Here is a 144,179-nt window from a genome sequence, read left to right as displayed (position 1 = left end):
TACATTCCAATACCTTTTATTTACTAATCTGTTTTGTATATTGTAATCCCAAATTTGAAATACCACCGTTTTGCACTTTTAACCATTAAACTGTACATAAACCAAGAAAAATGAAAATCCCTAAGTAGTTTTTAAACGCCATCTCTTTATGAATTCTTTCATTAGTTTGGTTTGAAAATTTAAGGGGAATACGGACTCAGTTGAAGTGGAAACAAAATGCAATTATACACCAAAGACAATAAAAATGTGCGTGTGTGATATTTTTAATCATTTCCCTCCAGCAACTTCTCCATCAGTTCACTCACTGAATTCTGCAAACAGGTCTAAAGGATCTAGACACCAAACAGCTTCACTCTTCAAGCAAAATCCTGGAAATTAAAATCTCCCTCCCTCCCCGCAAGAAATTACGGATGCCTTGTTATCACCCGAATGGTTTATCCTTCAAAGGGGGAAGGGAAGTTACCTAAGGGAAGGTAACAGTTTGGAGCAATGCGCTCAGGGTAAAGGGAGTGAGCGCCCTACAGCATTCACACGGGATTGCCACCCCATTTCAGAGGCTGGCTCAGCTAGGGCTCTCTCCTCCCTTCCTCGAGACAGCAAGGGAGTCTGGAGCAATTTGCAATCGCAGCCCGCAAGGCAGAGAAATCCGTTGCCTGAAACAGAAAAATAACTATGCCAAATAAAGGGGGGGAGGGAGGGAATGTCCCCCTGCAAACAAACGCGCTCTGCTCCGGGCAGAGCATCTCCAAGGGGCGGACTCACGCCGCGCCCCGCGGGCCCTCCTGTTCCACCGAGCGACCCGAAGCCCAGCCCGGGGGCAGGGGCAACAAAGGCGCCGCCTTCCTCTTGCCAGACGCTGCCTGCTGCAAGTTGCTTCAGCTCCCTCGCCCTCCGCGCAGCCTCCCCGCACCGCATCAAACCTGCCACCGCCCGCCCGCCTTCGGGGCGCGGTCCGCCGCTCGCCCCCCCGGGCCTCACCTGGGCTTGTCCGCGTGTCCCGGCCCCTCCCAAGACAGAGGGCGGCGAGCCCCAGGCCGCCGCGGGGTGGGAAGCGGGAGCTGCAGTTGCCGCCGCCCGAGGGGAGGGGAGGGGAGGGGCGGCGCGGGCCGCTGCCTTCCCGAGCAGGAGCTCGCCCCGCTCCCGCCGCAGGCGGGGCTCACCTGGGGGGCGGCGGGCAGAGCGGGGTGCGCGCAGCCCGGGCGAGCTCGGAGCCTCTCCGCCAGCAAGCGTCGCGGGCTGGAGATGCCTTTGAAAGTCCCTCCCTGCAGGACTTGGGGGGTTGCTTTGCCTGTCAGTGAGCGAATGGGAGACTCTCCCCCCGGCTTCGGGGCGTGTGTGCCTGTGTGTGTGTGTGTGTGGTGGTGGTGTGGGGGGGGGTTAAGGAAAGACTCGTCATTCAAAGCGTGGGACCCCCTGGGACGTGGAGCAGCCGCTTCCTCCCCTCCCCCACCGCAGCGCCTCTTTCTGCTGCCAGCCCGTGCAGCCAGCTCTGCAAAGCCCTGCTCCGGGCAGGACTCCGGGGCGCTCAGGGCAGCCCCACCAAGCAGCTGGGCACGAGCTCGTCGGCAGGCAGGTGCCCAAACCGCCCCCGCCCCCGCCGCTTGGCGGCTCGCGCTGGGAGTTTGTGCATTGGCGACAGCCGAGCGCTTGCACCCGTGGCCGCCCCGATACGGCGCCTTAAGAGACTTCGGGAGCCGGTTAGCCGGGGAAATACGGTGAAATGACGGGAGGAAATCAGCGGTGATTTAGTTCAGCTTGAAGTTTATACAGGGGAGGTTTATTAGTGCAGCGTGCTGCCAGCCGGGGTAGCTGGCGGATCCGATTAAAATTCAATTGTGCTTAAACTCGCCGAGTACATTTTAAATCGATAGTTTATACGCTACAGTTAGTGTGGGCTTAATGTTAGCCACTTTGGAAGGGAAAAAGGTATCCGTATATATGGGCTTCGGACAATGCAATTGATAAAACTGAAGGGAGGGGTTAATTTCACTTAACGATCTCACTTAAGAAATCTTCCATAATAGATGCACTCATGAATTAAAGCTGAAAGTAATATCACTGAGACAGCTTTCCTAAAGACGCGAGGAAAAGCACCAGCCTTTCAGCACCGTGGCCAGCAACAACGTAAGAGACCAGCAAAAGCAGGGCCCGTTGGGCATTACAAATGATTAAAGTAATAAAGAAGAAACTTCTCAGCTGTGATGAAAAAAATGTTCTGGTTGATTCATAGATTTTTAAGGCCAGAAGGAACCTTTATGACTATATAGTCTGACCTCACACATAACACAGACCACAGACTCTCATACTGTAATTTCTCCACCAGGTCCACTCATAACTTCTGTTTGAGTTAAAGCTTGCAATGCTGTTGTAGCCCTCTGGGTCCCAGGATATTAGAGAGATAAGGCAGGTGAAGTAATATCTTTTATTGAACCAACTTCTGTTGGTTAGAGAGACAAGTTTTTAAACTAGATAGAACTCTTCTTCAGGTCTGGGAAAGGTACTGAGGATGTCACAGCTAAATACAAGATTGAACAGATATTTTAACAGAGGAAGTTAACACATATTCTCAGGACCCATTCAAGGTGAAGTGGCCCCTTAACACCCTTGTAGACATAGGACAAAAAGGAGGGTTAGGGGGATACAGATTGTTATAATAAACCATAAATCCAGTGTCTTTATTAAGACCATGATTTTTAGTATCTAGCAAAGTTATGAATTTAAGCTCCCAGGCTCATCTTTTGAAAGTGTTGTGCAGCTTTCCTTGGAGGATGAGGACTGATAGGTCGAATATAGAGCAATCACATTGTGAAAAGTGTTTACCCAGAGATGATGTGGTATTTTTGTCTTTTATCATTTTCCTGTGTGAATTCATTTGAGAGCATAGTGATTGTCTGGTTCCACCCACTCAGTTGTTATGATGCACTAAATTATTTATTATTTAAGTTATGTAATGCACTAAATACCCCCAATAACAATCATGAGGGTGAAACTGGATTTATGGTTTATTACAGTAATCTGGTACCCACTAACCTTGTCCCCCTTTTGTCCTATGACTACAGGGGTGTTAATGGGCAACTTCACCTTGAGTGATCTCTTAGAATATGTGCAAACTATCTGTTTGATCTTGTATTTATCTATGACATTCTCCATGCCTTTTCCAGACCTGAAGAAGCTCTAAAGCTTGTCTAACTCACCAACAGAAGTTGGTCCAATAAAAGATATTACCTTACCCAACAAACTAGAGCATATAAAGTCTTCAAGGGATAGAGGAGCCACCACATCCCTAGATAAGTAAGTTATTCCAATGGTAAATTAACTTCTTTGTTTAAAAAATAGCCTTATTTCTAGTCTGAATTTTCCTAGATTTAGCATACAACCATTATCAGCTTCTAACAGTTGATTCACCAAGGATTCATGGTGAATAGCTGAAATGTTTCTAATACTGGTACTCAGAAGTTATAATGCAATATCTAATCATTAGCTAATTGATTATCCAAATACCATTGTGGGGCAGATAAGTGTTATTAACCTTATTTTATACATGGGGAAACTGAAGCAGAGGTACTACAGAAACACAGCCAGGCTCCTACAGGAGTTTAGTCTGCTAGACTATGTTCCTTTTCATACTATTTGCTGCCTTACTCCTGTCTCTTGGGCCCAAAGACCATACTGGCTGCATAGCAAAGAAGTGGCTCAGGGGCTGGCTTATGTAGCCTGAGCACCAATTGTGGCATCTTTAATGGTCCTCAGTCACACAAACCTGAAATTTGATTTGAGGTACCAACCAAAATTCAAGGAGTTGCTTTTGTAGTTTTCATGGGCCACAAAGGTTAACAGTGGGTGTATTAGGGATATTTTAAGACTTTCTTTGCAATTAAAAGGGCCAGAGACTTTCATTTTAAGAATAAGCAAAATTATATTAGCCTGGACATTTTTAGGGTCCCAAAATTGAAGAGGCAGCAGAAATACAAGATTTGTAAACCCTAAACAACATTTCCAATCTTCCTATGGAGTCAAGTATCTATTTTTAGCCCTAATGATTCATGGGATATTGGGTCTTAAACCAGCCATTGATGTAGGACCAAATATTGCCCCTATTAGGAAATGACAAAGTAACTTTGGAAGAGAAATTCCACATTTCTGGATGAAGAAAAAACTGTTATCTAACAATTATTAATGCAAACAAAAACCATGCTGGTTGTTAATAAGAGTTCTGAGGTTTGAAATGTTAAAAGTAGTGTTTGGGGAACCTAAATTAATGAGAATGGTGGAGTCCAGATGAAAAATAAATATATTTTATAACATGTGTCCAGAATTTAGCACAATTGATATCACTACCATGTGTATGATTTGCATGTGTGTGTGTCTTTGTTCTATATATAAACATTTCACACACAAACACAAGCCATAGTGATAATGTGATAAATTGTGATTTTTGTGAGTTAAAAAAAAAAAGGTAAATCCATGTGCTAAATTGATCAAACATATGTGTGACCCTGTCAAAGGGCATGATAAAGTATAATTGTTTAAAAGAGAGAACTGAAAACCTCACATACACACATACTCTTTCTTAATTAAGTGACCAGTGGTTGAAATGTAAGCTGTTTTGAGGAACTTTGAGGAAGTAGAAGTCAATTAAACAAGGGGAATGAAGGAGAGAATATAACAGAGAAAAAGGATGCAATTAACTGTTTGTTCTCTGAGAGATGCAATTCTTTATTTCCATAGGAATGATTAGAAATATCATATCTGTACACATACATACACACACAGCAGAATGCTCAAAAATAGACCTAATAAGGTATAGGAGATGATGACAAGTAGAAATAGAAAATATTCACTATTTCAGGGTCTCCTCACAACTTTTCCAAAAGTTTATGCTGCGAAGTCTAAAATTTTTTTTTTTTTTTTTAAATTAAGCTTCTCGCCTCCTAGATAAAAGCATTTTTTCTAAATAATTGTATTATTTTATAGCATATTGTAGAATGGAGCAAAAATTGAGGCGAGACCTTAAAATCCCAGGATCGTATTTAATAATCCAAGTTTAAAAAATTGTTTGTTTAGAATATGTGATCTTTGGAAGAGTTTGCTGTCCATGTTTCATCAATAAAACAGTTATCTCCTTCATGCAACTTGTCCCCAAAACAGCTTGAGTGCAGCAGATCCTCTGTTATGCCAATAAGGCTGGTCATGTGTGGTGATGTCACAGACCTCTATTGATTGCTTTGTGGAGCATATCCAATAGAAGTCCATGATTAGCAATATCGTAACTCCCAAATCACGTCTGCCATGGCTTCATATTCATCGGTCACCTTGGTATACAGATGGCATAAGAGATGAAGCGTGGAGGAAGATGGCTAGAGTGCTGGTGGCAAAAGTCATGAACTGAGGTTGACCGATTGCAGCAAACAGCGTATGAAATCTCAAGCTGTGGCTGTACAAAAAGGGTTTGTTTGCTTCAACATGCCATTTACAAATTCCCAGTTGGTTGATCTGTTTATGGTAGTGAGCAACTATTTGGGGGTCTCTATTCTATAACATAATCAAGTATCTTCTTATTGTAAAGATTTATCATATTACTGTGCAGATAAGATTATTCTGTTCTGGACTGAGCTTTCAGCATCTGTGGGGGTACAGTAGTTTCTGGAAGAGACAAGCTGAGAGTCTTCCTCTGCTTGAATTGCAGCCAGTTTTGCTTAAGTAGGAACATATTAGTAAATCAAAAGTCAGTCAATTCAAAAGGATTTTGTGTTAAACTTGTAGTTTGAAATTACTGGTGAATGAGTAGTAGTCATTTTAGGTCAGAACTAGGATTACTATGTTGTGATGAAATACATATTATTTTATACTTTACTATTATTTACATTGCAATTGCACCTAGGGGCCCCTTTGTGCTAAGCACTATACAGAGAACAAAAAAATGGTTCCTGCTCCTAGAAGCTTACAATTGAAGCAGATAAACTCATTTTATAAGAATACTGTATTTATCGTGTGGGCTGTGTAAATTTGTTCTTAATGATGTTCTTCATTATTCATTCCTTACTTTTAAGTGCTTGGGTTTTTGTAAATGATATGATGGGTACATACACTTGTTACTCAGATTACTTAACTGGTTTTGTAATATAACAAGGCACATGATGTAATGTCAATAGGATGCACCTTGTGTATGTTACACAGTTTTTGCATGTTCAAGCTTTTCATCTAGTGACAGAGTTAATGTTTCCTGACAGACATACAGTATATATAGAGAGACGACTGTGACAGACATTTGATAAATGGTTAAACAGATTGGTGGCCATGCTAGGAATGGTACTGAAAGAACAACCTATAGCATTAACTTGCTTTTGGAAGAACTGTAGTGAGCCTATAATAAGTTAAGCAAATACCGGAGCTCAGTGAAACAAGGGAAGTTATGAGAGCAGACACAAATTTGAAGGGAAATGATTGGGGTTAGAGGGGAAGACAGGGAGAAATTGGTTTAGAAATAAGGAAGCATCATATCAATTCCATCCTTCAAACAGCAACTGGAATTAGAGCATTGTAAAAAAAATGCTACAAATTATGCCATATTTTATATATTTCTCCAAATATCATTTTCTGGGGTCACCTTTGCCTCCTCAATCTCAAAACATTAGTTGATATAGCATGTCATGCAATTCTTTTTAGTACTGCTTCAATAATGTAGTTGCAAGATTCAATTAATTATTATGTAGACCCCCATTTCCTCTCTGAAGTAAGGAAAAATTGAAAATGCATGAATCAGAAGGAAAGGAGAACAGAACCTAGCCAATCCCACTCTTGTGGCACAACCATTTTGTTGTCTGTTTCTCATTGGCTGTGGATCAGTGGTTGTTACAGTTTTTAGGGCTGTTCCAGATGGTTCAAGAAAAATTAATTGCCTGAAACAGAAAACATAAGAATAAATAAGAGCGATAGTTGATTGTTCAGATCAGAGAGGAAACACCTCTTTGTGGCATAGAAATTATGAGCCATGTCATTCCCTTTTATTATAGACATAGAATCCTTTATAAGAAGATTCCTAAAGTAATTGCCCCAAGCACAGCCATGGATCTATTGTAAACTGTAGTTTGTTGGACTGTTTCTGCAGGATACTCTTAATTATTACTATTGAGGGATAAAAGGGATCAGAAAACCCACACAAATGGTCAAAAATCTGTCAAAGAGAAGGGTGCACAAATTCAGAAGCAACATCTTCCCTTTCAGGAAAACAGCTGAATTCTATCTGTGTCAACACTGCATAATCTAGGCTCCATGGATGAAAATCTGGTCCCACTGAAATCAGTTAATGTTTTGCCAATGACTTCAATGTTTTGGAAGGCATGGTCGTGTGATGTTGTAAATAGCCTATGTGAAAGCCACTCTGCTTGGCAATATCCATCAACAAACCTCTGAGGAAATACCAAGAAATCATTGCTGAATCCGTTATGCCAGTTTTGAGATGCTTGTCTTCTAAAATCTAAACTGACACTGAACAAGCAAGTTAAAAATGTGCAAAGTCTTGAATTCTATTGCCCCAGTGAATAAGGCCATTGTGACAGACATCCTGGCCCCTTACATAATAAATGAAGGAAATAATTCACAAAGTAAATTTATTTACCACATCTATCTATAAAAAGAATGTATTTTAGTTATAATAAACAAGGGGTTTATATGTGGCATTTGTCTGTCTTTTTCAAAGTAGTCAAAATTAACAGTTAAGACTTTGAGAGGCCAATTGAATTGAATCACATGAAACACAGTAAGTCTACTAGTAACACTATTACCTAATTACTAATATAATTATGCTGTTAGGGGAAAAACACCTCATAAGGCCTTCCTGATGTGCAAGGTTAAGCACGTAGATTAGTAGAACCTGACCTACCATCTCAATTTCATAATGCCAGACCAATTTGAAATTGATTTTATATCACCATTGATTATTACAACAACATACGACTTCATCCAATTGAGTTATGGGGGGAAAAGCTATCAGAGGGACATGGAAAAAACATCCATCAGAGAAACATTTAGAGTAAATGGACATTGCATTTTTTAAAAAAAGTTGTATTTGTATTCAAGAGAATTACATTTTGCAGCTGTTGATTGTAGACTGCAGAAATATTGTGACTTTGGCTCTAATTCCAAATGTAAAATGAAGCTGCAAAATGAATTGCAAGAACTAAAAAAAACCAAACGTTATACATTGTTACATTGCTTTGAAAGTATTTTTTAGTAAGATACATATCTTTATTAGTTTTAAAACTACTAAGAGTCTGTTCTTAACCAAACCATTGGTGCTGAGCAACCCCACAATGTGCAAATGAAGCCAGTTCAAAATGCTGTGGTTGGCACCTGTCTGTATGTACAATGGCCCCAAACTGCACAAAACTAGGCCTGGTTAGCACACAGTTTTTGTACTGATACAAGTGTGTTGGTTAAGGGTGTGATTTTTACCAAAATCGTTATACTGGTACAACCTCTAGTGTGGATGTAGTTATATTGGTATAAATATGCTTTATGCCAGTATAGCTCAGTCCCCTGTCCTTAAATATCAGTACAACTGCAAAACAATGGGGGAGAGGGCATATACTGCTTTAACTATGCCCTTATAGTTAAAACATTACAACTTTAGAAACAAGTAATTTTATTCATTTGAGTAGTCTCTTTGATGCAAACTTAGACCTCAGAAGCAATCATCTTTTTGAGGGGTCTGGGGACACAGTCAAAATCCATTCTTAATTTTTGTAGCTTAAGATCATCTGTAAAAATAAATGTTACAATTATATGTGTTTATATTTTGAATCTGTGCACTAAATTCAACTGCTAGAAAGAGAGCAGTAGCAAAAATTGCCATTTGCTTGACAGCAGTTGCTGCAGTAGCATTCCTGTAATCACAGTAGTCTCATAAGGCAATATGGGCACTCACTCCAAAAAGCAAGTCTTATAAACCTGAAGTTGAGGCTGAAGAATTAACATGCACACAAAAAAACAAAAGAACTTTTTCCAGTAAAAGCATTTTAATGTCTGGGGGAGTCTTATTTCCAGGAAGACACTGAAATGTTTCCCTCACTTCTATTGCATTCAAATGCTTTGTTTGCAAAGTAAAAAACTGACTCAGCACAATCAGGTTTTCTTTGACATATATTAAGAATGCTTTTATGTTTTTGTGCCTTTTGAACAGTGGTATTTAGAAAAGTTTTAGTCCTTTTTTCTTCCGCAAAAAGCTTTAATTTTAATGTTTCAGCAATTGAGAATGAATAGTCAGATGCTATGGGCCAGGTCTTCAGCTGGTGTAAATCAGCATAACTCCACTGGTCAATGACCTATGCTGATTTATACCCGCTGATGATCTGGCCCTGTAATTACATGGTGGTCCAGTGAATAAGATATCTCCATCACATGGATTTGGGTTCAGTCCCAACTCTGTCACAAATGTCTCTGCACCTAAGGTCTCAGATATTGGGGATTGGGGGAGACTTTGTCGGGGGCAATAATTAACCATATTTTTCCTCTGTCTAGGACTCCAGCAGGGGAGAGAGGAGGAGGCAAACAAGCAAATTGTTGGTGCCTCCTTGGGGCATGTGCCCAGTTCAGGTTCTTGTTAAATAGGGAGGCTGATGCCCTGAGAAACTGGAAGTGGATTAGGAGGAAACATTTCTGTGATTGGAGTGATCCTCCCTGCCTAGCTGTTGCAATCCGTGGTGGCAGCCCCTTCGTGTGGCTGCAGTCCATTGCAGCAAACCCACCTAGTGCTTCTGGGGTAGAGGAACCGGGTCATCCCAGTCCACTGGATTCTGACCCAAGGACCCTCTTGAGCACTGTAATACAGGAGTCTACTACCTGTGGTCCAAATAATGCTCTCTCATGGGCCTCTTCCTGCTGCTCTGCCACACTCCTTAGAGCACATTGTGGCTGGCAGTTGTCCATGGCAACCTGGTCCATAGGTTTCAGCAGTGTAGAGAGTGTCAGCTCTGTACAGCAGACCTCCCCTCCCAGGCATGTCTTTCTGGTGTAGTCTCTTTGCAGCAGCGAGTGCAGATTTGCCTCTCTCTCTGCCTGCCACCCTGGTGTTCCTTCTCCAACTGACTCATGCCGAACATGCCTGTTGGGGCAGGGCTTCCTGGGCCCAGAGTTGTTCCTGCACTCTCCAGTGTGTGGTTTATCCACCTCATCACAATGTCCTAAAGAAGCAGAGAAAGGAGTTGAGGCTTCTTATGTCTGATGCAACAAGTAGACAATCCTCTCTTCCCTATCCCCATCTCCCCCACACAAAGGAGGGTAGATTCTACCAACAGTGCTGGGACCAGGTGAACTATAGACAGGGCAAGCTGACAGCAGACATCCTCCACATGAGCAGATTAAAAAGAAAAGGTGACCTGCACTGGATAAATTATTGCTGGATAGTTCCCACGTGTGTTAATTAACAAAGTTGCAGCCTACTTAAACCACATACCTGGTATCTTGTCTTTCTTATTGTGGTGTCTGATGTTGGCACTACTGAGCCTTTCCCTTCGCAGGCAGTAGTGCCCCTTTTGGGTTGCTCCTGTCCTACCTTCCTGCTCTGAGATACCTGACTTTGGAATCTTTGGTAATGATTTGAACAATAGCTTTTATTTTGGAAGTGAAACTATAGACACTGGAGCTCTGTTGATCAGGCAGAGTCACAATGGGGCAACCTGGCCAGCAGATAGCTCCTGGCAATGTGTTGGAGTTTGCAGGCTATATCCACTAGAATCATATTAACCAATCAGAGTTCAGATAAAATGTACCTGAACAGAGATAACCATTGATATGATGGGTTAACAAGTGTCTTTTGAATAGCTCATGACCATATATGGCATTTCAACCTATCCAATGTAGTCTTTCGTAACTGCAACATTGTTACCAACTCCTCACCAGAGGAGTCCCTTTTGGCCATGCTCCAGCCCACAAAGGTCATCTAGTGGGCAGCTTGACTGACAGCTTTAAAAAGAGTCATCCATCTTCTATTCTCCTCCCAGTCACATCTTGAGTGGCAGGACAGCCTACATCCACGACCATTTCCTGTGCCACATGGGGCAAGTCACTATACCTGTCTGTGACTCAATTACCCCATTTGAAAAATGGAAGTGATATTTGCTTACCTCCCAGGCTGCTGAGTGATTTCACTAAATCAGAGTTACGTGCTGCTGAACCTTATTCAGGGGAACAAAATTTTGAACCAAGTCCTGTGCAATTCATTGTTGATATAGTTTTAGCAGTTTTATCAGGGAATGTAGCTTCTCTGTGTTTTTCCACAGTTTGGCCTTCAGTGAAGAAAAATGAATTTGTTGCTGATTTATGTAGCTGGATATAGAGCCAAATTATGAGGATCTGAAGTATTTGTGTGGGCTTCTAAACCATGTGAAGTATCTGTAATTGACTTCAGCCCATAGATACCTGCAATTGTTTGAGCTCAACTACTGTGTACAAAATTTAAGTGCGGTACTGTATTTCAATCCATATTTTGCACACCATCAGACTGTCAGTAGTATAAAACGGAAATGAATTCAACATTGTAAAGGATATTCAATATGAGAAAGGAGCTATAACTAAATAGAAGAAAAATATCTAAACCAAAAAAATTGACATGAGTTTTAATGACTTTTACCAATCTTTCTCCACACTAAGATACAAAGAAACAACCTATATATTCAAAGAAGTCTCAGCTAGTTTTATTTTGTTATTAGGTGTATTAGAACATCATTAGCACACTTTTGAAAGTTGAAAGATACTTGGAAATAGAGCAATAAAATTATTGGTTTTATCCTTTATTACAACCACAAGTGATTTCTGCAGCTTTCCTTGTCACAGATATTAGATAAAGAAAGATTTCAAAAAGGTTAACTCTGGAAAATTTGTAAAAGTAAAAGTAAAAAATCAATGGCAACAGAAAGCTAGGGAATAGGATTCAAGAGAGTCACATGTACCAGAGTGCTTTGTGTGTAACTGACAAATAGAATAAATCAGTAGGTTGCTCTGAAGAAAGTACAATAGGAATAGGTGACTGTATACTCCAGAAAGTCTAATAGTTTGTGTATGGCAAACAATACCAGTGGAAATATCCAATTTCTATGAATATAGTGAAAAATAACATCCCAGTCCATAACATTTTCTGATAGATTTGATGTATTTGACTGCACCCATATTATGTTATTCTGGTGGAAGAAGCATTTTACTTAACATTAGATGGGAACAGTTTGGAACATTAATTTTCTTCATTATATTAAATATAGCCTTTCTTACCTGCTAAATCCTGACAAATTAAAAACAGCTGTCATGGTGTGAATCAAAGGAAGTTGGTATTTAAAATTGTAACCTTCACATTTGTGAGATTTTTTTTTATTAAAAACTCATCGTTAACCAAGACATTCAGATACTCAGCGCTGAAATCAGCTAAGTTTAATTTAAAAATAAAAGTATAACACTCACACCTATGAAAAGAGACTATCTGGGTCCTGTTTTCATTTACACTAACGCCCCTTTAGCCTACTCTGGCTGTATAAAGGACCCTGCATGTAAGCACGAATGAGACCCACTTGTATTTAATAATCACATGTGGGCCTTAGCTGGACGATGAGGATGTAAAGAAACACCAGCAGTGTAAAACAGAGCAGTTGCAGCCCAAGCATGGTAGCCATATTCATAAAGACATCTAGCACTTGAAATATCTCAATTGATTTCTCAAAATATGGATGTTGACTATCTTGGTTATATTCAGATTTCAGTGGATTTTCATTTCCAAGAGTGGGTAGTTACAATGGAGGCTCACATTCCATGGCTGGGCACTCAAATTCATTTCTATCCCAATCTCTAGGGTCTGGGCTGGGCTGAGTGTAGGTGATTTTTGCAGAAGGCATATGGTCACGCTTCACATTTGTGCCCCTTTTGTTTACTCCTTCCTACGGACAGGCCCAGCAGTGCACTTTTGAGGATAGTCGTGCATATGTTGCAGGTTGCCTCTTCTCAGCAACTTTTCTCCTGTCAGGCGTTTTTGTACTAAAGGAGAGTAAATGACGCCTAGAATGCATGTAAAATCATGTTAAATTGCTTTAGGCTTGAATCTCCATTACCTTGAACTTTGAACCAAACAAGAATGGCAGAAGGGTTATACACCCACCTTCGACTGGCCCATCATTTTCAGACTAGGAATAAATACTACAGTGATATACAAACTATATGAACAAGGGCACACTAAGCCAGGTTTTGTCCCACGGTGTGTCCACTTTGCCGTGCTTTAGAAGCAGAGAGGATCTGTACAGCTATAACAAATGGACACCTAGGTGTTCCATTGGTGTGTAAGAACCATTGCGGAGTATGCCAGGAGCAAATTGCACTCCAGCAACAGCCCATTGTGGGCCATTACTAGATGCAAGAATTTAGAGTGGCCTGAGGCTGCTCTGATTTACACTGAAAAAGGAAACAGCCACAGGAACATGCGAACATGGTGTAAAAAACCTATACAAACATTTATACGCCTTACAAACTCTACTCATTTGAAAGTGATGGGACAAACTTTCTGAATGTGTTGCAACTCAAACGTCACCCTCTTATTGTGTTTTCACTTGCTTGGGTGATCTCATTCACTTGTGTTGTGTCCAGCTGATCTGTTTCCTTAGTGCTGCACTGTAACTTTATATTCTGCCCAGAGTAGAGTGCAGAGTTTAACTGCACCACCGAAGGAGCAAACCAGAGAACAAACTGGGATTCAGAAAGTCATCATTCCTCCCCTGTTGCCCCTTTGCTGTCACCACATTGTGTACCTAGCCAACTGCTCTGGCCAGAAAATGAAAGAAGGGAGGGAATGCTAGTGATCATCACCCTTTTCCACCTCCCCACCCACTGGCTTGTCACAGCAAGCATCATGATGGAGGAGGTTTCTCCTGCACTCCAGACAAGATTTTCCGGCTCCTCAGCCATTTCAGTTTGAACCTGTGCTATACAACTGTATAGTCAATATATTTTTTCAGGAAAAAAAGTATAATTATTTCCAGCAAAGCACAGGCTAGTGCAAGTTTGTTGCCCAGAGAGATTGTTCTTTTCCTTAGTTATGAGAAAAAGGTTTAATTTAAACAGGAAATTAAAGTAGTAGATTCCCTAGTCCTTATCCCTCTCCCCATGAGCACTTCTATATCTAGCACACCAGGCTTGTCACAGGCTAATGTGGGAATTTTTTATGGAATCTTTTTTGTGGAACAATAGCCTCACTTTTCTGATGTACTGTTTAGTGATCTAATGTAGAGAGATGGAGCCACATTGCCACTTGAAGTGACTTATAGTACATGCCTGTGTTGGGAATGATTCAGCTGTGTTCAGTCATGCAGTGAGGCAGAGAAATCATACCAAACTTCCCATCATTTGGTAGCAGAATCTGAACAGGGGGCACCTCAATGAGCCCTAACACCTCACTGTAGTATATCTACACAAGTACACCACAGTACCACCATAGAATCATAGAAGTTTAGGGTGGGAAGGGACCTCTAGAGGTCAACGCCACCTCCCTACATTAATATGTTCTTTTTCTGTCAACCGTCTCTTATCCCTGACTGTTCCAGAGATCAGACACTCCATTAAATAAGCTATCTTCTCAGCCACCTTCCCTGTCCTATCATTGGTAATTCTTCGCCCATTACCAGCCCTGTCAACGCCTCTGACACTTCCTATAGCCCTCCCAGATCTGCCATTCTCTTCCCCCTTTCTCAAGAAAAAACATCTCCTCCTTAGGTCCTGTCGGTTTCTCTAACTTTTCCTTTCACAGCAGAGGACTTGAGAAAGCAGCCTTCTCTCCTTTCTCCAATAACTTTTCAGCAATCTCCTTCACTGATTTTAATCAGGATTTCTCTCTGACCAGAGGATGGACACCTTTTTCCGCCAATTAGTTAATGGCTTCCTTCTTTCTGCTGCTTTTTCCTTCTCTCACCTTGTTCTCCTTGACCTCAGTGCAGCTGGAACTCTGAAATTAGATTAGACTGGATCACATGACTCTCTTAGCTAACTAGAAACCTTTGCAGTGGTTTTGATATTTGGCTCCAAAAAATATACCGGAATTTGTGTGATTCTCATTCTGATATAGAAATGCATACCAGGGCTGATTTGTTTGGATGCATGTCTCTATTTTTATATAAATAAAAGCTAAATATGAGCATGATACAAACTGGAAAAATACACTGGAGACAGCCAATCTCACAGTTCTGGTAGAATGAGCATGTTAAAAACTACATGTAAGCCTTCCTATATTACTGTATGCAAACGAGCACTCATTCAGCACCATCTACAGGGGGAGAATTACCACTGATGGAACTGTGCTGTATGTTAGTGGTGAGAGACCATAGTCTGGACACCTATGTTCATAATCATTGTTAAAAATGCAGTCAACTGAGGTTACAGGCATGGCGAAATATTATAATGGAAAGGACTATTTATTCCATACCAAGGTGTATCTGTTGTCTATATGCCAGACTATCACTGGAGTTTCAGCATGGAAAACTCAGGTTTTACACAGATTGACAAACCATATTCTACCATCACCAATCCTTGATGAACTAGTATTAGTCAAACTTAAGTTGCCCTCCCACCCCAGTACTTATTTCCTCTTACTATACTCTTAAGGAGATATTATGGATATTAACGAAGAGCACCCATAGACTCATCTTCTGTATGTCATTGGTCCAAGAAGTGTGAAGGCTGGAAGAGGGAGAACATCTGATAACATCAGTGACTGAAGCAGAAGAGGCTACACACATTTGCAGGAAGTGCAACTAGATTATCCAACACATGTAACACTAAACAGTTCAATAAGTAACCCTCATCTAGTGCAATGGCATCAGCAGCAACTGGATCATTTAAGATTGCTACAACTAAATTTAACTTATTAACCCAAATAACTGGCAATTGTAAAGGCACTAACTGCTACTCACAGTAGCCTGTTATACTCAGGCCTGTTTCCTGAAAACAAACTGGGGGAAGTCAACCTGTTGCTACAAAACCTGCTGTCACGTGCAAAAGCTGTTGCCTCTTCTGGCAATAAGTAGATGGCAGCTGCTGTCATTACACAGGCAGTTGATGCCACCTGTACTCCTAATGACAGCCTCTCTGTCCTTTTGTCCGCTGCTGTCCCTGCCACTGAATTAGCAAGAAAGAGATTTGTTGCTTCCCCATTCTGCTCTAGTACTTTTGTATTCAATATTAGTTCCCTTGGCCGTGACATTTTTTACATCTACCGCAGGGTCAAATATAGGTTCTCTGAGCTCTTTCCAACTGCTCAGGCACCTACCCACCGCTAACACCAGTCAGAACAAAGAAATACATCAAAGTTTACTCAGCCTATTGCTGCAGCTACCAGACCACACAAAACAAAAAAGGCAAATTTTGTCTAGCTAGATAATCTGTTTTATCTATTGCTTGACCACTTGTGTAATTTGCTCATATTATGCAGGAGTTAAAGATGATATTTTGAAAATCATCTGTGTGAAGTTCTAGGCAGAAAATCAGTAGAGGTAAAGAGATAAAGAGCCATATTTTCATTTGCACTAAATCCCCTTTATATTGCTCTGGCAGAATAAAGTGGCTTTAAGTAGGTGTAAATGCAAGAGCAATGTAAAGGGGATTTAGGGTAAATGAGAATCTGGCCCAAAGGCAGCTTTGCAACCTCTGGTTTAAAGAATCTCTTGAAAAGAAAATAAGATGTACTTCCTCTAAAATAGTGTTCTAGTAAGTCACTTGTCTGAGGTTTAGAGGAAGAGGGAAAAGATAAGGAAACAAAAAGGTAGAAACTACAGGAGACGAAACTATACACTGAGAAGTCTAATTTTAAAAACTCTTTTCCTAATGATGTCAAATGTATTATTTTATGCTGACCAGATTATGGACCAAGATCAGAGGGATCAGAGTCAGCAGGGCTCCTAAAGAAATGTATTCCTTCAGTTCCAAATATTAAATGACAATTGGTTTTAAATTGTGTATATCAGACTTGTCCAAAAGTACTGCATAACCAGAGAGACATGCGTATACAAAGGAGTATGCCTCTACTATATTAATATATGGTAAGGTTGTTAGCAAATCTCGGTCACCAACCATTCAGATCAGAAAGACTCTGTTGCCTATTTTCCATCTCTTTGCTTAAGCTACTAGTTAGCCATGTTGCTAAAATGCAGAATCCATGCTTTGAATTAAGCAACTTCCATGAAGAGCTATTTTTAGAGCTTCTTGAGCACTGTACTCCAAGTAAAGCTACATTATCGGTGATCCAGAAATGAAAGACAGTTTGGTCAGATTTTTCACTAACAAATAGAAAATTTAACAATTTAATTTCAATGAATAGTAAAACTTTACACTTTGCCCAAGCACCTCAACACTTTATAAACATTAAGGAATCAAGCTTCACAATTCAGAGGCACTATCATCCCATGTTACAGGTGGGCAAACTGAAGCATGGGGACGTTAAGTGATGTGCCCAAGGTCACAAAGTATGTTAGTGGCAGAAGCTGCCACTGAATTCTAAATTCTTGACAACGATTAGGCATTGGTCCTGCCAAATGAAAAAGATGAAAAACACACACATCATCCTCTTGGCACACTGGGAGTCAGAGATATGATTAACTTTGCTGAAAAGCCATCTCTGGAAGTCAGAAGTCCAGAAATTTACATCAAGTTGAGTAAAAATATACCTGTGGGACCTGATCCTGCTGTTCACCTTCATTGGAAGTTGAGGACACTGAGTACCTTGCAGGATCAGCCCCTTAAGCTGTGCTAGTGAGTAGCAGACATTGCGAATTTAAGAGGATACTATTATGCTACAATATTTTTTAAGTGCCCATAAGCTTAACCCTGGCTTCATGACGAATGTAATCCATTGGCTTCTATGCAAACAATTACTTGATAAACTGAAGTATCATATTGTGACAGATGAGAGAACTTGGAAGCATGGAAAATTTAAAAGATTATTTTATGCTGAGGTGATGCCCGATGCCACACACATATAGAATATCTATACACTTCAGTATCTATAAATGTTATAGGTATCTTTGTGAGATAAGATTGTATGCTTTATAGGGGAGGATTACAGATCTTCCTCTAAGAACTAAAAATCAGTGGGGGATAGCTATTGCAAATCTCTGCAAAAATCTGTAAATAGCTCAGGAGAAGTACCATCCTCAATGAGGAGAGATTGCATATACTGGTTCAGACTGGGCTCAAGGGGACCAGCAGTCACAGAATGGGCTTTTGATATAAAGGGAGAGACTAACCTGGTTGAGGAACTCTCATGCAATCCTCAAAATGATATAAAATTGTAACCAGGAGGCCAAAAACCTGTTGGAAGGGTTCAAAGGACTTTGGAAACCTCCTAGGATCTCCTTGTGGAAGATGGGTGATACCTGGCAAGCTTAGCATACGTGTAGACCATTTATTGTTTTATTATATGTTTTCTCTCTACTGCTTTTTCCTAACTAAATGTATTGTGATTTATGAAAACTGGCTCGTCACCCAAACACTGTCATTAGCCCTTGAGAATGAGCAAACTGCAGACACTGGATTAAGGTCAGACCTTCTAGGATAACTACAGTGAATTGCATGGGCTGTGTTTGGATGGAGAGGGACACAGGTCCTTGCCCAGAGAGATGGGACAACTGAAGGCCTGAGACTTTAAGGCATGCCCTTCAACAGGCTTTGGAGGAAGCAGAAGTGCAGTTAATTGTGCTATTGCATACAATGTGTCATAATAAGGTCAGTATTAAGCATTTAAGGGTATGTCAACTCTGCAATGTAAGCTGAGACTCAGGCTCAAGCCTATATCCCTCTTCCTTCTGCACACAATTCTGTCTCACTGGGACCCAGACCTCACAGGGGTGGATGGTTCAAGCCCCAGTCCCAGTCCATCATTGTGCAGTATGGATGTAGTTCAGGCCTGCCCCCCACCCGACCCGTCCTGAGTCTGCCAATGCTATGGGACACTTCTATGGGACAGTGTATTTTGTTGTTGCTATCCCAACACTGGCCAGTTGATTCCCAGGAAATGGAAACAACCCCCCTGGTTGAAGTACAGCTGCTCTGCATTTAACCCTTTTATTTTGATTTGACTGCTGAACTGCAAGCCGAGTGAACCTTTTGCTGTGTTTGTAATGGCCTCCAACAGGAATGAGAGTCCTTTGCCAATTGTGCTGCTAGCTGGTCATGGGAGCACAGCTAGATTATGGTAAATCTCTGGTGCAAACCAAGTAAATAGTTTGACTTTAACAAGTGCTCCAGGAATCACCACACATACCAGCTAATAGCAAATCCCTGTGGGGATTCACTGAACTAGGCACCACTGCAGAGAACAAATTAAGCGGCCCAGGAATGACCACCAGAAAGCCATGGATGAGAACCACACCTCTGGGAACCTGCCACCATCCTGCCCCTTTTATGAGGCATCTGACCAGGTGCGGGGTACTGCACCAAGCACTGAGTTTCAGAGCAGCCTGGTCAGGTGGGTTGGCGACGTTCTCTCCCTGATCCAGTACAGTATAAGAGCAGAGGGGAGCCATAAAGTGCTGAGGCAGGCTGCCAAAGTGACTCTTGTACTCAAACCAGTACACAAGGAGTCTTTGCTGTCACAGCAGTTGCAGCACATTCTGGATCCGTACTAGGACAAGCTTTCTTGATGCCCACCACAAAACTGGCATCAGAAACACAAAACACAGAAGTAGCTCCTGAGCCTGGTAATTGTCTGGCTCCATGTTTGTTATCAATATAGGGATGTGAAGGATTTCTGGGTTATTACCAAATACTTCATTTATTGCAAGCCACAGGCAGCATGATGTATCCATTATTGGCAGATTGCATACCAGTAGCCCGGCATCACCCCATTATCAGCACCTAGAATCAAAATGGAGACCAGGACGTGCAAACAGTGAAACAAGGATTTTTTTTCCCCCCTAGAAACTCGCACATTTTCACAGAGATGTGCTTGGGTGTTTATAGTAAGAACATTATATTGCCTTCCCTTTCTGTATGCTATGCCATGCCCTACAGACACAAAAGATGGCTCCGCAGGATCTGTGGGAAACTTGGCAGGCAGCAACAACTTCCTGTGAAGTGCAGGGTGGAGAGTCAAGGTTTCCCATACTGCACCACAAACCAGGGGCTAGAGCAGCCACAGCTGAAGAAGGCACTAGGAAGCCTGGGAGATGGTGTGGGAAAACTTGACTCTCCACCCTGCACTCAGGCTGAATACTGGCGTATGGATTCTGGAATCTTGGGTTTGGGGCCTCGGTCCAGAAATTCTAAACCTAGGGTCAGTACACAGCATAGATGCTCAAGCCTTGGGCTTGCAAACCCAGGGTCTGCAGGCTTCATTCCCACTAACCCTGCCCTTACGTTGCAGTGCAGACGTACCCCAAGTGAGCAGGCTTTTCATTGCCTTGTATATGCTAAATTCATTTGTAAAGAAATGGTGAAGAGTAATTCAAATGTGAAAAGCTTTAAAACAGTTAGGTTAAATTTGGAGCAATGATTTTGAAATGGGAATTGGCAAAAAACAACTAATAAGATGTGTATGTAACATGCACATCAGTGTTTTTAATACTAGGACCCACAGCTTCATCCTGCTCTTAGTAACAGAGGCAGGTGCTATCATGTCCAGTATCTGGTACTATAACTGAGCAGTGTGAGTCCAAACCCCACAGCTCAATTTACAAGATATGTGTTGGTAAGCAATCTTATACCAAAGATTAAGACTGAATGTGTACAGGAGAAAGGATGATATCCCTTCTCTGTGAAATTTCTATGAATATCTTTAGGAATTATAGAGACATCTGGAGAGGAAAATACATTCATTAAAGAAATAACAGCCATGACAGTAATGAACTAATGTCACTGCTTATTAATACAGAGTTTATGACTGCTTATCAGCACAATAGACTTTAATAGATCCATTATAAGCAATTATGTCTATAATATACATTTACAGGCATTTTAAGGGATGTTCTGGGCAACTACTTGTGAATTCATTACTGTGGGTAGTCAGTAGTCAGTCATTTCTACAGACCTGATAAATTGCAAGCAAATAAAGTAAAAAACACAGCAACAGACTTAAGTATATCATTAATTAGTTAAATCACTGCAGTATTTTTGGTACATTGAAATTTGCTATAATAGTGATACTACATTGATTATTTGTATTATCCATTACTATTTTTTTGACAGCTCCACATCAGAGCCAGCACGAACTGATTTTGAGAGAACCTGCAAAATAACTTTTTGTTGTCCCCTTCCTCCAAATGTAAAGAACTCCTGTCTACCATGATCACAGGACTGGTTTTAGGATTTAGGGAAGGACAGTAATACACCTGAAACTTTGACTCATTTTACATAAAGTTAGCCAGTTGTGTGGGGCCCTTTAAGTTTCTTCCTCTGCCCCTCTCAACACACACAAAATTTGTGGTGCAGAAGTGGATCCCTCTGCTTGTGATTATTTGCAACATTTAGAAGTGTTTTGCAGGGAACAATTATTTAAATAACCTTTCTAAGAGCCCTTCGCACCCCATTTTGTGTGCGCATTTATTGAGTTTTAGGATTTCACATGTTTAATTGTCACAACAATCCTGTGAAGTACGTGGAAACTGGAGCAGAAATTTGGGGCAAATATTTCAGTTAATTCATCTCTCAATAACAGCAGCATAAATCTGCAGTTGTTCATTGACTTCACTGAAGTGCTCTACATTTGCGCTGCTGTAACAGCTGTGGAATCTGTTCCATTAACTTATTCCATATATGGGAAAATGGCACTGTCTGTGCCTCAGCTCCCCATTTGTAAAATGGCTCAGGCTTATCAGACATATGTCTGAGCCTTGAAGTTTGGATCCAGATTCAAACTCTCCAAGTGTTTGGAGGGGTTTCAGTTTGGGCACATCACAGTGATAACCCTGAGACTGGAAGTCACATGTAGATTTACTCAAGATTGGTCTGGTTTACACTACAAGATCGCAATTTGGACCCTTCCCTAGTAATTACGGAAGTATGGGTCATGGCTTCATAGTTAGAAATGAGTTCCATTTCGCATTCAACTCAAAGCAGGACTGCAACCTCTTTGTTACCTATAAAAGAGATACAGAATATCCCTCTGCTCTCCCCCTCCAAAAAAGTTACACAGATAATCCTTGAGCACAGAATGAATTTTCTGAAAATTTACAAGTAAATCCATTGATTACATATTGAGTATAGTTTAAAATGGTTCATTTAAGAAGTTTACCATCTGTCTCTGTCCTCTCTTTGTCTCAAATGATCATGGTAATGGAGACTCTTCAAACTTCCCAGATAATTAAAATTCATTAAATTTTGTGCATAGGCTACAGTTGAGGAAATTATGTTGTAACTAAACTAAGTTATTAATGACTGAGGTATCTAATTGTCATGAATCTATTATCTACAGATCAGCAGCACAGTGAGTCCTGAACATGTCCATTGTGACATCAGAATTAAATCAGTCAAACCCCTTCCTCTACTGCTAATTTGCATGTGACAGTTCTGTTGGTTGTAGTGCAGGAGACTAGACATGGACAAAAAAGTTCTCACATGTAGATTATTTAGTGCAACTGTCTCTGCTCCTTAAAGGTGTCATGACTAGCTACTAGCTTGGGAATCAGCAATTACAAGGCTCCCAATGGTACAGTTGCCTCCAACCCACTGCACACTGAGGCAGAAGCAGTGTAGAGATAATGGGACTCATGCACTAAGCTCCCTCCACTCCTCTTTTCACAAAGTTCCAGTGCCTGTAACACAATCCCCTAAAACGGTAAGTAAATTGCAAATTAAGGACCAGAGGGACAAATATGAAGAAAAAAGTATGTGTCTTTAAAAATTAGCTTAAATCTAATCTGGAATCACTACCACTAAATGCCTTGAAAGCTTCCCTCTCTCACAAAGTTGGTCCAATACAAGATATTACCTCACCCACCTTGTCTCTTTAATCATAATAGTTCAGCATAGGGCAGGACTAACTACACCTATGCACACCTTAACATGTTTGTATACTTTTAAAATATAACCTTAACACTGAATTTCCTAGGTACAAAATGCTGGATTCTGGGATAATTACAATATCCCTGTAATATTATTTACCTATAAGTTACCAATATGTACTCTAAACCTTAACTCCATCTTAACAGTTTTTAATCTTGAAATATTTATTCACCCCTCATGCCCCAAAGAGAAAATCTGATTTGAAAATTAATGTTTATAAAATATCCTGACAATGCAAGGCACTACACAAATGAAAACTATTGTCATTTTCCTGTATGTAGATACTGAACATTCACATGGTACTGGAAAGCACAGAAGAGCAATGTTGCACTACAAGGAGAAGATTAACATTTTAGATTTTCTGTTATGTTAATAGGGGAAACTGGGCTGCTCTTGACTATAAAGCAGTATCCCTGATGTTACCCAAATATTTTGAGATCTTAATATACAATATCTTTTGATGGACTGTGATATATTTGATTCATAGTTGTTTACTAAAATGCTGGAATGTTTAGGATATCAAACTCATGCTACATAACCCTGATTGTGCTTTCATGGAAGACAATGGCTAAACTCTCATTGACTCCAGTGGTACAGGATCAGGCCTGATAGCCGCAAAAGAAAAGCACACTCATATGGAAAAATTCAAAAAGAGTTTATTAAATGTTGCTTACTGTTTCTTAAGGGAAACCATATTGGCTAGGTCCTGAGAAGTGCTGAGCACCCACAAACTTCAAAGCAATGGGAATTCGGACCTAAATACTTTCGAGGACTTGGGCCTCAGTACCTTGCAGGATTTGGGCCATCTGGGCCTAATCCAAAGTCTATGGGAGTATTCTATTGACTTCAATGAGCTTTGGATAAGGTCTTCCATAGCAGAAGCTGGAAAAGAACTTTAGGAAATCATAGCAAGGAGAATAATCTTGCTATTTTTTCCTAGTACTGCAGTTGCATTGTAACCAAGTTGAAAAGAAATTTGCATATCCATCTGGATAAAAAATATAATGCATTAACACCTTATCTGGTAGATTAAATTTGAAAATTTAAAACCTTTCTTCTTGTCACAAACTAGAGACATATTTTATCTGTAGTGTGAATTGATGTTTTCCATCCTTTACGCTAATTGTTTGGTGGGAAATGTACAATTTACACTTCAAAGACTCGTTAAAATTAGTAGTGTACTGTGTGAAAGTTAAAATCTAAAAGACCCTTGCTCATTAAAATGAAATATTTCTAAGAATTTAAATTTAAAACAAAGAAAGTCAGATTTACCTTTGCTTATATCTGAAAAGTGCCAGATTTCATTGGGATATTATTTTGTGTGGCAGTTCAGTGTGTTTTTCCCCCCCAAAGACTTACTTGTTCTATGCTGAGCACCCATTACCAGAAGCAGCACATGAAATAATTCAATACATAAATCATCTTAAGAAAAAAATAAGCTAATCATCAACCAGCCACAATGGCCAAAGTACAATCCTCCACAGACAACCACTTCCTGCCCTATATTTATACCTTATTATATGCAGTGATTTAAACATGAGAGTGTTGTGATACTTATCAAACAAAATCCTGCAGTCCTGGATAAGACAACATTCCTGTTAATTTACCTGAGAACTTTCTTGCCTTAGGACTGCAGTACTGGGGCCATCATAATATGAACCAAACATGTAATATAAAATAAACCATTCTGTAACTGAAACTCACAATGTTGTATGAAGCAATGACACAGACATTGTTTTTTATTTCCAGAGAAAAGAAAAGAAAAGAAAAGAAAAAAAATCTTCCCTTGAAAGTATTTGGAAAGCTAACATGCTATAAAGTACCATACCATGGTAGGTAAACTTAATTGTTTGACTCTCAGCAGTTAAATCTTTGTCAGAACTCAAAGCCAGATTGCTGCTATATACTGCACTTACATCTTGTGATATACTAGCCTTGACATTAGTGCACTGATTCATTATGCTAGTAGATAAACATTTCTCCCAGACTACAGATGCATTGAATTTAGAGAACTGTATATCACTTGGATAGCTACTATCTTCCTCTACTTGGATGTAGTAAGAAAAAAAAAAAAAAAAAAGCATTGAGAAGTTACATAATCTACCAGCTACCTAGCGAGTAAGAATATATCCTTGTGAAATTATAGCACAAAACTCCCAATAAGGCTACTTGCAAGAAAATAAGCAACAACATATATCATGGGAAAACAAGTAGTGAGACAAGTTTTGAGCCTTGTCACATCTTATTGATTTAGCTACTTTATTTGGCTATTAAACCTATACTTTTCCTTTATTTATAAAGCATTTTGGTGATACTCTGCTGACTATTCCAACATTAAATTAATCGAGATAGTCAATAAAAGAAACAAATAACTATCCTTCTAATCCAGTGTTGCTCAATTAATTGATATCACTTTTTTTCTGATGTGGAAATAACCATGGGGCTGATTCCCCTCTCACTTACACTAGTGTAAATCAGAAATAATTCTGTTGAAGTCCATGGAGTTACAACAGTGAAAGAAGAGACGAGAACTGACCCCTAGGCCATTATTTTCATTACACAATACATAAAATACAGCTACATATTAATGACGTGAGTTAGTGCAGGGGTGTCAAACATCCGGCCCGTGGGCCGGATACGGCCCACCAACCTTTTTGGTCCGGCCCCTGGCGGCAATGCTTGCTGCTGCGACATCTCGTGGTGTTTTACTCTCTGGCGGCGTTGCACGCTGCTGCGAGATGCTGCGGTGGCGCGCGCTGCCACGAGATCTGTATAGTCTGGCGGCAGCGCGTGGAGCACTGTGTGCACGAGACACAGCACTCCAAAAGGCGGGAGAGGGACAATGTGGTCTTAGGGCATCGCGCAGTACTATAATTCTTAATCATTGACTGATTCTTTTAATCGTAAAATAGTAGTAGTTGTAGAAGTGAATTTACTGCAGTTTTTAGATCACTGATATCTAGCAGATAAAATATAATACTACATAAAAATGGTTGTGTCTAGTATTTTCATTTATGGTATGTATGGCCCACTTGAAGTACATTTAATTCAAATCTGGCCCACCACAGCAAATGACTTTGACACCCCTGAGTTAGCGATTACAAATCATCACATACTATAGTTGCATGAACAAAGGGGGGCAGACAGTTGAGTTTCTCTGTAATAATAGGCTCTCTTATGGCAAAGATCTTTCATTCCAGAGGCAGTACTTTCTTACCCTTCCTCTGCCAGGCACAACAAGATTGTGGGGTCTGGACCTCCAATTCCAACATGGGTCCTTCTGCTTCCATGTGCAATGCCTCCACCTATGCACACTTTCCTCAAAAAGTCTTGTCCCAATGTGCTGCCATGTGGAAACATCTATCTCCCCCACAAATACACTGTAAATTCTCCCTTGCCCAGTGAGTATAAAGTTCTCCGTTGCAGACTTCCCCTGTGAAATATCCAGGATACCTGGCCACCCTACATATCAGCATCCTGTCAGATATGCTCCCCCAAAACTTCCAGTGCCTTATATTAGGTTTCCTCTCACTGAGAGACAGTCAGATATCCTACACAATAATTCTAAAAGCCAAACTCTCGTGTATTATAGCCCCTTTGTACTACTGCGATGGCATAACAGGCTGTTATCTGTCCACAAAACTCCTAACAGAGAATTCCTGGGAGTGAAGGTTCTGCAGAGCCACATCTCTGGCCATCTTCATTTTCTGCAAAGAGGGCATATCAGGGGAGAGAAAGGGCATGTTGAGTGGCAAGGCAGAGAAGAGTTCCCCATACCAATCATCCAGTGGTACAGGGTCTGTTAAGGATCCTACATCAGTGATGACAGCCCTAAGGAACAAGGAGTCATAACCAGCTCCCTGAGACCCTCTAACTCCCACTTCCCCACCTTGAGTGCACCTAGGCCTCTGGAGAGAATCTAGCTCAACTGCTAGTCAAGCTTGACTCTGTTCTACTCTTCTGAAATTTCATTCATTCTCCATCAAGGCCACTGAAGTCAATGCTTCCTGTTCTGAGGAATTCTTCAAGGCAAATGCATGTAGCTATCTTTCCCACCTGCTCCTAAAGACAGTCCACACACCTCGCACAACTGACCCTCATCCTGTGGTTTGTTACTGTTCATTTATTAATAGAAAGAAGACATATCATTGACTACAAGCGATCTCTGCGATCTTGGCTGTTCCTAGTGCAGAACTGCTTACCTCACTGGAAGAGTAATTTCTGCCCAAGACCCAAAATCCCCCACTCAATGCAGTTTGGCTCTGAAGCCTACTTCATTATATTTATTCCCTCCAGCTGGAGGGCCCTCTGTCCTCCTATTGCTGGTCAGTTGCAGGACAGGGCTAATTAGCCTTTGTCTCCAGGCTCTCTGCGCTGCTTTTTTTGCTTCAAACTTCAGCAACTACAGGTCAGAAGTAATTTTCCTAGTAGGACCTAACAAAATGGTGGATACTGCATGCTACGAGTTAAATTGTGCTCTCAGTTACAATAATGCAAATTCCATTGATTTCCAACAGAATAACTTAAAGCAGGATTGGGCCTTGCATATGGAATTTGTTACAGAGATGGTAGTAGACAAGTAAATACAGACACTCACTCACCAAGCTAATAGTGCAGTGCATAACTTCCATTGAAGTCAATGGGAACTTTATATGAAATAGGACTGCCAAATCTGATAGCTCTCATAAAGCAATCTGTGGTCCATTGCTAGTTCATAAAGCCCCTATGAATAGTCTGTAGATGAAATATTTTGAGCTAAGCAGCATAGAAGTGGGATCTTGAGAGAGGAATTGACTAATGAAAGCATTTTTCACTTACACTGTCTGCAGAGGGGGAAAAAAAAAGTTAGGGAACCACAAATACCTAAACGTAACAGGTATCTTTAAAAGCTTAACAAGCCCCAGGATCCTGCATTCTCACTGAGTGACATTTTTCAGTGTAATAGTCTTAAACAGTTGTGAATATCAGTATGGAGTGATTAGAACACTTTGCTTAGTTTAAATTAGAAAATTGTGATAGTATCAGTAACAGACATGCAAACTGTCTAAAGCTGGTGAAATGAACTTCAGAACATCCTTAGCCTAAATTGGTCATTATAAATAAAACTAATGGTACAGAAAGCTCTTCAGTAGCATGGAGCATTTTGCACAGGGATTTCTCTCTCTCATTCACTTACCTGACTCTCATTGCTGTAGCATCTGAGCATCTCACTATCTTTAACGTTCTTCTCACCAGAACCCTGTGAGGTAGGGAAGTGCTATTATCCCCATTTTATATATGGGGAATGGAGGCACAAAGGTCCTATACTATTTAAGTATTTACCCACAATGGAATGTTCATGGGCGGGGGGAGGGGAGATAGGAAAGAGAGAGACAGACTGTATAAGCAGAGGTTGGGGTACCCATCCAGTGGTGTACTGAGGAGGGGGACAGAGGAAGCCATGCCCCCAGCCATGACCCCTCGGAGGAGGAGCTGGTCCCCGCTGTCACAGGTGGCCATGGGCTGCCGGGTTTTAACATTCCCAGGAGCTGCACAGACCCCAGTTCAGACCTGCCTGTGGCCAAGGACTCCCACTGCGGGGGGTGAACAAACACCTTCCCAGTCCCTCCACCCCCACACTGGGCACAAGGAGGAAGCCATGGCAACCCCAGACACAGAGGCCAGGCAGCCAAAGGCAGAGCTCCAGGGCAGAGCTCGTCATGCCATCCCTGCCGCTAGGTGGCCCAAGGGCATCTACTCATCACTCTTGCTCCCCACCACTCCCACAGCAGCAGGGAGGAAGTGGGGAGAGCAGTAAATAAGTCCACAGATCCCATGGGGCACTGCCACCAACACAGAGGGCCTGAAAATGTAAATATTGGCCCCCAGGCGATGGAGCCCCACGGTACGCCATTGCACTCATCTAGACAGTGGAAGACATAGGACCCATCCAATCATGCATTATGTATACACAGTGGAACAGCTTAAAACAGAAAGGATTGAGATCCTCTGCCACATCAGAATATCCCATAACTCAGTGGTTAGAGTACACTCCTGAGAGAATTGGAATTGGGGTCTCCTACCTTTCTCCACCCACCCCAACACAGGATGGAATTGAACCTGGATCTCCCACATCCCAGCAGAATGCTTTACCTCTGAGCTAAAAATATATAGGGTGGGCACTGCCTCCTTCAGCTGTGTAAAGAGAGACAGACATCTAACTCATTCCTGCAAGCAACCACTTTGGCACCTGTACCAGGGTCAGTCACCCACCCTCTCATGGCCATAGGTTACTCTGCAGCACCCTGCTTCTGTTTCCCCCTCTTCAGCCCTCCATAAGAACCCCACACAGGCTTTTTGTTCATTTACAACACCTCTTTGTGAGATCTGGATTTATTCAGATAAAATAAACTCAGAAATAAAACTCAAAGTCCCAAAATAAAATCCATTTATTTTACCCTCTCATCAGATCACTCCTAGGCTTTTTCTGCCTATAGCCACAGTTCCATAGCCCAGCAGTGTCTCCTGGAGCCTGGTCCCTCCCAGCAATTTCTAATCTCACTGCACAACAAACACACATCCCTATCCTTTCACTACAGCCTCCTCCTGCTCTTTATAGGGAAATCACCTGATCCACAGCCAAGCATACCCCTCTAGTAATCAGAGTTGGCTAGCCTCAGCCCCTCCAGCCTTTAAGAGTATGTCTACACTTCAATTAGACACCTGTGACTGGCCCCTGCCAGCTGACTCCGGTTCCCAGGAGTTGAGCTAAGGGACTGTTTAATTGCAGTGTAGATGTTCAGGCTTCAGCTGAAGCCGGAGCTCTGAGATACTGTGATGAGGGAGGGTCCTAGGCCTTGGACTCTATCCCAAGCTCCAACATCTGCACCACAATTAAATAGCCCTTAGCCTGAGCCTCGTGAGCCTGAGTCAGCTGGCACGGGCCAGCCACAGGTGTCTAACTGCAAGGTAGCTATAGCCAAAGAGACAAGCCATTCTGTTGCAGTGCCTAAGCCACCTGACTCAAGGAGATGGATCCTTGTTCATGAATTACTAAACAGAAATAGGCACCTCTCCACAGCCTATCCTCAGGAGGCAGAGGTGCATAAGAACGGCCATACCGAGTCAGACCAATGATCCATCTACCCCGGAATTCTGTATTCAGACAGTGGCCAATGCCAGGTGCTTAAAACATACCCCTGTTGTTAGCTAGCTCAGGCAACTTTCCACCTAGTGTGCTGGCTTTTGTGGATCACATTCTAAGATGCCTCTCTCTCAACATTTCTTGTATCGGAGTCTAGGCAACTAGCTCAGGCTTTATGGATCACAATGTTGTTCCTGTGATTTTCTAGGTACCTAAAAGTTAGGTGCTGTGATGTTGAGCATTGCAACACTTAAGTTCCCTTTGCGGGACCAGGCCAAAGAGACTAAATGATTTGCCCAAGCTCACACAGAAAGTCTATGGCAAAACAGGGACTAGAGCCACAGTTTCCCTCAATATTAGGCTAGTAACCTAACCACTGAACCATCCATTCTCCCACTGGAGCCTCTTTCCCTATTTATGTGCTGTCATGGGTGAAACTACAAGCACCAGATAAACCCAAAGGTTAGGTTTAGCCACTTAGGATGCACATTGCGACCACCCCCTTTGCATGCAAAGGGTATGTGGGACAGGCTCAGCCTTATGAGTAGGCCATATAGGCAGCTTAATTTTCAGAGGTGGCTGTTCCCAAACACTCCCACTCCTAGCCAGGAGCAGCGGTGGCTGATCTGGAAGCTGCAGCATCAGTGCAGCTCTGATTTGGCTTCCCCTTAGGCGGGGAACAGCAGCAGCGGTGAAGAATATGGGCTGCCTCATCAGCCTGATTTTGGCCTGGACTCATCCTCCTCACCAGCCAGGACAGCCTTCAGGGATGAGGCTGGGATCTACCTAGGACAGAAAATATCTAGCCACAGTCCTGCTTAAGAGAGTGCCTCCTCAGCAGCGCCATTTCCCCTGTCCCCTCGGAAGAACTCCTTGGTGGCCCAGGTATCATTCATTGTAAAGAAGCAGCATCTGGGAAAATGCACAAGATCCATAGGGGAATACCCTGAAAATGAATACAGTCAAACTATATTAGCTTTTCCATGGTCTCCCTCTGTGATGTGAAACCAACCAAGTCTTTGAGGAGATTTAGGGGCAGCCACCTGCAAAGGAAATTCTGCCTACCTGGTACCATCAGTTACCCAGGAGCCAGAGGGAGGGTAAGAGGCCTAGAGATGGTGCAGAGATACAGGGCCTCTTCGTGGATGGCCCTCGCCTCCTACAGATGCCCTTGAATCTTCCCTTGTTTCTTTTGAGAGAAGAGAACAATTCTGGGGAAACTCCACAGGGGGAACTTTGTTGAGTTTTCATCTCTCTCAGACCCTGTCTACAGGGTTTTCTAAAGGAAGAAGTGATCACTCCTATTGATAGGTGTTTTTCCCTTGCTCCCAAATTCTGAACTCTTCTCCAGCTCTGCAGCATTCTTGATCATCTATTTCCCCGGACTCTAGCACAAACCATCTTTGATTAAAAATTTTGGATTCTACTACCTGTAATAAGATCACATAAACTCAAAGAACCAAATGCATTATCACTGATTTGTACTTGCCTGGTTAAATTATTCTTGTTCATAAAAATGTGCTGCTTATGAATTCTTAATGCAAGTGGCTGTAATCAGAGCTAACCACCGCTTGCACTGATAATTTTACCACTTCAGCTTCAGGAAATCTGATTATGATGATCAGCCTCTTGGAATTTGTTTCATATTTCATAATCCTTTTTTTTTATATGGCACACACCTTTAGTAAGATAAAAAGAGCTCTCATTTCACAGAATTTTTATTTCACTTTCCTCTCCCCATGAATTAAAATCCTTCTAATGCATCTCTGATAACTGAAGAATGAAAATTCTGAGCTTTATTTTAGAGTAAAAAGAAATCTGTTGGGGGAGAAATTCAGCTCAGAAAGGTTGAAAGATAAGAATGACTGTTAATACCTTTCGGTGTAGATTTTTTTTTTAAGAAAGTGTATTATACAGCAGTCAGATAAGACCCTTTCCAGGCTCCTTATGCAGACAAAACTTCGGTTCATTTTAACAAAACTTTCCTCAGGGGCAGAGTGCTTCAGACGTTGAGATATTTGGCCTACCTAAGGAACAATATAGGATATTTGCCAGTCAGGCAAAAAGTCCAGAGGGGGATATGCTGGTTTGAAAGGACACTGGCTGGGGAGGAGGAAATGTAGACTAGGGAGGAAGCGTGTTTGCTGTGGTCTGTACTAGTAGCATGGCATCCGAGCCTGGGAGAAGTCTACACCCTTGCGCAGTGGGGAGGTAGAATAGCTAGAAAACCATACAAATCACAGATATCTGCAGGATAAAGAGAAGTAAATGACACAATTCTCAGATCTTAGGTGAGGGTGAATTGCCCTTCCCATGGCAACATGGCTCCCTTAAGAATTCAGACATACTATTCACTGGACTCATATAGATGTGCACTACCTCTCCTGTTGCAGGGCAAGGGAGATGGAAACCAGGGAGGAGAATTAATACTTTTTCCAGCAGCATGAATGCCACAGAGATTTTTCAGTAGAAATACCTCCATGTAGAATCATTGTTTTCTGGATTCCCCCTTCTTTCCCCAAGCCCATCCTTTCTGATCCATGGAGTCCCAACCCTGTAGTGGGTTTATCAAATCTCTAGTTGTTATGGTTGCAAATGAAACCTCAAACAAGTTGGCCAAATGTAACTGATGCAGAGATGAGTCTATAGAGAACCTGTGAGGATTTGAAGTGCCCCATTTACTTTAGTTAGGTACTAATTAAGATACCCAGTGTGATGATTTAAATATCAGCATTGTTAACCTATTCATTTCTCATGTATGGAAGGAGAGGGAGAATCACAGATCTGCACAAATATATGCAATTGTCATCTCGTTTTGGTGCCACAAGTGGGTGACATTTGGGAGATAGCAACACTTACTATTTTTTCCCAATCAAGATACAGCCAAGCCCCAGCAGCACAGCCGAGCCTATGGGCATGTTCAACCCTCACTGCATGGGAGGATAGCAAAGCTCAAGAAGCCAAGTGTCATACTTCATCATATTTTGAACAGTTTGAACAGCGAGTGGCATTCATTCTGGCCTTGCTGCAGCTTATATCGTGGGCAGAGCCTGGAAAAACCTGTGGGCGGAGCTTGCCACCTTTTTCCCCCAACCTGATCCCTGCCTAAAATTGATGGACAGACAATAGAATATAGCTTACTCATCTACACCCAAATGAGCCCTGGAAACAGTAAACTCAGTTTTCGTCGGTTAACTTGCACAGCGCTGATCCAAACAGTCACAAGATGACTTGTTCAGTCTAATTTTTGTTACTGTAACACACTTTACAGATGAGGCACTCATGCTACAAATTTTCAGAGACTCTGCTATGCTCATGATAGAACACTTCACAACATAAGCATATAAAGTAGATAATTACTGGCTCACTTATACTTCTTTGCTTCTCCATCATTTTAATTCCATTTTTCAAAATTGCTTGGGAAAAAAGCTGTAGAATAAAAACTGTAGGGAGAACAAAATTTAAGTGTCACCCTTAACAACTTAAAAGATATTAGCAATACTTTTGACAATGTTCTCTGGAATGATTTACAATGTCAAAGCACACTGGAAAAATTAATAAAGAGCTGTAGAACAGACACATAATAGGCATCAAAAACATAAACTTTGCAATTATGCAAGCATATAATTAATAGAGAGCTACATAATAAACGCTAATTAAGCCAGAACACTCTCGTGGGGAATGACAAAATAAATATTAAAACAGGGAAACCTAAAACCCAGCCATCTGCATGCTGAAAAATAGCATGAATTCAAAGAGTGATGTACATAGCTAGATACCTGAAAGACTTTTTATGTCAAATTAGAAAAACTCTTGGAGTCCTCTGACTGGGAAGAAATTCATCATACAAACATTTCACGGTGACCAAGGCACTCCACAAAAGAAACAGCATCTAAGACAAATGTGGGCAAGAGCATTCCATGCAAACAGGCACCCAATTGTTTAAAATTAAAAGTTTAGTTTAGTTCACTGCCTTGGTTTAATCTGAACATTTTAAATAGTGTGTGTATGGCTAAGAGAGGGCTATGCTGATTACATTTGCCTTAGACGCACTTTTGCTGAGAGTCTTGTTCACCATGACATGCCTGTTTGCTAACACACATTCACATGTGATAAATATCTATCATGAACCCGCCTTTCACCCACTAATCTGTCGCCCCCACATTTTATTCTAACATTTCGAATCCCTGATTCAAACAACTATTGTTAACAAAATAAAAATCACCTGTCACAGAAATGTTTCCTTCCTTTCCCCCAGATGTGGAATTCTCCACAGCAGTATCGCCACCAAGTTAAGGCCTCAGTCCTGCTTCCAATAAGGGAGATAGATAAGGCAACTTCTTGCAATATCTTTGGGAAACCATACTGTATTAAGTGTACGAATGGTTTATGTACCAATGGGGGCCAATCCGCAGGGGGAGGATTACAGGAGATCCTCCAGGAAGTAAACATAGTAAGAAATGATTAAGGCAAATCATTCAGGTTATACCATCACGAGAGAGATACCACTTCCCAGTCAGGCACGCATATTCTGGTTCGAACTGGATTCTCCAGAGACCAACAGACAAAGAAAGGACTTTTGGATAAATAGCCCAAGCTTAAACTGACACAAGGCCTTTGTTCTGGTTCCTGACATAAAGACTGATATGAATTTGTAACTACAGAGAAAAACTAGCTGCAGAGTCCTATGTTGAAGCTGGGAGTGCATTCTGGTAAACTTTTTCGCATGTATGTAGGTTCTTTTATTGATTTTATAGGCTTTCTCTGTAACATTTTTACCTTAAGATTAAATATGCTTTCTTAGACAGAGCTGTGTGGTAATTCGTAACTGTTGGCAGTACACTGTTCATTGCCTTCAGAGAGGAAGCAAAGCCCAGGTGATGGCTTTTTAGGCAGACTGGTTTCCTGGGGATATCACAGTATAGCTTGGAGTTCTGCAGCCTTAAAAACCCAGTCAGGAGGGAGTGAGACACAGGTCTCTGCCCAGGAAAGGTGAAAGTTGGGAGCCATAAACCTTTCTGGGTGTCATCAAAGGACCACAAAGAGGGGAATACAGGTGCAGTTACTCTGCAAGTCTGACAGGTACGTTTACACTGCAGTCAGGCAGTGTGATTGCAGCACAATAGCGATGATAGCCTGGGCTAGTCCCACCAGCCTGGGACATACATACTAGCTCATGCCTCCATCCATGCTGTCTCAGCTTCACAGCTGTTGTTGCTTGAGCTAGCTTTGATCTAGCTATTTGAGTGTAGACATACCCTAGGTCAGTGGTAAAATTCCCATTGTTTTTCACTGTGTCAGACCAGGCCTTAGAATGAGTAACACTCCATCCTAGATCTGTCAGGTTTTAGATCCTTCACAAAAGACAGAAGTTTGATGTTTATGAAGCCTCGTGAAATAAATGAGCGGATTTTTGTATGTATGATTATTTAGTGAAAAATCCTTCACCAATTTCATCCAGTCCCAGCATTAGGGCCTTCCAGAGAATATTTTTGCTCTTGCAGACTTAACTAGCCAAGCAGAGGAGGGAGTACAAATTAAAAACTGCAAAGTGATTGCATTAGCAATATTAACAACATGGTAGAAAACAAGGCAAAGGCAAACACAAACTTCTTTGTTTTTGAACATCAAATAAAAGGGAGCAATAGTAGCCCCGTCCTGAGAACTGCTGATCACTTTCTGGGTAGTACAGCTAAGTGCCTTCACCTCTCATTGACATTGACAGTGGGATCCAACAGAGCTCAGCTCCACCCAGCACCTTGCTACCATAAATGAAAAAGAAATACTATTTTCAGTTTCAAGCATCTACATGGAGCACTATTTAAAGATATTGGACAATGTCACCTTAAACACTGCAACCATCAAGGATGCTTGGCATAAAAAAGGTAGTAATTGTAAAGAGGAATATATTGCTCAGTTATTTGCATTAACATAAAATGCAGTTGTTTTAAAGGACTATTTGAATCTTCTCTTTCTCCTGAAAATAAAAAGGGCAAACAAATTATGATAAAAATTTAGTCAAATGAGAGAGCTAAGCAAATTAATAATGTATTTTTAAACACTTTGCATGCAGATATGTAACCTACTATGACTGAGTGATAAATATCCTACTGCGTATTGTTTAAGGCAGCATAAATGAAATGTTTCTTTCTTGAAAAGATGCACATTTAATATCATAAATCATTATTTCTTTACTATTACAAGATCTTCAGTATAGTTACAGAAAAGGCAAATGCTACACTATACAATATTAATCAGTATAAATTATGCATAGCTCAGTTTGAATTACCTATGTAAGCCATTATTGTCCTCTGCTTTGGGAATAAATGAATTATAACATTAGAAGCCATCATACAAAGGTTAAAAACAGGCACCCATACAGTCAATCTACAGGAAACCAGAAAAGTTTAGGTTAATGAAATGTCTGAGGAAAAGAGTCATATTAATTAGCAGGTTCACAGGATTCTTCACAGCTATATTTTAGAGATGCCAAGTGTAATGCATTAATGCTCGTAGGCAAAAAACTATCTTCATGTAAAGAATCACTCCAAGCTTATCTTTTTCAATCTTGTATTTTTTTTCTAATAATTTGTATGCTGTAAAGCACTGTCTCTTTCTGAAAATCTTTCATGAACCAGAAATTACATGTAATGTTTATTGTCTTGTAGATAATGAGAAACACTACTGAAGGAGCTTTATTTTTATTTATTTATGTAATGGATTGGGTTTTCAAAATTTCATTAACTTTGCTCTCTAGATTTGTAAGTGTTTATAGATTCCCCCCCCCCCATCTCCCCCCACCACCACCACCATTGGTTTTGGATTTATTTCTTTCTGTGAATGTAGGGATGATCCAAAGCCCACTGCTTCTATAAGTTGCTGCATGCTATCCGCAGCGATGATCGCACCTCCACTGTCAAGAACCCTGTGGATACTTCAGGAGGACTGGAGGCAGTGGACAGTGAAAGTGGTGGATGAGGAAGTGGAGCTTGAGGATGATGTGAAGCACATGGCAGAGTCATCCAGTGGCTCAAAGTCAGGACCTCTTTACCTCTCCAAAGGCATCTAGCCAGTCCCAGCGCTCTGGCGCGCAGGATGCAGGACAGGGGAGCTCCAATAAGTGCTCATTTTGCTTTGATACTGCACAGAGAGAGGAGATTGAGCTCTCATGTACTTTGTTATATGGTACAGGGGGAAAAATGGACAGAAATTAAGAACAGAACTTGTCCATTTATGCAGGGGCCATGGCAGAAAAGTTTATTAATAGACACAGGGATGTCCTGGGAATCCTCCACAGAGATCTCTAGGAAACTTTCCTGTAGGTATTCTGTAATCCTCTTCTGAAAATTCCTTGGCAGATCTGCCTTGTTTCTCCTCCTGCCACAGGAAAATTTGCTGCACCGCCTGGCAAATTGTGTGTGCAGGGACCAGAGTGGCACACAGGTGAGTGGCATACACAGCCAGTCTGAAGCCAGTTTCAGGAAGGTGGCCTTACGCATCTGAAAGTTCTGCAGCCACTGCTCATCATCCCACACATGCAACACTATATGATCTCACCACTTAGTGCTTGTTTCCGAGCCCAGTACTGATGGTCCATCATGATAAGCTGTTGCATGAATGCCAGCAACAATCTTGAATTATTTGTTTCCGTGGCATACATCAGGGCAGGCATCAGCAATTCATTCTCTGTCTCGCAGCTCATAAAATACTGCAAGACCAGCCATGTTGAGTTCATAATGCTCATCACCACAATGGTCAGCAGGTCAGGATCCATGCTGTCAGGCAGAGATGATGGGTGCTCAGTTTACAAGGGCTGTTAAAAAATGGCACAAAATTAAGTCAGAAGGCCATGGAACCCATGGGACAGAAAGAACTGCATCACGGAAAAGTGAGCATGTCCCCATGATGCACCACAATCTATTCCCAGAGCTTCCAGTGGCAAAGGGTGAGAGGCTGGCGAATTGCACAGTGGGATAGCTACCCACAATGCAACCCTCTCTCTGTCAATGCAAGAGTAACAACCGTGGATGCGCTCAGCCGACAAAAGGAGCGGTGTGTGGATGTGCTCAACTGATGTTATTAAAGTGACTTATGATCGTCAACATAACTTAAGTCGACTTAACTCTGTGGTGTAGACATGGGCCAAGAGACATAGCTAAACCAATCTAACCTCTGGTGTAGACCAGCACTAAGTCAACAGAAGACTTCTTCTGTCAACCTAGCTACCATCTCTTGGGGAGGTGGATTACGTATGACGACAGGAGGAGTCCTCCTGTCAGCCTAGGTAGTGTCTAAACAGAAGTGCCACAATGTTTTAAGCATAGACAAGCCCTAAATCTGATGCCTCATATTTCTTGCTTACACTGGTTTTACATCAATACAACTCCATTGACTTAAATGGAGTTACTTCTGATTTACACTGGTTTAACTGAAAGGAGAATCAGGCTCCTGTGTTTTGGTTCACACACATCTGTTACTTTTTTTGGGTGCCTGAATATATGTCTTTTTTCATGGGATGCATAGGCAGCCAAACCCAGCCACTGACTCATGACTCAGGCACCTTCCCTAATTAAGCAATCCCATTTAAAAAAAAATGCAGCTATTACTATTAGAAAGTCTTCCAAAGGCCATGTGAAGCAGAAATTATGAACAGATATATGAAATATTTTGTTACCTTCTAAAGAATTCAGTTATTCTGCCAGGTGAATTAAGGTACAATATTAATAGAAACCTGGCCCAGTTATACTGCTGCTTTGTGCAAAGTGAAAATGTGTAAAATGGATTCATCCTAAACTACATTTAATAAATTCACATTAACAGCAACAAAAACCTAAATGTGACAATTACTTGGTAACCAATGCTATTCAACTCTAAAATCACTTCATCCTCAGTTCCAATTTTATAACATTCCTTGAATCTCTTCAACCAGGACATAAATAATATTTGGACTACACTATGTCAAAATGCTATAGAATTTATTAAACATTTTAAAGAGAAGTGGCTGCATTGTCTGCAATGATCAGTACTATCATTTCAGCTAAAATCAGCCTGAACTGGGAAGGACTCATATTTGAAAATTCCCATGTTTAAAAATATATAAATACATTAATTTCCTGATCTGGTAAGACAAAACTTATAATTCTCCCTTTGCTTTGCTTTGCCTTTTCTGGTTTTTTTAAAGTGATCAAATTTGCTTATATATTATTATCTAGTATAGCAAGCAGGTGAAGCTCCCACCTGGCTCTAAAAGAGTATATAGACTTGTTATTTAGTCTTTATTTACATCCTTCCTGGGATTTGGCTCTACTGGTAACTTAACTAATGATACCATAACATAAATTTCAGCCTAAATTTTCTCCAACAAGCTTTTTCCAGCTGTTTCTGGATCTTTTTCTGCAGGATCTTTTCGTCCAAGACTCTAATTCTCTCAGCTTCTGAGAAAAGTTCCAACCCATCTATTTACATCCTGGTTGGAGCTAAATGAACCTTCATCCCTAACTCATCAATTACATTACACAACAGACCACTTTGGACCTCTCAGAGGAATACAGGAGTGATTCCTTCTCAAAGAATTTAAAAACCTCAAAAACATTTTGGGCCAGCTCCTCATCTGACATAAATTGGCTCCACAGATGTCCAAGGAGCTGTACAGATTTATAGCAGCTGCGGATCTGGCTCTCTAAGTTGGTTAAACTCAAGTTTGAGGAAAGGTTTGGGTGAAGGGTGGTTCTTACATTATACGAATTAGCTTGCACTTCTCTACTACAGGTAGCTATTGATACAACTGTGGATAAATATTATGCCAGTGTTTACTTTTGATGGAAGATGCTTAGACACCACAGTGATGGTTGACCTTATAAAAACCTAGATAGACCGGCAGAGAGGTGGGATCCACAAAAAGACAGGCATTACAGGGCTAAGCATCACAGTGCCTAGTTTTTAGGTGCCTAGAAGAAACACACGAACAATATTGTGATCCTCAAAGCCTGAGTTAGGAACCTATGCTCCCTACACAATGAATGGGAACAGATAGGCACCTTAGAATACGATCCACAAAAGCCAGCATGTTAGGCGGAGAGCCAGCTGCCTAGCCAATGAGAGGTGCTCTCCCTATGGCTTAGTGACTGTTCCATTGTGGATAAATACTTAAATAGTCCTGGGAAGGAAGGGGTGGAAGAAAGAGAATGACTGTAGTCCAGTGGTTAGGGCACCCACCCGGAAGGTGGGAGATTGTGGCTCCAGTTCTCCTGCTCCAATCATTCTTTCATTATTTATCTGTGGCTTAGACAGAAGATAAGTGCCTAGGTGCCTAGAGGGAGGCAGTAGTGGTGGAGACACAAATACGTTGTACGTGTGTCTTTCCAAACAAAAGGCAACAGAACCAAAACAACTTTACAGCCGTCTGCATCAGATCACATATGGTTAGTTTTTCATCCTAATTTTAGTTTTCTTTTGCTTTCTCCCCTTTGCAGTACATTGGTTATTATAGGGAAGATTATGACATGGCTATGGGTGGAACTTACTTACAGCCACAAGGTCAATTTATACTATTGATAGTTCACAAATCATGAGTTTAATATGGTAGTTTTCACGGCTGCATTATTTTAAATAGAATACATCTGGAAACAGATTAATATGATGAAAATATAAGAGGAAAACCAGAGTAAAGTGCTGTGCACTTACCCCTCTGGTAATGCTTTTTTAACTGTTAGCTCAGCTGAAACTAACCTATAATCACTCTGTAGCATTAAGATTCTTTTGTGAGAACTTCTCCCATAAAGGAATGATCACCATTTACACAGAGCAAGTACACTTCACACTTAAGACGTACTGTCAAATTCTGAAAAACATCTTTGCCTTTCAATTTGGGGGGGGGGGAGCCTAAGAGGGGTACTAAGAAAGATCAGATTTTCCTTCCTTGCCTCACTTTGCAGATAATTTTAATAAGCTTTTCTGTATACAAAAGAAAAAAAGTAACAATGTTACAAAACAAACAATTCCATCCATTGAAGATCAGGTGGTGCAAGAAATCATTACTCTTGTTTAGACTGAGTTTTATGTTTGATATAGTCTCCTTTCCATGGTGATTTGTTACTGGCACATTAAACCCCAATGAGGAAAATGGTTTGAAGGCATGTTTTTTCTTGTTGTTTTGTTTACAATTTATGTGAAAAGGCTGCCCTCTTCTGACAACAGTTTTAATTCTTCTAAAATCTAAACCACTAACCTTTTCTCTTTGTATCTTTCTATACAGTTTATTGGAAACATATGTACAGACAATCAGCAAGCAAAACCCCATTTTGCCCATGCAAATATATAAAAGGCTTTAAAAGAAATACAGAAAAGATAAAGGTAATTAAGCAGTATTGTGGCTAAATTACTCTGAGGTGGAAATGAGAGAACAATGAGTAATTTACTTGTGACTATGCAAATCACAGAAACATAATTGGTCCAACCAGATCATTAACCACATAATATAATCACCAAGCCACCCCTCTGAGACATCACCAAAGTAGGCTCTGGAGATCTGCCATTTTGGGGCAGGATATTAGTCGATCCAGATATTTTCATCATAGTACTGGTATACGCTTTTCAAATATATATTATTTTCTAGTTTTCAGATACAGAGTACAAGCTAGGCACCAGTTCCTGCATTGAACTCATATTGAGTCTACCTGCATGGAAATCACTGCACGATAGGGTTCTAGGAGCTGAATTTGTCCCTGATATAGTCAATGCTATCCGTTTAAAGTATAAAGTTGCAGTTATTGGTTCTCTCTTACATCATACGTAAATGTATATATTGGATCATACCACACATCCCTCACTCATGTGAGCAATCCCACTGCAATCACTGGGACTATTTATGTTAGTGAAGACAGCAGGAATTGGCACTATAATTTCTTTTCTTTTAAAGAAGAGTATATCTCTGTTTCAACATCTCCATAATTGGAGGGGAATTGGTGTCAATCTAAAAGAGCTGCCATTTTACATATACTTTATGAGGAAGAAATCCAGTCTGATAATATAATTTAAAACATAGGAAATACATCTGTTTTTGAATACCTGAGATAGGCAGGAGATTTTCAAAGTTGTAAATTACACTGTAATTTTACAAAAAATGGATAATTTATCAGTGGTTTAACTCATGCATTTAAATGCTCACATGCTTTTCTTATGTCTCAACCCCTGACTATGAAAACAATAATGTATTAATTAAGTGATTGTTAGTTATACTGTTATAATTAACACCCCTCATAAAGGTAACCTATGACCCTATACTTAGAATAATTGGGCTAGAAGAGCTGAGATGTTTTTAAATGGACTTACTTTTCCTTGAACAATCAAACCCCCCAACCCCGTTTTTACCCACCTAATTGCATCTAAATTTAGGCCTCAATCCTACCAATATTTACACATATGCTTACATTTTATTTAAGTGAGTAGTCCCATTGATAAGAACATAAACATGGCCATACTGGGTCAGACCAATAGTCCATCTAGCTCAGTATCCTGTCTTCCGACAGTGGCCAATGCCAGGTGCTTCAGAGGGAATGAACAGAATAAGCAATTTTCAGAGATCCATCCCCTGTCATCCACTCCCAGATCCTGGAAGTCAGAGGCTTGGGATACCCAGACCATGGGGTTGCATTCCTGACCATCTTGACTAATAGCCATAGATGGACCTATCCTCCATTAATTTACCTAATTCTTTGTTGAACCCCATTATAGTTTTGGCCTTCACCACATCCCCTGCCAATGAGTGGGATGGTTCATGTGCAATGTTCTTCTTAATTTAGCACTCTTCAAGACACTATTAAATAACAGATGTAACTATTAGAATATCTTGTGTATATTTAATCTTTCCTTTAAAGCAAGTTAATTATTGATTCCATTTCCTCGTCAATTTTGAATGAGTTTCTCCCTGTATTTAAATGTTACAGTTAGGAGATAATGTGGATTTATCGAAGTCAGATTATACTTGGATTAATTTCAGGGAAATTAACTGACACCAGAAATTTAGTTGCAATAAACTGTCATATTTATCAGTTTTCTCTTCCTGTGAATTAGTAAGTGCTAAACATAAACACTGCATTAAACCTCCTAAACCGCTTAGCGTATGGATAAAACACAACGTTAAGTACATTACTACAAGTAAGTGCTAATTAGGTCCCTTTGGCATTACTGCAATATATTGGCTAATTACAGATTCTAAGTTCGCTCTTGGGACATATCTGTTTTCTGTGGTTAGAGATACTTCCATTACTGTTAAAACATAACTATAAGCAAAATAATAGAAGTTATTTTTTAAGATCAAGTAAGTACAATATTTCATCACAATATTTCTGAACTTAATCTGATGTCTGTCAAGCACTCTGCCAAATTAGAGCTACACAAATAGTAATAGAAAAGGCAACAGTTGTACACAGGCATTCAGTGACCATTATTGGCATGAGTACAACAGACTTGTAGGCAGATAGCTTTGTATGTCCAGAATTCTATAGCTATTTTGTATCATCTAACAGTAAAACCTGGTCACTGTAGATCCATTCCTAATGCCACATAATTTCTCTGTAAGGATAATCATGACTTCATAGATTCCAAGACTATGTGATCATCTAGTCTGACCTTCTGTATAACACAGGATGTAACACTTCCCCAAAATAATTCCGAAAGCATATCTTTTAGAAAAATATCCATCTTGATTTTAAAATTGTCAGTGATAGTGAATCCACCTCAACACTTGATAAATCGTTCCAGTGGTTGATTACTCTCACTGTTAAAAATGTACACTTTATTTCCGGTCTGTATTTGTCTAGTTTCAACTTCCAGCCATGGGATTATATTATACCTTTCTCTGCTACACTGAAAAGCCCGGTATTAAATATTTGTTCCCCATATAGGTACTTACAGGTTGTAATCATCACCTCGTAATCTTCACTGTTTTAAACTAAATAGATTGAGCTCTTTGCATGACTACACTGTGAGAAAAGACCCACAGCACAGCCATGGCTAGCCTAGTCAGATGACTTGGGCTCGCCAGACTTGACTGTAAAATAGCAGTATAGACAGTTGGGCTCAGGCTGGAGCCTGGACTGGGACCCTACAAGTGGGGGGTGGGGTCTCAGAGCCCAGACTCCAACCTGAGCCCAAATGTCTACACTGCTATTTTTAGCCCCACACCTTGAGTCAGCTGAGATTTGGTGCCCACAATTTTTATTGCAGTGTAGACCTACACTTCAAATCTATCACTATACGACATGTTTTCTAATTTAATCATTCTCAAGGATCTTCTCTGAACCCTCTTGAATTTATCAATATCCTTTTTGAATTGCTGACACCAGAACTGGATGCAGTATTCCAAAGCAGTCACACCAGTGCCAAATACAGAAGTAAAATAATCTGTCTATTTTTGCTGGAGATTGCCCAGTTTATGAATCCAAGGATCTTATTAGTCCTTTTGGCTATGGCGTCACATTGGGAGCCTAAGTAGGGCCTACATTTTTTGTTCCTGGATGCATATGTTTACATTTAGCCATAATAAAACACATTTTGTTTGTTTGTCCCAGCTAACCAAATAATCCAGATCACTCGGTATTAGTGATCTGCTCTCTTCATTGTTGCCCACTTGTCCAATTTGTGTGTAAACTTTATCGGTGTTGGTTCTCTTCAGGTCATTAATAAAAAATGTTAAATAGCATAGGTCCAATAACTTAGCCCTGCAGGATCTCACTAGAGACACATCCACTTAGTTATGATTCCCTGTTTATAATCACATTTTGAGACCTGCCAGCTTTTAATCTATTTAATGTGTGTCATGTTAATTTTATATTGTTCTAGGTTTTTTTAAAGCACAATGGCATTTAATACAGGTCAAACTTTTTACAGAAGTCTAATACATCAACACTTTATCAATTCAACTTGTAATCTCGCCAAAAAAAGATATCAAGTTAGTTTGACAGGATCTCTTTTCCATAAGCCATGTTGATTAGCATTAATTAGATTACCCTCTTTTAATTTAATTAATAGAATCCTGTATGAGCTGTTCCATTATCTTGCCTGAGATCAATGTCAGACTGACAGGCCTATAACTACCTGGGTCATCCCATTTGTGCTTTTTAAACATTGTCCTAACATTAGTTTTTATTCAGTTTTCAGGAACTTAACCCAATTTGTTTGCAGATGGAAGATAATCTATAAATATGTTAAAACTAGGTCAAAGTAACAACATTTATACATAAAGTCAAGGTGATACATTTATCCTTTGTGCTATTGAATTGCCAGTCAGTGCACTTCCATAAATTTTGCCAGATATTAAGTTGAAACTGAATGGATAAAAGTGGAAAAGGTGAAGATCAAAGATTGAATTCAGATTGACGTATTCCTGGATCTACATTTCAGCAGGACTCAGGAACTGGAAAACAGAGGGTGGGTGTCTCAGAAATTCAGTAGATACCAACAGAGGTGAAATTTATTTACTGTGTGTGCCTAATTTAGGTACCCATTTCTGAGTCTGTTTATTTTAAAGAAATCTAACAGTTATAGCATAGTTTGGAGGACAGTGTTCAGAGACCTGTCAAAGAGGAACCTAGGAGTGAGGGGAACAATGCAAGAAAACAGTGAGAATAAGGGAGAAAAACCCCACAAAATGAAAATAGGCAAAGAAGCAGCAGGTACAAAAAGGATTAAAATCTGATATGGGGAAAGAAAAAACTACAGCGCATGTCCCTTCCACACAACTCTCCAATAATCCCTCGGAAAAAAAAAGAAACAAGGAGGGTGTCCAGTAGAAGGCTGAGGTTGAATGATTAGCTCCTAAAAAAGCTCCTACTTTATATGGACACATTTCTAAGGCGGGGGGTGGTGGGGTAAGGTGAAGAAAATACATAAACTACCATTTCTAAGAAGAAATACAGGCATCTAGTCTACTAAGCAACACCAAGGACATCAACAACAAGGAGGATAACCTTTCGGAGATGGATAATTGTTTTTGGTTAGATAGGGCCTACTCCTGTTCCTGTTCAAATTGATCACAAAACTCTCATTGTCTTCCGTGTGAGCAGCATTGGGCCCTGTCTGCAGTTGCGAGAATGAAAGAGAGCCCAAGAAAAGATAGATTTCATCTTTAAACTATTCCCAGCAGACATTCCAATTTCTTCATATCTGCAATGTCAATCTCTTGTCCATTCCCATTAAAAGACAAACACTTAAAGGTTTCTAATAATATTCACCTAAAGAGGACACTGGAGATCAGAGAGAATTGCTTTAAACATCAAATTTACATATATGTGCACAATTAACTATTTTTCTGGTTTCCAAAAACAGACACGTCAAACAATGAAATAAATTCAAATTATTTATTCAGTGAATATAATACTCCAAAATTGCTGTATATGAGGTCTGTATATCATCGGATACAGTATATTAAATTCACAGAGAGATGATTATGTCTTGATATGAAAGCTATTATAAAAAATAATTGAATCTATATTACATGACAAATAATTTGCCATGATCAGAGCAGATAATTACATTTAGTTCAGTGGACTCCTGGAATATTCTTTCTGCTTACAAACAATAGCTAATAGATCTTTGTATGTGTTCTGCCATCATACATTTGTTTTTCAAAAGTTTACTAAACACAAGGACAGCTGAACTGGCTGTTGAATTTCACTCTACAATACCCAAAGAAAGCAATGAAGATTACCATTCAGACTTCAGAAACTGAGCCTGTTTTGTTTTATTTCCCTCCTAATTGCAGGCCTTAGTCCCGAGGAAGAATTAAAAGTGCTATTTTCCATAAAAGAAGGCAAATTAATGGATGCTTTCTCTTTACTTGTCCCTTTCTTGGCATGGAATAGGTTTGAAGGTTGTTTCAACGTTTTCCGGAAGAACAAAATCATATCTGCACATCTGCAGCCTGAATAATAGACAAGGAGAGAGAATACGCTTTCAATATAAAAGGATTTCCTATTTTTAATTCCTGTTCAAAATACTATAGTCTATGATTAAATTGGTGGCATTTACCACCTTTAAGAAAAGATGCTCAGGACAAGGGGATAAGTCTTTTTGTCTCAGTGCACTCCCTGTTTCTTGGGTAATCAGATGGGTGGTGCTGTGGGAAAGGAGTGAGAACGTCCTGCCAGTCTGACCAATAAAAATAGGTGTTGTCATTCATCCTGGGATTGATTTAGCCTTCATTCAAACTGTCCTCTTGGACTGATTAGCTCTGGCAAGGAATAGTCAATTCCTAGGAAACCATTAGGATTGAATACTTTGTTGTTTCCCTGCCCACAGAGGTCTCTTTCTATCTGGGGCTGGTTAGCAGACTTGTATGATGTGATCCTTCCTTACTATTCTCTTAAAGGATAGATGTGGCTGTTACAAGTGAATGCAGCAATGCAAAACCAAGTCACCCTATTTCCTCCTTTTCTTATTACAATAGCTGCATATAGAAGGCTTCATGTAGACGGCGGTGGATCAATTTGGCACATCAACATTAAAAAAAGTCAAAATTATCACAGTACTGTAGCACCAGATTCTGCTTGGCCCTAGCATGAGTGTGCAATAGGGTAAGGATGGCAGAAAGAACTCTCCCCCTTTGTGAGACTCACATAAGAGCCATGCAGGAGCACACAGTGCCCCATTGTGCCTCAGCCTTAACCAGCTACCTGCCTGTGCTCAGGGAACCTGGGACCTGGCTCTACAGCTTGGGGGTCAGAAACCAGGGGTCACAAGCTCAAATCTTACTGAAGCCTAGATAGCAGTCTCTGCCTCAGACTCTCATTGCTCCTTCCTCCATCACGCCATAGGCCTGCTCCTTATGTACAAGAAAACAGAGCTGGATAAAAGGTGCTTGGAAGAGTGTAGGGGTTAGACACATCCCACAAAGGAGTATTACAGCAGGCCTGGAACCTCTATATACTGGTGCTCTCTTCCAGAGAGTGTGGTTATGCACTGCCCCCCAACTCACAGCTGTGCCTAAATGGCACAATCAAGCAGGCCTACCATGAGATGGGCTTTAGAGGATGATGACATGGAGAAAGGAAAAAAATTGAGGAAAGGTGTACCATCTCTTTGGTTATTTCATTATTTATCAGAGGGGTTTCCTAGTCAGTTATAGCTCCACCCATCTATGTGTGAAGGGGCTGTGGTTTACTGTACACTGTATAGAACAGCCAGTTTGGGACAACCTGATAATCCCTAAGGAAGACAAATCAATAGATTTCATAGATCTGAATAAAATTAGAAAGAATCACTAGGAGGCTAACCTACTGCAGAAAACAGCTCATAGAATTTCAGTCAGTGGTTTCTGCATCAAAGCCATAACTTCTAGTTGAGCTAAAGCATGTCTTTTAAATAATGCTTTAATTTTCTGTGGAATGGGAGAGAAGCAATTCCTACATATTACTGTTGGAGCCTTGAGCATTTACTCATCTCGAGCACCTCACAAGAGACCTTCAAAGAACTCAGGGAACAGCTTCTAGGCCAAGCTGAAATAGTAAGTCATTATGTACATCTATATAAAGGTTTATTTTGTATATACCTTGTAATTATATAGTGCTGTAATTTAATGTACCTGCAGATACTAGGTACCAACATATAGTAGGTACAATACTGGAATAAACTCTGGATTGAGAGAGAGAGAAATGTTTGAACATAGGCAGCTTTTCCAACATAACCTGCCATTCCATCCATGGAATTTTAACCTGGTAAAGATATATTTCTTATTCATGGGAGAGAAAACAGTACACAGACAACACTGCAAGCTTCACTTTGGAGTTTGATCTCTTCATGGGAGAGATCAGGTGAAGAGTCCTGAAAACTAGGTGTGGTCCCAGGGAACACCAGGGTCCACAAATGATCTGTATGGATCATGGGGATGTACAGGTGAGAACTGTCCCATTTATAATATACCCTGGACTCCCATTGTCCCCTATTAGCATAGTGCCATGGAGAGCCAGGCAGCTATTGTCTCTCACCCTTGAACCATTGTCCCTTTTTTAATCTAATCTTTTGCTGTATGAATATTTTAGACTTTTCTTTTTTAAAATGACTATTCTTTTAGCTGTCTATGGTGTATTTATGTAATTATGTCTAAGTACATGCAGTGAATATGTGTAGTCACACTAATTAGATGTATTTATGGAATTATGATGAGCAATTATGTAATTACAGCATATAAAGGCATCCATAAAATCTGTATTAAAATTATTTTGAAATCTCACTCAGACTTTAAGGTGAGAAGGGACCATTGTGATCATCTAGTCTGACCTGCACATCGCAGGCCACAGAACTTCATCTGCCCACTCCTGTAATAGAACTATAACCTCTGGCTGAGTTACAGAGGTACTCAAATAATGATTTAAAGACTTAAGTTACAGAGAATCCATCATTTATTCTAGTTTAAACCTGCAAGTGACCCATGCTGTGTTACCTGAGGTTACTCAGAACCCAAAGCAGTGGTAACTTAACTGTTTCACTCCAGGTGGCGTCAGGAATAAATCAATGGGAGCACAGCACTTCCATCTGATAAATAATTGATACAAACGAGTGCTCTTATCTAAAACTATTTATTAGATTTTAAGCACACACATACGCAATACGTTTAGGACATCCCAGATATAGTTACCCACAATCTGAAATGGTTTTGAGTAATCACTAGCCGGGCTTCCAGTGGCCCTCTTTCCATCCAGCTGATGGGGAGTTTAGATGTCACCTTCTTGCCCAAAGATTAGCTCCCTTGGACTGCTCTGAGGTATTTTCTTTTACCTAATCTTTTATAGCTAACTCTAACAAAGCACATAACCTATAATGACTCCTAGTGGCTCAGCATAATAACCTCTACTGGATCACCAATTCTCCTAATTTCAATAAATTACTCATTCTCTCAAACCATTGCTAGTCATAACAGCAATACATCAGGGGGACTTAAAAGCAAGGTTGCTATTCACTCGCTCTCTTCCATAACTTTCGTTCCAACCTCCCATTTTGATTAGTGAACTGCAAGTATGCAGCTGTCTGACCTTGCTTCACAAAGGCCTAAGATTATTCCTTGCTATGTGATATTTGGTTTTCAGCTGGCAGTGGTTGAACATACAAAATGGCTGACTGCAGTATTGTCAACTTCTGGGGTACATGCAGGAATGTCAAATTCGGGGGTAACAGATGCAGAGGAAGGCAAAAAAGCACCAGAGCCTCTGCAAATCTGATCTGGGGAAAATTCTTTCTGTTATTAATTCATAATAGTCTAGTTTTGACAGTGACACAGAATTCCAATGTTATGTGTTTTCCACTCAACACTCGTTCTGTTAGAGGGGAAACTCATTAGATTTTGTTTGAAATTCTGCCTTTGCTATACTTGGCATTTGAGTTCAGAATACATTAAAATGCAAAAATGTCACACTAAATGCAGGATAAATTGTGAAGTAAAATCCTCCTGCCAACATTCTAGTGAATGGTTTGTTCTCACAAGATGGAAAGGGAAAGTTCAAATGTTATGGTGTTTGTACAGCTATATGTGGAGATTTTAAGAATGGTTACTGGGATATTGCCAGCTTTACACATTGATTAATACATTAACAGTTGAAGGAGCTTAGGAAATGACACATGAGCATTAAAACTGAAATCATACACACTTATCAGTGTCAATAAGCACAGCATACTTGTTTTGCTTTTGTACTGTAGAATCTTTACATGGCCAAAGCCTATTTGCTACACATGTAGCTACACTGAATAGAAAATATGTTTGTTCAGTATGTGTCTGTGAGAAAACCTATATACAGGCACACTGCTGAGGACAGAAAAATGCTGAAATAATGTTTTAAAATGTCTGTTACAGAAAAGGGTTGAATCTTGCAAATTTTAGAGATGTATGTCAGACTCACCCACAGGAGTGGTCACTTTGAACTAATTGTGACTACTTGCATAGGGATGCCAGTTTCCTGCCAAAGTAAACAGTATGTATGCATCACTTGCATATACAATAGATGTATGTTCAACACATTGTGTACTTCATATTTATGCACAAATTAACTATTTCACATGACGAATTATGTCTTAGGCCAGGGCATAATTTGTTGTGACAACAATATGCTCGTATTTAGGATTATAAACAAATAAACTATATAAACTATAAAATATAAACTATAAACAAATATCCACAAAAAACACCTCAGGCAATCTAATTTTCAAGGATCTTTTTTTTTTTTTTAAACGAACCATGCACTTACCTTCCTGGATCTGTAAGAGATCTTAACTTCATTTGGAGAATCCTGAGCTTATATTTTGGGCCTATTAGAGTCCTTGAAGAAAAAGTCAAGGAAATTCTCGAGATTTTGTCAAAATCTTTGTAAAATCCGGCAAGGATACTGGCTTGTCTATACTGCTGAAATGTAGCAGCTTCACTGAAGAGAAAAGTATAATACATTGTTATCTGAATTAGATCTAGTGTTGTTAAAAAATTACCCTTGGTAAAATGTCTTTTGGTTAAATTCAGAACTGGGAATCTGGAGATCTGGAGCAAGATTGCTTGGTACATGCAGCCACTTTACAGCACACTCGGTGCTTAATTTGTGCCCAGACTTGCCAGGGCTAAGCCCTGGCACCACTAAGTTTGCCAGCTCAGAGCCCCAGCACCTCTGGGCTTGCTGTGTCAGTTATGACAATTGGTTGAGTCCTGGCACCTAATTGGTTGAGTCCCAGCACTTCTTTCATTACAAATTAAGCACTAACCAAAGTACAAGTGTAAACTGGCCCTTACCCTGGTGTAATGGGCCAGAGAGCACCACCCAAGTGTAAGGAGGATTCTCCTGTGGGACATAGACAGCCTAAGGACCAGAAAAGGGGATGTGGTCAGGATGCCACTGTCCCATGATGATCCCTGGCTAAATTAGCAATTCAGTGAGACAGCTTGCATTTGATGTACGTTAGAGCATTCCTTAGGCTGCTTTAACTTAGCCCAGCGGCATCAGCACTGCATAGATGTGCAATAGGATCTATGCAATTCAAAGGTGATCTCTAAGTCATCTTTTCACATGCACACACCCTTAATGCTCTATGCACTGTGCAGAAGAGCCAGACCCAGAATCTGGCCCCTAGATCCTATTCTTCCTCTGCCAAAGACTTTTGCGAGACTTTGGGGAACTCTTTTAGGGACTAAATTTCAAAATCAGGTATGTGTAATTACACTTGCAATGAAACATATCCCATAGTGTACCTAGTTTGTACATACAACTTCTAAAGTGGTGCATACAAACTAAAATTGCGTTCACAAAAAGGATAATTACATGTCTCACTGGCCATTATGTGTACAATTACCCAATTTATATATGTTATCATGGTAATTGAGTGCATAAATTAGGTACATATTTGTTCACACATTTTTTGTGTGTGCTCTATTGTGATTCTGAACAGCAGGTTCATAATTTCTGTGCTTCGGATTTCTCCCCTTCAAAATGGGGAAAATAATTATTAGTTACCTATTTTGAGAGTTTAAAATAATGATGTTTATAAAAGTTCATTGCAATTCTTTGATGACAACCACTATATAAGTGTCAGGTATAAGATATGTAAATATAAGACCTATATAAGGGCATAATTCTGAGCTCACACTAGTTTTATATGAGTGTCACTCCACTGACTTCAATGAACCCAATTTATACCTTTGTAGGTAAGAGGAGTAAAAAGCTATACACACATTATACTCATCCACTCTAATGATAAAAATATATATGAAAATGTCTTTAGATTCTATCAAATCTATGAAAGCCAAGCCAAAAGAAGGTTACAGTAACTGAGGTTCTTTGAGATGTGCGTCCCTGGGGGTGCTCCAGGTCAGGTGTCAGCACGTTCCTCGATAGGAGATTTTATAGCAGTACTCGTTCAGGTCGCACAGGTGCAGCTCCGGTCTCACAGCGCCGTTGGTGCAAGTGCGACCCGGCCCCCTCTGTGCCTTCTCCACCATGGAGTATAGTGAATGAACTCCGAAGTAGAGGGAAAGAGGGGAGGGCAGTGGAGCACCAACAGGGACACACATATCGAAGAACCTCAGTTACTGCACTGACTAACCTTCTCTTCTTCTTCCAGTGGTGTCCCTGTGGGTGCTCCACTTTAGGTGATTCTAGAGCAGTGCCCCTTGTTCGATGGAAGGGACTTTGGAGTCTTTTGGTTGGACAGTTGAAAGTACTGACAGTCCTATGGCGGCATCTCCTCTGGGGGCACAATCGATGGCATAATGGCTTGTGAACATATGTGCAGAAATCCATGTAGCTGCCTTACATATATTTGTGATAGGGACGTTGTTGAGGAAACCTATAGAAATGGACATTGGTCTAATTGAATGTGTTTTAATCCCCGAGGGAGCTTGCAAGTTGTTTAGTTGAAAGCATGAATGAATGCACCCTGCTATCCACTTTGATAATATCTGAATAGATACTGATTGCCTTTTGTGCATTCCACCACTGAAACAAAGAGCTTCTCTGATTTTCTAGAGGGTTTTGTTCTGTCTAGGTAGAAGGCTATTGTCTGACTTATGTTGAGGGTAATACGGCTTCATGCACATTGTGATGAGGTTTAGGATAGAAGGAAGGTAAGTGAATCGGCTAGTTTATATGAAAGTCTGATACCATTTTTGGGAGGAACCTTGGATGAGGTCTGAGCATGACCTTGTCCTTGTGGAAGATCGTGTAGGGTAGATGGACCATGAGTGCTCCAATCTCTCCTACAGGTCGAGCTGATGTAATGGCTATTAGGAAGGATACTTTCATTGGCATATGTGGAAGTGAACGTCACTAAATGTTCAAATGGTGTTTTGGTAATGGTCCTTGGTACTAAGTTTAAGTCCCACAGTGTTGTGGGGGTACATATACTGGGATATATCTTTTGTATTCCTGACATAAATCGTTTCACTGTTGGGTGAGTGAACATTTTTATCACTGATTTTGTCGTGAAAGATCATAATGGATGGTAGATGAACTTTGAGTGAGCTAATGGAGAGTCCCAATTTTCTTAATTCTAGGATGTATTCCAGGATGGATGGAATGGGTGTAGCTGTAGTGATGATGTGTCTATTTTTGCACTGGGCCGTGAATCTACACCATTTTTTAAGATAAATTTTCCTTGTAGTTGGTTTTCTGCTATTTAATAAGATGTGTTTAACCTGCTCCGAGCATCCGAGTTCTTCTATGTCGAACCATTTAGGAACCACGCTGTCAGGTGAAGCTTCTGTATGTCTGGGTGGAAAGTCCTGCTGTTGTCCTGAGATAGAAGATCTTTGTGAAGGGGGAGAATCATCAGTGTAAACATCGACATTTGAAATAGATAGGAGTACCAGATTTGTCTGTGTCATGTGGGCGCTATCATTATCACTGTTGCCCTGTCCCTGCATATCTTGTGGATGACTCTGGGTATCAGGTGAATGGGTGGGAATGCATACAGAAGGTGTTCGCTCCAATTGGTAAGAAATGCATCCCCCATTGATCCTCTTCCTATTCCTACCCTTGAGCAGAATAGGGGACATTTGTGATTTTTCATAGTTGCGAAGAGGTCAATTGTCGGTTGACTCCATCGTCGGAAATTGTTTTTCAGAATCATATTATTCAGCTCCCACTTGTGGTTTTGGCATCCTGCTAAGTACATTGCTGATATGTTGATGTTGTGTTTGATGCATCAATTCCAGAGTTTTATCAGTTTGGCACATAGGGAGTGGGATCTTGCTCCTCCCTGTCAGTTTATATAAAACATGCATGTGATATTGTCCGTCATTATCTTTATCCTTTTGTTCTTTATGAGGGGGAGAAAATGGTGGCATGCATTCCAAACTGCGCAAAGCTCTAAGAGGTTTATGTGCAAACCTTTTCGGGTTTGGACCATTGGCCTGGTTTCGGACGGTTCCGTAAATGTGCTCCCCAATGTATTAGGGATGCATCTGTAGTAATCATAACCGAGGGTGGTTGTTGTGTAAATGGGATTCCGGTCAATATGTTGGTGGCTTGAGTCCACCATAGTAGTGATTCTCTGACCTTGTTTGGCATGATTAGTATTCTGTTCAAAGCATGTTTTTATGGTTTATAGGCAGTTGATAGCCAGCCCTGTAGACATCTCGTGTGAGGCAGTGTGTGTTTGACCACAAAGGTCGTGGCTCCCATGTGTCCTAGTATTTGAAGGGCTGTGCGAGCGGATAGTGTTGGGGTGTCTCTTATTGAGAGAGTGAGGTCTACTATAGTCTGGAACCTGGTTGATGGTAATGATACCCTGGCTGTTATTGAGTTCAGGTCTGCTCCCATGGATTCCAATTGTTGTGTTGGATTCAAAATGGACTTTTTGAAGTTTATCATGAGACCTAGGCTTCGAAAGAGCAATATTGTTAGCTCTGTGTCTTGGATGGCTATCTCTTGGTTGTGTGCCCTTAGTAGGAAGTCATTTAGGTAAAGGAATATTGTGATCCCTTCCCTGCACAGATGTGCTGCTATTAAGGCTAGCACCTTTGAAAAAGCTCTTGGTGCTGCAGAGAGGCCGAATAGTAATACCTTGTATTGGTAATGGTTATGTGCTAGTTTGATCTGAGAAAGCATCTGTGCGCTGGATGGATAGTGACATGGAAATAAGCATCTTGAAGGTCGAGGGCTGAGAACCAGTCCCCCGTTCCAATGCTGGTATTATGGTGGACAATGTGACCATCTTGAATTTTTGTTGCCTTACGAACTTGTTTAGTCTTCGAAGATCCAATATGGGTCTTCATCCTCCATTTTTCTTTTGAATCAAAAAGTAGTGGGAGTAGAAACCCTTCCCTATGTGTTGTTGTGGAACATGCTCTAGTGCTCCTATAAGAAGGCAATGGTTCACTTCTTGCTGTAAAACTTGCATGTGCAATGGGTCCCTGAAGAGGGATGTGGGGAGGGATTGGGTAGGAGGAATGGATATAAAAGGGATGATATATCCCAAATGGATGATCTCTAATACCCACTTGTCTGATGTAATTTCTGTCCATTTGCGATGGTAAGATCGTAGGCAAAAATTGAATTTGGTGGATGTTATTGCCAGTGATGGACGGTGAGGGAGGTCGTTCAGACCTTCAACCAAGACTTCAAAATTGTTGTTTGTTAGATGTTGGATAAGAGGTCGACGAAGTTTGGTGAGGTTCTCAACATTGTGGCTGTCCATTACTTCCTTTGTGGATCATGGTGCCTCTGGTGTTCGTACTATTGGTACCTACGTTGATATGGCTGATACCTGAATTATTTTCTTCTTGTTGCAGGTGTATAAATGCCCAGTGTAAGTAAGGTCGCTCATGAGTCCTTCACTGTATGAAGTACCTCATCCATTTTCTCTGCAAAGAGTTTGGATTTATCGAAGGGAAGATATTCTACCTTTGCCTGCAATTCTTTGGGGAGGCCCGCAGGGTCAAGCCAAGACACGCTACGCATAACAACCGCCATCACTGTTGTACTGGCAGCAGTGTCAGCCACATGGAGGGAAGCTTTCAGGGCTCTTCTTGCAATAAGCTGTCCCTCATTTATGCATGATCTGAGTTGTTCTTTTTTGTTGTCTGGTATGTCTTTAATAAATTCCATCATTTTCATGTAGTTATTATAGTCATAATTCAATAGCAGAGCTGCATAATTGGCTACTCTTAGCTGCAGCGTTGCGGATTAATATACTTTTCTTTCTAGTAGATCTAGCCTCTTCCAATCTTTGTCATGAGGTGTTGACTTGTACATGGTTTGTTTGCCTCTCTGGTTTGCAGCATAAATGACCAAAGAGCTGGGGGGAGGGCATGAGAATAAAAATTCCATCTCCTTGGCTGGGACATAATATTTTTTATCTGCCCTCTGACAGGTAGGTGGGATAGCAGCCAGCTTTTGCCAAATGTTGTTGGCAGGTTCCATTAATGCATCATTAATGGGCAGTGCTATTTTGATGAGGTGGTGGTGTGGAGAATCTGCAGTAGTTTGTGGTGTGACTCTGACTTCTTCAAGAAGGATTTCAAGATGCTCTGCCACCCTTTTAAACAGCTTATGAAATTGTTTGAAGTCATCTGCGTTGGTCGATGGAGGGGGCATTATTGCTTTGTCTGGTAAGGAGAAGGAATCACTGCAAGACAGGAGCTGCACATGCACAACCTGGACAAGTACTGCTGTAAAATCTCTAATCGAGGGACACAAGGATGCGCCAACACGACTCGAAGAAGAATTCTGAGTTGCTCATGCATTGATTCAGCACTGTTGTTGCATGTATGATGATAAATACTCTTTAAGAACATGTTTTACTTTTAATAATAAACAGTTTGCTGTTGAACTGACTGATACAAACAGTCTGATCATTAACTTTTTAATATCATTGGTAAGCAGCTCACTGCCTCAATGTGTTAATTTACCATTCGGGGACTGCTTTGACTTTATATGATAGAGCTAAAATAAAAATGAATGCTACTGTCAGTGAGTGGGCCCATGATAAGTTTCTAGATATAGTGTGACTTTTCATTTTTACTCGAAAGCAGAACAAACCCCAAATCATCCTCCATTATGTAAGGCTGTCCTATATTTATCCAACTCAGCACTTACATTAACAGAACATTTAATGGGTTTTTAATCTATCCCAGTAGATTCTGATGAAAGCTAAGGTTGCTTTAGATAAATAAAAAATACTGTTTACTCTTGAGTAAAACATGACTTACCTATTAATTTTTGATTCGGCTGTGTTTCCAGCATTATCTGTTATTTTAATTCTAATGAAACCTCTCCTAATGCTTTTGTTCCAAATAATAATATCCACAAAGTAGTTATACACTGCAAAATAGAAACAGAAAATAATAAGATTCAAAGATTAAACTTAATGGCATAAATATAATTCCTGTTCCCTCTCTATTAAAAATACTCTTCGGATAAGGATGATGACTCATTATCTCTCTCTCTAGGTCACTGGTTCAAATCAGAGCTAAGAGGATATTGACTAAAAGTAGTTTCCATATGGTGGATGTTTGGAGTTATGTGAATAGAACTGGTGTCTTCCGCCAATTCTTAGAAAAAAAGGGGCCTGTCACTGGGTTGGTTACCTCCTGAGCACCTCCTCATGGCCAGAGTTGGCTTTCCTACACTCTATCTCTGTTTTCTCTCTTCTGGGACCCTAATGAACTATACCCAGGTCTTTTTTGTGGCTAATACCACCCTCTTTCTGGGGCTTGTTTACTAGCAGAAACAGTCCTCAAAAACCACAAAAATAAAATCCTTCATCACTACCCAAAAGTTCATACTCTGCTCTGACTTTTCTACCATACTTGGAACTTTTTCTAGTTTCCTCACTTTCCACAAATCTGCCACTCCAAGCCTTTCCTACTGGGAGCTCAGCCTTCTAGCTTTGTCTGCCTTCTCTCCTGCAAGTGTCTGAGGGAGACAGCAGCATCTATACTGAGAGCTTCTCTGGATCTGTTGGGAGAGAGGGGCACCCTGCCTCACCCTATATGACAGGGTTCCTGATCCCAGGCCCTTAGTGTCCTGGGTTTTCCCTATCCAACTACTATCTTCCTGGAATCCCTTCCTCTTTTCTGTCTTTGACAATTACCTGCACCTTTTCTAGTTCCAATGTCCCTGAAACAAGGCCTAAAGGGCCAGTATACCCCATTACAGATCCACATCATAAAACACCCATCACAGTTGGTGTTAGGGGTTTGATCCTGGATTCCATTACTCAGCCAAATCTCCACTGACTTCAGTGGGAGCTCTGCGTGACAAAGGAATGAGGGGTCAAATTCTAACTGCCACCTTTGTTGGCAGCCTCCAGAGAGAGTGAATGAGAATGCTGCAAAACAACCATGACACCTCTGGAAGTAACACTTCCCGAAAATAGTTGAGGTACATTGCCAGAATGTTGGAGGAAATTACACTGCATTGCTGCTTGACAATTCAATACCAGTTGTGTGGATAATGAGAGGAAGAGAAACTGTTTTGGACTTTCACATACTTTTTTTAAGCACTAAATTCAATTAAAACTGTTTTTTATTTTGTTTTTTAATAGTCTGCTCAAAAAACAAGTTTCACTTTATATAAATGTTTTGTTTGTTTCCGCTGTGTGTCTCTCAGGTTTTTCATTTGATTAGTCTTTTGTTTATTTCTGTTTCCTTTTCAAATTCCTAGGGATTAACATAAACTTCATTCCATAATTGTCCTGCTCTCCTGACTTGTTTATTGGTCTAATTTCTCTATTGATTCTTGCTTATTAGTACTTTTCTGTGATCAGTTGTGTCAGGGCTTCTTGTTTCACTACATGTATTTTGCTTATTATTTGTACAGTACAATCATGTTCCCTCCCATCTAAGCAAGTTCTCTCACCCACCCTCTCCCTTGTAACTAAATAGCCTAACTCTCTGACTCCCTTTTCTCTCCTGACAGTCCATCTTTCCCCATGATCCAATGCAGCCTCATTTCTTTCTCTTTCCTGTTCAGCTCACTCATCACTTACTAGTCTGCCCAGATCATCCCTCTCCTTTCCCCATTCTATACACTTCCCTATTCTATACACCTTCATTCATCTGATGAAGTAGGTTTCTGCCCATGAAAGCTTATGCCCAAATAAATTCGTTAGTCTTTAAGAACTCTCATTGTTTTATTCGATACACTAACACTTAACTGATTGTTTAGATTCTTTTTATTATTTTTTATAATTCATATAGCAACAATGTTCAAAATTTAATCAAGAACATGTAATCTTTTCTCAATCAGTTAATAAAAAACAATAATAACATTCAGTGAAAAGTTTCATAAGTGTAAAAAGTAATAAATGGTCAGTCACTTACTGCAGAATGGTTCTTGGCCTGAGGTATCAAAATAAGCTTTTGTCACTGGAGGGTCTTTTTGGATTAAATAGTTTTTCCACTTATCAGCATAATAACCTGAAATCCAAATTTTATAAATTCAACATGAGATTACTAAGCAAAATAACAAATACAAAAGAGTAAATTCCTGAAAGTGATAAATTTTATCTTAATTTTTCAGTGCTTCAATTGGGGAAAAAAACTGATTTGGAAAACATAAAAATTATCCAGCCAGTCCAACAGGTAATATATATATATATATCCTTTCAGTCTTTAGTAGGCCATTTAACATACTTCTCCTGTTATACTAAAATCATAAGAATTACCATTCTGGATTAGAGCAGGGGACCATCCTGTCTGGTATCTTATTCCAAAAGTGGCCATTACCAACTGCTTCAGAGGAAGATGCAACAAACCTCATACTGAAGAATTATGCAAAAGTTCCAGAGGTAAAGTTTCTTCCTACTCTTCCCATAATTTACTGGTTGGTTTATCACTGAATTATGAGGGTGCTTTTTAAAAATTATGCTTTTTAAGAATGTTGTTGTTTTTTAATCCTCTGTAATGTATCTGTGGATGTTTTACCTTATAAATGTTTAATCTTCTCTGAATCCTACTAAACTCTAATACTCAACGTAAAAAGTATTTCCATTTTACCCATTTTTTAATTTGTTGCCATTCAGTCTCATTGATTGTCCCTTTATTCTTGTGCTATGAAAAAGGGTATGTGGGTGTGCCTCATTTAACTTCTTTACCATTCATTATTTTGCATATTTCTATCATGTCCTCTCTTATTCATCTCCTCTCTAAATGAAACTGTCCCAGTCTTTTCAATCTCTCCCCAATCTGATCGTTTCTAATTATTTTTGTTGCCTGCCTCTGTTTCGGACTAGAAAGCCCAATGAAAAAATATTTATATGGATTTAACCCCTGCAACCAATCTAGAGGCCTTTAAAAAAGCAGTCATAACATTAGAACTTTAGATTGTTTTTAGATGCTAGGTAGGTCTGCAAGCAACCACCTTCCACAGATCTTGTCAATGTCTCCTGTAATATTTACAGCAGGCTGCAATGTGGAGACAAAGTCCAAGCTCCCTGAGAAACAGCTATATTTAATGAAGAGACTCTGCTATGAAAAAAAATCACCAATACATTGTTTGTCCTTCCAACTTACAGAACAGACACCACATAACTCTTACCCAGTACTGGGCAGGGCATTGGTTGAAAAGCTTCACAGTTGGCACATTTTCCTTTCCTATAATCCAAGTACGAATCACAAGGATATGTAGTTATGTTGCAACTTTGTCTCAAGGATGATAGGAACAAGAAAACAGATCTCTGATGGTCACATTTAAAATACTGAGATCCTTAAAATAAAAAATAAAAATTAAATATGCAAGGAATAGGCATTAAATTATCTATGTCTAAAGAGAAACAATATTAGCCACACAATAAAATAATCCCATTTCAATTCCTGGTAATGATTACATTATTTCCTCAGGCTTTTGCCTTTTTTTTTTTTTTTTTTTTTAATCAAAGGGAAGGAGAAGAATGGCTTGTGATTTATTTGGCTACCAGCTTTTGAAAGTGAGGAATGGATTTACACCTATCCAAAAATAAAAGATGAGGAATTAAGGAAGAGCTAGAGTATACAGCTGCTGAACAAAGATATGGTGTACATAGAAAAGGTATTGTAGTAAGCCCTCTTGCAAAAATCACAGCATTATTGGAATTAAACATGGGCCCAAATTAAAATGGGCCATGGGACAAAGCTCAGGGAGAAAGACCTTCTGTGAACACCCCCTCATAGAGATTTCCCCCATGCTGTTCTTCTGGGGAGCAAGTTCCTCTCTCCCCAAAAAACAGGCTGTAGGACCTTTCCATAACACTGTACATGCCTGGGATCCTAAGGGATTCTCAAGCATCCAGAGCCATCCACACAGGGCCTTCCACAGCAGTTCTGGTCCCTTATGGTCCCACATCCCCTTGGCAGTGAGGCTCTGCTGTAGCCATGCTACCAGGAACTCTCCCTGGACACAGCTACCCGAGGGATACACCTCTTACAGTAGGGTCCCCACTGCAGAAGGGGTCTGTGGAAAGGCAACAGAGCCACAAGCCGTAATACTATATCATCTTTTCTATGTAAACTCTCTGGGAGAAGGGTGTTGTACAACTGCTGGACCCCCAGCCTCCCACTCCTCCTCAGCCTGACTATATACACATATACAAAGATAGCAAACATCTTACACACACTGTATATACTATAAGTAATAAGAAAGAGCAGGAATTTTGGTCTTAAATACCTCTTCTGCCTGCTCACAGAGAGGCTTTTTTTGGTCAAAATCTGGGCAGCCATGTGCATGGACTAATTCTCATTCATCCAGTAGAAGAGTGGGAAAGAAAAAGAATACATTGGGCTCAGCCATTCCACCCGTTCTATATATGCAAACCCCACTGAGTTCAGTTTTGCCTTGCCTAACCTTAGTTGATTAACTGTAGATATCTTTTGTCATGCTCTTTTCTGAATTAAAATGAAGATATCTTTATTTACCACTAAACACTGTTTGTGGGCAGCCAGGCTGATCTGCTCCTCCATTTGGATAGAAATCGATATTTCCTAAAGGTTTTCTGTAGCCTAGAACTAAAGTAAAAACATCTGAGGTAATAAAGTACATCAAGAAAATTTTCAAATGAAGAATTTATAAATTACACAATAGTGTTTAAGGCTCAAAGGTAAAGAAAAGTTTCTGGAGCTTATTTTCCTCTTGTTCTCTCCTACTGAGATGAAAAAAGGAACATGTTCCTTTTTTTCTTGTTGCACTGAACCCTGCCTTGCTGTAATTCATACTTTTTCTTTTAAAAATTATTTTCCTTAAAAACAAAAGTAATTATATACAAAAAAAACAGTGGGCTATACTCTAACCAGATATTTGCACAGGGCTCCCATTGACACTAATGAGAATGCCATGCACGGAACAAAAGAAGGTAAAGCCCTATGTTTATGTAGTGTTGCGGCTGGGATTCTAATTGCACAAAGGTCTGGAAATTCAGAGTTCTGGTTCTCCTCAGCAACCAAAATTCTGTCCCCATGTTTGATTCATTGGGGTTTTTCATTCTATGCTCACAGCCCTGAGACAAACTAATAGACTATAATACAATGTGGCAGAATGGAAAAGAATTGCTTTCCAGCTTGCAAGCCCTCCCAGACTCCCACTGACTTTAGTGGGCTTTGGTTCAGGTCCAAATACCTTAATGTATATATTCATCTTACTGCATATGATCTTAATTTACCTAGTCAAGATGCTTTAAAGATTAATGTTTTATATGCCTTAATATGAAAGTCAGTACATTAATGTTAACTATTAATATTATTATTGAGAGACCCTATTGTGATACATATGAACAAAGGGACAGAGATGAGAGATTTTTTTATGCTCTTAAAAATCATGGGAACTAATTATTTTTTGGCATAATTATGGTGCTGTGGGAATTCTGCCTGACTTTCTTGACTTCTGTATGGTGAAATTCTTGATTTCAGCATTACACTAATGTGGCTCTGTTCTGGATTCTCAGTAATGGTTCTAAAACCATTCTCAGTTAAAGTCCATCCTCCAACTGCCAAGCTGATGGAAGAATTTGGCCCAATGGTATTAAAGTGCTCACAGTTTTCAATGTGCGTATATGCATGATTTGAGTATTGTACACATTATATTAATGTGTAACTATCATACAGAGAACACAGTTTGAACTAACCCATAAAACATTCTTCTTTCCAAGTGCATTTACTATAACAATATAGACATAATTTACTAGAAAATAGTCTACTTCTCTGTGTCCCATGAACAAAAGTTGTGTGGGAGAGTTGTGTGGGAGTGATTTATCTGCAGCGGCCTACATATTTGTTGATTTTTGAAATTAAAGAAGTCCTGATTCTAATTAGTTTTGAGTCCAGAGCTGAAACCCTTAGGTCACTCAAAATAGTCCCACTGATGACAACCGGACCTTTCATATAAGAACAGAAGGATTGGGCCCTTCATTTCTAAACATCATTAATAAAAGATCCAATTCCATTTTCTATTTGAACAGGCACATAGGGACTTATTTAATGCCACTGAAGTCAATGGAAAGACTCCCATTGACTACAATGGGATCAGACACTTAGAGAGCAACAACTCAGAAATGCTCGTTTTTCAGTATGAACCACAGCAACATTATTTAGATGCTCCTAACTGACTTTCCTACTCCTGCATTCCAGTTGTCTATTTACTCCTGAACACAAACAGGAAAGTACAAGCTATGTCATTACCATCCACATCAGTATGAATGACATCAACAAACTGTGCATCTGTATGATCCAATCTCTCATCTGGTGGTTTCCCACTGAATGAGGGGCCAGCTGGGTCAAGTCCTGAAAGGAAAGAATCATATGGGCATTTTTTTATGTCTGCAAGACCCACGTTTGAACAGATGCCTTTACAATCTACTCTAACACACAGTTCATGCGCAAAGACTCACCCCCCGTTTCTGGATTTGTCTATACTAAAAATTAATTAACATTAAGATAAAACAATATAGCTCAAGCCTTCGCTCCAGACTTAGTTGTTTCTATGGTTCCTACAACACGACTGGTGAGCTCACATCCAAGAGCCTCTCCACCCAAAGAGGCACTCCCACCTACCTTTGATCCAGGGGAGTAGCAAGCCACCTACACCATGGTTTTGAGTCAGCAGAACCACTTTCTTCTTTCCCAGCAGAAACAATGTCTATTAAGTGAGTGGGGTATTTCAGGCAAAAACTGCCAGACTGTGACACCAAAAGAATATGGTATGACATTTGCAGTGGCCCTGGTTCCAAATGAGCCGTGGCCTATTTATAGGTTTTTGTTGAAATTATCTGAAGTTTGTGGTTAAACACAGTTTTAGTGCAAAACGAAGTGAAACTGGTTTTGACTGAGTTTTTATTTGAAACTTGATATTTGTGAATCTGAAACTCCGAGGATGACAGGTGTGAACACAAGATTCAAAATGATAGAAACTGCTTTTCTGAAGCTTAGCGAAGTAAATGGCTTAGCTTTGTTCATCTCTGCCACAAATCCCTCAAAAATAAGGTCTCTGTCCTGTATTTTTATGTGCCCAAATTACACTGATATTAACACGCATCCAACCTTCCCACTAAAGTCAATAGGACTTCTGAGGATGCATGAAATGCTTGATCTGGCCTTAATATCTAAAATTAGGTTTGTAAATACATATTTAAGATCTTCTAAAGCATGTAGCCTGATCTGCAAGAATGCTAGGCATCTGCAACTCCTATTTAGGATTCTAACTTTAGGTAAGTAGGTTTGAACATTTTGGCCACAATTTTTTTTCCAAAGTGATTTAAATCCTAGCCAGAATTTTTGTAGTGGATTTAAAAAAATTAAAATGCAATATATTTCTAAATGCTGTTTATGCTACTAATATATTGGGTCAAATTTATCTCTGAATTTACATCAAGGATGCATTTGATTACTGTTTTAATAAATAATTTAATTGTGTCACATCTGTTGATTTTTCAACTCTGGCACCCATGTGGTAAGTTGCTAACTTAAACAATGATGGAAGATGCACTGGAATGGGGATGGCAGGATTAAAAGTCTTACCTGTAATTCTGCCAAGTTTGCCATTATACATCTGTCCAACAAATCCAGCTATATGAGCCCCGAGGCTAACTCCAATCATATAAATAGAGTCAAGAGAAGCTCCATCTGCCTGTCAGTAAAAAAGGCATGATTATGGGTTACAGAAATGTTAACCATAAGGTTTACAATATGGTTAGTTGAATAGACTTCAGTAAACTAAGTTTTACTCTTTACTTTTTCTTAACACTTTAGGTTTTATTTCTGACTTTTAAAAGTGATGAATTTTATGTGTCTTTTTTATTAAATGTTCTGCACTAGTTATACTGTACAGTAGTTATGATAATGTATGAAGGAAGAGGATAACCTTTCTTCCAAGCTATCTCACTGATTTTTTTTTTTTTTTTTTAAAGAGACAGAGTGTTTGTTAACAGACTCTAAAAAGGTGAACTCCTAAAACCATCAGCTAAAAGCAACCAGGAGCCCATCTCCAAGGCAGTTAAAAAATACTAGTAACTAGTATCACACGGCCAGTTCAGCAAAGCTACCAAGTGTACATCTGCAGGGACACCTCAGAGGAGGCAATGCTTACCATGTGCATTAAGTAATTTTTGTTAAAGCTACTGCAGGACTCAGAGGCAATACCTGCAGATCTAGAACCTGCTAAACCATGGGATTGTGAATTTCTCTCAGTCACTCTTAGCGGTATGATTATATTATTCCTGGTCTGGAGGTGAATTAACAACTAAACGGCTGCATGACAATCATTTTGTCAATATGGTGTTTGCAATCTTGGGCCTTGACACACTTACTTTTCACCCCCCTTGTGAACATTTTACTGTAACCCAACTTGAGCAGGTAGGGACGTCATAGGGGCAGAGCATGATCTGCTCAGTGCATGTGGTGCAGCCACTGTTCCACTAGGTAGTCTACTTGTTCACTGTAAGTGGCAAGCAGTAGCCTGCATCAGGGACCTGGAATTATGCAATATGTACGCCTGTTTAGCCCATTATGGGACTGTGCCTACACTCCATTTTAGTCCTATTTCAGTTTTCTACTGTATTTCCACAACTGAATCAGCATAGCTAATCCCAGAGGCCATGGCATGCCATATCCTCTCTTCTTACTACTTCTCCCACAACCCACTTTCTTTCTCTGTTAAAATTTGTACAGATATTTTCTTGTTACAGAACCTTCAAACTTTTTGAGAATGCTCAGGATGAGAAGTGGTGGGGAGGGAAGAATTTCAAACAATAAAACTGATAATTTAAAGTTTCATTTATTAAGTTGTTTTTGTCCATTTCATTAAGGATCTGATTCAAAACCTAGTGAAGTCCATGGATGTGTGTTTTTCCACTGACTTTGTGGGCTTTGTCTCAGACCCTTATTCATCAACAATTCTTTTAAATGCTCCTGTTAGCAGTGGGAGGTATATAAAATGTTTTGTACAATAAAGAATGTTTTTAACAGTCTTATATCAATGATTTCTGATAAATATTCCATATAAGTAATGTTCATAAGTGGGCTTTCTTTGCACCTGATTTAATACTTAAAGGAGTACCTGATGCAACAATTTTTAATAATTTAATGGTGTACAGTTTTTGTTTATTCTTCACTTGACCTCTTTCCTCTGAGATAGTAGCTGTTTCCTTAATGCAGCTAAAACTCCTCATTGGCAAAGTGATTCAAACACAATCTGGGTCCCTTTGAAGTACAGTGCCCAAACTGCTTTTGACTTCAGTGGAAGCAGATATGGGAACAAAGATATGTGAGAGATGCAGTAGTAACTGCATGCAGTCACTAATGTAAGCATTTTGGTAAAGATATTTCAGAATGAGGTATTTATTGTATTCTTTTTGAGACCACTATATTTTGAACATTTTTTTTAAACCATCCAAAACTATGCTATTTTAAATCATTTACCTCCAGGGTAAATGTCTACCTTACCAACATCTGATCAATATATTTCTTCAAGATTTCTGCAACTTTTCTAGTGTTGTGGACAGCATTAGGGTAAATTAAAGTTGTAGCACCCCTGTTCCAATCTACTATAATGAGGTTAATGTCCTCTATAGACAGCAGAAGTTCTTTTATGTCCTTCAGCCATACTGGTGTAGAGCCTGTTAGTCTGAAGCCGTGGATAATAAAGACAGTTTTCTTGTTCACATCCAGATTTGTAGTTGCTGTTGTATTATATTCACTAAAACTCTCGGAACAGTTTTGGTTTTCCCTTGTATACAACAGCAGTTTCACTTTTAGATCTGTCCCAGCGAAAGCATTGTGTAAACCAAGATCTGTGAACTCCTGACATTTTTTTTCTGTATCTGAAAAATATAAAAATGTAAGACAATTGTTTGATCAGTTAGACTATGAAAAAGGCTATTCTTTTACCCCCTTTCTTTCTTTAATTATCCACAAAGGATGAAGTACTTCCATGTATTCTATCATTCTGAATAACTTATTTGCTCCCCAACAAACACAAACTAGCTGGTGCTTTTATAGCACCTCCACTTTGTCCTCAGTTTTGTTGGGTTTACTAAATTGTTCCAAAACCTATGCTCATTCCAAGTCTGGGGGAAAAACCTAGGGCCAGATCCCCAGCTAGTGTAAATCAATACAGCTCCATTGACTTCAAAGCTGATTTACCCTAGCTAAAGGTGAGGCCCCTGATATTTTAACAAACCTTCCTCAGAGTCTCCTGTCATATTCTACTTGATATAAAAAAGTGAAAAATACACATTGTCAATTTCTTTTGGAAAGTTGAAGTAGGAAGAGGAATAGTACTAGTCTGTTCCTAAATGGTAGTTTTTCATGTAAGCTTGTTATTTAAACTAAGGTTTTCAGTTTACAAAGGATTTTATAAATAGACAAAATATTAACGGGAATTGAGAAAAGCTTGGAGGAAGTGGTTGCAGCACTTTCACATTTATCTGGAACCAAGTGGCATTGTTGAGAAAGTGGACATAGTTAAATTCTCCACACTGCTACACATGGCAGGTCACATTGGACATCCACCATGCACTGAAGTAGAAGCATGAAGGGGATTACAAACTAGATGACAAAGATTTGTTTTTAAAATAAAAATCAAGAATACTGTGATCCACATAAGAATGTCACTTGGGAAAGGTACTTTATGTTGTTTTAATCAAGAAACCTGCTGACAAGTGAGATCACTGAACACTATATTTCAAATCTACATAACCAAATTAAATCATGTGAATTTGAACAATGAATAGATGGAATAATTAGATGCCAAATTATTTGTGGAATCATTGATAACCAGGCCAAAGCAAAGTTATTGCAAGAAATGAACTTGACATTGCAAAGAATAGTGGACATATGCAGGGTTAATGAAAATCAAAATCAGGTGATAGAGCAATGTTACAAAAAGTCCTGCATTTTCCTGCCCTCTATGACCTGGAAAAGCACAAAACTTCTCTCTACTCATTCTTTTTTAATTAGAAATGATTGTAACTATAATTATTACATTTTTGGAAAATAGCATTCCTGATCTTTTAAATTAAATACCCATCTGCTTTGAATAAAGATGGTAAATGTTTTATTTTATTTTGAAGTCGTTTGCACAGTTATTACAGGTTACAACCTTCTGGACTAATATGACTCACTAAATCAGATTATTGATAAAAGCAGACAAGTCTGCATATAATCTTTACTATATTGGTATATAGTGAAGTTTACTAAAGTGAGGAATTCTGAAATCTAAGAACAGTTCAGATGCAATTATTTTGATCTTCATACTAACAGCATCAAAAGGTCCTATTTAAATATTTTACATTGGCAAGATCCTGAAATGTTATCATCTGTCAAATTTAAATTTCTGGTTTTCAAATCGTGACTTAATATTATGTTAGAAGAAAACTAAAATAGAAATTCTCTCTCACACATGCCACACACACACCCACAACTACATGCTGGAGAGAGTTCCAGTAAGAAAAAAAATTACTTAGGCATCTAACTGCATTTTCAATATTCAGATTCATAGCTAAACTGTACATTTTTCCTCAATGCACAATGAAACAGCTTCTCCTCCTCTAGAAAATCCAAACTGTATATCACTATCTTACAATTAGATAAGATTATTATTACTGCGTATTTCTCACTCCCATGTAGTGAATTACACTGATACCTTAAATGTTGAAATGTTCCTTGATATTGATGGGACTATTTTGATTTCTACTCATGGAGCTCAATTCTCCTCTCCCTTTGGTCACTGTAAATCAGGAATAATTTACTTAAATCAGTGGAGTTACATGGGCATAAAACCAATGTAAGTGAGATCAGAATCATATCAATGGAAACACAAAAGCCTATCCTTTTGGAGATAACAAAGATAAGTGAAACCTATTAGCTGAAAAGTATGCTACATAAGAGGAAAGTAAACATCTCAGCTGTTTTCAGGTATGAAATGAATACAAAAGGTGTCCACTGAAAAGTAACTACAGGAAAAAAGACAAAGCATCTGCTTTGTACACTTATCTGTACTTTATATTATGGAATTAGATAAACTCAAATTAATATGAAATGTTTATAAATATTTGAGACTATTCTGCAGTAAATCACTAAGCAAACTGGAAGCTTTGCAAATTCTGTTTTACACATTTTGAGGCAACATTTGTTGGTTTGTATAATTAACATTGTTTTTTTATACACGATTGTGAGAATACTCAAATATGCACTTTTATTGGATGAGAAAATTATAAATATAATTTGGGCAGTTTTATTAATTCCAATAAATATATATAATTTCACCCTTTTCTCTTTAAATTTGTAAGATTTCTTTCATATTTATCTTCAATTAGTGGCTTCTGAGGTGGGGACAGAAAGAACCTTACACAAAACACACATTTTCATTGGAAGGGCTTTAATAAGCAAATTATAGTGTACATAACAAAAATACTTATTCGTACTTTTGTGAAATATACTTTGGAAGTATTCATACCTAATAAATTAATGCTGAATAATCTCAGATTATGTTTAAAACTGTTTTGTAAAAACTATTTTACAGTTTTCATACGATTTCACAATACAAAGTGCACATACCTCTACGTTTGTGTACAAAATGCAGAAGGAGATAAGGTATCATGTTTTTTCTTTATTCACCTTACACTGAAAACTTTTGTTCTAATTTCAAATCAGTCAAGTTCACCTGACTACGAGTTTGTTACATTAATCGTGATTCATAAGGTTTAATCTTCATGTCATTTTGCAGTTAGAAAAGTTAGTTTGCTTTGCTGGAAAAAAGTCAAAAGGAACTTTTAGTGGTTCTCTTACCTGATCTCACCCAGCATGTCAAACAGATGAAGAGAAACAGCCTTAACATATGGAAATGGTGAAAAGCAATACGCAACATCCACAACTGAATGGAAAATACTTTAGTATTTCCTTATAGTATGCTAGCTTTCACTACAGTGCTGCGACAATTAAACGTCACTGATCAAATAGGTGTGGTGAAGAGAAGGAAGTTACTTTGGAAAGGGCAAAAACCAATGTTCAAGCTTTTGCAACTCATGACTCCTCCTATTTATTTACTTAAGTTGGTGAGGCAGATTCTGTTCCTTCAGTGTTATTTTTGTTGGTTTTTTTTAAATCATCAGTTGCCCTTCTGTCTCTCTTCTTGGGAATTACTGGTCTAACATGGGTCTATTCCTTGCGAATAGTTGATGTGGTACATTACCGGTGGCTCTGCCAGAGATGTGTAATTTAGGGAGGAGTGGAAGTAATTGTACTTTGCTTGTCCTTTCTGCTCAGATGAAATGCCAAGGAAGACACACTATGTGGTTGTTTTTAATGGTCTGTTATACATCTTGGTGGTCTGCAGAGTGTGGAAATAGAAGATGCTGAAATGGGCAGAAGAAACTTGCAGCAAACACACGTTTTGGCTACAAAATTGTTCCTCTCTAAGGACTAGAAAGAAATAGCCATTGCATTCCTAGGGACTGATCTGAACTTGTGATCTTCCTAAGGATTCTCCTTCTAATCTTAACCTGCGGAGGGTGTGGGGAATATTTTATAGAGCAGTGTTTCTCAACCTTTTTGATACCAGGGACCAACTTCCTGTACTGTGTCAGGGAGATCTCAGGGACCAGTGCCAGTCCATGGACCGGTCATTGAGAAACACTGTTATAGATGACAGAATTGGCAGTCAGAACTCTAGACTTATATTTCTGATACAGTCACTGATTTGCTGTGTTATTGGGAGTCACTTATATCACTGAACTTAAATGTGTTCCAGTTTTCCCATATGTAAAATAGAACAATACATTCTCACAACACCCCTGTGAGATCTTAGTCAATTTTGGCCATTACTCTTTCCTGTTAGAAAATGCACTGGGGTAGAAAAAGGTGAAGGAAATCTGAGTGTTTTCCTTGCAAAGATCCCTTCACAATTGCTCCATTTGGTAGAAGGTGGGGCTTCATGCTTTGCTCTCCAGAACAACACATGGGGCCATTCCTCATGGACCAGCAAGACGCCATGGTATCTGGGCTAGCTTTGTGTTCCTAAACTGTGTCAAGGGGTGTCTTGAGTCTCAGGCCAGCAGTACCATATGGTGGAGATATTCCGGTCTGCATTGCTGATGGCAAGAGTCAGTAGGCACTTGCAGCTGTATCACCAAACGGCAAGAGTCAATAGCTAGGGGTAGGGGAACCCAGGCCCATCCTACTCCACAGGGTTCCAACCCAGGACCCAATAAGACAAAGTATGCAGCTTGGGGGGTGGGCACCCCTACATCTGCTCCCTGAGCCATTTCCTACCCTGGCTTCAGTTCCTCTGCTGGCACCTTTGGGTTGCTTACAAGCTCCCCATGGCATCTTCTCTGAGAGCGGTCTGGAGGGTTTTCTTTCCTCGGTCAGGGCTTGTCGTTGCAGTCCTCCAGAGGGCCTGCGGTGGCTTAACACTGGAAGTTGGTCCCAGCCACTTGGAGCATTAGCAGTTTCTTGGCAGAAGCCTGTACCACACAACTCCTCTCCTGCTTAGTTCACCCAGACAAAGCTGAGCTGCTCCCTTCTGAGCATGCCCTGCAGGGGTGGCTGGAAGGGGGTCTCTGGGCCCAGAACTGCTCCTTAATCCTTCCTTTTCTGGTGTGGGGCTTGTATACCCCATCACAGACTACCTCCACTCTTCACAGGGTGGCTCCAACAGAGCTTTGCTGTCCGCATCTCTGCAGCTGATAGCTGCTCTGTGGGTTCCTTTAAGGCTGTATTACATTTCCACTTTGAACTCTGTGGTGGTAAAGAGGAGAAGGGGATGGAGTAATAGAACTATTCACGTGAGGAAAATTTGCAGAATCAGACTCTTAATTCATTGGTCTAAATAGAACAGGACCTTTCCGCAAAAGTTGTTTTCAAAACTGAAAATGTCTGACTACTTGTCGTAGCTTCACTCGTTCTCCATCTATTTTTGCATAGCACCAAAAGTCAGGTGAATATATGCACATATTCACGAGTTTTTAAAACATGCATCTTGGTGAATGCAATGTGCATCTGCCTGTGGATGTTCACTTCCTAGATTACACACATGAACTTGATACAGAAAGTTTTGAAAAAATAGCCTCACATTTCAAATGTAATGTTGTGACTGCCAAGCTTCCGTTTCTGACAGGACTGCATGTGAACAATTATTACCAGTGGAGTCCATTACTGTATCTCAGCTGTTATCTTTCTCCATTCCTTCCCCATCCTTAACCTTTGTTGGGTGCTAACAGGTTATTTTAAGTATGTTGCAAATTCTTGATAAATAAGATAATTATAGTTCTGTTAAACCACATGATGTATTTATACATTTAACCTTTTGAAGCATAAGGATCTGCAAAAACTGCTCTCTCTGAAGATTTATATTCTCCCATCATTTCATTCCATCTGATCCTTTTATAATCCAATATTTTATGTCATCATATAAATTAATGGTGTGTGATCAGGAGGAGGGCTATGTGCACAGCCTTCTGCCTAGTGGCAACAGGTCAGTGGGGCAGCTGGCCCACCCAGTGGCAACCATATGAAGGGGTAGGGAAACCCAGGCCCACCCCATTTCACTGGGTTCCAACCCAGGGCCCCATGCGGCTGACTCAGTTGCTTACCTGTGCCGTAGGGTTTTCAGCCTCTTGTCAGGTTCCCTGGGCCCCTTCCTACTCCAGTCCGTTTCCCATCTGGCTGCCAGTCAACTCTGGGGAACGTCACCTTCGGGTTCCGAGCCCTCATTCCTGCTGCCAGATATTGAGTCTCTCCTGCTTGTTGGCTCAAGACTAGCTTTGCTTTGCTCTGGTCTTGTCTGGTCTCCCCAAGAGCTCCCCCCCGTACATCCTTCTCCCTGGCTGGTCAGGCCCAGACTGACCTACCTGTCTGGCTTTAAACCCCACTTCCAGTCCAAGCATGCGCAGCAAGGGCTAAGGGATGGGGTCTTCTTAGCCCACAACTGTTCCTTAACCCCTTCTTAGCCAGTGAGGGGTCTATATATCCTGTCACATGGTAAAATAAATGAAGTGCAATATATATATATATTAGAAACCCTTACTAATTAGTAGAAATGCATGACATTTGCAAGAAACACCTAGTGTAATAATGACATTACATATTGTCATGTAGGACACGTACATTTAGAAATAATATACAATCTCTTGTCTAGTGAGCTAGCAGGAAATATGCTTGATAAGAGTTGATCCAAAGCCTACCATAGTCATTGGAAAGACTCTGTGACATACAAGGGTACAATCCCCAGACTAATGAGCAGCAGCTTCACCCTGCCCTGAAACATTGGGTGCTTTACAATGCCTTGCTGAAGTGGGTTCCACTTGGGTCGTTCTCACAGCCTTCCAGCATGCAAGTCACGCCCTGAATGCTTGTGTGTAATTGCAGCCTGCCAGCCACACTTGGGGTTACTCTCTAGCTCTCAACAACATTAGTTATATACACCCCCCGTCTTAGATTCCCCCCCAGAATTATTCATTATTGCTTTAATAGAAATAATATGCACATAGCTTGCCACCCCAAATGGAGTTTCCCAAACACTTCAGTTTAAACACACTAGATTAGATAAAACAAGTATATTAGCCACAAAGAAAGAGATTTTAAGTGAGGACAAGTAATGAGGCATAGAAAGTCAGAAACGATTACAGAAAATAAAGTTAAAACGCGCCTAAAAATCTATATCAGATTCAAACAGTTTCTCACCACATGCTTTCAGCAGTCGTACTGACCAAATCCTCTAGGTCAGGACCTCTTCTCCCAGAATCCAACAAATGCTTCCTGTGTTACTTCAGGTCCATGAATGCGATAGATGGGGGAGACAGATTTGCTGATCAGTATCAACCTGATAAAATAAGCATGGCAACATTGTATCTGAAGTTATAAGATTCCACTGTAAGATGTTATTAATACATGTTCCAAACTTGGCAAACAAGTCTGTCTCAGACAAAGGAATGTATGCTCTACTTAAGTTTACATTTAAGCAGTAAACAGAGTCATCAATCAGAAAGGGAAACAACCAAAGCTCAAACAGGTGAGAAGAAGCACCAGGGAACATCCTTCCCCTTAGACTTTTTATTTCCTGGTACCCAGCTGGAAATGTTTTTCAAGAGGGGGACTGAAACTATAAAAAAGACTAACTGAAACAATAAAAGAAGAGGGACAAACACCCCCAGCAACATTCTCCCTCGATCTGCCCATCAATTCACAGCACCTGAAGGGATGAAGAAAGCAGCTGTTGGACTGAGGGAGAGGTCCTGACCTAAGAAGTTTGGTCACTAAGACTGCTGAAAGCCTGTGGTGAGAAAACATTGCTTTGAATTTAACATAGTTTGTAAAATTAGGCACCAATAGCATTTTATCTTTATTTTTCTTGTAACCATTTCTGACTTCTATGTCTCATTATTTGTACTCACTTAAAAGGTCTTTCTTTGTACTTAATAAACTTGTTTTATTGTTTTATCTAATCCAGTGTGTTGGAGTATCTGAGAAACGCCATTTGGGATGGCAAGTTGTGCACACATTGTTCCTTTTAAAGAATGGCCCTAATATAACTGGTATTGTCCAAGAGAGGCTGGGAAGTACAGGACATACATTTCTGGGGTGGGGAAATCTACGGCTGGAAGTGTATTGGGGTCACTCTGAAATATAACCAAGGCAGCTAAGCGCCAAGGTGTGGCTGGATGGCTGCAGCCAACACACAAAAAAATAGCTGGGAGGGGCTTGCATGCTGGACGTTGTTTGTGGGCAGTCCAGGCCTGTGGCTACAACTGCAAACATTGTAAAAGGCACCTCAGTTTAGAGGGAAGGTGTGACAAGGCTACTCATTAGCCTGAATTGTACCTGGTATATCACAGCTCTTTCCACATTCGGGCACCCACAGAACGCAGAGTCATAAATCATAATGCTGTTGTTGTTTTCTTGGTAATTCCCATGGACATGCTAATATCACACAAGAATGTCTCTGCTAATTAGAAGTTTCTTACTCCATGCTGCAGGGCAAGACAGACATACTTATAAAACTCTTCTCTTGGAGTAAGATTTTCTATCACTTAGATCATTTCAGGAAACATGCTGCTTTGTTAAACAACATAAAAGGTAAATGTACATGTTTGTGATTTGATTTAAGCAACATCGGTTTATCTTAAAATAGACAGTTGGAATGCAACCATCATGTCAACTTCAGCTATAACAATGATCTCATGCCATATGTTGGGTACCATTCACAACATTTCAAATGTAACTAAAAACACAAATCTCAACTCGAATGGTTTTGTTTAGAATTTTATTATCATGCTTTGTTATTACATTGCTGAGAGTGTTAGTATGATTTCATTAGTATGGACTGGACGTTCTTTAAGAATGGGTCCCCCTCAATTCCTGCAACTTTCAATCCTATTACAACAGCTGTAATATCTAGTTGAGCCACATGATGGCACCTGAAGCACAGACTGATTTTGTTTTTCATTGTCAGTGGTGATGAGACAGGCCCCCTGGGACACGTGGCTTGCACAGGGCTGCAGCAGCAAGGCCACCAGGTAGAAGAGCACCCATCAACCAATGCAACATGGCGACAAGTGTATTCGGAAGTAACAAGTCCCAGGACACCACTTGCCTCCTCTGGTGGAACGGAGCCTGACATTTCCCACAGGGGTCACCCCACTACAGCAGGAGAGAAGAAAAAGGGCCATAGGCTGCATCTGGCCCAGGTAGGGTGACCAGCTGTCCCGACTTTATAGGGACAGTCTCATATTCACCCCATGCCATAAAGGTTAATGAAAGATCAAAGTGTTAGTTCCTGGAGGCTCCAGTTTATAACCCTGGAGGGCTGGTACCCCTCGGCACAGGCGGCAGCGCCGCCAGGGGAACCCGCGCTCAGCATCAGCATCAGCCTCACACCCCGGGATTCAGCGCTCAGCTGCCTCCGCGAGCGGACCCGCGCGGCGCCTCCAGCTGCTGCCCAGCAACGTCACCGTGGCGCCCGCGCGCCAATCCAGCGGCAGCCGCCGGGCTCCAGCCTCCAGGGATCAAGGGGCGCTGCCAGCTCCGATTCCGCCGCCGCGCGCACAGTCAAACGTTCCTGCGTTGGGCGGGGCCGGAGAACGTTGGGGGCCAGCAGTCGCACTAGCAGCCCACGCCAGGATTCTCAGAACACCGAGCACGAAAACGAAACCGTGGGTCCCGCCCACCTCCGTCTTTCTGGCGGCCGCACAGCGCGTACCTCGTCTCCTAGCAACTTCCGCGAAGCCTGCCTGTCGCGCTGCTGAAGCGCGAGCGTCTGGTGCTTTACGGACAGTCGCGCCTGTTCCCTCCCCCTGCCCCGTGCCGGCGCTGATGGAGCTCTGGCGCTGACTGACTCCCGGCTTGCTTGGTCGCCATGTCCGCGACGGGGCGGGCGGGGGAGCCGGACCGGACCCTGTTCGTGGGGAACCTGGAGAACCGCGTGCGGGAGGAGATTCTCTACGAGCTCTTCCTGCAGGTGCCGGCCGGGGGCGGGGCCTGGCAAGGGGGCGGGCAGGAAAGTAGAAGGAGGATGCGTGGGGCAGGTGGGGGCGGGGCCTGGCGAGGGGGTGGGGTCAAACAGGTGGAATCACGGGGAGCGAGGCAGGTGGAAACGTGGGGGCGGGGCCTGGTAGGAGCGAGGCAGGTGGAACGTGGGGGCGGGGCCTGGTAGGAGCAAGGCAGGTGGAACGTGGGGGTGGGGCCTGGTAGGAGCGAGGCAGGTGGGTGGAATGAGGGCGTGGCCGGGGCCGGCGGCAGGAGGCAGCAGGATGGGGGTGGCCAGGGTGTAATGGAAGAGCTGCGGTGGGGGTGTCTTTGTGGTAGGACTGGGAGGGGGGCCATGGAGGAGTGGGCTGCAGTCAGCATTGGTGTTGCTCTCTCATGTTTTGGGGTTGCCTCGGCTGGTTACCTGTGTCCAACAGAGCAGATTGAAGAAGTCATTCACCTGCCCCCATATGGGGTCACTGCCGGCCCTGCCCAGCCTTCACTTCCCCAAGCTGGGTTTGAAGGTGCTGGCTCCCTTAGCTCCTCCCTCTGTGTCCAGGAGGAGGGTGGCCAGGCTTTTGTGTTGTTTAATCCAGTATTGTCAGCCCTAACCAGTCACAAATTGTAAGTCGGACCCCTAAATCATGAGATGTCAATAAACCTTTTGCTCTTTTTACTTGCTTTCTGGGTTTTTAATCGTTTGGGTCATGTTTTCCAGCATTTCTCTATACCAAAGAAGGATAGACACTTACAAAAACACAAAAGGTTAAGAAAAAGCTAAGATTCTTATGTGAACACCTGACTTCAGAAACTGGGGCATTAAGAAAAACTACTATTCCAAGACTTGCACTGAATCTGTGAGAGTTGATAACAAGAGTCCTGCTGCTTCTGTATGGCTGCTTCTGGGTCCTTAAACACACTGAGTCTACCCCAATGTGTAGGCACTAGAAACTGGTACAGGGAGAAGAGGCATGTGATCCATTCGCAGGGAAAAGTGTGTTGTCTAAATTGTCTCTCTAAAATGTTTTCTGTGCTTGTTTATGCAACTGCCCTAAGTCCCTGCCAGTTACCTTTTTAAATGCTGAGGTGTGGGAGTCAGTTTCTGTGCTCTGTGTGTGTGTGTGTACACTGCGCACATGTATAGGGCTCACATCGGAAAGTCACTGGTAAAAAGGTTCCTCTCACTGAAAATAAACAGAAGCCAATTATAGAAGACATCGTGGCCTAGACTTTTTCTTACTTTAGGAGGTTCAACCCTTAGTTATTGTTTCTGCTACTTCATGATCCTTAACTGGCTTTTTCCAGAGATGCAGGTGAAAAAAAAATCATATATCTTGTCTCCCCTTAGCCGCCATTCTGTTGTTGCTCTCTAGATTTAAACCATGTTGTTCTACTCCTGATCCCTAATGAGACAGTCCATCATGCTGTGCCAGTGGGATAAGAATAGGATGACACTCCCAACATGCAGTCCTTCATGCTGAAATAATCTTGTATATGATTTATCTCAGTCATCTGATTGTGGCTAACAGTGTATACCTGTTAGTCTGCCTCCATCATACACCTCCTCAAGAGTCCAACCAGGTGGTTTCTTCTTCCTCATTCTCCTTCTCTCTTCCCCCATACATGCTCCTTTACTCTTATTTTTGTTGTAACAGGATATGCTTTCTATTACAATGCTGTCCCTCCCTCTTTTCTGAAGACTGTAGAATTCAATATGCTAGCACCTCTTAGTCTAAAGACACTCCTAAGGCTTTTGACCCTAAACCTATTTTCCTGTATCATAGTGTTTTCTCTTGCCACATAAAAAGAAAAAAAAAAAGTTATAAACGTTATTCTCTTTTTTCATTTTTTAAAACCATTTGTTTATGTAACTTGGTTCAGCCAAAATTATTTTTTATTTATAAACAGGGAGATCTACATATAAAGACTGGTCATCAGAGCACGTGGCTTGTTACTACTAGTTCTTGAAGAACCAGATCATCTTCATTAGACAAATCCTGAGCAGCAGACTGGATACCTATAATTTTTAGGAAACTTGGAGATTAGGAAAAAGAATTGCTTCAAGATTGAAACAACTCTGGAAAAAATAAAGCACGTTCTTATTCTGGTTGAAAAGGTTGCTGGCTGATTTGCCATTACGATGAAATGTGCCTTCTTTTTAAAACCAAATACTTCTAGCTATTTGGAGATGCAAGATCATCTTTCTGAAGACTCCCTGCACAGGATAGCTTGGGCTGAATCTCTGCCTATCTTGATCATCATTCTGCAGCGATAGAATTAGAAAAAAATGGTATATTACTTTTGTTCCTTCATACTTACCTTACGTCATCTATTGTGTTCTCTACTTGCTTCCGAAAAAAATCATTTTTTTAAAAATTTTCAGCAAGAAATGTGTGCAGTCATCTGATTTAATCTAGTGCCAATTCATAGATAGCTGGCAACAATGCACTGCAATCAGATGACATTACTCCAGAATCCTGAAGATCCTTAATGTCTGATAATATAACATGACAGCCAATTTAACATGACAATATAACATGACTGCCAATTTAGCACCATGAATCAAAATGATCAATTCCCTAGACAGACAAATTCTGGTTTTGCTTTTTGATAGTGATTATCTAAAATGCTGAATATTACGTTAAGTATAAATACAGAAAAACTAAGATTGATTTTATTTTCCTTTGTGCTTTAGTGTTCTCCATTTAGGCTACCCTGTGCTTATATTTGGAGATACAAGCCTCTGGCACTTTGTGCAGGAACTGCAGGCTTACAATAACTGAAAAGCCAGGCACACCGCACGCTATCTGGCCTAAAGAAGTACATGATTTGGGGTTTTTTTTGTCTCTTACCTGAAACTTTATTTCACCATCAGTACTTCCGACAAGTAAGCCAATTGTGCTGGTACGGGTACTCATTTGGTTAAGACTAAAAGTCCTGTAGCTATATAACAATCATTTGGGCGTCCAGTTAATTATTTCATGACCTCACCCAGTGAACTGAACAGAATTTTCACCAATCCAAGCCAGCAATGTGGTGACATATGTCCTCCCCAACCCCGCAAAACTCTGTGCATTCCTTGGCTGTGATAACAGGGCTCGTCTTGCCATTTCCTCTCATTCATTAAATCAACATTTTAGAAGTGTAGCTATTGTATCTGAGGAGGAAATGCTGATGCATTGACTAAAATACTAGTTCATTCTTCTCTTTTGTACTGGAAGGTTGATTTTCTTGGATGCTGAATTATGAAAACTACTACTTATTTGAAAATCAAGAATCAGCATTTCTTGAAGTATGATCAATTTGAACTTGGTTCTTTTAAAAAATATTTACCCAGTACTGAAAGGGTACAAGTGACACAGAGATGGGTCCCTTCTCCCTGAAGACATGTGGGTCTAAGGCTTAATATAAACAACTGTGTATCCCTAATGGTTGTTGGTGTCCTTTGGGTTTTTTGTTACATATTTGTGATGACAGGTGGGCAATGATTGAGTGAAAACTGATTGTTTTTTGTATTGGTTCAGTTACAAGACAATGGTGGAGCCACCTACTCAAGTTTGCTATTCCTACCACTGGTTTCTTTTAAATAGCTGATCAAAACTGAACGGTAACACTGTTTGTTACCTGAACTTTTGCAAGCTGCAACATAGATGGGGACCTAGTTATGTGTAACTGATATTATTCAGTATTTGAATTGCACTAGCAGCACGCAAAGGTTCCTATCAGGATTGTGCTAGCTGGTGTTCCAGAATAAGACAGTTTCTGTCACAAATAATTTATAATTTAAAAACCGAAAGAGAGAAAGTGTGAGTGGGGTGATCAGAACCAATGATAAGCACAAATCAAGTAGATGTTTTGTTACCTTCAGACACTTGCACTGCTGACCTTTCCTTGCAAGATCCTCAGGTCTAGAGCTGAATGGATGCAGCCAGTAGAGAATGACATTCATTGTCAAAATGATGTAGGGAATCTTAAACATCATGTGCTTGCATTTTGTGTAGGTTGGGCCATTACTAAATACTCATGAATGAAATAAACATTCAAAACAGAATAAAAAGCTATTCCTTACTAAGGATTTATGAGAAAATAATTTAAGTTTCTTGCAGGCTGGACCATTAACCAATGTGACCATATGTAAGGACAAAGAAGGAAAACCCAAGTCTTTTGGATTTGTCTGCTTTAAGCACACAGAATCAGTGCCTTATGCTATAGCTTTGCTGAATGGAATCCGTTTATATGGAAGACCAATTAAAGTACAGTATCGATTTGGTAGGTTTAGTAGTCTCAAAACTATTGAATTAATAACTAAGTTTTTCTTTAATGTGAAATGCTGGCTCTACTCCATCATCGTAGAATGGATTTAGCAAATTTGACATGCATATTCTTGATTTACCATAGTCTTTTTTGAAAGGTGGTTTACAAGTGAACAAAGCGCAATATTTTCTTTTGGGAAGAAATAGTTTGTCCATATTCATATAGCAAAGGATCAAATATTTGTGGTTTTAAGTGTAATAAGAAAGGAAGGCCAGGGAATTCAGAACATAACTTGTAAGGTATTAGGGAGAATACAGTGAGGACAACAAGATGGCAACAAATTCTGATCAGACCAATGAAAATTTGGAGACAGTGGAATCACTCTGAATTTATATAACTGAAAGCAGAACTTGGCTGAGAATGTTTACTGTAGAGTATTTTATCACGTTTTTATGCCAAGTTTTATTCTGAGGCAAAACAGGGATGTGTGGCCTGCTGGCATATGTTTGTTTTTAGTTTATTGTGATTAAAAGGGTACTGTTAAATTGGGTTCAAATTCTAATTTTGTGTTTAAGAAAATAAAACCCAAACTTTTGTAAAACTTTTGTCTAGTAGAAATGTTTCCACTAACATGTCTGAAAAAAATTTCCAGTTAAAGCATTTACAAAACAAATAAGCATTTCCCTGCAGTGTTTGCAGCCCAAACATTGCAATATTCAGAGCTTGGGCATCCTGTTCACACTACAATCTATACTGTTCCTTACCATTAGTGAAGCTGCACCATTGCTGAGTTACAGCTATGAAGTTTCCTAGTGTAGATGCGGTCTTTGCTGGCCATTAAATCATGTAAAATCTAAAATATAAGAAAGTATTGTACACAGTAAAATCATTTATTACTTAATTCTGTCATATATGATTCTCTGTGAATGGAAAGTCAGTCCATCATAAATGGTGGAAAATAAACTTGACGTTTAAATTGTCAATTTTAATAAGTTAAAGAGAGAATGCAGTAAAACACATACGCAAGTTAAGTGCTTTAAAAAATAGAAAATGTAAATTTCTTTTTAATATTACAGTAAAATATAACTTTATATATGTGAGATATTTATAATTGTAATTGTATTATATTAATTATCTTTATATCTCAATAATGGCGTACCAGGCTAAACAACAACAAAAGTGTGCGGAAGTATGGTACTAGATGTAGAGGTGTGATTTCTCACCCTCTTCCCTATATTTTTCCATCAGTGCATGGGATTTACTTGGATTGTTCCTAATGAAGTTTTCCATTGACTTCTGTGACATCAGGATTTGATCTCCATGTCCCCTGAGTCTCAGTCAGAGAGCTACCCCAATGATGAGTTAAGAATGGCATTTCAGTTTGTACTTTATTAAGATGAAAAGAACACTTTCCATTAGTTTCTCCAAAATTAAACTATCAAAATTTGTCTCAGAGAATGTCCTCCATATACTATTTCTTTCTAGAAAACCCAACATATGTCACTGAATCCTCTTCTGAGTGAGTCACCAAAAAGAAACAACCAACATATGCCACATTAAGAGCACAGTGTCCACACTCTTTAGTACTACAATTAAACTATTTTGAAAGCTGTGGTGAAATTGAATGCAAATTAAACAAAATATTTGTTCATCCCCAGAAAGAGCACAGGAAAGAGAAAATAAACACTTGGCAAAAAGAAAGGGAAATACTAGTTAGAAAAATCTAATTTTCAAGTTACTAAGTATTTACAAAAAGTGAAGAGAAGAAAAAGTGAATCTTTGTTATTGAAAGTGTGTCCTTTTGAGTCAAAGCCTGGGATTATGTAAACATGCTATGGTAATAATGTGTGTTGTGTACTAAATTAAAGCTATAGGATTTCTAGTCTGTTGAAACTAATGGGATAGAATTTTTTACCTTCAAAATTGGAGTTTCTGAATTAGAACAGTTCTGTTGGCATAGGGTAACATTTTTCAAAAGTGCCTGAGTGTTTTAGGAGCTTAAGTTCCATTGATTTTCAATGAGATTTGGGCTCCTAAATGCCTGTTTCTTTTGAAAAGGGACTTAGGCTCCTGAGTCTCATAGCCATTTTTGAAAAACGTATCCAGGAGTTAAAGAACGTGGCCCAGCAAAAAACCACTACAGCAAAGTGGCCCAGGTTCTGCTTTCAGTTGCACCACTTTTGAATTAGAAGTAACTTCACTGAAGTAAGTGGGGTCACACGAATGTTCAGCTAGTGTTTTCATGCGGTCACAATCAGGCTCTGTAATTTCAATCTGCTGTAGAATTGTGTCTTTCATCTACACATGCTTTGCTCTATAAAAAAACACTTTGTGTGTATCCCACAACTGATTTAGGACAGTTTCTCTATTTTTACTAGTTAAGGTAATAATTTTCATATGAAACAGAACAAATGTTACCATTTTTATTTTGTTTACAGGGAGTTCCCACTCACCAGAGTTAAACAGCCCTAGCCAAGGTTTTGAGAACTGTGTTGACATATATTCACCAACATATAGGTAATGGAGAACATTTGTGAAATTATCATTGCAAAGTGTTCAAGATATTGCATTATTTTAATTTTAATTAAAATTTAATTTAACACAGTTGAAATCTGCCTGCTGGGATAATGCAATCAATGGGTGAGAAGAAGGTGGCAGCATTGAAATACTTTCACCAAAAAAAAACCCAGCACACATTTTTAAAGTACGGAGGGCCCAAGCCTGCTCACATTGTAGTCCTTGGGAACAGCATCAGGCGTTTATAGAACAAAAACGAGACACTTTAATATCCAGGATCTTTTTTTCAAACATTTCAAGGAAACAAATCCCTAATGTGGTAAATTTCATTCTGCAAAATGATAATCATGATATGTTATTTTTGGTCCCATACATAGTTTATGTTGCTGTGCCTGGGTTTGATGATGCATGGAATTCTCAGTCTCTCTGATTATGTGCCAAACCCTGAATGTTTCTATTATATTGGGGGGGGAAGGATCTTTTGGTGTGAATCATCTTTGATTTTAATAGCTGCAACCCATATTAGAATCTGAGGTCAGTGTGTAGATACAACTTATGTAACAAGTTGTGTATTTTGACTCCATCCCTGCTAGCTGGTCAAGCTGTTGGGGAACATATTACCTCTGCCTAGTCACAGGTCAGCAAGTTTGTTTTTTAGATTGGTGGCTTGGATCCTATTGGACTTGGATCCTATTACTTTACACATCTGGGTGTTTACAATGGATGCTATGTTGATCCAAAATGACCAGATAAAATTAATTTTACATAAATTTCTTCCACAAGAAAGATGAACGTTGTAAAATTACTTCAGAGCATTTTGTTGACAAAAAAGCCTCTAGAACTACATTTTTAGGGGGAAAAAAAAATCAGAGATAATGGAAGTAATTTTAAAACCCCATCAAGTTTGTATCTGTAATTTTGTGTGCAAATGACACCCGTGGTATAAGAATACATAAATTGTCATAATGGAGCTTATCGTTGAAAACCCAGCCTAGATCTTCAACACTTCCATTTAAAACTCTGGCAGAATCGTTAAGGGAAATTAAGCTCTTAGTGCTTGATTAAAGCCCTTTAGAGTCAATGTAAGTCTTTCTGTGGACTTCAGTTGACTTTGGGAACAGGCCTTTGCTGAATCTGTTCTAGTTCCTTTAGTTGCCAGTTTTGTCATGGAGATTCAGCTCTTAAAACAGAAATTTATTCAGCTTTTAACATATTATCTATCCAGTCAGCTGCATATGATATCCCCAAAAGTCAGATAATTGAATTTTTTAAAATAAGGAAGCTTTGACAAGAGTCATCTTCACATGTTTATGCTTGTTTTCACAGGAATCAAGAGCCTTATGGCAGTCCTCCATTTCCCATTACTCCTTTTCCAATGAGCAATATCTTACCTCAGGAATATTCAGTCTTTCAAAAGATGGTAAGTTTGCTTATATGTTACAAATCTGGTTAATAGTTGTTCCTTTCATGAAAGCAAAATAACTTGTGTGAAGTGAAAGACAACAGAATTCAGGTATTAAAGAGTATAGTCTCTGAATTCCTAGTCACTATATCCAAATAACATAGAGGTGTGTCTATGTAGTAGTTACAAATTCTGAGCACACCAGGGAGTATAAAAATCTGGATATTTTGGCTTCTGACATGGTGCTCCTGTACTGCATTAAAATGGAAGCCTGGTCAGAGTTTGAGTGCCTAGCTACCAGTCCAAAATGTTAGTCCTACTCTGACATTGGCTCCCTCAAACTGAGGGAGCCCCATTCTTCTGAAAATAAGACTGCTTATTTTAGTGTCTGAATATGGATTTTAGTGCCTAACTTTAGGCAGCAAACATTGTGGGCTGGATTCTGTGTTGCCCTGTGGTCCAGTTAGGCTGCCAGTATTAAAGACAATGGATCTGCTAAACTAGGGAATACCCCTAGTGCAGATACTTCCCCAGATGATACAGGAAGTGTGCTGAAAGTATAGCTAGGGGAGTGTGGCTGACACACCACTGCAGTCCAGTTGCCCCCAGCATAAACTGAAGCTGCCTTAAAGATGCCCTAACTTAGAATTTGGGAAGGTATAAAGATGGCATAAAACCACTTTTCTGCCTGAAGCCCTTTCCTTTCCTCCAGCATGTGCACATTCACGCACACATTTATAGTTTGTATTGCTGTCCCTGTTCCTGCTTATCTAGAACAGAGAATCTGATGCATTGGGTCTAATATTTGCCTTAATGTTCCTGTCTGTAAAGTAAAGTAAAGTATCCTACAAAGGTATAGAGTTACTTAATATTTGTGTAGCTCTTTGAAGATGGAAAGCATTATATAAGGTAATAAAAAGATGTAGTAGTTGTAAAATGGTGCTAACATTTTACATTATAGATGCAGTTCTGCATGCAAAATTAAGCTTTCTCTTGTCAGAACTTTGTCTAATACAGTATTCGTAACTGAGTTTTTGTTTTCCCAGATGAACCATTTTTTAACACAGCAGTATGCTGTGTACAGTCCAGTGGAACAACAGATTCCTTACTATCAGATGACCCCACCACCATCTTCAGTTTTGCCCATGCCACCCTATCTGAATCCTGCTGAGGATTTTAAAGCTGGGCAAAGCTCTTTTGAGTGGGTTCCTCCACAACTGAGCGACTGTGAATCATACCTGGCTAATGAAAATGCTTGTAAAAGAAAAAGAGAGCAGCAAACTAGCGATAGTGACAGTAGCATGGAAAATGACAGAAAAAAACAAAGAGAACACAGCCAAAAATACAGGAAGTGTAAAGTCAAGAAAAAAAGGCACTAATACTATGTGACTGAGTTCACAATTTTTTTTAATTGCACTTTGATTTTGGTTCTTTTCATTTGAGAGTGAGCATCTCTCTCATCTTTGCACCTTACAAAAATGGATTCACAAGATTCATGACTATTATTTTTAAATGTATCATGTATAAAGTATCCTGACATTGCAGTTAATCGTAACATATTTGGAGGAAGAAATACTTCTAAAAAGGTATAGGAAAAGTATTGTAAAAGTTGAACTTTTCCTAATAAGGGACAGAAACAGTTTTGTTTCTTTATTTTTTCATTAAGCAATGACAGCTATTATTCCACTAACAAAAGAAGTTTTCAACTTTTAGTCACCCAAGAGTACAGCCTTTTACTGCATCACAGATGTGAGTTGGAGTAAGAACTCTGTATGGTAGCTTTAAAAGGATTGTTAAAGCTGAGCAGTATTAAAGATTCAAGATTTCATACCATAGCTTTGTTTTGGACTAAGGTATCAAAAGCTGTAATAAAATTTTTCGGGTGTCAGAATCTGCTTTAATTTAATTTTCTTACCGAAGGGTATGTTTTTAACTGGGCTAAGATCTGGCCTCCCATAGTTATGGGTACAGTTTTACTTGCAAAATAATTTGGGGTGCAAATCTGAATCATTCCATTTGTAGCTATGTGGTTGTACCAGTTACTTATATGCACTAATAATTAAGACTATATGTGCACACATTTGGTGGGTGGGCAGGGAGGGATGGGTCTAAAGGGAGATCCAGTGGGGTAGGGGACCATGGAAGGGGTTAAGGGCAGAGGCTGGCTGGGGTAGGGCAAGACTGGAGCAAGGCTGGTAAGTTTGCCAGCCAGAGCCTGCATCTCTTTAGCACAGCTTTCTAGGAAATTCCATGCTGTAAGTCTCCCTCTCTCCCTGATCTTGTCTACTGTAGAGGACATGGAGGTGGACAGGGAGAGCAGCAGACTTTCAGCACAACTTTTCTAGGAAGCAGAAGCTTTAGTTCCATTAGGCTGTCCCTTCTTCTGGTTGGTATACCTGCTATTGTCTGCCAGAGAGCATCCCGGTTCAGCCATATCATGTCTCCCAGTGAACCTAAACAAGTTAGTAGGGGCCTAGGGATTAGTTTTGATGTGGACCTCGGAAAGCATTCTTGACAACTGAGGATAGGCAGTGAGGTACTCATGCTTCAGCACTTCATTATCTGTGCTTGAAGCAGGTTGTCTTTACAAAGAAGGCTTTCTCTGTCAGTTTCCCTTGGCATAAATGCAAACAGTTATGAATAATGCTAAAACTTATTTTTGTGGTGTTTATATGTAACCATATATAATTTACATAAACTCATAGACTTTAAAGTCAGAAGGGACTATTATGATTAACTAGTCTGACCTGCAAAACGCAGACCACAGAACCTCACCCACCCACTTCTGTAATAGACCCCTAACCTATGAATGAATTATTGAAGTCCTCAAATCATGGTTTAAAGACTTCAAGGTGCAGAGGCTCCTCTAGTGAGTGACCCGTGCCACACACTGCAGAGGAAGGCAAAAAACCTCCAGGGCCTCTGCCAATCTGTCCTGGGGGAAAATTCCTTCCATCCCCAAATATGGTGATCAGCTAAACCCTGAGCATGTGGGCAAGACTTACTAGCCAGACACCCAGGAAGAATTCTCTGTAGTAACTCAGAACCCACCGCATCTAACATCCCATCACAGGCCATTGGGCATGTTTACTGTTAATCGTCAAAGATCAGTTAATTGCCAAATTAGGCTGCCCCATCATATCATCCCTTCCATAAACTTATCAAGCTCAGACTGAAGCCAGCTAGGTTTTTTTCCCCCACAGCTCCTCTTGGAAGGCTGTTCCAGAGCTTCACTCCCCTGATGGTTAGAAACCTTCATCTAATTTCAAGTCTAAACTTCCTGATAGCCAGTTGATATCCATTTGTTCTTGTATCCACTTTGGTGCTGAACTCCTGGCTGTGATGTGATGTGATAGAAAAGGGGGAGCCTTTGGAGGGATGCAAAGAAAGGGGTTACATGATCAAAGTGACAGGCTAAGAAAACTATCTTTGCACCAGGCAGTTTAAATGAGTGGGACAAGGTTTATCATTTATCAAGGCCAAAGAAAAGGATGCAGCAGTGATCAAGACGTGAGATGATGAAAACTTGAATGAGAGTTTTAGCTGTGTGGATGGATGAAAGGTGATGTTTTACATGTAGCCTGGAGGTGAGCACCTAGAAAGAGGTCCGAATTGAAAAGGGTACCCAGGTTACGGGTCTGAGTAACAGACAGGATGGTGGCATTGTCCACACTGGTCTTGACAGAAAAGAGTAAGAGCTCTGTTTTAGATATGTTGGGTTTGAGCTGAAGACTAGGCATCCCCCCAGGAGATATCAGAGACAGACAGGCTGAGATGTTAGTTTGGACAGAAAGAGATAAGTCTGGGGTAAAGAGGCAGATCTGTGAGTTGTCAGCACAGAGATGGTAGTAGAATTTATGCTGATGAGATTACCCACAGATAAAATATAGAGATGAAGAGAGGGGACCAAGGACAGAGCCCATTGCCCCCAAAAGATTAATTGGAGGAAGAATGGAAAGGATCCTCCAAAGCACATGCTGAAGAAGCCATTACAGGCATACTTCTGCCACCCTTACTAACCTTGAATACTAACTCCCTCAGTGAGCAAGTAGTCTCAGTGAGGCTGGAGACTAAGATATTAGTCCACATAAAAAAAGAGGGGGGGAAAAGAATCAGGCCCTGGGGAAGCCTGAAGGACCAACATGAGCAGGCATACTAGTGAGTAGGAAACTGCCCTAGGGGTGAGCTGCACCGCACAACACACCAGCCTCACCTGTGTCCCATCGTGTCCAATAAAAACCCCTTTTCTTGAACACCACCTGAGGGCCCTGCTCTTCCAGCTGGGGCAGCTATACCAAAAGCCTCAAGGGGCGATGTTGGCCCCTAAGCCGTGCCGGTGCTGTTCTTACTGTTACTAACCCGCTGCAGCCAGCCCGCCCGCCCCTGGCTCTGGGCAGGGTCTCCCCGCTCACCCACAGCGCTCCCATTCATTCCAGGGGGCTCTGATCTCGGCCTGCAAGCACCGGGGGTACGCACAGGGACAGACGGGCTTTTTCCACCCCGGCCTCACCCCAAGCCTTCGCCCCGCGCCCGGGCTCAGGGGCCGGGAGGGAGGGAAGCGGAGGTGGTGCCTCCGGGCCAGCTCCTCCCCGGCTCACCGAGCTGCTTCAGGGAGTGGCTGCCTCCCGTGCCCTTGGCTGTGACTCAGCCGAGCGCTGTCCGCCGCCGCCGCTTCTCCCGCCCTGCCCCGAACCGGACCGGCGGCTGCCGCGCCCCTCCCTGCCCCGAGCCGGCAGGCGCCCCGCCAGGCTACAGCACACGCTCGGCGGGTCATGCTGGCCGCTCTGCCCAGCAGAGGAGGGGGCGGCTCCTACGAGCTCCTCCTCCCTCCGCTCAGCCAGAGCCAGAAGGTAACCCCGACCCCGCGCGCTGGCGAGGGGTCCCGCTTCGCCCCGGAACCGCTGGTACCCCCCGCGCCGGGGCTGCCCTGCCCCGCCCCGCGCCGCGCGCTAGGGCCGAGGTGGCGCAGATCCCCTTCCTCCCCCAGCTGGATTCTGCTCCGGGCCTGGCCCCAGCAGCACGTGAGGCCGCCAGACCCGAGCGCAGCGCGGCTCGCTCCCTGCTGAGCCACGGGCAGCCCTGCCGCGGAGCTCAGTGGAGAGGCTGATGGAGCCCTGGCCTGGGCTGACCTCAGCTCCGTTCTGTCGGTGCAGCCCGGAGGGAGAGGGGACGGGGCACGGTAGTAAGCAGCGGACAGGGGGGCGCTTGCCCTAGGGCCGCCCGTGCTGCATCTCCTCTCTATCTAGTCTGCTCATCACCGCCCGCCCCTCCCACCACCTGCGCCACCAGACTCTGGGCATGTCCCAGGCTAAAGTCACCTAATGGTTGTGTTGGCCCTGGGGCTTGTTTTCCTCGGAGCAGTTACATGCGATCACTGCTGGTGGTCCGATTTTTTTTTTTTTTTTTTTTTGGACTGGAAACCTTGTAGTTATAGGAGGCAAAACTGGGGAACGGTGCGCATAAGTTCTTAATCCAAAAGTATATGTAACCCTTCTGCCAGACCAAGTCAGCAGCAGCAGCAAGGGCCGGGCTCTATAGCTAGGGGTCCCTGTAAATGATACAACACCAAACTAGCTCCAGCCCCCACCCAGTCACCTGGGAAATTACACACTATGCCCTGGGCGCCCTCTAGAGGGCAATACTTCCCCTCTTGCAAGCACAGAGTCTGAGTGTAGAAAGAAACCTTTTAATAGGAAAACAGAGATAACAACGCACTGGTTTGGGAAACAGTGCAAACAGAGTTCATGAACTCAATGAGCCAAACCCATCCCAGAGTACAGGGCGTGTCCTTCGCCTCTCCCTTCCTTCTTGCCCCTGTACTGACTGTTGTAGTTGCAATATCCACCTCTCAGGTGTGGCTCTGCCCCGAATGCCACACCAGTCCAACACAGGCTTGTCCAGGGCCCCTCTGCTGCTGTCTCCTATCACCTGTGGGCCTCACTGAGTCCCCCACCCTGGCAACGACCACGCCGATCTCCCACCGACTGCTGGCACCAACCGTGCCTTGCTCCCGCCGACTGCTGGCTGGGCTGGCACCGACTGCACCGGCCCCTCTGCCAACTGCTGGCCGCCCTGGGCTGGCACCAACTGTGCCGGCCCCTCCACCGACCACTGGCCACCCTGGGCTGGCACCAACTGTGCCAGCCCCCCTGTTGACTGGGCTGGCACCGACTGCTAGCCTCCCACCAAAGTTGCCTGTTGCCCACTCAGCTCTGTTAGTGGTCAGGCAAAGTTTTCCAGATCCTCTACTGGTTCAGCTCCTAGTGATTTCAGCTCATAGGTAAACCTTCTGCTGTCATACAGGAAATGTCCCTGCTTTCAAGAAACAAAAGACTCCAAGGTGAGTCATTAAGTCTACCTTTTAACAATGGGAGGCAAGAGTCACTCCCTGCCTGGGGGGCAGCCCTTTCACTTGGCCCCTGCAACCCCAATAGACAACTCCTCCACCTCCCCCTTTTCCAGGCTGAAACATCGGCCTGCCACCCTTGGGGAGCTCTGTCTAGTTTGGGGTGAAGTGTTCTATCATAACAGACTAAGCACAGTTTTGTTGACATCTGTTCATACAATTGAAGGACAACATTTCATTACCCCAGCAGTTAACACAAAAGTGGTTGTAACCCAAACCCAGCCCTGCTAACCATTTCCCATTATGCTCCGCACCTAGGTGAATTATGCTAAGTACTTAATTGTACTCATGCAGATACAAAGCCCATGGAAATAATGTGCCCCCCTTTACTCAGACCTTGCTTACATATAAAAGGATTTCTGAGTATCAGTTGTTGGGGGTGGGGGAAATTGTGATTGCGAGACAGAAGATTGTCCTCTTAAGGGATCTTTAAAATATGGGATTAGGTAAATATACCGGACTGGAAATAGGGTTAGCACTCTGTCAGCTCTAAGTGAGCCTCACATTCCCTTTCTTCTGCGAGACCCTGTAACATTCTTCCTCCGTTTAAATCCCCCTAAAAAAACATTCTAGGAAGTTGTTTCTCCGAGGAACCTTGCACTTCTTGCTCCTTCACCCTGGTGACTCTCTCGTGCTAATCTCCTTTTCCCATGCATTTTCTTTCCCTCTCTTTGGTCTCTCCGTCTGTCAGGCTAGTGTTAGAATAGCTAAAACTCCATGAACAGAATGTAAACTGATTTCAGAGTAAGAGAAACCAACAAGAGAATACCTCATTTCTGTGCTTATCTTTTCCCTCCCATCCTTTGTCTGTCTTGTCTATTTGATTGTAAGCCTTTGGGACAGACAGACTCTCTCACTACATATTAGAACAGTGCTTCACACAGTGGGACCTGAGGTGATACTTTGATATAAACAAGTAGTTTACATTCTTAGATTAGAATTACAGTATCAGGGCCTGAGTGGTGTACATGTAAAAGGATTTGCAGTCTATAGTTTGGATGATAGTGAGAGATTGGTGTGAAATGAATACATACGTTAAAAATAAGCAGTACCATATTTTGGTTGCCAAATTGTAAAGAAAGTCAAACCACTGACATGGTGTGTAAATCACTGGATAAGCACATGGAACCAGAGTTTGCTGTAGTGCGAACCAGCTTTTGACATCAGTAGCTTCTTCTGCAGGGGACAAAGAGTATATTTTTCTTATTTCAATTTATTCAACTAGTTAAGTTCAATGACTAATTCATTTTAAAAGTTAAGAAACCAACTGGGAGTTGAAAATGCAAGAAGGCTTGTTTTTCTCTTCCAATCTTTGAATAAAAACTAGGTGTGGGAGGATGAGATCTACTAGTGCTAAAATCTTGAAGGACATAGAGACCAGAAATATTCAGTTCAGTTCACTGACTACAGATAGTAATTTGTTTGATTGTTTAGAAATCACTCAGTTTTAAATGCCAAACATGTTTTAATAATTTTTTTCTTATTTATCCAACATATTTAAGGTAGTTTTATTTAACTATTAAAACATTTTAAATGGTATTTTTGTGCATTTCTGATTAAATTTGAATTTCCAGCTTGACACAAATCACATGCAAAAAAAATAAATATCATCTAGTAAATAAAATGCATCACTCACCAGTTTTTAAATTAATAAATGTAATATTTAAGAATCTAAATAAATACAAGGTAATCTATATAATTGCTCAAATAAATGTGTATAGATATAGTGTATCCTCCTTGTTAACAAAAATTTGGTGTAAAGGCTACATTTCGTTGCAAATCAACATGTTTTAATGGTTACCAACCAGTGAGAATCAACCTTTCTTTAGGAAAATAACTAAAAAGTACAAATGCAAAACAAGATTAAAGTCAGTTATTTAAATGAAGGTTTCTTTCTTGCTGATTTAAATGATGATTAAATCTGTGATTTAAATCAATCCACTCTGATGATAACCCTGTATCATCATTGTGTGTACAGTAACATCTGCACTCAAAAAATGTCCTGTATCCTTAGTGATAAGTGCTGTTGCCTCTAGATCAAATATTTTTAGAAATCTTCAACTGAGCTATGAGTTTCTTGATTGAACTGCAGCTTTGGAGACTGTCTACCCCTTTTAGGGTGTGTGTGTACAACAAATAAAAAGAGTTAGCAAGGAAACATTTCCATCATCATCAGGAAGTGCCCTCACTTCTGATAATTCTCCCAGATCTTCAGTTTCCCCTTTCCCACTCCCCAAATTGCTGCCTACTTGGGAAAATTTCCCTAATTTGAAATATTCAAAAAAATGCATAGGGTTTAAAAGGGTCAAATGGCATCTTGCTGCTCAGTAACCTTATAACTTGGCTTACTGAAGTGCACCTCCAAGAGATAAGAATGGGAAACCAGTCTATATAACAAGATGGTAATGCTGTATAGTAAAACAAAATTGAACAACAAAAATCAGATTTTTTTAATAACTAGTAATAAAACTAACACCTAAAATTACTGTAACTGAAAAACTAGTGATTCCCATTGCTTTGAGGTTTTAATATAGTAAAGGGTGAAAAATAATTTTGAAAATGTGGTTAAACAAAAATTGGGATGGGGACTCAGGAACAGATGTAATACGTAAAAGTACTTTTAACTTTACTAGATTTCAAGTTCATGCTTTTAAATAATGTCAATGTTAGAAAGTGACAATGTTAGTGGTTGGTATGAGAAGTGCTGCAAACTTATCCTGACATACACCCTTTGAATTAACGGGGAGGCAAGGGATGAACATCAGGTTAGAATTTGACCCAGTATGTCTTCTTTTGAAGTGTTTTCTTGTGAAGTCCAATGCATCTCCTTTTTAAGGTCAATCAGAGTTTTTCTACTGATAGAAGTGGGAGCACGACTGGGCCAATAGTAAGAGAGAGAGACTGATCACTTCAGATTTGTATCATGCACTTGAATGATAAATGCAAAATATTTATAATCCAGTAATACTAATTAACCTTTACAGATATTAACAATTTATGAAGGGTGAGTTTTCATTTGATAACTACATGTGGGAAGATATTTTTTCATATTAAAAAAGGAGCTCATTAATTGCTCTGTTTCGTGGATTATCATTGATCATTTGGTGTTGCTTGAAAGAACAGAGATTTTTGTGAATACCTAGAGGGTTCTTTAGAGTACTGGCAGTGTGATGTCCTTGCAGAATGGGTTTTTAAAAGCCACCTGAGAGATCTGGAAGTGCAGTTCCAATTAGAAATCAATGAACAAAGCATCCAAATTTCTTAGACAGCTTTGAAAATCAGAGCCATAGAATGCATTGTATTATTCCTCATGACTAAAGACAGACCTGAGTTAAGACCCATCTTTAAGTGTGAACAATTTATTTTGCCCTGTTAGTTAAGTTGGCCAAATAGTAAGGAAACAGTTTTTAGTTTTAAAAACTTTAAGGCAGCTTTGCTTATGTTGGGTTTGATTCACTATTGCTGTAGTTGTTTACACCAGTGCAAAGTGGGTATAAAACACTACCAGATCAATGTAAAATGGTGGCATTTTACATTGATCTGGTAGTGTTTTATACCCACTTTACATCCACTTTCCACTGGAGATGAGTTGTGCCCATTGAATCAAGTACTATAAACTTCTCTCTCATTCCATGTGTCTTCTGTGTTAAAGGGAGAAAGAGAAATAGATATGGCATTTGATGATGAAGAGAATCATAATAATACATTCTAGTATTCAGGTCTAGGTTTTCTGTGTTCCCTAGAAATTATAGGTTGTGTCATTAAATATGAAGCAAATTTATTTTTAGTTACAATTTTGTGTACCAGACTTGGAGTTTATTCTCTGAAATGTATACATTTAACTCACATTAACATTAGTTCAGAGGAGAATGGATCTCTTAATGCCTAAGTTTCTAAGAAAAAATGTGAAGTACAGATTCATTTTCCTCAGTCCTTCAAATAATATGGATTGTCTTTGTTTTATTTTTATGGATAGAAATGCAGTCCTGAAGAAAATGCTTCCTTCTTCAGTAAGGTAACATATTCCTGGTACAGCAGGTAAGAACTTATTTGTTAGTGCTTATACTCAGCTGGTTATAGGCACAAATCACACATGCATTCCATCCCTATATTCAGCCTTCATTGTAATCCAGAATAAGTGTTTACTGCAGGTCACGTCTTAAAAATCACTTCCTAATTTACTGGTCCTGTAGTTTTAGGCACATACTGTACTATTGTTTTATGTTGCCTGATTCTTACTAATAATAAACAGATAATACTTAACACTTTAATTGTAAAGTGCTCTAAGTCAGTGAGAGCTAAGCACAAGATCGTTTTTGGTTTTTTTAGAGAATAGACATGTATGTTTCCCAGTGTTGTATGGGGCAATACAATTACAAGAGTAAATATTTGGTGTCACATACAGGGAATTAGCCAAATAACTCTGTTAATCACAGTTATGTGACTAATTTCCTGTGTATTATTCTTTCTTTCTTCTCTCTCTCCTCCCAAGTCATGTGTCATTCTAAACAAGTGATTAAAAACCTCCTCTTCTCCTTTCATATTACTTTCATATTAACTGAAAGCTCAGCTGCTTCTGGTTGGGCAGCCTACCATCATTTAGCATTCAGTAGGATATTTCAAGCAACTTCACATGTTCTGCCTCCTGACTGTTGCTCATTATTAGCACTTTTTACATCATGTGCTTTTAGAAATATTGTCAATCAAAATGCACAGTAAAGCATGTAAGTGTACAGTGTAAGGCTATCGTCCTGAGAGAGAGAGAAATATTAATATGATTAAAGTTAGTTTACAAGTAACAGCTACTTTTTCTTTGTTCAGAATTACTATTGTAATATTCTTAAACTTTAGTGTCTGATTTTTTTTTGCTTAGCCTAATTTCAAGCTTTCACAATATGTGGTGATAACCTAACACCATTAAGGTTAATGGGAGTTTTGTCGTTGACTTCAGTGGAAATACAAAGGTCCTAATTTTGTCCAAGGTTTTGATTTTTCTTGTCTGTTTTTGAAAAATTTGTTGATGGAAAAGGTTATCTGTGTGCTTTGTATACAGGCATATATGCTATAATATCCTTGAGGGAGCTTCTTAGGATTTGTGTGAAGTGAGTAGAGCACAAGTTGTTGCAATCAATATTAAACTCTTAAATGTCCTTACTGGAGAGCGCTAAAAATTGTTTTTGTAAACATTATCTTATTAATACATTTTAAATAAATCATGTAGGACTCTCCAATAAAGCATAGTTGTAGCTTTGTTGGTCCCAGGATATTAGAGACACAAGATGGGTGAGGTAATATCTTTTATTGGACCAGCTTCTGTTGGTGAGAGTGACAAGCTTTCGAGCTATACAGAGCTCTTCTTCAGGTTGGGAAAGGAACTCCCAGCATCAGCAAAATGCAAGGTGGAACAGGTTGTTTTAACATAAGTAGTTAGTGCAGATTGTGAGGGACCATTCAAGGTAGAGTGGTTGGTTAACACTTCTGCAGTCATGGGACAAAAAGAGGGGGTTAGTGGGTTACAGACTGTTGTAATAAGCCATAAATCCTGTGTGTCTGTTCAGTCCATGATTTTTGGTGTCAAGCCTGGGAGCTTAAATGTATTACTCTGCTAATCTTTTGAAAATGTTGTGCAGGTTTCCTTTGAGGATGAGGACTGATAGGTCAGATATAGAATGATCGCTTTCTTTGAAAATTGTTCACCCACAGGTGGTAGGGTGCTTTTGTCTTTTATCATTTTCCTGTTTGAGTTCATTTGAGAGCATAGTGATTGTCTAGTTACACCCACATAAGTGTTATTGGGGCATTTAGTGCACTGGGTGAAGTATACCACATGTTGTGATAGGCATGTGTGGGATCACTGGTATGTTGAAAGGTGTGTTGTGCGGGGTGTCAATCATTCTAGTAATGGAAGTATGTCTGCAGGTGTTTTAGCTGTTTTGGCAGGGTTTGGGGCTGCTTTGAGTTGGTGTATCCTGCTGTGTGGGGAGCTTGCTTTTCTGATGATGAGCTTGGAGAGGTTGGGTGGGTTGTTTGAAGGCCAGAAGAGGGGGTTCAGGAAAGATTTCTTTCAGGATGGGTCACCATCGAGTATGCGCTGTAGTTTGATAATACCCCATAACAGCATGGGATGGTAACTGGTGACTAGGGGTGTGTGGTCAGAGGGGGTGTTATTTTTGTATTAAAGCAGATTCTCTCAGGGTATTAGGATGTCCCATTCTATGATGTGATACTTCTCTGGTGGAGTGTCCTTGTTTGGCAAAGGTGGTTTTAAGTGTTTTAAGATATGTATCCTGGACTTTCTCCTCTGAGCATATTTGGTGGTATCTGAGTGCCTGACTGTAGATAACAGATTTCTTGGTGTGCTTGGGGTGATTACTGGATCTATGAAAGTAAGTGTGGTGTTCCATGGGTTTCTTGTATATGGTTGTCTGTAAGGTTCCATTGTTTAAGCTGATTGTGGTATCCAGGAAGTTGATGTTAATGTGGGAATATTCCAGAGAGAGTTTAATGGATGGGTGGTGGTTGTTGAAGTTGTCGTGGAAATCTAGGAGGAAGTTTAAGCCATCATCTGTATCTGTATCTGTTCCACCTTGTATTTTGCTGTAACGCTAGGAGTTCCTTTCTCAGATCTGAAGAAGAGCTCTTTGTGGCTCGAAGGCTTGTCTCTCTCACCAGCAGAAGTTGGTCCAATAAAAGATCACCCACTTTGCCTCTCCAGAAAAGGATTCTTAGGGATTAAATAATATCAGGCTTTTTCCATCTGAACCAGGAAAATGCAAACTCATTATTATATAACTAACTCATAACATTTCATCATGCTTCCATGGGACCCCAAACAAAATTAAAGCAATCTGGAGCTTTAGGCACAACCCATTTTGGGCCCTCCAATGGTCTTGTGATGTTGGCATCTCAGGGAGCCACACTGAGATAGCTTAAACAGGGCACAACTGCAAAAGAATGGGGCAGGCAGACCCCCCAATACTGGTGGTTTTTCTTCCATAAGATATACAAAGCCAGTGGTAGCAACAATGTAGTAACTGACTAGCAACAATGATATGCATGGTCATATTTTAATCATACCATGTCACATTTTAATCATACAGCATCATAAAAATCATCTGTCTTTTGGGGTAGCAACAGGATTCAGAAATGAGACCAATGGGATAGTTCACTCCTCTTAGAGCTATTGTTTCAAGTTCTCTTCTGACTCAGACAGGTACCAGTTACACTCAGGTCACATTTTCAAGGTTGTCTTTGCATCCCTGAGGGCTAGAAACATTTTTTTAAATGAATGTTGAGATTCTGATCTCATCACCTGATTCCAGGAGCTGGGGCTCTAAGCAATGACTTGGAGTATTTATGCTTTAATCTGGCCATGTTGGGACCCCAACACCTATGCAATGATATTTGGTTGTTTCATATCTGCTGCTCTCCAAACTTTTGGAACTTTCTCAAAAAATTTATTGACTTTGACATCAGCATTAATTTTTGCAGATTTTCCCCAGTGGGTTGCTCTGCCCCCTGTCCAGCCAGTTATGCTCCCAAAAGCCCACAGGTCCCTTTCATTGTTCTTGTGGGGGGATTCCTGTGGATTCGGGATGATTACCACACACTTTTGGCCATTATTTACACCCTTTTCAGCATTTCTGTGGCTAACAGCAATGGCGATAATATGGCCCACAATTTAAACAAAGAAAGATCTGTTGTATGGCAGTTGATTTATGCTAAAACTCAACTTCTGAAGGTTGTTCCTCAGTATCCTGGTTAAGGATGAGTCACAGTAGAGTGGAATCCTGTTACAAAGGAAGACTTTTACCTCTGCAGTTCATCATAATAAGTGGATGGTCAGTAAACAGATTTGCTATTGAAATACCTAGAAATTTTCATTCTCTTAACTTCATAACTACAGATGGATGTGAAAGTGCAGAGTTTGCGGGTGTTCAGGTCTGGGGATTTTAGTTTGGGTCCTTGTCTACTATAGTTTCAGTATAGTCAAGTTGGCTGTAGCTGGGTTCCACAATTTTGCCTCTTATATTATACATACTCTGTTTATTATTGTGAATGTAGAGTTTATTTGTAAATATTATATTATGTGTATAAAGCTTCTTAATTCTTATTTGATTTGTTTTTCTTGGTAATAGTTCACTTGTTAAAGTGTTTATTTTCCTTACAGAGTGATAACTTTAGGCTACAAGAAACCACTGGAAAGAGAGGACCTGTTTGAACTGAATGAAAGTGACTCTCCATATACTATATGTCCCAACTTTGAAAAACATTGGAGGAAGAGTTTCTTAAAGGCAACAAAAGGACTAAAGGTATTGGTGATAGCAATAAATAAGATCACTAATCATTATCTTTTTCTAAATTTATTTTGGGCATCCAGAAAAATCTTTGTCAAAACTTAATTAAATTCTTGAAATGATTTAAATAAAAATATCTTCACAATGCACCATAGATTTCCATACTGTCTGCCCTTTCTTGATGGTTCAGGCACTAGTTCAGGATACTAGACAAATGTGCTTCAGTGTATGTGCATAGCTCCTATTAGCAACAGTAATGAGTCTTACTCTAAGCATAAACAATAGTATAGGTTCTGGCAACACTTGTGCATCATTGCAAGCACTTGTGTGTGTAGATGCAAGGTGTATTACAACCATCAGCAATTGTAAAACTTTATAATGGAGACAAGATTTCAGTGCAATGTTTTAATGACATTTTCTAGGTTGTTGTTTTGTCTAGGTGTTTGTGGGTTTTTTGTTTATTTTTGAAGTTTCACATTATTGATTTTTTCCCCTGTTTGGCTAGACACCACAGGGATGCCATAACCTTAGGAAATATATATGAGAGAGCCCCTGTCCTGAAAGTCTTAGGAACAGTGCAGTTTTGCCTTTCAAAATGCTTACTGAATAAAGCTTGCTCATACATAAAGTAGCTATACTCACTGCACCATTCACTGAAATTTTCATTGAACTGTAAAGTTAGCCATAAATATATCTGTGACATTGGTCTTCCTTAGCTATGCAATTGTCCAGCAGGTCATAAATCTTTCAAAGCAAAACCAGTTTTTACCAGAACACTCCAAGGCACTTCTCGGAGAGGGCCATTTCTTTTTCAAATGCCGTCTTTCTAACCTCAACTGATTTGTGGAAAGTATCTTTCCCTCCTCTCACTCTTATAATACCCAAGAACAGCAGATTTATTTTTGCTCAGACTTTACAAGAATATTCACTTTTGTTTAGAGACTAAAGGTGGAAAATTTCAACCTGCAAGGTTAAAATTTAGAAAGCTATTTAGCAACTGACAACACACCTTTAGAATAGAAATGCTTAGGCAACCTTAAACATAGCAACTGCTACACCTTCTACTGTAAAACAGAAATGAAAAACTATGAAAAACTACTTACAAGTAACTTCTTACTAGTCTTTATCTGGATCTATATACAGTACAGAAGTCTTCTTCCAATGTATTTAACAGATTTTTGGACATCTCAACAAACATCTTTCGAGGAACATTTTTTCTTTGGAAGACTTACCCATGGTAATAAATTGCCTTTTTGTGATACTGAAGGATGATTGGTGCAACTTAGGAACCCATATTCCCCCTTTCCTAAAGGATTACTAGATAGTCTACATTTTTTTGCACAGAAATATTTCCATCACACCCACTGAGTTGGAAGAAGCATGTTCCACAGCACCATATGTGTGCTTTCGGTTGACATTCTGCATTTTTGTGTTAAAATCTTTCTTGTCTTAATTGTGTGTGTCTTTTTTGTAAATTGACAGGCTCCTTGTGACAAAGAGGTGATATCAGAGAAAGCAAGTTTCCAGAAACCATCTCTGCTTTACCCTTTATGGCAAACATTTAGATTTTTATTGATTAAAGTTGCCATTCTGAAAATTGCAGCTGATATTCTAACCTTCATGAGTCCACAGATAATGAAGTAAGTTTTTTTTTTTTTTTTTTTTAAATGTGCTCAATTTTGTGTTCAGGACAGCAATAATAATAAAACTAAAAGGTTCCCAATATCCAGAAATTTAATTCTGCTAAGACAACTCTTCAGTGGCTAGATTTATTAGATCAAAGGTCTCCGTAACTTAAAATTACCTACATATTACACATTTTTTAAGATTTTTGAGGGATTAATTAAACAAACATCTTCTAAGGATGTTTTAATGCCAGTTTGTGGCCAACAGAAACAAAAAAGTTACTTCTGATATTTACAGGCTGAGAGGTTAGGTCATTAAGAAAAGGAAGGTCCTGAAGAGGATTCATTTCTGCCCAGCCCTTGTCCTTGCAAATTACATGCAGCCATTCACAAGAATGTATTGAAATGCAAATATCAATTGGCATAATTTGACAGTTCTAGCCTGAATTTGTAATTTCCCTCATGCGTATTTTCTTAAAAATTTGGCTGCCTGTTTATTACATCTATAAAACTAAGTAGCATTCTATCAATGCTACCAGTTAGGGAGCTCCTTCGCGCCTTGCATTGAGATAATATCCTAGTACAGGAACTAATAAAGTGAAAAAATGTTGCTTAGTTATAAATTATGAACCTTAGTGATAGCAGAGATGCATTTCTCGCTTTGCTGTGTTACATGGCTGAATATGACGACACTCAAATCGACGTTGCTATTGATATTGAAATATCAGATGTTATTACAGTAGAACCTCAAAGATATGAACACCAGAGTTACGAACTGACTGGCCAACTGAACACCAGGTGGAACCGGAAGTAAGCAATCAGGCAGCAGCGGAGGGGAAAAAGAAAAGAAAGAAAGCAAATATTATAGTGTGCCTCTGTTGCATCTTAAAGGTCGGCATGCAGAGCAGAAATAGCTGTGGGTCTGTGCTGTTTCCTGTAAGCCAAGGGTGCTGTTTCACCCCCTCCCATCCCACCTCACTGGGTGAGTGAAGCTGTTTTCACGTACACACCTCTAGCCAGGAAAGAAAGCTGCCACAGGGAGCTGCTGATGCTGCAAGGAACTGAAGGTTGCAGCCAAAGCCTAGCCTGGAGCTGGAGTGGGAGTCAGAACTATGGAGAAGTTTTAAAGGGCCGCAGCCTGTGCATCGATGTGGCCGAAGCTTTGCCATTGGCTGCACTCCTGGGTCCTGGCAGCACCTCTGGGAGTGGTGGGGCAAGGCAGGGAGGGGCGCTGGCAGCGGGCTGGCACCAACCCCCTACTAAGTGCTGCCTCTGGAGCGTGGCAAGCAGTGCAGTGAGCAGGGCGAGCCATGAGGAGAGGCAGCTGAGGGCTGTGGCTTGCAGTGCCAAGGGTTTGGGGCAAGCCCCCCCAGTTCAGCCCAAAGGCAAGAAACAGAAATAGGGCAGGGAGCTGCTTGCAAACCAGGCAGTGCTGCCCGGTGCCACCTTTGCAGAGATCTCTCCCAGCCTCAGCTGGAAGACACTAACTGCAGGGCATTGTACCGTGATGTTCTGCTCAGAGTTACAAACATTTCAGAGTTACAAACAACCTCCATTCCCGAGGTGTTCATTTATTTGAGGTTCTAGTGTACTATATTAAAGAAAAAAGTGTGTGTGTGTAGGTTGAGTGACAAGAGTTCAAAAAAAAAAAAATTAAGCTACAAATTATTCCCTTCCATACAATGGGACGAGGAAGAAAGTAAGGAAATACAAATACACTTGAAGAAGGGGCTCATTCCTGAGAGGTGAGGCAAAGATTTCCTTCATAAGCATAAAGGCCTAGGAACACAAGGTAGAAACCACCAGAAAAGAGAGTGGCTCATGGAGTTAGCCAAATTTTTCCCTGAACTCAGGGCTGACAACTGGGGTCTCTGAAGGATTATTGTATTATACAAAACTAGTACGTGTCTTATTAAAAATAAAAAATGCAGGAGATTGTGAGGGGGAAAAGGAAATAAAGGAGACATTTTATTGACCAAGATATGTTTTAAAAATGTATATACTGTATATAGCAGCTTAGTGTGTTGTGTCAAGAGAAGGCTAATAAGCCTTTCCTCAAACAGAGATGTTTAGAAGATCTTGAGTCTGAAGTAGATTTCTGAGGTTAGATGTGTAAACAGCCCCTGTTTGATTTAATCAAAGCAGATATACGATATATCAATAACTCCATGAACAATGCTTTATTCCTTAGCATGATTTAATGCAAGTGCTCCCTAATAATGTATTTGCTCAAGCTAAGAATTTACATTTTAAAAATTTCATAATTCAGGTAATGCATGCTTTCAGTTGTGTTATGAAGTCATTGGTAACTTTTTTTAAAAAAATGCTTGAAGTGAAAATGCTCTGACAGTCATGGAACATATAATAATCATGTAATAATCTAAGAATACTGAGATGTAGTAATTTTATGAACACTGTATGTGACCTGGTCACCTAGGTAACGTTACATTGTAATTATGATGGATTTATTAGAATTTCCTGGAAGTCTGTATTGATTTAACTTATATAGGAGGTAGTGGAATGTTTATTATATGCCTATAATATTAAAGTTCAGTGGGGTGAATAGTGTCCTATTTCCAACAAGTTGCAAACCAGTTATAAAGTCCTTCTCAGCAGAGGAAGTGAAGGGTTAATTGTCAAGTGCTGCCCAAGGGGAGAGAGAGAGTGACACAGAGAGAGACTCTGAGGAGGATTCTGAAAGAGGTGGCTCTGTCCCCAGATCCAGGGAATGGTAAGCCTTATGGACAGACAGGCCAGCGTGTAGATGCTTGTTTGTTTTTAACGATAGCCAGTCAGAGAAACTCTATTCTAATAAATAATACTCTGCTTTTAAAAAGCTGTCTGGTCACTCCTGTCTTTGTTCCTAGAAGGAACAGAATTGTAGGGTTTGGATTACGTCTGAGCTGCTGAGGTAATTATGGTTGATACACAGGGGACTGGTATACAGGGCCTGGTCTGAGAGTGGAAGAATTGCATGATTCATCCTAAGAGGTGACTGCTATGGAATTAAGACCTGAGAGGGAGTGTACTCAGAGACCAGGTGGGATCAGAGGGGCGGTTAGCCCAGGAACTGTGACAAATGCAAAGGAAGACCAACTGAAAAATACTGTACTGTGTATAAGAATTTCAAAACTTAGAATCTGAATCAAGAGCTAAAAACAATTGAAATGCAAAGTTAATTGAAGGCTGATGCTCAGATTAACTTTTAAAAGGTACATATTAAGTGTTAATTTAAATTTAGAGTCAAAATTCTGAACTTCCATGCTTTTGTTGCTTAGATGTAGGTGTTTCTTGTTTGCGGGAGCAGCTGAACAAAAAAGAATAACCTACATCTAAGCCACAAAAGAATGGGAGTTCAGTGAAATTATGGTAACTACAGTTGAGATTTAACTGAAGACTAAAAACAACTCTGCCGTGGGAGAGGAGGAAGTGATTTTTGTCAATAATGGCAAGGTGTTTAACACCTGGTTTGTTATCAGAGAATTTATGAACACAAGTGATTAATGTTAACCTTTAGACTGTTGCTGCTGTCACCCTACGCTATGGAACAATTTTTGCTAAAAATAAACCTTGCTAAGACCTGTATCTCCAATTGTCTGGAAGAAAAATGCTAGAATGATACTGTCAACTACTCTACATTTTTATTACACTCAGTTGTTAGTAGTAGTCTGTTACTAGCCTGAAAATAAAAACTTAATTTTAACTTCTGATTTTTTTCACCCTTTTCCATTTGGCAAATACTGATTTTTTTATTCTGTTTTTTTTAAACCAACTTGTATTTATGCTTTATTACCAGTGAAATCAGCAGTAATGTCTCTCTCTGTGAAACAGCATTTCAGAATTGTTTCAAAGCCATCAAAGTAGCACAGAGATGAATGCTTTTTCCTCCTGCTTCCCCCATTTTGAATATCCTGGTTCTTCACTGTTTTGTTCTTTTTAGGCTCATTTCTACCTGTGCAAAGTGTATGTAATAACTACACAGATTGTAAATGTATCAGTTTTACTGAACCCTTTTGCCAGGTGCATTTTGTTGATTTATGCACAGATTTTAAAACTTTGTATTCCTTCACTTGCAGAGAAATGATAACTTTGTGCGAAAAGCATTCTGATTTACACTGGAATGGATATGGCTATGCCATTGCTCTTCTTGTCATAGTTGTCTTGCAGACACTTGTCCATCAGTTATATCAGCGTTTCAATATGCTCACCTCTGTCAAAATTAAGACTGCTGTTGTTGGCCTGATATACAAAAAGGTAACTGCTTCTTCTCCTATAGCCCCCTTCCCTCCAAAAAGGGCAAACATCTCAGTTTTGAAAGATAGAAGAGGTGCTACAAAAACAAAGATGTTGTAAGATTGATAAAAATATTAATAAAGATGCCTGAACTATAACTGGAGCACTAGCAACAGCTATAGTTAAAATTGAATGTTTCCATTCTAAGAGGCCCATCCTACCACTAAGTCTTCAGGAGGGAAGTTCTGCATCAGTGTAGAATCCATGGAGATGCAGTGGACTGCGGAAGCAGGTCAGATTGCAGGATCAGGAGCTACCTCTTTTTTCACTTGCTTACTGCTCTCTGAAACTCACTTTTTTTTTTTAAACCTGAGATTTTCCAGCTTTGGTCTGTGTATAAAGGTGAAGGGGTTTGCCTGTGTTGCATGCCTATGTGTGTTTTGTTAAGTTTGAACAAAAACGATTCAGCTATTTTTGAACAAAAAGAAGGCTGGATTCCTCTCCACCCCCTCACTCCCCCAAGCCCATTTTATAAAAACTACATATGCCACCTTTCCTGCTTTAGCATTGAAGTGGTGTGAACAGAAAGCTGAAATTTTGGCCTCTCTAGGGAAGAAAAGTTGAGATCTTCAGCATTCGAATGAAAATTGGGTTTGATTTGGCAGAGCAGTGGTACTCTGAAAGTTGTAGCATGCACAATAGTTTAGTAACTGTTGGGGTTTATTTAAAATAACTTTCTCCTGATGTTTTAGATGAAACACACTGCAAATGTGTGCACAGCTGATACCGGATTGTAATAAAACATGTAGTGGGTCCTGTCTCATTCAGGGCAAGGGAGCTGAGGTGCTAACAAAGTTCAAGAACTTTGAGGGAGAGAGAGATTTTTCTCTGTAGCTGGTCTCTGTGGAGTTCCTGAGCTAATGAGGCAAAACTGGTTTCTTTTTTAATCCTCCTTTAATTTACTGTGCAATGAATGAGGCAGTACTATTTATGGGTTGCTACGCAGTGCAGTTTATGCTCACTGTGCACCCTCTGAAGGATGTAAGGGCTGAAACAATTCAACTTTATTCAACTCCTCTTTCAAGAGACTCAAACAAGCCTCAAATACAGTAGGGGAGATTCTGTGCTGAACCTCTGTGACAGAGTGTGACTGTCTTCCTCAGTTCCTGCATTGAGTTATTCTCCCTTGGCTACATATAAGGTTGGTAAAGCCCCTTTATCCCACTCTGGCCCGTTTAGCTGGTTTGCAGGGGCCAGAGTGGAGTTGGGAATCTCATCCGTTGAGTTCAATTTGCTGTTCCTTTATTAGAAAGTTAAGTTTCTGGTGGAGGCCTAAGACAGGTCTTTTGAAAGTACCTTTAAAATAAAGCACATATTCAAGAAAGATACTTCTTTTTGTAACCTTACACTTTGTTTTTTGTTGTTGCAGGCTTTAAGTTTAGCTAATTCTTCACGGAGAAAATATACAACTGGTGAAATTGTTAACTTGATGTCAGCAGATGCCCAACAACTTATGGAATTGACTGTAAACCTCAACCTTCTATGGTCAGCACCATTTCAGATCCTGATGGCTATTGTCTTTCTCTGGCAAGAGCTGGGCTCATCAGTGCTAGCAGGTGTTGCAGTACTCATTTTGGTTATACCTATAAATGCTTTTGTTGCTGCCAAAGTAAAACAGCTGAGGGTAAGAAATCTAAATGTAAATGCTGGAAAAAGTTGTGGTGTTACAATGAAGAGTTGACTTTTAAACACGAATGAAAAACTAATGTAGGCACAAAATAATCTGAGCCAAAGATCTCTGGTTGAAGGGAAGTTTAACTGTAGTAAAAAATGCTTACTTTTTGTGTCTAATCCAACAATATTTAGATCACTATACTTTATCTATGAACAAAAACCAATAAAGCAAAGAGATTTTGTATCTGTAGAAGTGTTTTAGGCCTGATCCTACAAACCTTTATACACGTGCTTATCTTTACACACGAGTCATCCTATTCAACTCATTTTTTGCATATTTGGGGCAGTAGTTAGGATTTCTGGTTTTAGGTCAAAACTGACTGAATTACCATCAAAATAGTAACGTTTGTGTTTTTAGGAGTTTGTTATTAAATAAAATGGAAGTCAAAAATCCAAATTCTGCAATTCCTGCATCTGTGTGGAGCGCTTTGAGGTGATTTGGGCCTAAGTCTTTTCCTTGTTAGCAATGTTCTCTTGAGGTGAAGAAGGAAAAGGAAATAGAACAAGTAGCCCAGGTATATTTGGGAGCTAATCCCCCGGAGCTCAGGATGTTGACATAGAACTGAAGCCACACTGATCAGTAAAGAGGAAGTTTGAACCTCTTTAAAAAAATCATGCCTAAAGATAAATGCCATGAACCAGACAGTTTCCTTACACTGTGAAATGCTGACAAGAAGAGTTAGTCACAGAAGCGAGTGTGCTGGTAATTCAATAAATTTTAATTAGTAATACACAGTCGGTTTAGGCCCTAAATCTAGCTTTAATTAACAAAAAAGGTTTTTACAGAACGCGGTATCAAGAGATACCTTTCCATGATTACTAGAATTAATTTGGGAAATGGAATAAATGACCTCTCTCAGCAGAGATGACCATTATCTGTAGTAAAAGGTGCAGGAGAGATCTTTCTGGAGAAAGATCTTTGTGAGGATCCTCTCACAGAGTTTTCATTTTCGTGCTCTGACTCTCACCATCTCATTGAGCTGGGGGTAGGGGCAGATTAGCCCCCCCAATACTCTGAAAAGGCTACAAAACCCACTCTGAAACCTGGAAATTGTTCAGGAGGCCAGGAGCCTCCATGTCGAGGTGCTGTGCCTTCACAACATCCTGACCTCTAGAACACCCTCTCTCTGGCTACCTAATACCACAGTTCCACTGGCACTGTAGTATCAGGGTCTTCACCTGGCCACTGCTGCCTCATGCTTGGAGCACCACTGAAAGGATAATAACAGCCTGAAACTATTATCTTTTCCAAAGAAACTTTGCAGGGGTAGGAAGGAAGCTGTTTTGTGTCGCCCAGCATACCCTGTTTCCACTTGCTCATTCAGTGAGGACCATGGACCTGTGGGAGAGGTCTTTGGGAGGTCTGGTCTGTGTGAATGTGAAAACAATGCCACAAAAGCAGCTGACCCCTTCCTGCAGTGGAGGCGGAAAGGGAAGCAGAGATTCTTACGCAGACGTTCCCCTCAGTGTACAGATCTTGGCAGTGATGTTATGGAAGGAGAGAAGTGAGGCAAAGTGCAATGATCTGGGTCACTGTTTGCAACCCAAAGTATTCTGCCTAAGCATCCTAATAATCAAAAAGTAAAAGATTGGAAATGAAACTGACTAGAATGTTTTCATTCAGTTGAGTGAAATGCACAAATTAAGCATAGCATAAATAGTGAGAAGAGAGGGATTTTTTTAAATTCAGCTTTTAATAATCAAAGATGTTATCAGTAACAGAGAAAAGGATGTTTTCCCCCCTGACATATGCTTTTTAGCCTAGGTGTCTCTTGACATCTTACAAATCAGACTGGGCCAAATTATGTTTGCTTTTGTCACAGAAGTCGTTCCATCAGTTTTTTGGGACTACTTGCAGGTGTTAGGTTAGCAGGATTGGACTCCTTGTGAGTGACTATTAAAGTAAAATCAATTTGCAAATGATTGCTACTCCATGGAAAAATATGGTATGTAATCTATTAAAGACTTTAATGATTCAACATAACAAACATTTTTATAAATCAGAGTTTAGATGTTTTAGCATTTTGAAGATTAATCTATGTTATAATTCTAGAACACTGAGAACTGAAAGTCTAATTAGGAAGCTTTTAATTAGAATCTAAAAATGCAATTATTACTGTCAGTATGCCTCAGGAAATATTACCAAAAAAAATCAAGAAAAATGTTTTAAAGAGAAAGTTCTATTAGAGAAGACATACCAATCCTTTAATCATCTAATGAATTATATGATTGGGCATTCTACATGTCAGATAATAAATGGGAAGTACATTTGACAATGTAACATGTACAGTACAAGTATTTTTTCCAAGAGAATCAATAGTAGAGTCGTAGCCATGTTCACTGTCTGAAGTACACGAAGTACATTTGAATATCGGATGTTTTTAAAAAAATTGTAAGCATTGCTCTCTCTCTTTAACTAGAAAAGCCAAATGAAGAATACAGATCAACGAGTTAAGCTACTAAATGAAATCTTGCATGGAATAAAGGTAATACAAACAGCTAATGAGTTTCATTGCTCTGCCTAATAAAGATGAGCGAGTATGTTATTCAGAAAACGAGGGTTTTGTCACTGAACCTTTCAGCTGATAATGTATTGGAGGAAAGAGGAATTTAGGGGAAAATATGTTCTGGTATATAACTGCTTTAAGTGGATTTTTAAGGCATTATTAAAATAAGAGATGTGATTATAAAAATATAGATTGCCCATAATAGTTTGATCATGTTCTCTTGTTTTATTTTTTAATTGGCACAGACAGTCTTTAGATGGCTGGAAATCTTCACTAAAACTTCACTTTTGTCAAAGAACACAATTGAGTTTTCAAATTTGTTCTTGTTTCTGAAAATCTCTATTTGTCATTTATGCGTCTTTAATTTTTAAATATAGCCAGTACTTCAAGTTATTCACAGTTCATTCTACATTTTTCTGAAGTTTGTGGGTTTCTTGCCACAGGCATTGGTGCTGCTCTAAAATTTATAAAATACTTTGTTAAAAGATGTTTGGTTGCAAGTACGTTAGAGAATATTTTCAACATGAAAATGCTAATATAATGGCCAGGCAACTGTTTGCCAATACAAAGCCTGGAACCTCTCCTCCCTTTGAGCATTTTGTGTTCTCTTCATTCATACCACCTTAAATAGTATCTTTCATATAGATGGATCCCAAAATTTTATTTTCAGATTCTGTGGACACACTGACTTCAATTAAACTACTCACATGGCTAAAGGTTTAGGCCTTGCTTGTATCTGTAACTTTTCTGTGTGGTGTTCTGCACAATAGTAAAGGATGTTTTTAAGTGTGATTAGGAGTCCTTTGGCCATCCTTTAAATTTATTTTCTAATCAGATAACAATATTATCTGGGCTTCCCACCTGGAGATGATCAGTCTTTCTTGTTGTGTACCAAGAAATGAAATGTGGCTTACCTAACTGATTTTTCCCACATCAGCAAATGATAGAAGAGGTTTACAGTGAAGTCAGATGGTGGCACTAAACTGATAAACTAAAATGTATAGAGGTGTGAATGCTGATGGTTGGAACCTGGAATAATAAATAATCCACCTAAAACAGGGGCACAGTGAAATGTATAGTGCTCAAGGTATGGCACTATGGCATTCTGCATAACAGCAATCTCATTTTTGAGTTACATTGAGTCTTCCTTGGACAATATTTCATTTGTAAAAGGTATCCACTGGAAAAAGCAAGTGTTGGATTTTTACAGTTTTTTATTGTTGAACATTTGCAGATACATTTTTGGAATTTAAACTCATTTTAACAATCATGATCACTGCTGTTGATTTATTATGATTTAATTTTCTGTTTATCTGTGTTTAGATTCTTAAACTTTATGCCTGGGAACCGTCATATCAGAAGAAGGTTGTGGAAATTCGAGAACATGAAATAGATGTTTTGAAGTCATCTGGGTACCTGACAATTTTCTCCATGCTAACTTTAACATGTATTCCTTTTATGGTGCGTTGCTTAACAATATCCATTTATGTAGCTAGCTATCACTGTTGCATCTGAGACCCTCAGAGCGATTAATGAGTTTATTGCCACAGTTTCCCTGAGAGGTTGGGAAGTATTATTAGAATACCCATTTTACAGGGAGGAATTGAGGCAGAGAGAGATTGTAACTTGCCCAAGGTCACACAGGAAATCTCTGGCAGAGCCAGGAATGAAATCCAGATCTTGAGTCCAGTCCAGTGTCTTAATCAGGAGACCCTCCTATAATGTAAATAGTCATACATCTTTTTTTTTTTTTTTTTTTAAGAGAGTTGATGCTTGTTGATATCCCCATTAACCATCTAAGAAAAGTTTGCTTTTTTCCATGCTCAGATTTTAAAAAAGGAAGCAAGATTGGGGTAGAAGGATGTAAAAGGAACAGATTTAAAGATAACTTATTTAGGAGTCAGTTAGGGACATCTTAAGGCTAGCTGTACTGGATACTATACTTGAGATGGACAGAAGATAAGTTCCTCCCCCAAGCACATTTAGGGATCCCCCTCACCGAACTCCCTACAGATTAAATAAAGCTCCTTTCAATTATTCACAAAAGTCACAATCTATTTAGTCAGCTTTCACACCTGTTGGTAATGTAGCTATATTCAGACGTCAGCTAGGAATTTCTCTTCTCCCTCCTCCCAAGCCACATAACAAACAATTGCTATAGTGGAGACCTACCAAAACCAGCATAATGGACACTTATTTCTGAAACACACCTGCTCCCCTGAGCTAAATCCAGTATCTGCTGGAAAAGTGGGGGAGCATATGTTAGTAGATTGAATTCATATCCGGGAGTCAGAAACTCATGAGTTCTAATCCCAATTTGCTGTATGGATTTAGGCCAATCTTTTAACTCTTCTGTGTTAGTTATCTCATTTGTAAAACTGGGATACTGACACTTATTTGCGTACTGTAACTCACAACCATGTTGTGATGCATCATTTGTAAAGTCTAAATAATAATAACAGAAGTGCAACTGTTATTGCATAACACATTTGTGCATTCACCTCACTAACACTTCATTCCGACAGAATAAAGAAAAAGGTACACTTTGATTACTTAAACACTATTGAAAAATCATGTGGTCATATGGTGACCAGATCTGTTATCAATATGCTTTTCTGCTTTTTAAAGTTTGTAAGATACATGCTTTTAATCCTTGTTTTTAGCAACTGCCTCTCTCTTCCCTTCTCTCTCTACTATCACCTCGCCCCCCTCCCCTACCCCACTGAACTGTAAGCTTCTGAATTTTAAGAAACTAAAACTATTTAAAAAAAATAAGAGAACTTCTAGCCAACTTCATTCCAACTCTGATTCAGTGGAGTTACACTAGGGATGCATTTGGCCCTTCATACTTAATCACTTCAATATATAGGAGAAATTATGGGCCAGATCCTCATCTGGGATAAGTCAGTACAGCTCTATTAACTTTGGTAGGGCTACACTGATTAACATGAGCTGAGGATTTGGCCCTGTGTGTCCAACAGGTTTATCCTTATATATTGTGAGGGGGAGAATTAAGGGCCTGATCCTGAAAACTCTTAGCCATGTTAGTGACTTGACACATGAGTAGTCACTAAACTCAGTGAGAATATTGTGTAAAGTTATTTGTGTACATAAATATTTATAGGCTCTTGGTCCCAAGTGATTATACACACAGACAATAATAAAAAAATTGTTCTCAAGATTTCAATGAAAAATTAGGGGCATGGTGGGTACAAATAAAGGGGTCCTGTTTTGACAGACTAAAAGTAGAGAAGTATGTTTGTCTTCTTTTTTATCATCTTTAACAAAACATAAGCCTTTAAAATATGCCCCATCTGTGTGAAATGCTTACATTAGTTAATATGACTTTCAGAGCACCCATGCAAAATATACATGTCCAAATTTTTTGCTAGTGTATATGGCTGCAGCTCCATTGACTTTAGTGGCTTTGTCCATTTAAGCTGAGAATTTGGCCTTTATTAGAATGTCAAATGTGTTTAGGAACAAATGTGTGTAAGACCTAGGTTCTTCCTCATGACTATTTAGGAAGCTAGATGGGGGCTGAATCTAGAGCTGGTTGGGAATTTGTTGATTTAAATATTTTTCTTCAGAAAATGCCAATTCATTGAAAAGAAACTTTATGGGAAAGAGTCAGTTTTGACACTTCTTGTGGAAAAAAATTGGAAAAATTTCAAAAGTTGTTAGTGTACCATTTTGACATTTGTTAAACCAAAAATTCCTTTTCTTTAGTTCAAATTGACTTTTCATTTTGAAATACAAGCTAATTATAATAAATAAAATGAAAAACATCAGAATTGAAACAAAATATTTCATATGAACGGAATGGAATTTTTCCTCAGACTGTTGGTCTATACAAATTTGAGATTGACTTTGTGTTGCAAATCAAGACCAAAAATCAGTTCCCTGCCCATTTCTAACTGAAACACCTTCATTTGTTGATTTCAGTAGGCATGCAATTGCTTGTTAAAATGACAGTGCCAATATACTATGGAAAACAAGTAGACAGTGAACTATGTATGGAACACGGGAATACAAGTGCCCAGCTACAAAGGGAGAATATTGAGCCCTTCACATAGACCATACACATGAAATCTAATGGGAATATTATCTGTGCACAACAATATAACTGTGAAATAGAATTATATATATATATATATATATATATATATATATATATATATATATATAAATAAAAGAGCTTGTATTTAGTCTAAAGACAGAAGTAGTGTTAGTTTTAATTCATGGAAAGTAGCTCAGTTTATGTTTCAGCTTGCATTAAGCTGCAGTCAATATCTAGCTCTTAATTGCTCCTATCATTCTTTTGTAGCAGGAATCACTGAAGAGTAAAATTAAGCAGGATGGAACAAGTCATGGAAAAATAACCACCTCACCCTCTTCATTTTTTTTAAAGGTCTCATTGGCTACATTTGGAGTCTATTTTCTGCTGAATGAAGAGAATGTCCTAACTGCAACTAAAGTTTTTACATCTATTTCTTTGTTTAATATTTTACGACTGCCTTTGTTTGATTTGCCAACAGTGATCTCTGCTGTAGCCCAGGTAAAACTAAAACCAAACCAAATATTGAATAGGTGTCAAAAAAAGATTACATTTAAATGAAGATTAAGCCACTTGATTATTACTTGTTTTATTTTGTTGAAATAATTGTGTGAAAACAGTAATATGTTCGTGGCTCGAGGGGTGGGGGAAGGAGCTACTGGGATTGGAGGGTGTTCTATCTTTTGATGTGTGTTAGCATATTATAAGGAATGGCCAGAAGGTGGCATGAGCACTGTTCCTATGACTGCTTGTGCTCTATCTACTGTTTCTATATATAGTTGAGTTTCTTGTAGTGCCAAGGCCATTGTGAGCAGATGCCTTCTTTATTCTGCTGTCAGACATAGTCGACATGCTGAATCAGAACTCACCCCTTCCTGAGGTTTGGGTTAGGAAATTAGAAATTAGGAGTAGTATAACAAAGTTCAGTTTAAACAGTCCCCCCAGGCTTGCCACTCACTTTAGGGCTGCTCAGTTTACACGCTAAATGCTCAATCTCTTCCAGAGAGCTACTCTACAAACAACCTGCCTCAGACTTTGTCTCCATTGACAAAGTTCATTTTTAAAATAACAAGGTAACTACTGAGTGTGGAAGCAAGTCACTCAGAGTGTTTGCCACAAGGTAGCTAGCAGGTCAGCACCATAGCCTCCTCCCCTGACCAGTGGTTGACTTTGCTTAGTTAGCCTTAAAATAAAACTGAAGTGCCTTGTCTCCGCTATGTTTTTACAGTGGAATAATAGCTAATGTATGTTAGTTACCCTGTGATTAAAAACACACTTTTTTTGTCAATGAAGATGTAACTTTAGTGAGTCAGCAGAGCCCACTTCCCTCTGGGACATGAGCATCAATGATTTCTAACAGGGTGTGGTTCTTCAAGTGAATACAGCTGTCAACCTAAATCTCCAGCTAGCTCTTTTAAATGTGCGTAAGGAAAACATTTTCCATTTAGTGCCAAGAACGTCATTGTCCATCTCAAAATAAGCTAACAAGACATGCTTCTTTCTCGGTGTAGTCTAGAATATGACGTATTGCTTAAAAACCCAAATATCAAATGTTTGTGCATTCTACAGACAAAGATTTCTCTGGATCGTTTAGAGGATTTTCTGTATTCTGAAGACCTTGACCTTCAAAACATTGACACAAACTACAGTGGAAGTAAGCAGGGTTTTGTTGTTGTTATTATGACTCAATATTTGCATAAACAAATTGATTAATCAGCAATATCAACTGAAGGGATGCCTCTAATTCATTGTGGCTTTCTTTTTATTGCAACAGATCATGCTGTGGGATTTATTGGTGCTTCTTTCCGGTGGGAGAAGACTGGACCTTCAATCTTAAATAAGTAAGAACGAAGTCCTAGGTTTGTGAGGTAACTTTGAACAGCATCTGTACAGGTACCATAATCTGCTGGACTGAGTTTACATAGCTATGGGATAGATCATGACATTCCAGTGTGCCTAGTGTAAGAGGCAGCATATTATGTCCCAAAACAGTCTCCCACCTCAGTTGACTCCACAGACCAGGGTATCCCTCCTGATCTCTCCACTGCTCAGGGAAGTGAATAAATCCAGAGCAGCATATGCTCCCTGATGTGCTAGCACTGCCATGTGACCGGGTGCATAGGGGAAAGAGGGAGGCCAAGGCTCTGCTCACTCTCCAACCCTTCATTCACCTGCACAGGGAGTGGCTGTAGAGCCCATGCAGAGCCTGCTTCTCCCACTGTATTGCTACTCATGATGCAGGTAGCCAGCACAGGGATGTGAGGGCACACAATGCCCTGATACCTCTGCACTGCTGCAAAAGCTGGACCACCATTGAGCCCCTTAAAAGCATTTGGAAAATACCTACAAATCAAATGATGTGTGTTTGTTTTCCTTTCGGAGCTTACATGGTCTCTTACTATTGTTAAACTTGTATTGTGAGGTGTCTTCCTACTACAAAAAAGAGTTTGTTTTTCTGGCAATGGGCTCTTGATCCCTCCATCTCCCTGCAAGGAACTTTCCTCTTGTCTGTAATTCTCAAATGATAGTCTCCCCTACAAGGAAAAAATTCCCAAGCAGCTCTCTCCTTATCTTTGTCATGTGTTTCTTGATGTAAATTCAGCCAGGCCTAAATTGGCACATGATACACAAATTAAACGGTTGGTAAACAAACAGGAGGATGTAACCAGACTTTTAGTAGAAGTACTCACAGTTGCAAATGTTTTGCCTGGTAATAAAGGTTTGCAGGATATGGCTGTCAGAGAACTGTAACCAAGTCTCACAAATGTCAGGGCTCTACAAAAGATGCAGCACCTCTGCATATGTTGATCCAATGATGTTACAATTATTCTCTATTGCAACAGAGTCTGAAACTTTTAAATTGGGATTTATTGTATTTGTATCCCCCCACAAAAATTGCCCCCCACCTCCCCGCTGAGATGGATAGAGGATGACTACTCCAGTTGAGTTGGATTAATATCTTAATCTGCCTATTTTACGTAAACAGTGAGCGTGTATTGAGCACAATAGATTCTATAGTAGTGCATCATAATACAAAGAAACTAGATGCCCTGAAAAATCCCAGGTAGGAAGGAGTGTGAAACACCCAGCAGTATGAGGATAATAAGAGTGATACTACTTATTGGTAAGACAGCACTTACCCATCCTCATGTTCAAAAATATTTAGGGTGATCACAATATATTGTTAACAAATGGTGACTTTACAGATATTACAGTCTCCAACTTTTCAGGGTTCTAGAGTGTACTCTGATCACAAGTGCCTGAATTGAAATATTCACCTTCTCAATCACAGTGGAGTAGGTTGTATTTTTGTCCTTCAGCATCCACTGAAGAGGATTCTGCTCTATACATAGTACAGTATTTACAGAGGATAACAGTTGTCTGTTTTCCTAAATGTTTCCAGTTTGAACATGAAGATCCCAGAAGGCTCTTTAGTTGCTGTTGTGGGGCAGGTTGGGTCTGGAAAGTCATCTCTCCTTTCTGCTATTCTTGGCGAAATGGACAAGTTTGAAGGAACAGTCCAAAGAAAAGTAAAGTTGATTTTGTTTTTTGTGTCTGTAGTTATACTATTCCAACATGACTGTTTTAGAGAAGATGGTTTATTTGTGACTATAATAAAATGTATTGGCAATGAAAGTATTTCTTTTAGTACTCTGCCTGTTGGATCTTTTGAAAAAATAGCTGGGTGGCATTCATGTTGCTTGTCACGTTAACTGATTTGCAGTCACCTACACTAAAACTAATATGTTTTAGTCTTCATTTTTAGTAAATCTATAATTATTCATTGCAAAAATCCTTAGGATTAAGGTCATGCATCAAGCCTAAGCATCCTACAGTGGCTGGTTTAGAAGAGTGATAAAATGGTAACTCATTTGGAGCAGTGATATAGTCTTGCAAGAGACACTCAGCCCTCTCAAAATGACTTACACATAGAAAGGAGAGAGAAGATTTAAATAGGGGGAAATGAGTTGCGGGCAGAGATGAAAGGAAGTTCATACTGCCCCTCTCAATACTGACAGTTCCCTTGGCATAAACTCTTTCTGTGGTTGCACAGAGTGAGGAAAGTGTCCAAGTGCCTATCAGAATAAAATTGAATTAAAGAGGCTTATATTAGGCTAAAACAGCTATGCAGAAAGATAACCTCTCAAAATAGCCTACACTAATAATACTTATCCCAAGCGCTGTAAATAGATTAATCAATCATCATAACACGGGTAGATGCAGAGTGGTCACGTAACTATAAAGTAACTCAAACTCATGAGTCAGATTAGGATTTGGTAGTTCTTTCCTTCCACTCCTTTGTAGACGGTGCTACCTTTCACTAATGTAGAAATAAGAAGGGATCTGAATTTTCTTTCTAATTTACAGCAAGTGAATCAATTTAGTAAATGTTAGTGGAAATATAAAAAGGAAAAATGGGACTCTTTGGAACAGGGAACTATATAGACTCTAATACTGAAAAGTTAGTATGGATTCATTGGATGGGGGATGATGTCAGTGACTTATATTTACTAATACAATTAATAGATTTTTGTAGATTTATGCATTAAAGTCAGAAGGCTCCACTATGATCATGTAGTCAGGAGCACTTAAAATCATCACTCCTGTCCCATAAAACCATATTAGTTTCTAGTGGTTGACATTTTTATCCAGTTAGAATGTTAGGTCAATGATACATAAAGGTACTGTGTAACTAGTCACAATAGTGTCCAGAATTAAGTAGTACGTCATCTTGTTATTCCATTTGAGCAATGTTTCAAAAAGTGCAAATTAAACCAGAACGTAACCTTCCTGTATTTGCCACATACTTAGTATAGGTCCAATTTTGCTGCCTTTATGTGCACTGAGGTCCTATTGCTCTCAGTGAGGCAATTCAAAGAGTAAGTTTTTACTCAATGAGCTAAGGGTGACAGAATTGGGACTATATATATATTATGTACATGCCCTCATAACATGCACAATATTTCAGCCAGAATCTTCAACAGTTTGGTCAGGAACATTGACTTTTTAGAATTCTAATAGTTTGACTATGCTATTATTTTAGAAGTAATAACCAATGATTTTACTTTGAAATATAATTTGAACAGTAGATGTTCTTAAAATGCTATCTTACCACATGCAGAACTGTCCAAATGAGTGTACTTTGCTTTTTCTCTTTATTTAGGGTTCAGTGGCTTATGTTTCCCAGCAGGCCTGGATTCAGAATTCCATTTTACAAGAAAATATTCTCTTTGGCTTAGGTCTGAATAGGTCATATTATGAGCGGGTTTTGGAAGCCTGTGCTTTACTACCAGATTTGGAGCAGTTACCGAATGGGGATCAAACGGAGATTGGAGAAAGGGTGAGAACTTGAAACATCACATACAGTCACTCAGCTGAGTTACAGTTTGCAATATTTTTTCAGATGCATTTAGTTTGCTAATTGACATTAAACATGAAAAATACTAAAAAGGCCTAACTTTGCCCCATATGAGATCAGTGGGAACAGAGTTAAGTTAATGTTGGTTGCTTTTGAAAATCCCATTCTGCATCTCTATTTCATTCTGAATTTTGGTACTCTCTCCATGATCTATCTTGTTTGCCTGGATGTATTGCTGGGAAAATTGTCAGATACCACTGTTGTGTCTTAATCTTTTAATGTTGATTGTTCTGGCCCCTTTAAAAAAGTAAAACAAAAAAGTCCAGACTAACAAGCTTTATGAAACTGATCCATTTTAAACAATGATGGAGTAATGATTAATTGTTGTTGTCATTTTTATTCTGTTATTTGTTTCCAATGATCCCCTGTTATAAAGGATAAAAATATTTCTATAAAAAACTTTGTAAAATTAGGTAATTATTTTTTTTTTTTAAATTCACTAAGACAATCTCCCTTGGTATGTCAGCTCCATCCTCTTTTGGATCTATTGGTTGTAATATTACTTCCACAGAAAATATTGGGGGATCAGAGCAGGAGCCAGAACTTATCAAGGATAAAGTTTATGTTTCTAATGTCAGATAACCAGATTGAGGCTGTGTGGGTAACTAGGGCATTTAGCGTGTTAAGCAAAAACTATTTGTGTATGCATTTTATATCTGCAGGTTTCTTTTAAAGCTTACTGGTAGGAACTGAGGCATGCTAATAAGTTATTGCACCCCCTTCTGAAACTATTTCTACTCTATTTTTTTCAACCCTGACTATTTTTGCAAAAAATGTTTTTGATCTTTTGGAAGAAAAGGAAGGAAAAAAATTATCCTGAAGGCTCCATCTTAGTGTATTAGATAAACACACCCTTCATAAAAGCAGTATAATAATTACCGTATTTTGCCTGTAAGATATCAATAAAATGTTTCCCCTTTAGTTAGGACTATAGAGTTGGCAAGTGCACCTAGTCCAGGAGCTCTTATTTTATTTATAGGTAAAATACATGAAGCTAGTACAGGACTAGCCTTGAGCTGGAAAGAGTTTCCCTTGTCCAAAATGTTACTCTCCCCTCTCTATCTCTTTTTCCAACTTTCACACAAACATGCAGATACTTAACCTGTCACAAATCTTGTTTTTTCAAAGGCTAAATATGTTTGTCCCAAAGGAGATGTACTGTATAAAATACATCCATGTCCTTTTCTGTGCCAAAGCTTTAGAGCCTGCTAGAGCTCCTGTATGGAAGGTAGTGAGGGAACCAGAATGGAAAAGCTTAATTGTAAACTCTTTCAAATAAAGCTAACTGGACATTTGTAAATCGGTAAGGGAATATATAGCCACTTATAAAAAGTTCCTCTTTTGAAGTGCAGCTGTGTCCCTACTTTCATGGTCAACTGTTGACTCACATCATCAGTTTTGAGCTGTAGACAATTACTTTTAACCTAGATCTATAGTCTTCAAGAAAAATCTGATATATATTGTATATAAATCTATATATTAAAGAAAACAAACATAAATACGTTTCATATGTGGTATCTCCTCTTGAAGTGATTTATACAATCTGTTTGCACTTCTTAGTGGTATAGTGTAACTGACATGAGTTAGACATGCTGGTTCAGAATGACAGTAAATCATGAGTGCCTTTTTTCTGGAATCACCAGTAGTTGCATTACAATAATTGTTTTGGGGAGTGGAGTAATAGCTGGAGAACACTTTTGGGTTTTTTAAACAAAGTTGGTGGTTTGAGCTAGTAACGCTTTTCTTTTCTTAGGGAGTGAATATAAGTGGGGGACAGAAGCAGAGGGTGAGTCTGGCTAGAGCTGTTTACAGCAACGCTGACCTATATCTTCTGGATGACCCCTTATCTGCTGTAGATGTACATGTTGGAAAGCATCTTTTTGAGAAACTGATTGGGCCCTCTGGGCTCTTAAAAAACAAGGTAAAGAAAGCAGTCTTCACATAGAACAACAAGCAGATTGAAAAATCTTCAGTCATGTCTGCATGGGCCTGTTATATATGCTAAAGAGAGGGAACACTTTGCATGAAAATGTTAAATAGGAGGTCCTGCTGATTGTGCTATTTAAATTATATCAAGCAGTCTTACGAACACAGACAAAGTCAGCACTTAACCTGGGATGACTTAGAAGTCTCAAAGGGTACATCTACACTGCAATAAAAAAAAATGCCTGGCCCTGAGTGTGGGGCAAGTGACTTGGACTCACGGGCCCCTGGGCTAAAAATCACAGTGTTGACATTCAGGCTTGGGCTGGAGCCCAGGCTCTCAGACCCATCCCACTTGCAGGGTTTTAGAGCTTGGCCTGCAGCCTGAGCCCGAATGTCTACACTGCAGTTTTTAACCCACGAGCCCAAGTCAGCTGACCCTGGCCAACGATGATCTTTTATTGCAGTATAGATGTGCCATGTAGTCACAGAGAGACATCTAATATTTGAGCCACCAGCTTGGCCCTTGCTCTTTAGTGGCAGAGCTTTTAGGAGTGATGTGGATTCTGTCTGTGGGGAGGGAAGAAGGGCCTTGTGATCATCATTGGTCCTTCACCTGGCTGAACGAAGGACCTAAGGTTCACAGAGTCTAAGGCCAGAAGGGCCCACTGTGATCATTTAGTCATCCTACAGAACACGGGCTATGGAACTTTCCCAAAATATCTTTTAGAAAAATTGCTAGTGATGGAGAATTCACTGCAACCATTGGGAAGTTGTTCCAATGATTAGTTACACTCCCTGTTAAAAAAAATTGCACCTTATTTCCAGTTTGAACTTGTCTACATTCAACTTCCAAATTTACTCAATAGGAAGTTGCATCCAGTGTGAGTGGCAAAAGGAAGGTTTCTTGGTGACCAAAGGAATCCCAGAGGAAGAATGGGAGGGGGAAGGAGTTCTCTCATCTAAGAGATATTAAAGATTCAAATATCTTGGTGAAAAGTAACTTTCCACAGTATTACTGATTTATGCAGATTATTTACTGCTAGCTGGTGCCTATGTAATTCATGGATTGGTGGAAGTGGAGATGTCCCTCTTTTACTTCCCTCTCACCCTCCTCCTCTTCCCCTGCTTTATTGGTAATAAACATCTGAAAAAGGAGGTGCGGTACTGAAAACACTAGTAATGGCAAATGCCTAAACATGATGAATAGTGCTGCTATCAATCAACATAGATATGGTACTAGGTTGTATTTAGAGGGACTTTTACCAAGAAACTTGAGCTTTCAAGATCTTCTGTTACCACTGGAAATGAGCACTGAAATATTTTTATTTGTAAGGCTGATACTTACTACAATAAATGAATTATCAAATTACACATCACTATGCTGCTGTTTTATACACGGGTTCTTAAGGCATGTTGTAACAATGGTAACAATGTCTTCAAACCCAGCTGATTACTTTAAATACAATTCCATGTGCAACTCTAATTTTTTTAAAAAGTATACTGTTAGTGCCCGCTTCATTTTCATATGGTAGAAAATAAAATGTTTTGTATTTCAGACACGTATTTTAGTGACCCATAACCTGACACTCCTGCCTCAGGCAGATGTTATAATTGTTATGGAAGATGGCAGGATAACAAACATGGGGACCTACCAAGAGCTGCTCTCAGAAAGAGCTAATTTTGCTGAGCTCCTTCAAGTCATCAGTGCAGAAAATAAAAGTGAAGAGACACCTCAAATGAAAAGTGAGCACATAGTATTTTTGAATATACCGTGTTTTCATAAAGAAATCTAGTGTTACCTTTCCACATCAGTTGCTAAGGAAATATTTGTCCTCCAGGGGATTAAATAGCGCAAGGATTTGATAAAGGGATACACAGCCTTTCACTTTTCTATCACTCATCTGAATCCAGCCAGGTTAGATGCTGAGATTCCAAGTTATAAACTGAAATAAAATTCAGGCACTATTGGAATAGTAAACCATTGACTTCAGACACCTGAAGGCCCTCATGTGACCAGGCCCAATGAGAATATAAGTAATTCCTAGAACAGGAAATTGTCACATAATACCATGATTTTTCTGCTTATGCTTTTTTTTGGTCTTGTTAACTACTAATTGACTTTAGTCAAAGATTCATTTTGGTGTATCTGACACTTTAATAATTCTGACTTTAATAGCCATTTTCAGTAATACCTGCTGGTTTGTCACTAATCTACATGGTATTACATTAGAAGCTTTCCCCACTTCCATAGGTTTAATGGAACATGTTATGGTGAAGCATGGCATAAGAATTGTCAGTCTGAGAGCATTTCTTTTCCTCTTGCAAATATACAAAGAAAGCGTTCTGCACTTTTCAGAGGGATGCTGTCAAAGCTTTAGGCTTAACATTTTACCTAGCTGACAGCTCTTCCAATATTACTGGGAGACACTTTTTTACATGGGAAGTTTCTAAGTAGGGGTTTGGGTTTTTTGTTTGTTTTTAATGTATTGCTCTTGTGCTGAGAAACAAACAATTCCTTGTCTTGTATCTCCTATTTCTGTATAGTAGTTAAGCAATAAATATATTCTCAGATTGCAAATGATGCTGCTGCTATATAAGTTGAAGTGTTTTTTGTTTAGCAAGGCTTCTATGGTAATGATATATTTATGAAAAAGAGTGGGGTGGGGGCAAATAGGCCAAGTTGAACAGAGATTATTGTCAGATTTCTGTGATGCTCCTGACAACTTAAGTAAAGATAATTAGCACAAAATTTAAAAAGGAGGTACTATATATTACAGACATATAATATATAAATATTAAGAAAGGTATTTGCATATTCTAGGATGTTAATTTGTAGCATGCAAGTAGAAGCATAGCTATGAATGAATACAAAGGGTAAATGGACAAAATTATAGGTGCTTTCAGCACAATAGACATATGCAAAAAATAATTCTGTTTTAACAGGTTTATTGACAAATGACAGCAAGATAAAAACAACAAATCTCATACTATCACTGCAGATTTTTTTTTACTCTTTCTTGATACTAGCATAACATGGGAAACGACAAAACACTTTGACTAACATCTTTGATTATGACATGAGAATATTTTGAGATGTAGGCTCATCTTAATATTTGAGGAAGCCAGTGCAGGGAGGGAAACAGAGACAAGGGTTATACATTCTCACTTGAGGAATAGTTATTTCCTTGGAATTTCTGGGCCACGTTCTTTGATAGCATAACTCCTTTCACTTCACAAGAGTTACACTGGCAGAGAATTTGGCCCTCCATTTTTTTCTGCAAAGCTATTGCAGGAGTCTAAATGCAGGCATTTTTTAGACTAGGTAGCCCCAAAAAGGGCTTTACTGATAAAATTTAAATGTTAATAGGCAGAGAAAGACAGAATTCTCTTATATATTCAAAACAAACTATAGTATTTGAAAATACTTTATATAGTTCATTCTTTCATTAACTTTACATTCTGTCATGGTTGCAGGATTAGCTGCACCTCTGACCCCCATCTAGTGTCAGAGGGCACCCCCTCTGGTGTCAGTCTTTGTGCCTTTATCTCTCTGGGGCTGGAATTCTGCAGTTTTCACACTTAGATCAGGCCATGGGCTAGAGTACCTTGTGTATCAACCATGCTTACCCAGCAGCAGGTCCAACTGGGATCAGCACCTGCAGTGATTCTTTTGGGAGTCTGTGGCCAGTGGTGAATGGCGTGACCTCTTTATAACCCAAATATTGTTTTATTTCAAACCAAAGTATGGTTTAATTCTAAGAGAATGCACAAAGCATTTAGAGAAAAGGTTTTTTTTTTAAAAACAGCTATATGCAACTCCATCTTACCTAGAGGCTTGCCATCCTTTGGTACGCAAGCCTCATTTTCCCAGCCCCCACTAACTCCTGGGGTCTGGGTGTCAGTCTGTTTCCCTTAACTGTGTTTTTCCCCTGCCTTGAAGGAGTATGTACTTTTCCATCTAGTTCAGAGTCATGTGTTCCCAAGTTTGGATCCTTCTTGACAAACTAATCCAGTTGGCTCAGTGGGGAGCCGGAGGTAGGACATCAAAATGAATGGCACTTTCATTGTCTCTTAAGTGTTGCTAGAAAGGTAGCTAACTAGCACCATTGTTCTGCTTCCTGCTTGTTTTTCCAGCAGCCTGCATGGGACCTGCTTGTAATATTTCATGATCTGTTTGGATGTTATGTCATTTTCTGTATGATTACAAGGGGCCAACAGCACATATGCAGGAAAACTGACAATAGCTTCAGATTGTCCCAGTGCATGGTGCAGTGCAGGTGTTTGTGCTTTCAAATTTTATCTCTGACTATGCTGATTTGAACAGTCTGGACAGCAGTTACAGGACAGGGGATCCATCCCATCTTTGGGGTGGTTAAAAAGGACAGTCCCTGAAGAACGGGGGAAAAGAGGCAGAGACTGTTCGGAGTCTCTGTATTCACCTACTGGTCACAAGTTCCTGCAGTGGACAGGGCTTGCAAGTAGCTGAACCCAGCTGGGTCTGCTGAATAACCAGGGTTAGTACACAGGGGAGCGACACCTTGGGAACCTATTCTGAAAGTGAAAGAATCACTGGTTTCCACTCTGGGGGACGTGAAGGTCCAGGACTTGTCCCCTGAAAAGGCTCACTCAGGCTAAAGAGGGGTCAAAGGTGCAGCTGGCTCTGAACTCTGACACTGTTATTAATCTAAATTCTAAACCAACATATTCATACAGTAAACTCCTCAATAACCAGGTCAATATCAAGTATTCAGACATGCAGAGCAGCCCCACGCTCACCTCACCTACATTCTTTTTTATTTCTGACTTCTTAATGATTGCAACTGTTTGAACAAATTCTAAAGACTCAAAAGTATTTTCCATTTTTTCACTGCAGTGTGTTCTTTAAAGAGAGAGAGTCAAAAAGGCCATACTCTGCCTCAAAAAGAGCTCCTGGGGCATAAAAATAGGTAAGTAATGAAACCAAGCAGTACATAGCCGGGCTCTGAGTTGGGGGGGGGGGGAGGGGAACTGAAGTGATGCTAAAAACTACTCTAACCTCCTGCACTTAGAGAGTGCACAGTGCAAGATTTGGGTGCAAAGCTGGGCTGGGGAATGGAAGGGCTGCCTGCATCATCTCCACTCCGGCTGTTCGTAAGCAACATAAGACTATAGCTTTGTTTTTTCTAATGTCCTTTGCACTCATGCTGCTCCCTAGCACTGGTTTGGTTTGCTTTTTTGTGCATGTCAGACCACCTCTGTATTCTGTTTGGTAGCTGCGTAAATTCCTAGGGGCGGACATCTATTTGCAAGTTGGTAAAGCGCTGTGTGCACTTAGGACACTGCATCAATCGTGGTAATCATGTCTGGCTATGCTGACATTTTAATGATAAAAAGGAAGGGCTTGGACATACACCAAGGCATTTCCAAGAAGAAGGAATTCACAGGCTTTTAAGTTCACTTTTTTTTATTAAAGATTAATTCTGAGTATGTGTTTTTCTTGATGTTTCACTGAGTGTTTAAGATTAAAATAAATGTAACATTGTCATTGGCAGTTCTTCCTTTGAACAAAGGAAAGCATTCTCAATGAAGAAAGAAAGCGTTGCTACTGGCAGTGTAAGCCTTAGATAAATTACCTCTCTTATTTTCTAATAATTTACCTGTATATAAAGTAATTATACTCAGGGCTGGGCGCAACATCTATTAAGGTTGCCTGACATTGCCCATTATAAGACCCAGCTTTCAGTTATTTGTAGTTTTGCCAAACATTAACCATTTGGGCTGAAATTTTCCATACTAGGCATCTGCCTCAAGGTGAATGTTTTGCAAAAATCTCAGCCAAATAGTTGAGTTATTTCTGAAATCGGGGCTAGAGAAAAACATGTTTTGCCTATGTTAAAAATAATTCTGATGGCCCCTTCTTTGAAAAGTTCTAATGCCTCAATGCTTTGGAGCAGGGGCTTGAAATTTGGCAAGAGGGTGGCCTTTGTGTGAGGGATTTGTCTTTTGCCATTCCTGTGAAAATCTCTCCATATTTGGTCAACTCATAAGCCTCTGAAAATAATGTTCAGTAGTCTGAAAAATTAGGTCTGATGTCTCAAATTGGGCACCAAAAATTATTGGACGCTTTTGACCTGACTCTTACTGTGCCTCAGCTTTCAATCTATAAAATGGGAATGATGCCTCTCATTTCATAGGGTGTCATCAAAATCAATCAATAAATATTTGTGTAGCGCTCTGATACTATAGTGATGAGCATCACAGAAAAGCCCATGAGAAAGTTAATTCCGTATTCAGAGGAGGGTTTGAATAGCATGACAAATAAGGTAAACGCACAGACAGATAATGAATAACTGCTCATTAAGTGAGCACCATCCATCCTGTGCACTGAATGAGACCGGGGTCCTGTTGAAAAAAAGTAATATGTGATCATGTAATTAATTATTGCATTCACAGTTCATTCACAGAAAAGGGGCAAGTTTCATAGGCAACCTTAATTCTGACATTTAACATTTTTATGCTTGATTTTGCAGCCTTAATGTTCTTTTTAATATTGTGTGTAACATATATTAAAGGTATCCCTGTACAGCTGATACATTTTATTATAAGGAAAAAAAGTATTTGTGGGAGAAATAGCTTTTTGGAGACCCAAAACATGATTGCATGTGATTAAATTATTTGATTTTATTATTTATATGAAAATCTGAAGAAATTAGTGTATGCAGTTAATTTATAGTAATTTGCCTTCACAATGACATTTTTCGTAACTCCTGTGCTTCTCTTCTATTAAGATGACAATGTCAGTTATTTTGAAATACCTGCAAGCATTTGGCTGGCTATGGGTGTGGCTAACCATAGCCGCTTACTTAGGACAAAATGCACTAGCCATAGGACAAAATCTGTGGCTTAGCACCTGGACAGCGGAAGAAGAAAAAATTAAGGATTACACTGAGTGGAAACACATAAGAAACAATAAACTTGGTGTCTATGGGCTTTTGGGATTCATACAAGGTAAGGCTAAGCATACAAGACTTTATTTTCTCTATATTTGCAAAGCTTAGTTGCCTGGGTGTTTTTACAGCCTGCTAAATCTGTAATGGAGATTGCAGATGTGTAATACAAAGAAACTATATTGATCATATATTGTAGTCAGAAATGTGTATAGCAGCAAAACAAGCACTTCATGTGTGGGGGAGTGGTGGGGAGAAAGGATCATACTAGAGAGCTGTAAAGTGAAGGAATGATTGAAAAGGCAAATTAGACTCATTTGTAATATGGCTATTCTTGGAACCAAGTCAATGCTACTGTATGAACAAGTGCACATTTTAGCTAATGAGGTATTACTGTTTTTATGGAGTTAAATATCCAGGTTCATGCATAGTTAACTCACAGCTAATATTGATAGAAATTACAAGCATCTGTTAATTTGTAGAATAAACTTGCTTATGAAGGGTTAAGATGAATTAACAGAATGATACCAGATGCTTATGTAAAACAACTTTATAGTGGGCCTACTAGGCAAAAGTCTGATGTCTGAAAAAAACCCGACATTGTTTTATTCATTCTTAAGGCCTTCTGGTCTGCTATGGCACATATGTGCTTACTCGGGGATCCCTCTGTGCTTCTCGGACATTGCATACTCAGATGTTAGACAATGTGCTGCATCTTCCGCTTCAGTACTTTGAAACTAATCCAGTAGGTCAGATCATCAACCGATTCACAAAGGTAAAGGAAAAACAAGTCCACATTTTTTAGAATGTTTACAGGAAAAAACTATAACTTTAATGCTATGTAATGCTTTTAAAAATTCAAAGAGTAATACCAAATACTAGACATCAGTTTCAGCGTGGAAAAAAAAAAAACCTACAAAAATGCCACGGAATAACTTCCTGTAAAAATAAGTACCTTTTATCAATTTGAAGGCCCTTAAATGTTGTTCGTGTCCATGGTCACTGGGTGTGCATCTTTCAGACCACAGTCCTGCAATCTACAGGTGTTAACTTGAGTTGAGCTCAGTCTGGTTTTAAAAATGTTTATATCATGCTAATAGGAATGTAAATATCTGTTAGAAAAGGTAACCATTTGGACTACTAAAATTATATCAGTTAACAGTTTAACTGATACAATTTTGTGTCCCATCCCCACACTGCGCCCCCTCCCCTCGGCCCCCAGGCAGCACTCCAGCCCGGCTCCACTGGGGAACCCCATCTTGGATCCGAGGTCCCTGATGTTCCACAGTGGGACACTCTGCAGTGCCCACACCATGGCCTTGGCCTCCTTGGGCAGGAGCAGCAGTGTGGTCACCTCCACCACTGCCTGATGCATCACCATGGAGACTGAGGCTACGTACACATTGACTGACAAATTTGCTGCGGCCAGATAGATTTTTCCAGTTTGAGTCAGTGGCGGTGAAGACACGCTCAATCAATCTGGAAGTCGACCTAATTTGGAGTATTGTGTCCAGTTTTGGGCTCCCCACTACAAGAAGGATGTGGGCAAGTTGGAGAGAGTCCAGCGGAGGGCAACAAAAATGATTAGGGGCTGGAGCACAAGACTTCTGAGGAGAGGCTGAGGGAACTATGTTTCTTTAGTCTGCTGAAGGGAAGAATGAGGGGGGATTTGATAGCAGCCTTTAACTACCTGAAAGGGGGTTCCAGGGAGGATGGAGCTAGACTGTTCTCAATGGTAGTAGATGACAGAACAAGGAGCAGTGATCTCAAGTTGCAATGGGGGAGATCTAGGTTGGATATTAGGAAAAACTTTTTCACTAGGAGGGTGGTGAAGCACTGGAATGGGTTACCTAGGGAGGTGGTGGAATCTCCATCTTTAGGAGGTTTTTAAGCTGCAGCTTGACAAAGCCCTGGCTGGGATGATTTAGCTGAGGTTAGTCCTGCTTTGAGCAAGGGGTTGGACTAGATGATCTCCTGAGGTCCCTTCCAATTCTAATATTCTATGATAATAAAACTGCCTCCCCAAAAAGCGTAGCGCTGCATTGATGGGAACGCATTTCTTGTCGGCACAACATACTGGAGATGGCGTGCTAAAGGGAAGTTACAAAGTTGACGGGAGTTACACAAACTACTCTGTGTAGCTTGCGTAACTCCTGTCAACTGCCACCAAATTTTGCAGTGTAGACCAGGCCAAATACTCATCAGTTAACTGGTGGTGTGGACTCTCTCTACGCTTTTTGGGGAGGTGGTTTTATTAGATCGATTTCCGGATCGATTGAGCAGCAGTGAAGACGCGCTCAATTGATCTAGATAGATCCATCTGATGGTGGTGAATTTGCCGCTGTCAGTGTGTACATAGCCTTAGACTTAACGGTAAGACTAATACTTATCGGTTAACCGTTAAGTATTTTACAACCCTACTTGCTAATGCATTGCTACTTTATAATCAAAAGATTAGACAAACTATGCTGAAGGAACACTAAAGCGGGATCTCCCCCCTCTTCCCCAACCAATAGCTCATTCAGTGCACAGAATGGACAGTGCTTGGGGAATGACATTTCCTAACTTTTGGGTGCTTGACTTTGCAGCCATAACATTTGTAATTTATTTTTTGTATGTAACATCTTACATATTTTAAAATGTAAAAGAATTCTATAACGTATAACTGTAATGCTCCCCAATCCTGTCATAAACACAGTTTGAACCCATAAGGTTCAGGACTACCCATAGACTTCTACTTGAGCTAAAGGATGATGTGCAGTTGGTGCTATCTTCTGTGGACTGGACCCTAGGAGGATGCATATTGCACTGAAACAAAAAGCATAACCAAGCACTTAGATCTGGTCACTTCTTTTTGAGACAGTGTAGTTAAGTAAATGAGACTTGGATCTGAGAATCAGGGTTTTGTTCCTAGCTTTTGTAACCTCTCAATGGGTTACGAGGCCTTGATTAATAATACAGATTATGAAAGGAACAGAAATAACAGGAGTGAGTAGAAAAAGTTGAGAGTTGAATTCATGATCTCTGGTTCCCATCCTTGTATGCCTTCCCTTGGCTAAATAGTATTTTGAGAGGGGAAGCAGCAATAGCTGCCACTATGAATTTGTCTGTGTCCGATCCAGGGTGGCAGTTCAGTTTGACACAGTAAGCTACAGAGCATGCTCACCAACTATGGAACGCTCAGATATTTTAGCAACAAGCCTCTAGCAAAGTCTACTGAGCAAAATTGAGATGGGAAAAGGCAAGTAATTATATCTATTGTAGTATTAGATGGACTACAATTAATTTATTGTATATTAGTATGTCACCAGAATTTCCCTCCCGTCCCCCCCCCCCCCCCCAAACAATTTTTGCCACAGTAAAAGGATTTTGGTTGTTTAAGTTCAGAGTCTAAGGGTGGTTTCTTGAGAAATGTCTACAGTTTTAATGCATGTGTTTAATATCACAGGACATATTTATAATCGATATGCGCTTCCATTACTACTTACGGACCTGGTTAAACTGTACACTAGATGTTATTGGAACTATTCTCGTGATCATATTTGCTTCACCACTCTTCATAGTGGTAGTTTTTCCCCTTGGATACCTGTATTTTATTATCCAGGTAAGTTGGTTAAACTTTTACAACAAGATATGTAGAGTGTGTGAGAGAGAGAGAGAGAAACAAGATTAAGTATTAAGTATCTAAAACAATTGGGGGTAAATTGTAAATTTTACATGAAAAGTCAAAGTAAAAACACCTAATAAAACCCTTATATTTGAGTATTCTGCCACACCAACCCCCCCTCTCCTCCACTTTTTAAAGCTGACTCCTAAAAAGATCCTCATGCTTCTCACAAGTATCCAGAGTAGTAGAACACATTGCCTGTCTTTTTCAGCGACTTCCCTTCTTTCTTGGGCATCTTCTACCCTATCTCCCTCGCATAAGATGTTATATTGTAGATCCTCTAAGAAAACCCCTATAATTGTCTGACAAAAAAAATGGACCTGTGATATGGGAAAACAAGGTAAAAACTGAAGCAGAGTGTGTGCTACCCTGGAACAACATGTGCAGATATTTGTAGGGCCTAGCTTGCTGCAAAACAATACATAGCACAGATATGAATTATTATAGCATTGAGGAACAGGAATTTAGAGAAATCCCTTAATTTCAACTGTCATTTAATGTGTCAGAAACTGTCCTTTGAAACATTGGCTTCCGTATTTCCACACCAGTCTCTGTTGAAGAGAGACATGTTCATAGTATAGGCTATGCTACTAGATATAAAGGATGGAGCAGAGTGGCTGATATCAACCTTTGAGCATGGAGTTGAATGTACACATAATTATACTAATGAAAATTAAGATTCCTTAGTGGGTGTGTGTTACAACAGGAATGTGACAATTTTAGAAATGACACTCTTCTTACTGCTAGCCATTCTAGTAGTTTACATGCCTGGTCATTACACTAAGGCACAGATATTGTCCACCCCCTCTGAATTAAGAGAAATTTTTGAAACGTTCTGTGCTCAAATTGTTTGACCTTTTTATTACTATATGCAAATCCACAAGTTATACTTGAACTTTCAAAGCTGTGTGAAACTTTTTCCAACCTTTACAGTTACTTAGAATCTGCTCTTTTTGTATCTGTTTCCTTAGCGATACTACATAGCTAGTTCACGACAAATCCGACGATTAGCTGGAGCATCACACACTCCTGTGATCTCCCACTTCACTGAAACTCTCTTAGGACTGTCTACAATCCGAGCATTTGGACACCAGGAAAGATTCATTAGACAAAACAAAGATGTGGTGAATGAGAACTTGGTTTGCTTCTACAATAATGTTATCTCAAACAGGTACTGTATTAACAACCTAGAATTTACAGAAGTTACACATGGTGGGCCAAATCCTGCTCCTCTTGAAATCTGTGGCTAAAAAAATTAGCTTCAATGGGAGCAAGCCTGTTGAGAGGTGAAAATAAGCCTAAAAACATGTGTAAGTATTGTAACTTATTCAGCACTCTTAGCACTGGCTTCATGGTTCATATCTTATAGGAAATGGACATGCTTGCTCAGAGATGAGAATATTCTATAATAATAAAGTCTACTAACAGCTGCTGGAAGAGGAGCATGATAAACTGACTAATTTTTCCCCATATGATTTTATAAAGAGATAAAATTAGTGCGTATTTCATGAGCATGTCAATGTTTCTCACTTTAAAAAGATAATTTATGTTAAAATCTGAATTTTTTAAAAGTGAATCTCTGTTGCTTCAAGTATATCTACTGCGTATATTAGAATGATAATATGTTCTTCAAGGTGCTGAAATTGTAAGTCAGATGGGTTGATGAAGTGATGAGGGTTTAGACTTCAGCAGGGAAATGGGGTTAGATCCTTTAACTTCATTTTCCAGATGTTAACATAAGGTGTGTTTTTAAGGTGTAGAATTTTAGTAAAGAGTGTTATGGTTTTGTGTATATCATTGAAACAATAAGAATGAAATCCTGGCCCCATTGAAGTCGATGGGAGTTTTGACATTGATTTCAATGGGGCTAGAATTTTATCCTGTCCCAGCATAAAATACATTGTGCAATTGCAGGAGGGAGAGATTTATTCCAAGGGAGTAGGAGATAAATCAGACTTATAAAACTCAAAGCTAAATTCAGTCTTTATGTGGAGTTGCTGTCTAATTCTATGAAGTAGGGAGGCAGTCTGGCCTAGTTTACAGAGCACTGGACTGTTCCAGCTCTGCCACTATTCTGTTGGATAATCTTGGGCAAATCACTTACTGTCTCTCTGCCTCAGTTTCCCCATCTGTAAAATGGAGATGATGATACTTACTGTCTTTGTAAAACAGGTTGATGAAGAGAGCTATAAGAGCTAATTGTTTATATTTTACTTTAATCAATGTGCCATAATAATTCCTTATGTCATTTTTTTTTTCTGGCTACTTTGACTACAGGTGGTTGGCTGTCAGGCTTGAATTTCTAGGAAACCTGATGGTTTTCTTTGCCGCCTGGTTTGCAATGCTGGCTGGAAATACTGTGAATTCCTCTACAGTGGGCTTATCCATATCATATGCACTAAATGTAAGTGATGGTATAGTTTTGATGCTTCTACAACATTTCATATGGAAGGCAAGAATTACTGTGGAAACTATGGAAACATTTCTACTGGCCCTATGTTATTAAAAAAAAAAAAAAAAAAAAAAAAAAAATATAGTACCTTGGAGGCTACATTTGACATTCATGTCCCTTTTAATAAGGAGTTGATTAATAGCTAAAGAGATAATAAAACCTAATGATTTTAAAAGAGTTTAAAAACCCAAGACAAACCCAATCATCCACAGTATCTTGATAATTTTGTCCTACCACCTGTGTACTTTCCCGGTCTCTCACTCATCCTGTGGTCTAAAATTAGAATGTATGCACTTTGGGGTAAAGTGTTCCCATGAAGACGATACTGGCTACTTGTCATGGGGCAAGCACACCGTGCCATCTGTTTGGGGCAGGGTGAGGGCACTGTCGCCCCATGGTTGAGCTGTTGGGCTGCCCCTGCCTTCAGGGGCTGTGAGGCCTGGTGGTCAGAGTCTACTTGGCCACCCTTGCTTTCAGGGGCTGTGGGGCCTGGTACAGGTCCCATGTCACGGCCCTGCCAGTGGCAGAGGGTTCCACCACTGGGTCAGCAGGGATCCAGCTGCAAAACATTGACACCTCACAGTACGATAGTTAGATCTGCCTCGTTGCTGCCCCCCCGGCCCACTTCCTACCATCTCCTGTAGTACTGCATCTTTGAGGTCTCCAGGCTCCACGGTGTGCACAGTCTCCAGCAATTCTGACCTTTCTCAGGCATCCACAGAGCCCCACCTTGGTTGTCTGCCTGAGTCTCCATGCCTCCAGCATCCACAGTCAGAGGCTGCAGTAGCTCCTGGGATGAAGCCTGCAATGGGCATCCTTCTTCCTTGGTTGTCTGTACTGAATGAGCCGAGCTGCTGCTTTTTTTATACTAGTGCTGCAGTGGGAGCATGCCCAGTAGGGGTGAAGGGGCGTAGTTTCCTCAGCCCAGAGACTGAGGTTAACCCTTACCTGCCCAGTGCAGGGCAAGTACACCCTGTCACATTACTGCAAGACTTTATACCTGCTAAGACCTAAATTCAGTGTTCTGTGATTTCCCTGCAACAGATTGCATCAACACAGGACAGGTTATTTCATTTCCTGTATGCCTTAGCACTGAAATATAGTCATCTTAACTGGAGGATCACAGCTCTGAATTTAGGTCTTTGCAGGTAAGTATATTGCAAACTAGCTTTTGACATTTGACATTATACACATTTGGTTAAATATGGGATCTCAACACAGTTCATTTTTTTTTTTTTTTTGTTAAGAAGCTTTTAGGTTCATCTTTAAATATTCCTACTTCAAGACAAGATTTTAACCCAGCGTGTCACCTTCCAGTTTTTTAAAGTTTAATTTCTAGTTCTGATATATAATTTAAAATGTTGCAGAACAGTTAAAAGAGCCTCATTTTGTACTGCTGTAACTGAGTGTGTCATTTCATAGCCATCACAGGGCAACTGTGAGAATTCACACATAAAACTAGGCTCCACTGCATTAATTTGCAAATATTGGACTAGGTAGCTCTAGTACCTGCAAAAATAGCTTTTCAATGCTTGAGGCTAGAAGTGATTTGGCAGACACTGTGGACCAGAATCTCAGGTGCACTGCTGCTGTTTTTGCCACACTGCTAAAATACTTGTGTAAATGGCTCAGGGAGGATTATCCCAGTGTAAAGGGAATACTGCAGCAGTGTACAGACAGCACAGAGACTCTTAAAGCCACACTTCCTCCCTGCCAGCGTAACACAGAAGGGGAGTGTGGTTACTGGGAGAAAGGGGATAGTCGGGGTGCCTTGTACCCTACACTGATCCTGAGCTAGTTTTTCAGCTCCTTGGGCTGCGCTAACACAGCAAATGGTGGAAGAAACGCTTAGAGCAGTGCTGGGATTGATGAAGTGAAAATGAAAGCTTAAAGCCAGCTTTGCATACCAACTCCTGACTTGTGCTCTGCATCTTCTGGAACTATCTAAGCAGCTGACCTTGTATTTTGATGCTGTTTGTTGCTATCCATAATACAATTCTGAAATATATTATACTGTTTAGGAAGACCAAGCAATTTAGCACATTCTATGGAGTGGATCATAGAAATGTAAGGTTGGAGGGGACCTCAGGAAGTCAAGGCCAGCCCACTATGCTGTGCCAGGACCAAGTAAACATAGACCATCCCATGTATTTATCTTCTTTTTTTCAGATAACTCAAAGTCTGAATTTTTGGGTGCGTAAAGCATGTGAAATTGAAACTAATGGAGTTTCCATTGAAAGAGTTTGTGAATATGAAAGAATGGACAAAGAGGTGAGCATTTTAAAAGACTGAAGATAAACGGAGTACTTGGATACTATTTCGTATATGTGTATACGCTAATAGCCAACTGAAAAAAAAAGGAAAGTAATTAAATGACTAATAGAAATGTTGGCTAATAATTAATAATGTACATACATTTTCAAAGTATGATACATTAACGAGCTAATGTATTTGACTCTCTCTTTTTACGCTAATGGTCAGAACAGTTTTGTATTTCTGATGTTGACCGATAAATTTCTTGTCATAAGACGTTGTGGTAGCTATGGTAGTTAGAAACAAAAAAATATCAAATAAATCTAAGTCTCATTATGAACTGCTATCCTAATTTGTCTGTGGGTATGTCTGTACTACAGTCACGAAGCGTGATGACAGCTCGTGTAGATGAACCTGAGCTGGTTTAATTCTGGCTAGCTTGGCTACTGGAGCAGTGAAGTCCTGGCAGCTGCCCGAGTAGTTACCCAGAGTTTCAGGAGGGCTTGTACAGCCCATGCTGTCACAGCTTCACTGCTCTAGCACCTGAGCTAGCTTTAATCCAGCTAGTTGGGTATGTCTATATGAGTTTCAATCACACCCCATGATTGCAATTCGGAAATATACAGTGGTGCAACAATACAGGGTATGTTCCATTCACTTCACAGCTTGAGATATCTGCCGTCATCAAAACCCTTGCTACTAGGCTGATACAGAAGATGAATTACCTAGAATAACAGTTGTCCATCACAACTCTAGGCTGGAATGTTCCCCTCTGCTTCCATGAGAGGAGAACAAACCTGCTGAGGTACAAGAAGGGAAAGAAGGGCTGGCTTTCCAGAATGTCCCTCTCCTCTTTGCCGTCAAAACTCCTCTGTGGAGGCTTCAAGGGTTTGAGCTCCAGACTCCGAGAACTGGGCTGCTGTTCTCAAATACCACTACTTCCCACAGTGGACCAAATAAGCCCAAGTGAATCCTGACCTAACTAGCATGGGTTCACTCTTGATCTAGAACTCCAACATGGTTGATAGGCAGCACAGAAGTACAGGGCTGCTGTGTGGAACTCATCTTATTTCATTAGCGATGGGGGTGGAAGGGACTAGACGTCAACCACTGTCTGCCATTGATTACCATTCACCTTGTCTGTGAGTAGTGTGTCCTATGCATTTTTTCAAAGTAAGTGGCATTGCAGACTTGAATAAAGTTGTTATTAGAAAGGTGCAGGCTGTACTTTGTTGAGAATAGTGAATGTGTTACAAACTATTAGTAGTTACGGCCTTGGAAGCCTGAGTCTATTCCAAAACTCAGTTGGTAGAATAATCAAGGTACCTAAGATAGCTCTCTAAATGAATATATGCAATCTTTGTATGAATCTGGTTGCTGAGAAGGATCATGTGGTAAAGTATTTTTTAATTAAAAATCCTGATGTCCACTAAGGTATCTGACTACTCAATGCATTAGATTGAATCTGAGTCATTATCATGTGTTTACTTGTATTTTTAAAACTATAAATGGCTTGTATAAAATATTTTAAGTGGCTTGTGAAAATGTAAATGTAGTGCGCCTAAACAATGTTAATTTAATTTCAGGCCCCCTGGATAATGTCTAAAAGGCCACCAATGGAATGGCCCAATAAAGGGATTATAGAGTTCATTAATTACCAAGCTCGGTATAGAACAGATCTTGGTTTGGCCCTGCAAGATGTCTCCTTCCAAACGCACAGTAAAGAGAAGGTATTGTACATAATAGAAAATAATCAAACATATTTTAATGGGCCCCTTACCTTTCTACATTCAAAGATTTCATGTATAAAGCATAACTGACGGAGTCAACATTAGGATAATTCTTACTGGATATGCAAATAATAAGCAATTAGAGTTTATGAAAGTATTTTCTCAACTGCTGTACAGCCAATGGAAAAAGTATATTTTAATCTAAGTTTTATTAATGGCAATGTTAGATATAAGGGGCCAGATGCTCAGATGGTGTAAATTGATGTAGCTCAACTGACTTGAATGGGACTCCACTGATTTACAGCAGCTGAAGATCTGGACCAAGATTTTTAAATGACAGACTTTCATTTCAGGTTGTATTGTACCTTGATTAGTAATACTGTAGTAATTAACTGTAGAAACCAATCCTTTGAAGTATTGAGTGCCTCGCCCTAAACTTACACAGCCTATTTTTTTTAATAAAATGGCTTTTAATTATCTTTTGCTGTCCATTTTAGGAGCATGAAAACAAATGTTTCCCAGCCATTTTTTTTCTTTTTTGCGTTTTATGCGTAGTAAATGACTTGTGTTTCTGAGGCCAATATTAACCCAGATCCTTTTATTTATTTCTTTGTGAATTCCCTCCTATCCTCCAAAGAGAAATGGACAGGCAGGATCCTGATTATATTTCCCAACCACAATATGAGAAATTTAAGGAAGATCAGATCTGGGGCCTAAGCCACTTGACTGTGGACAAAGAGGCAGTGTTCATGCTCTCTATCTACGTTGTTGAAAGTCACTAAAAAGAACTCAAAGGCATTAGTTTACTAAGCTATCCATTATTAAACTATTAACCTGCACTATTGAAATTTTTTTTTTTTTAACTGTCTTGTTCCAGGTTGGAATTGTAGGAAGAACCGGAGCTGGTAAATCAACACTCACCAATTGCTTGTTCAGAATTATAGAGAGCGCAAGAGGCCAAATAATTATAGATGGAATTGACATATCAACTATTGGACTACATGATCTACGTAGCAATCTTAACATTATTCCACAGGTACAATCTGTTTCAGAATAGACACTTTCTATTTCATTCAAACATTAGCTATTGCATATGCATGAAGAAATTCTAAATTCCAAAGGCTGAAACTGTAACTATAAGGAAGGCCCCATTTTGTACCAACTGACCAGAGGAAAAAATAAATCAGGATGTTATTACTGGAATTATGGCTAATATTGAAAATTCCAAAGTTATTCATTAAGGGGTGTGACCCAAGAAAAGAGGGCTTTGGATGTAATCAAATAATACTTGGTCATATTGCAAAATCAAAAGTAGTCTTATAGTAGGTAATTTCAATTTAATATTAAAGCCATCATCTAAAGAACAGAGAGCCACATTCTTAAAAGTATTTAAGTGCCAAAAAACATAGATAGACATGTACTGGGATTTTCAAGAGCACTTACCTGCTTTTGCCTATCTGCACCTTTAGATGCCTCAATACCTTTAAAAAACTGGCCCACAGTAGCTATGGATAAATATATAGAAGGCTAATGGATTTTTTTTAAAGTAATGTTCTTTGCTAACCGTACACATTCTTCTTTTTTTAATAGATATTTGAATATGTACCTTCATTTACCAAAGACATACCATACACACACACACACCACACACACTTTTTGTTCTTTTAGGCTTTGTGGTGTTAAATAATTTGAGCATAGCTAGCCCCACCTAGTTTTGCGTTTTCACTCAGATTTCAGTTATTATAGTTTAACTTTAAAAAGCATTATATCTAGAATAATCCCAACATTCCTGGAAGTGTTTGTTGAAAAACATTGTTTTGTTTTGTGTTTAAGGTTTGTGATGATATTGCTTAGGCAGTTTCTATTATTTCTTAGGACCCTGTCTTGTTCTCTGGGACCCTCCAGTCTAACTTGGATCCCTTTGGAAAATATTCTGATCTTGAGCTGTGGGAGGCAGTAGAGTTGTGTGACTTAAAGAATTTTGTCGAGTCACTCCCCAAGAAGCTCCTTCATGAGATTTCAGAATGTGGTGAAAACCTCAGGTATAAAATTTTTAATATCTATGGACTAGGGGACTCTTCCGGTGTACTAACTTGATTTTATATTTTTCCATGTGACAAAAGTGACCTCCTCATTGTAAACAGAATTACTCGTGTAAATAAAGCAATTTGTGGTCACATAGCTAAATTACAACTGGATTAAATTTTATGGTGATATTATAGAGGAGGTCAGACCAGATAAACTAATGGTCTGTTCTGGCCTTAAGATTTATGATAGCATATTTGAGAAATGAGCAAATAGTCCAGGGCAGGGAAAGAACAGCCACAAACAGAATAACTGAAATCAGAGAGAAAAGTAACAATATAAAGAGTAAGAAGAAAAAGAATGGGAACAAAATATAACCAAGAGAACATCATAGTACGTCCTATATTTTATCTTCTATTATTTGCTTAGTGTAGTGGAGTAGCTGTTCAGTTCCTGTTTACAGTGCATTGTTATTTCAAAGATATGCCAAGGAAGGTGACACTTCCTCGGATAAAAATTTCTAAATTTAAGAGCCAAATCACTGCAGTCTGCTAAAATCTGAAAAATGTATATAAATGCGTGATAAGCTCTTAGCAGCAAATTGGCAATCCAGAATTTAAAAAAGCAGAGCAGAAATGGAAAGTGAATAAATATTAAATTGGAATGCATCTGCCCCTCAAAAAAAAATTTCTACAAGGGATATGCCACTTCCAAGGAAAGCATAAACGATTCTTTAAAACTTCTACCCTAACTCCCACCACTGTAAAACACATAATTTAATTATCATCTGCTGTGCATATCAGTCTCTTTCAAATTTATCTCTGTATCCATACTAGGACATGAATATAATACTGGGTATTAACTTAAAGTGGAAACTGGATGCAAATACACATCCTTCTGGAAAATGGAACCAGGGGTGAGCCTCCAAAATAGATTGTGAGCACCTGGTTTCAGTCACAATTTAAATACTTTATCTTACTCATTGCTTTTTTGATTACCTGATTAAGGAATTATTTAGCATTTATTATGGGTGGGAACATAGCAATGTTTTTGCAAAGTTATTGAAATGACACCTTTTCCAAATGTGTGTTTAACAGTGTTGGGCAGAGGCAGCTTGTCTGTCTTGCCCGTGCTTTGCTACGGAAGACAAAAATTCTGATCTTAGATGAGGCAACAGCCTCTGTTGACATGGAAACAGATAACCTAGTGCAGTCCACCATCCGGAGGGAGTTTCGCAACTGCACCGTACTAACTATAGCCCACAGGTTGCATACAATCATGGATTCTGAAAGGTAAGTTTCAGTATTCAATTTTAAAAAACACATGGCTTCGTTTAGACATTGTCAAAGTTGGTAGACATGAAAGTCATGATCTGTCTTGACCCTTTCCTCACAGTTATCCCCACCTCCCATATGATATATGGTATATATATATGTATATTGTATATATATATATATATATATATATATATATATATATATAAGCAGTAGTTATTGACAGTAAACACTATCTGTGCTACAGAGTTTCTCCTGTTCTTATTGCTGAACTAATTTTAACTCCTTTTTATCCCAGTTGCAAACACAAGTTACTAGCAAGTCCATTTAATATTCCAGAGTAAATTGATTGCACTGTAAAATGTAAGGTGAGAAGGCAAAATTTCATTTTCAAAAACCTTTTTTGGGAAGGAGTTCATAGCTTCATGAACATCTGAGTTGCCTACTGAAAAGAGGTTTCCCTTATTAAACGAATGAGTTCTAGCTAATCCACACCTTCAGTAGGGATGGAAAGTATGGCTGACTAGCTCAGTTTTCCTCATACCTTTCTTTTCTGTATTGCAGAGTGCTTGTTCTGGGCTCTGGAAGAATTGTAGAATTTGATACCCCACATTATTTATTACTTAAGCAAGGAGTTTTTTCTGAAATGGTCTCGGAGGCTGGGATAACACAAGATACAAATAACTCATGAATTTATTTTTGTGAAAACAAGAATGCTGGTTTTTCTGAACGCAAATGCAGGAAACACGCCAGGAATGTGTGGTTAATTGTATCCTTGACCTTTTAAAATGATCTCACAGTTTAGGGGGATTGGATAGTTTTAACAATACAGACTTCACATTTGGTAGGATAAAAGATGTTGGTTGATACTGTTATGATCTCTATTGCACATTCTGCACCTGTCTTTGAAATGTTTTTATATAAATTTTTCACTAGAACTAAAAAATAATGAAGCCATGATTTTCATAATATACCATGAATAGATGATCTGGAGATTACATAAATGCTTGTTAGCCACACTAGTTACCACTCCAGAATCTTCAGTCTTTGTTTTGGTTGAATCAGTTTGAATGTTTTAAAGTATTTAGAAAATAATGCTGATTTAACCAATCTACTCTAAGTAATGAACTTGTGAAAATTCATTCAAGAATTTTATGAATATGGTGGGCTCAATGCTGTCTTTAATCAGTTCAGGAATATTTTTTTAAATTCTTGAGGGGATATATTTGGTTGCTTTTTAAATGGTCTTTGAAAACCCTAAAATAAACGACAAATCACATTGTGACAAGCCCCAAAAAGGAAAATCTCTGGGAAATAGTCAACTTATATTTAAAGCATGCTTGTACAAGCTGTTCTGGTGCTAGTCATGGTAACAGAACCTTATTTTCTATATTTAATGGGAATGCTAACAAGACATATTCCTCTGTCTATAGTACATTGTATGTTGTATTTTCTAGTTTGTCTTGTTTTGTAGCTAAACTGGGTGAAAAGTTACAGGAGGAGAAGAAAGTTTCCATAAGAATACACGAGTAATAAAGGATACACAAGAAAAAATTATGAAATGGTGTTTTGCATTGATTCAAACATTCATGGAGTAGATAAGTGACTTCTCAAAGCAGAACTCTAACTGTAAGAACCTATGCACATATGTAAGGTATCTAAACTGTGGAAGCAGCATTCCTATATATGTACCATTATTTTATTTTCTGGAGAGGTACACCACTGAAACTAGAGCACTCTGGAGTTCACCTAGTCCAACACCAAACTAGCCTCAAGCCAAAGCTGTCTTCTTCAAGGTCTGTCGTATCTCTACTTTCCTCTTAGGCCCAGATTAGGTTTTAGGCCCCAGCCCAGCTTCATTATTATAGCATAAATACTAGTGGGAGAGCAACTAGGTACTGAATACTCGGCCTCCTGTAATGAAAGTGAGGTGGGCACCCTGTC

At 39.8% G+C, this 144,179-nt stretch overlaps 3 protein-coding genes across 7 annotated transcripts; 2 read left to right on the top strand and 1 right to left on the bottom strand.

Annotated features, from left to right (window-relative positions):
- Positions 1-46,916: 46,916 nt before the first annotated feature.
- On the bottom strand, positions 46,917-71,067 carry LIPI (lipase I). The gene is made up of 10 exons (XM_067543283.1): positions 70,857-71,067; positions 67,512-67,888; positions 65,589-65,697; positions 64,254-64,355; positions 62,499-62,588; positions 61,147-61,314; positions 59,931-60,026; positions 57,816-57,927; positions 51,373-51,546; positions 46,917-47,060 (listed from the first exon to the last, which is right to left on the bottom strand). Exons 1-10 carry the CDS (start codon positions 70,933-70,935, stop codon positions 46,973-46,975), a joined length of 1,395 nt encoding a protein of 464 aa, XP_067399384.1. The 5' UTR covers positions 70,936-71,067; the 3' UTR covers positions 46,917-46,972.
- A 6,230-nt stretch (positions 71,068-77,297) lies between these two features.
- On the top strand, positions 77,298-87,595 carry RBM11 (RNA binding motif protein 11). 4 transcript variants are annotated; one of them, XM_067543305.1, is made up of 7 exons: positions 77,373-77,523; positions 79,440-79,821; positions 80,227-80,418; positions 81,638-81,800; positions 84,224-84,302; positions 85,629-85,722; positions 86,751-87,595. In XM_067543305.1, the coding sequence occupies exons 3-7, from the start codon at positions 80,356-80,358 to the stop codon at positions 87,081-87,083; spliced, it is 732 nt and encodes a 243-aa protein (XP_067399406.1). In that variant the 5' UTR covers positions 77,373-77,523; positions 79,440-79,821; positions 80,227-80,355; the 3' UTR covers positions 87,084-87,595. The 4 variants fall into 4 exon arrangements, with proteins under 4 accessions (XP_067399397.1, XP_067399406.1, XP_067399421.1 ...); XM_067543312.1 differs by lacking the exon at positions 77,373-77,523 and adding an exon at positions 78,806-79,112; XM_067543320.1 differs by lacking the exon at positions 80,227-80,418.
- Positions 87,596-89,932: 2,337 nt separating this feature from the next.
- On the top strand, positions 89,933-143,806 carry LOC137149704 (multidrug resistance-associated protein 1-like). Of its 2 annotated transcripts, XM_067543259.1 has the most exons (28): positions 89,933-90,554; positions 96,087-96,148; positions 100,281-100,422; positions 101,890-102,047; positions 106,109-106,286; positions 107,695-107,949; positions 110,420-110,485; positions 111,830-111,967; positions 114,918-115,064; positions 116,133-116,217; positions 116,338-116,404; positions 117,967-118,093; positions 119,728-119,904; positions 121,736-121,903; positions 123,465-123,651; positions 126,782-126,854; positions 127,440-127,500; positions 128,676-128,895; positions 129,455-129,609; positions 132,283-132,438; positions 133,473-133,672; positions 134,779-134,905; positions 137,123-137,224; positions 138,793-138,936; positions 139,814-139,972; positions 140,812-140,978; positions 142,059-142,253; positions 142,800-143,806. In XM_067543259.1, exons 1-28 carry the CDS (start codon positions 90,477-90,479, stop codon positions 142,924-142,926), a joined length of 3,921 nt encoding a protein of 1,306 aa, XP_067399360.1. In that variant the 5' UTR covers positions 89,933-90,476; the 3' UTR covers positions 142,927-143,806. The 2 variants fall into 2 exon arrangements, with proteins under 2 accessions (XP_067399360.1, XP_067399370.1); XM_067543269.1 differs by lacking the exon at positions 142,800-143,806 and having other exon boundaries at positions 141,798-142,154.
- The last annotated feature ends 373 nt before the right edge of the window (positions 143,807-144,179 follow it).

This window comes from Emydura macquarii, unplaced genomic scaffold (genome assembly GCF_026122565.2).
Source record: "Emydura macquarii macquarii isolate MOO-44397 ecotype Brisbane River unplaced genomic scaffold, CSIRO-AGI_Emac_v2 contig_75, whole genome shotgun sequence".
Classification (NCBI taxonomy): domain Eukaryota; kingdom Metazoa; phylum Chordata; order Testudines; family Chelidae; genus Emydura; species Emydura macquarii.
This window is presented reverse-complemented; position numbering and strand designations above follow the sequence as displayed.

Excerpts from the sequence above, each read along its gene's own strand:
- LIPI (XM_067543283.1), bottom strand. The coding sequence starts at position 70,935 with ATGTTGCGTATTGCTTTTCACCATTTCCATATGTTAAGGCTGTTTCTC. Across the intron at positions 61,315-62,498 it reads CCCACAAACAGTGTTTAGTG|GATCTCAGTATTTTAAATGT; the intron begins GTAAATAAAGAT and ends TTTTATTTTAAG. Across the intron at positions 51,547-57,815 it reads GCCGAATCAAAAATTAATAG|TGAAGCTGCTACATTTCAGC; the intron begins GTAAGTCATGTT and ends TTTTCTCTTCAG.
- RBM11 (XM_067543296.1), top strand. The coding sequence starts at position 77,422 with ATGTCCGCGACGGGGCGGGCGGGGGAGCCGGACCGGACCCTGTTCGTG. Across the intron at positions 77,524-81,637 it reads TCTACGAGCTCTTCCTGCAG|GCTGGACCATTAACCAATGT; the intron begins GTGCCGGCCGGG and ends AGTTTCTTGCAG. Across the intron at positions 85,723-86,750 it reads ATTCAGTCTTTCAAAAGATG|ATGAACCATTTTTTAACACA; the intron begins GTAAGTTTGCTT and ends TTGTTTTCCCAG.
- LOC137149704 (XM_067543259.1), top strand. The coding sequence starts at position 90,477 with ATGCTGGCCGCTCTGCCCAGCAGAGGAGGGGGCGGCTCCTACGAGCTC. Across the intron at positions 119,905-121,735 it reads AAACGGAGATTGGAGAAAGG|GGAGTGAATATAAGTGGGGG; the intron begins GTGAGAACTTGA and ends TTCTTTTCTTAG. Across the intron at positions 123,652-126,781 it reads AGAGACACCTCAAATGAAAA|TGTGTTCTTTAAAGAGAGAG; the intron begins GTGAGCACATAG and ends TTTTCACTGCAG.